This window comes from Callospermophilus lateralis, chromosome 3, assembly GCF_048772815.1.
Source record: "Callospermophilus lateralis isolate mCalLat2 chromosome 3, mCalLat2.hap1, whole genome shotgun sequence".
In the NCBI taxonomy this organism is placed as follows: Eukaryota; Metazoa; Chordata; class Mammalia; order Rodentia; family Sciuridae; genus Callospermophilus; species Callospermophilus lateralis.
The window spans coordinates 191,667,136-191,789,031 of NC_135307.1; the positions used below are offsets into that span (position 1 = coordinate 191,667,136).

The 121,896-nt window shown below is 48.2% G+C and overlaps 1 protein-coding gene and 1 non-coding gene across 3 annotated transcripts; one reads left to right on the plus strand and one right to left on the minus strand.

Annotated features, from left to right (window-relative positions):
* The first annotated feature begins 40,439 nt into the window (after positions 1–40,439).
* On the plus strand, positions 40,440–111,381 carry B4galt5 (beta-1,4-galactosyltransferase 5). Of its 2 annotated transcripts, none has more exons than XM_076851961.2 (9): positions 40,440–40,628; positions 93,821–93,955; positions 99,566–99,679; positions 100,783–100,907; positions 102,448–102,564; positions 103,949–104,136; positions 104,784–104,906; positions 107,789–107,890; positions 108,629–111,381. In XM_076851961.2, the coding sequence occupies exons 1-9, from the start codon at positions 40,514–40,516 to the stop codon at positions 108,774–108,776; spliced, it is 1,167 nt and encodes a 388-aa protein (XP_076708076.1). In that variant the 5' UTR covers positions 40,440–40,513; the 3' UTR covers positions 108,777–111,381. The 2 variants fall into 2 exon arrangements, with proteins under 2 accessions (XP_076708076.1, XP_076708077.1); XM_076851962.2 differs by lacking the exon at positions 40,440–40,628 and adding an exon at positions 87,307–87,386.
* On the minus strand, positions 47,612–47,684 carry Trnaa-ugc (transfer RNA alanine (anticodon UGC)). Its single transcript has one exon. It is a non-coding gene; the product is annotated as a tRNA-Ala (tRNA).
* Positions 111,382–121,896: the final 10,515 nt, after the last annotated feature.

A 121,896-nucleotide genomic window follows, 5' to 3' on the forward strand; every position in this document is an offset into this window, starting at 1 on the left:
GTAAGAGAATGGATTTGAATTTAGCATCATTTCCCCTCAGTCCTGCACGGATTCCGCAGGCTGAGAAGCTCGGCCTGCCTCTTGTTATGGTCTAGGTCTTAAGTGTACCCCAGAAGCTCAGGTGTGGGAGACTTGTGACCCTCTGCGGCAGGGTTCAGAGGTGGCTGTGCCTCATAAACAGATTACTGTCTGGATGGAGTCCTAGCTGAATCAGCCACTGGGAGGTGGTGCAGACGTCAGGAGGTGGGGCTCACCAGGAGGAAGGAGATCTTTGGGGACATGCTTTTGAAGGGTATATTTTGTCCCTGGTACCCCTCCCTCCCTTTCTGCTTCTTGACCACCATGAAGTGAGCTGCTTTCTGTCCCCACACACTCCCCACCCGGATGTTCTGCCCCGCCAGTGACCAAAATCAGTGGAGTCAAGAGACCACCCGCTAAAACCTCTAAAATCATGAGTCAAATCTTTCTTCCTCTTCAGTTGTTTTTCTCAGGTATTTTGTCATGGTAATAGAAAGCTGACTAAAACAGAAAGCTGGTATCAAGAAATGGGGTTATCACTCTGATTATATCTGAAGGTGTGGTTTAGAAGCCTTTGGAACTGGTTTGTAAAAAGAATTTGGGAGAGTTTGGAGAAGCAGACTAGGACGCTGAAAGTGGGCTTGAGAGGTGACTCTGGTGGTACCCCAAAAGACCAGAATGCTGACTGGACGGTGAGAGTACAGACTGTGCTGCTGAGGGTTCTGATAGAAATGAGGGTTCTGTTCAGAACCGGGCTAGAGGCCATTCATGTGGCAGTATGGGAAAGAACTTGTCCGTAGTTTGTCCGTGCCCTGAGACTTTGTGTGAGACGGAGTGTGAAGAATAATCAATCTGTCAGAGGAAAGGCAATGCAGAATTCAGTGTCTGGTGTGGATATTGATGGATTTTTTTCCCATCAGGTTTTCAATGAGGATAAGGAGCAAAAAGATTTTAAATGCTTGCAAGTTTGATTAGAAAAGTAGAAAATATGAAGTCAGGACTAAGGAGGACACGTGGGGTTGCTTAAGAGATTAGCCCCTTAAAAAAGGAGCCAAGTAGGACCTGGTCAGACCCCACCCATCCCAGGCGGGTGTAAACTAATTGGAAGCACTTTGAGAAGAGAGCCCCCAGGCATGCTTGGGCCCAAGGCTGCCTACATAATCCTTCCCCCAGGATTCCTTTCCAATGTTCAGCGTGGAGGCATTCAAAGCCCCCTCACGGCCGCTGCTGGGGCCTTCCAAATGGGTCTCATTTGTAGGCATACAGGAAAGCTGGTGAACTCCAATCTTTTTAAAGTGATAGTTATTTTGGATCTTTAATATTAGAACCAAGCTGGGTGCAGTGGTGCAGTGATTCTGGAGGCTGAGGTAGGGGATCGTAAGTTTGAAGTCAGCCTTAGCAATTATAGTGAGACTCTCAGCAACTTACAGAAATGCTGTCTCAAAAAAAAAAAAAAAAAAAAATAGGACTGGGGATGTAACTCAGAGACAAAGCACCCCTGGGTTCAATTCCTAGTACACCTCAAAAGTTAGAACCAGGCCTAAGTCTTAAGCAATATACTATCTAATATGGTAATAAGGTGAAAATCATAGTCAAGTGTTCCCTAACATATCTGAAATGGATAGCTCGTATACATCATTGTCTCAGTGTGGCCAAACACTGCCAATCTCCTCGTGCCCATTATCTGCACTGGAACCCCTCAAAGCTAGTTGACTTCACCTGAAGAATGGCTTATATTAGGACAATACCCAATACAGACACAGGGTTCACCCCAGAAGAGGCTCAGGTAAGGTAAAATCAGCTGAGGATCTACCCGATTCATGTCTCTCATCTCATAACCACCCTGAACAGGAGGGCGGTGATGGAAACACTGTTACTGTATTGTAGGTCTCTCCTGCTGCTCCTTACCCTCAGCATAAACTATTCACTTCATAGCCCAAAGTGTCTGCTTCAGCTCTTGCCATCAGGTCTACGTTCCTGCCAACAGTTGGAAGGCTCACCATCATTTCTAAGGATACATCCGAAAAGACACGCACATCACCTCCACTGGCATCCTACTGGCTGGACATAGCCACATGGTCATAGCTAGTGTCCAGGGAAGCTGGAAAGGGCAGTCTCTTTACTGTGGCCATGTGCCCAGTTAAACTTGAGGTTTCTATGACTCACAAAATAGAGGAAATGAGCTGGGGGAAAGGGGTGGCTGCAGAGCACACTACAGTCAGCTGCTCCTCATCATCCAGCTCCTGCTACCAGCTACTTGACATTTGCCCATTTAACTCCGTCACACTCATGGCAGACGGGAGTCATTTTCTGCATCCTCCAGATGAGGAGACAGAGCCTGGAAAGGCCAGGGACGAGCCTCACATTATAGGTGAGAAGTGCCCCGACAGCCACTGTGTGGCTGAAAGACTCAGAAGTCCAGGGGCAGCCAGCGGGCTCCCCAGACCAACGTCTGATTGGCCCGCCCAGCCTCAGGGCCTTCTTCTGGTGACAGCGGCCAGTTGTCCTTTGGAGATGTAGCGAGTGCTGTCGGCGCCCTGGCTGTCACCCGCCCGCTGGTCCACCTTCAAGGTCTTGTCTGAGGACTTTCTTCCAAGGGACACCCCTGGCAGCAGCTCTCCGACAATGACGAAAATTCTTCAGCAACCTCAACCCTGGCTGCCAGCGCCTCTGGGGCCACTGTTCCCATCATCTCTAGTGGTGACACACTGATACGGCATCCTGTGTCTCCGCCTTCCCCGCTGTCTCCTTTCCTCCTCCCCTAATGCGCTTTCTGGGACCCCCTCCAAGTGACCCACCCGCAGGAAGTCTTTGTCTCAGGGCCGGCTTCTGGGGATCCCAGACCAAGGGATGGGCCCCCTGCTCAGGCTCCCTGGCCAACCTCCAGATGGGCCCATGATTCCAACCTGACTAAGCCACCACCAGCCTCCTTCAGCTAAGTGACAGGTCAGGGATGGCTTGTGACCCCAAACCAGGCCAGGGACGGCTCTTCCAGGATTTCTCCCGGAGCAATTGAGGAGGAGCAACCATCACTGCTGGGCTCTGGAACTGTCGGCCTTATCAGAGGACAGCTGTCCTGAGAGGAAGAAGAGAAGCCGGGTCCCACCTTCCCGGCTGCAGTGCACCAATAAAGGTCACTGCCAAGTTTGGGAGGCTCAGCGGCTCTCCTGCTCTCCGTGGGCAGGACGGCCCCGGGGTTTTCCCTGGCTGCCTTCCCTGCCTGGCCTCTGTGGCCGTTGGAGTTTGCAATCTCTGAGGTGGGCTGGGAGGCAGTTCTTGCTTGAGTTTCCAGTTACTTTGGTAACCTTACTATGGGAAGCGTGGTGGCCAATAGCCGGATTGAGAAATCAACTGCCTTCCATTTTCTCAACTCCAGGTCATTGGGAAAGAATGAAAAGTATTTCTCTACCGTTTGCCAAGAAGGTAATGGAGCCTGTGATGGAAAGATCGGGCTTCCTTTGCCTCCCAGGCAGAATCCGCAGGCCATCCTTTCCCCAGGCCTGGGCCAGAATCTCAGAATCTACTGGGCAGGGCACCTGACACAGGGCCTCAGAGGATCTTGTTTCAAAGGTCTAAGTCTTAAGCCCCAGCCCAGATGACTTAGTCATACTCTTTGGGGACAGGACTCAAGAATTGGCCTTTCAAACAAAGCCTCTCAGCTTCTCTGAAAGTTGAAAAAGTTAGAATTCTTTTCTAAGTTAGAATTCCTGAACACTAGAAGGCCCATCTGAAATTGGCTCATACGAAAAAAAGCAATTTGTTGGCTCAAGTATCTGAAGAGTCCTGGCTTCGGGCCTGGCTGGCTTTAGGAGGTGCCTGGACACAGCATCTGCCATCTCCTGGTGTCCTGCTTCAGCCCCAGCTGCCAGTAAGATGCAACCACAGCTGCAGGCCACATCCTGGCAGGGGCGAGTCTGGTGGGGAACGGGGTCATTTCCTGGGAACTCCGCTGAATCGCCACCGTTCCCTGCGATCAGATTGACCCGGTCACGGCCCATCTCTCTCTCACTCGCGCAAGGAGTGGGACAACTCCACCTGAACGGGAGGGACTGGAAGAATAGCGGGTGCTGAGGCCGACGTGGGGGTGCCGAGCACAGTGTCCTGTGTGGAACCCCTGGTCTAGGCCGAGATCTCACCCTCCTATTTGGAGGCTCAGAGCTTCGGGGCCTCCTTGTAGGTCCAAGTTGCTCTTTGGACCAGATCACAAAAGACCCCACCAAAGCCATGATGCATGAAAGAAAAGTGACCACAACACTCGGAGCAACCAAAAGATCTTTATTGCAGCAGTGCAACAAAGAGAAAAGAAAGAAGGAAAGAGAGAAAGAGAAGAGGAGAGGAGAGAAGAGGAGAGGAGAGGAGAGATGAAGAGGGAGAGAGCAAGAGCAAGAGAGAGACAGAGAGCGCATGCAAGAAAGTGAGCAAGAGAGAGAGAGCAAGAGAGAGAGGGGCCTGGCAGGAGTGAGTTTTTATAGCCCAAATCTAATGGGGCCTCTGGGTCTGCAAGCTGCCTTGTTGGCCCAAAGGGGGTTAAGTGTTCAGCCTTGAGCAGGGTTGAATGTTCAGACTTGAGGCAAACAGGTGATAAAGGACCACATAGAGGGGGGTCTGAGTGCATGGGCTATCTTGCAGCCAACATCTGTTCAGCCTGCCCTGCACCCAACAAAGCACACCCTGGGGATCCCTTCACCCTCTCGCTCCTTGCCAACAGGACCTAATTTTGTTGAGACAAAGAGCAACATGCCAGTCCCAGGAGACGATTCTACTGGTCTGAGCCAGGCTTGCCAATCCTCTGACCCTTGGCCTGAGACTTGAGCATAGGCCCCCGTCCTGGCCATGGAGGATCAGGAAGTCTGCTGGGGCCTGCTGGGAGGGATTTCCCTCCACGTGAACCCAGAAAGGAGCTGTGGTGCCCAGAGGGAGTTGGGGAATTCATCTGCAGCCTAGGAATGTGGGGCACTTTTGGGAAAATGCTCCTGTTTTTGCAGTATCAAATTTGGCCATCACTTTGGACCTATGGCCTGTCATCGCTGGCTGCTGCCCATACTCAACCGCCACCAACACTTGAGGCAAAGGGGACCCGTGCTGTCTCCAGCTCTTCTAGTATTTAGAGTGGAGGTGTCGTTTTTAAGGGACAAAAAAATTCCTTTCACACATATTCTTGTACATGTGGGTGCCTCTGGGAGTCCCAGTGGCCAGGGTTCACCTTGGCCAAGTCATTGTGTCCATGCACACCAAGCTGAAGAATCTACAAGGGCCAGATTCAGGGTTCCAGCCCTCTGGAAGAGCCACATCTCAAAGGAGTGGGGCTTTACCAGGTTTCATGCTGGTGAATTTGAAGACACTGTGGCTGAGAAGTGGCTCCCCCCAAGGCTACAGAGCCAGACACATCTCCAGTCATGGGCTCCTGCGCAAGTGGCAGATGCTGCTGTGTGTCCCCTCTTAATCAGGCTCACAATAAATTCTACATCCTATCTGCCTCAAAAAAAAAAAAATAAAATAAAATAAAAAAATAAGACATTTGGAGAGAGACAGAGGGAGGAAAGGTGTTGACCCCAACTCCTTCTCTCTCTCACACAATCTTGCAGCCCTTGGACATGGGAACTGCAGTGGTCACTGCCTGCAGCCCAAAGCACCCTCCCAGATCCACCTGCAGGCAGGGAAGACAGACCGACAGAAGCTGCCCGGCTCTCGGCTGCCCGGCTCTCGAGGCCCTCTGGCTCCAGAGCTGGGCAGCCCCTCCCACCCCACCTTCTGAAGGTGGCCGAGAGGGCTGCGCTGGAGGAGCCTTAGTAATGCATTCAGACCCCGCCACTCCGCTGAGCTCTGCAAACTTCCTTTTAAGTCTGAGCTGTGGGCCTCCTGCACATTCATAGCCTAGAGGGAAGAGTGGGCGGGCCCAGGACATTTTCAGTTTTTATTTGTTAAGAATTTAAACTTACAGAAAAGTTGCATAAAGGAAAACAGGACAAAGACTCCTGAACTGGCCTTGACCTGGATTCACCTATTTTAAGTATTTCACTCCGGTTCTTTACCATCCCACCTCCACTAGTGTGCATATACAAATTTCCAGATTTTCTTTTCGCTGGGCTGGGGATCAAACTGAGGGTCTCATGCGTGCCAGGCCAACGCTCTGCCGCTGAGCCCCGCCCAAGCCCATGAGCTAATCATATTAAACCTTGGTGAGCGGGTTATGTGATTTATTATTCTATCCCCACTTCTTTTGAAACTGGGGATTGAACCCAGGGGTATGTAACTCCTAAGCTGTACCCACAGCCCCTTCTTGAATTTTATTTTGAGACAGGGTCTCACTAAGTGACCCAGGCTCACCTAGAACTTGCAGTCCTCCTCCTCAGGCTCCTGAGTAGATGGGATTAAAGGCGAGGACCGAGCCCAGCTATATTTTGACCAATTTGAGGGTAAGTTTTATATCTCGTAGCCACTAATACTTCAATGTCTATTTGCTAAAAACGGGGATATTGGGGAACATCACCCAGTGCAGCTACAACACTGGACCTTTAACATTGATAAAATTCCTCTCTCCACCCTTCCGTTTGTGTTTCAGTTTTGTGACTGGATCTGGTCAAGAACTAGTTTTTTTCCATCTCCAGCACAGGATCCAGGTTGGGGTCAGGGTTGCATTTAGATGTCACGTCTCATTAGTCTCCTTTAGCCTGAATCATTTCACAACCTTTCACTTCCTTTTATGACACTTGCCTTTGTTTTTTTGGTACTTGGGGCTGCACACAGGGGAGCTTGACCACAGAGCCACATCCCCAGCCCTTTTTATCTTATTTATTTTTGAGACAGGGTCTCACTAAGTTGCTTAGGGTCTTGCCAAGTTGCTGAGGCTGGCCTCCAACCTGTGATCCTCCTGCCCCAGCCTTCCGAGTCACTGGGATAGCAGGCATGTGCCACTGCACCCAAGGATGCTGTCATTTTTCAAGACTACCCTCTCTCTACTCCATCCTTTTAAAGAATATTCTTCCTTTGGGTTTGTCTGGTGTTTCCCCAGGATCAGTTTCAGAGTCTGCATTCTCTGCCTGGCCCCTAATCTTGATTCTCAGAAACCCTGACTGTACAATCCTGAGCAAATAAACCTTTTTGAGTCTCAGCTTCCTCGTCTGTAACAACAGCAACAACCAAAGGGCGGGATTAAATGATGATTAAACCCCTTCCTGGGATTTTACTGTTCGTTTTCTTTTTAATTTCTTCTTCTTCTTTTTAAAATGTCCCTTCACATCTGTTGGGGTTTTGATTTTGCTTTTCAGAGATGGGAATGGACCCCAGGGCCTCGCACATGCAAGTGCTAGGCAAGTGCTCTACCTCTGAGCTACTTCCCATCCTCTAAGTTCTTTCCTTTCAAATATCATTTTGAGACAAGTGACAAGTTTAGAATAAAAGTCAACAGCTTCTATTGATTTCAGATCCATTCATTTAGCATGTATTTCCCGTTCACCCATATTGACCTGGATTATCATTTTTTTCTCTTTTTTGCAATGCTACCACCAAGATACACCCCCAACTCTTTTTTTTTTTTTTTAAGACAGTGTCTCCCTAAATTGCCAGGCTGACCTCAAATTTGTGATCCTCCTGCCTCAGCCTCCTATGTAGCTGGATTACAGTCACCAAGTGCAGCTTGCCAGGACTCTTTTTTGATGGGCAGGGACAGAAACTCAACTCATATGACTTGAACTACCAAAAAATCAAAACCAAGCAAAACAAGAAACAAAAGAGGTCTAGGGCTGGGGCTATGTCCAGTGGTGTAGCTTTAGCCTCTGTGTCTCCCTTAGTCGGCCTTCCTCTCCCCTGGCTTCATTCTCCAGCAGGCTCTTTCCACATTGTAGCAAGATGATTGCCAACAGCTACAGGCTTCCAAATCACCAGCTGGACAACAGAAGTTGGCTCCTGCCTCCCAGTTGTTCCTGCAAAAATCCCGGGGCAGGCTCTCATTGGCCAAACGCAGGTCATGTTCCCATGCCTGAACCAATCAGTGGGTAGGAGGGCAGAGCTCTTTGGCTGGAGTCCTAGATCGTGTCTCCACCCACAAAGCCAGGATATGGTGTCTGCCTTTGAACGGTGAGTGTTTAGCAGGAAGGACTTATTATAGGGACCAGACTGCCTCAAATTGTGGGAGCAGTAGGAAAGTGAAGGTTCAGAAGAGGACTTAGAGGATCCGAGAAGCATCATCAGTCAAACTGAGAAACCAAGCGCATCCAACAGCAGAAACAAAACTGCAAAGGGGATTTGTTTTAATCAACTTTTTTGGGGGGGTGAGGGGGAGTACCGAGGATTAAACTCAGGGGCACTTGACCACTGAGCCACATCCTCAGAGACGGGGTCTCACTGAGTTGCTTGGTGCCTCGCTGTTGCTGAGGCTGGCTTTGAATTTGCCATCCTCCTGTCTCGGCCTCCTGAGCTGCTGGGATAACAGGTGTGCAGCGCTGCTCTGGGCTATTTTAGTCAACTTTTTTGTTGCTGTGACCAAAAGTCCTGATGAGAACAATGTAGAGGAGGAAAAGTTTATTTTGGCTCCTGGTTTCAGAGGTCTCAGTCCATAGATGGCTGACTCCATTGCTCTGGGCCCACGGGAAGCAGAACATCACGGTGGACGGGTGGAGCAGAGGAAAAAAGCTCAGGGCCAGGCAGAAGAGAGCAGACAGCGAGGAAGCAGAGAGCTCTGCTCACTAGGGACAAAATGTAAACCCAAAGGGGTGACCCCACCTCCTCCAGCCACACCCTACCTGCCCACAAGGGACCACCCAGTTGCTTCTCATCAGTGGGTTAATGCTCTGATCTGGTTGAGCCTTTCATGGCCCAATCCGTTCACCTCCATATTTTCTGGATTGTCTCACGCAGGAGCATTTGAGGGACACCTCATCTAAACCATCACAGCAGTTCCTGGAGAGGTCTATGGGAAGCAGTTGCCTCTGTGGGTCTAGAGCCAGGAATCTCTCTGGCCATGGGCGTAAGCCAGGTTTTGGTCAGCAGGGCCAGCAGTTAGGAAAAAAAGAGCCGGAAGCAGCAGAGAGGACAGCACACAATTAAAACCCACCAGTCATGGAAACAGAGAGGTGTTTTAACACAGGAAAGCGTGAGGCAGACAGGAGGCCGCAGGGGTCACAGACCTTTCCAGGAATCCAGGAAGGCCTCCTGGAGGGACAACACTTGAGCTGAGGCCTGAAGGGTGAGGAGGGAGCTCTGTGAAATGGGGGAAGAGGAAGAGGATTAGTGTTTGCAGAGGCCCAGAGGTGAGCCCCAAATCCCAGCAGATGTGGAGATGGGCTAAAAACAGCTGTAGAGTAATGAAGGTCAGCTCCAGGTCAGTGCAGGTCCTCTGGGAAGCCAGTGCTCAGATGGCCAGCAGGGCACCAGGTTCCTGGGAGGTGGGAGGAGAGTGGTGGGTCTTCGAAACCTAATGGGGGAGGGAGCAGAGCTGGGCAGGGGTGTCCCACTGAGAGCCCATGGGACCGAGCTGGCTAGGTCCTTGCACCCCGCCCCCCGCTGGGGGATTCTCAAGCACAGCTGGCCTAGCTGGGCGTGGTGACACAGGCCTGTAATCCCAGAGGTCAGCAAGGAGAGGCAGGAGGATCACGAGTTTCAAGGCAGCCTCAGCAAAGGTGAGGCCCTGAGAACTCAGTGAGGCCCTGTCTCTACTAAAATAGAAAAAAAGGGCTGGGGTGTGGCGCAGCGTGAAGCACCCCTGGGTTCAATCCCTGTTACCAAAAAAGGAGAAGAAGAAGAAGAGGAGCTGGCCTAGACTTGACAGTGGTGACGGGTCCCACAGGAGTATGGCACTTTCCAGGACAACAGCAGGTTCTTTCTTGAAGGGCGGCCACAAAGTGACAAATGTGACTTCCCCTGGGAAGTCCACTTGGAGGTGACAAATCCATTTCTGCCCAGATCAACATCAAGCCCAACAGAAAGAGCAGAATAATTGAGCAATTAGGCTCCATTCAGAAATGGAATCTTATACCCCTGCCCCCAGACGACTCAGTACCATGAGGAATCGCACGGGCACAAACAAGACAGCAGCCAGCCGGAGTCCCTCACCAGTTGCCTCTGTGGGTCTAGATGACACGAACGAGGGGAATGACAGCCAGGGTTTGAGGCGCTGTCCTCATGGGCTGGGTGCTGTCACCAGTCACATCATGATCTCACTTAACCCCAGCTCTGCTGCCCGGGTGCGTCCCTTGGCTCTGCTCGCTGGGCCTGGGCTCCCCTGCCTCGTGGGGCTGCACTGGGATCCTCTACGTGGGTTTGTTCTGTGGATCCAGCAAGTTCACCTGCGACGCACCCACGCGCAGTGAAGATCGGCTGTCATTTTTATTACAATCCCTCAATTCTGAAGCCCAAAAAAGTCTATGAAAACCAACAGCTTCCACCAAGTCTGATGCTACGACTCATTCGAGGACAAAGCCCGGGCTGCTCTGAGGCTACTCGGAGCCCTAGTTTGAATAATCGCGTTTCAAGAAGTGGCGATGGAAAGCGGTAGGATACGTGGCTCATAAACCTCACCCCCCTCTGAAATCTAAACATGTCTAAATTTGGAAACAATGACTTCTGCCCAAAGATTATGGACTTGTGATACCAATCCTCGTGACAACCCTGAGGCCAGCCCTACAAGATCTTTATTTTGTAGTCAAGGAAACAGAGTCCTGACATGAATCTTGTTTTTCTTTTGTCATGACGTAATTTGCCCAAAGCCACCAAACTAGGAGATGGAAGACTGAGAACTTAAACTTGGGTGGGCTGACTCCATGGATGTGTAGGTCCTTTTTCTAGGGGATCGCCTGGTACCCACATTCTGAGGACCAGGGAGGCCCCTTGAGCAGGAAAGGGCTTGGTGACCGCTATCCCGCCAATGAACTCTGTGTGACCTTGACAAAGCCCTTCCTCCTCCCAGGACCTGTGCCTCCTGACTTGTAAAACAACTGACAAGACTGCCTTTGAGGTCCCTTAGCTGCCGGTCACATTTTCTCTGCAGCCTTTGAAGAGGAGTCTGCCTGTCGCATTGAAAGTAGGCATTCAGACCCTTGGGGAGGCGCCGAGGCGCCAGGTCCCATCCTGGAAATCCTTTGAAATGTCAGGCTGGGCTGGGGGAGTCGATGGGATGGGGGGGTAGGGTCAGGCGGAAAGAATTCTGAATGTCCCTTGATGCTGAGATGCAAGTGCCACGTCACTGTCTCCGCCCTTTGGTGAGTGAACCTGCCAAGGACTCTGCTTTCTCCCTTTCCCAGGTTTCTGAGGCTATTTCAGCCAGAGCCAGTCTTGCCAGATTGAATGAATTTCTTTCACACCCAATCGTTCCACTGTCTTTTGAAGTTTTATTACCTAGTTTTGAAATGGTGAAAACTGGCCCAAGATAAACAAAATTCAAGGACAATAAAATTATGCAGGAAAAAATAAGTCGGTCCCTCTCGGGGACTGATGTCCCCCTCCTCAGAGGCACTCTGCATGCCCAGCGTGTACATCTCCTTCCCCGAACGCTTTTGGGGTCTGTGAGTGCTGTTGGGATGCTCTGGGCAGCAGGCACAGAGCCACACGTGACCTATACGTGCATGATTTCCCCCCAAGTACTTGGGCTGTCAAGGAGGCCCCCTGGATGTACTCAGGAGCATGTGAATCCAGACAACCAGATTCTGTCCTTCCTTTGCTCGGGCCATCTTAGCAGTGAGACTTGTGAATCTTGACACTGGGTGAGTGAGCACCATGTGCAGCAGGAGTGTCCTGCAAGTCACTTCTACACCAGGACACTGAGCAATACTGTCACCAGGCGAAGAGATTGTGAGCGACCTGATCCCATCCCACAGAACTGAACGAGATGGATTCCCCACTTCAGCTTACCCTTAGGTGACGCTGCCCATGGCCCCCCAGTGCCACCTGACACCTGTCCTGGGAGTGCGGGGCAGTTGGGGACAGTGGTCTGCTTACAGCTGCAGAACCTTATCTCTGTGGGGGGCTGGGGGAGCCTGTGACCCTGAGGACACTTGGCTAGAGCTTTGGCAGCTCTCACCAGTTGAAGTCCTGGCGTAAGCTTGTTAGCTTCGTTTCTTTAGGGGTTGATCTACTTCCACATTTGCAGGAAAGCTGGGCCGGCTGAGTGATCGGATGTGAAAAGTGTGCGAAAGAGAAATCCAAAGTGATCTGAATGTTTTTGTTTTTGTTTTTTTTTCTGGCTTAAGCAACCAGTTGTTTAGAATATGAAAAAAAAAATCAGTTTGAGGGAGTCAGAAAGCAAAAGTTCAAATAAAAAAATTGAGGTTCCTATTAGACAGCTCTGGACAGGCAAGCCGGGCATCTATTATCTCCTCTCTTGCTGAGAAGTCCATCACATATTTGTAGGTTGTTTTTGTACCTGTAGCCAAAAGCTTCCCAACAATTGCAGTATATGCATGTGTGTGTGTGTGTGTGTGTGTGCACACGTGCATGTTACACACACATATACATGTAGATGCCTCTCCTTTTTTTTTTTTTTTTAAACAGTACTAGGGATTGAACCCAGGGGTGCTTTACCATGGAGTTACATCCCCAACCCTTTTTGAAAATTTTATTCTAATTTGTTACGTATGATAGCAAGATGCATTACAATTCATATTACACACATATAGCACAATTTTTTGTATTTCTGGTTGTACACAATGTAGAGTCACACCATTCGTGTCTTCGTGCATGTACTTAGAGTATTGATGTCCATCTCATTCCACTGTCTTTCCACCCCCATAAGCCCTTCTTTTCCCTCCCTCCCCTTTGCCCTATCTAGAGTTCGTCTAATCTACCCATGCTCCCCATTCCAACCCCACTATGAATCAGCCTCCTTATATCAGAGAAAACATTCAGCATTTGTTTTTTTTGGGGGGGATTGGCTTACTTAATGTAGCATTATATTCAACTCCATGCACTTACTTGAAAATGCCATGATTTTCATCTCTTTTAATGCAGAGTAATATTCCATTGAGAATATATACCACATTTTCTTTATCCATTCACCTCAAAAGAGCACCTAGGTTGGTTCCACAGTGTAGCTATTGTGAATTGTGCTGCTATAAACATGGATGTGGCTGTGTCCCTGTAGCATGCTGTTTTTAAGTCCTTTGGGTATAGACCTAGGAGTAGGATAGCTGAGCCACATGATGGTTCCATTCCCAGTTTTCCAAGGATTCTCCACACTGCTTTCCATATTGGCTACACCAATTTGCAGCCACACCAGCAATATGTGAGTGTGACTTTTCCCCCACATCCTCACCAACACTTATTGTTGTTTGTGTTTTTAAGAGCTAACATTTTGACTGGAATGAGATAAAATCTTACAGTAGTTTTGATTTGCATTTCTCTAATTGCTAGAGATGTTGAACACTTTTTCATGTATTTGTTGACTGATTGTATATCACCTTCTGAGATGTATCTGTTCAATTCCTTGGCCCATTGATTGGGTTATTTGTTTTTTTGGTGGTAAGATTTTTGAGTTCTTTATATATCCTAGAGATTAGTGCTCTATCTGATGTACATGTGGAGAAAATTTGCTCTCATTCTGTAGGCTCTCTATTCACCTCACTGATTGTTTCTTTTGCAGAGAAGAAGCATTTTAGTTTGAATTCATCCCATTTATTGAGTCTTGGTTTTAGTTTTTGCGCTATGAGTCTTATTAAGGAAGTCAGGGGTTATGGTGAAGATTGGGCCTACTTTGGAGTCTCTGGTTTAATTCCTAGGTCCTTGATCCACTTTGAGTTTTGTGCATGGTGAGAGATAAGGGTTTAATCTCATTTTGTTGCATATGGGTTTCCCAGCACCGTTTATTGAAGAGGCTATCTTTTCTCCAATGCATGTTTTTGGCGCCTTTATCTAACATAAGTGTAATAATATGGGTTTGTCTCTGTGTCCTCCCCAACCCTTTTTAAAATTTTTATTTTGAAATGGGTTCTCCCTGTGTTGCTCAGGCTGGCCTCGAAGTTGCCTCAGCCTCCTGAGTAGCTGGGTTTACAAGGCATGTGCCATCGTGTCCAGCTCTACACGTCTGTCTATCTGTCTATCTAAATACGCCTGAGACTAGTCAACAGGCTGGCCTCTGGGGCAGAGAGGTGCCAGGACGATGGGGGAGGGAGGGACAGCTGGGAGACTTACTTTTTCTGGGAATTTTTATTCTGCTTGAATAAAGAAGCAGCAGAGCCATCTGACCTGAAGCTGGCCTGGCTGGAAGGAGGCCCCCGGGGTCAGTGCTGTGCTCTGCCTCTGCTGGGTGACTCCTCTGTGTCTCACTGTGGCAGCGCTCGCTCTCTCTCTCTCTCTCTCTTTAAATATTTTTTAGTTGTTGATAGACCTTTATTGTATTTATTTGTATGTGGTGCTGAAGATCGATCCCAGGGCCTCACACATGTTAGGCAAGGGCTCTACGGCTGAGCCACGACCCCATCCCCTGTGGCATCTCTTTTGACTGAGCAGCACTAAGTGCCTGAAAAGATTCCCATGGCCAGGAAGACTGCGTGCACTCTTCACTCCCTCCACTATGGAAACCCCTATGTGGTGAAAGCTGCAAGTCCTGAAGGGGGGCCGGGTGTAGTGGCGCACACCTGTAATCCCAGCCGCTCGGGAGGCTGAGGCAGGAGGATCACAAGTTCAAAGCCAACCTCAGCAACAGTGAGGTGCTAAACAACTCAGTGAGACCCTGTCTCTAAATAAAATACAAAATAGGGCTGGGGATGTGGATCAGTGGCTAAATGTCCCGAAGTTCAATCCCCAATACAAAAAAAAAAAAGAAAATAGTAATAGTCCTGGGTGGTCCCCAGATGACACATCTGCCCCACATGAGTGACTTGCTCTTGCTTTCTTTTGTAATACCAGATTCGTGGGACCCCAGCAGACCTCTAGGAGCCGAATCCGATACAGTCACACAGAGTCTTTATTGCAAGCTGGAGCCTGGACTCACAACCTTCCCGACACAGGGGTCCCAGGGAGTGAGTCCCGGTCCTTTGTCAGTGAGATTTTATAGGTTTTGGGGGTACTCTATGCATAACAACAACATACAGTAAATCATTCCACACTGCGGGAAAGTCAAACAACAACTCTTAACACTGATTAGCACATTCAATGGCGGGAACAAGTTGGGTAGGGGTGATTGGTTAGTACAAGAGGGGGATTCCTTTGAACCGATTGGTTTAGGCCATGAGGGGTGTCCATGCTAAACTACATGGTTTCCCAACATGTTATCAACCACCATAAACTACTGGGGGGTCACCTGGCATCCCAGGTATTTCCCTGTCCCATGTTGATTGGTGGTTGCTAAGAGGTTGCTATGGGTCCTCACCTAGCCTAACTGAGTCAGGGACACCTGGTGCAGCAGATCTCTCCTGTTATTTGCAGACAAACAACTCAGCAGGGTGGCTATCTGCCTAGAAAGGCTCTATGGATTTTTCCAAGGACAAGGATCACACCCCCTTCCTTAGGACAGGCCTTGGGGTACAAGCTGCTGTTATTTATTTTCAAAAAAGGAGTCACATGGGGCTGGGGATGTGGCTCAAGTGGTAGCACGCTCGCCTGGAATGCGTGCGGCCCGGGTTCGATCCTCAGCACCACATACAAACAAAGATGTTGTGCCTGCCGATAACTAAAAAATAAATATTAAAATTCTCTCTCTCTCTCTCTCTCTACCTCTCTCTCTCTTAAAAAAAAAAAAAAAAAAAAAAAAAAGGAGTCACATTAGTTTCTCATTTTCACTTAAGGACGAAAGCTGCTTAGGACTCCAGAGAGGTCTGGGTTCTACCCCAGCTCCGTCGTCACATCACTGATGGTATTGCTGTGTGTCTTTGGGGATGTTATTTACCCCTCTGTGTTTGGGTTTGCTCCTCTGCAGCAGCTGTCTTGCAGGACGGCTGGAAATGTCAGTGCTGTCGTTCAGACTGAAACGTCTCCCCAAGGCCCAGGTGTTAAAGTCCTGGTCCCTGGCGTGGTGAAGGTGTGGGTGATGGAAACTTTCTGAGCTGGAGCCTCACGGGAGGCCTCTGATCCTGGGGATGCCCTTGAAGGGGACTGCGGGCCCAGCTCTGCCCTCTTCTCCTGTTTTTCACTTCCCAGCCCTGAGGTGAGGGTTCTGCTCCAGCATCGGCCTCCATCATGATGTGCCACCTCAACAGCTGAGCCCTCTGATCATGGACTGAACCTCCAAAACTGTGACCAAAACAAACCTTTTCCCTTTTTAAGCTGGTCATCCCAGTTATTTGTTGCAGTGACAGAAAGCTGACCAACACAGTCGGAGACTTGGCAGGTATGAACTGTTGGGCTCTCTGCCTCCTGGCAATCCATTAATCAGTCTGCTCCCATCGCTCCCACCCCCACGCCCCCTCCTCCCACAGGGCCTTCGAATACACTGTTCCCTCTACGGGGAATGCTTTTCCCTCCCTCTCTTTGCCTAATTAATGACCATTTATCCATCAGGACCTCTAACACTTGACTGCCACCTTCGTGAGGACAGGCCTATTTTTGTTTCAACATATAGTGCACCTGGCGCTTAGCACCACTGGCGTTCAGTCATCGTTCCCATGTGAGGGAGCGACTGCATCAGTAAATGAAGGAAGAGATCCGTTATTGCTAATCTGCTCGGTCAATGTCCTGCAAAGGAAGATAGTGGACACCTATCTCCTATCACCATGGGGACAGAGGGCATGCATTTAAAGTGTATGGGGTGGTGCACACCTGTGATCCCAGCTACTTGGGAGGCTGAGGCAAGAGGCAAGTTTGCGGCCAGCCTCAGCAACTTAGTGAGACGTTATTACTTACTATTATTTCCGACAGGTATCCAGGTGCTTCCTGGTGGCTCCAGCTCTCAGCCCTGCTCAGTGGAAGGCCGCTGCAGGCCCTCCACACCTTCACCCTGGCAGCTGGTCCTCACACATCCCAGCAGCCTCAGTCACACTCCAGAGGAGAGGACTGTGCCAGTCCTGAGGAAGCACCTGCCAGTCTTCTGCGTGGACGTGGCTTCCGTCTCTGTGAACCAGCTCACTGGGCTACACAGCCTGCGCATACTGTGGTGTCTGCTCAGTTCCTGCGGATCCCTCTGTTTGAAGCAGGTGTGGGCAACTCCGGAAGCCATGCTTCCAAGCCCATGAGACTGTCCTCCCAACACAGGCGACTGCACAAAGGGTGTACCTGAGTGAGCGGATCAGAACGTCTCTCTTGAAAAATGGGATGATGACCTGATGCTTCTTGTGGGTCGTTGTTAAAGGAAGTTCGGTGTGTGGGCAGGTGTGAGGTGGCCATGTGTGTGGACATGGGCCTGAGGAAGGAGGGAGAGCACAGAGAAGCAGAGACAGGGGACCTGTGGGCAGGGACAAAGAGACACTTTTTAGGTGTAGATCCAGAAATGCCTGAGGCACTTCTGGCCTTCACGTTTGATGTGGTGCCAGCAGCAATCCCAAAAGCCAGCTGGGTGGTATGGGGACACCTACCGACTCTGCCTTTCTGGTCTTCCAGAAACTGCACCCGAGGCTCCCTGGAGAGTCACCCGGCTCCCAGCTCCTCCACGATGCCCTAGCGGAGCCGCTACCTGGTCGCCCGGCTCCAGGCGGCCAATCACAGCCTTTGAATCCGCGAGGCTGCGGGGATTGGTTCAGAGATGGATACGCGCTCAGTCAGAGCCAATGAGACTTGTCCGGCCTCGTTGAAGCCGGAGGGTCTGGTCCTGCAGTTGCCGAGAGGCTCCGGGGGGTCTTGTCCCCAGGAGGGGGACTGACTGCAGAGCTGGGCAGTGGCTGGAGGTGGAGGGAAGGTCCCTGAGCTGGCACTGCTCCTGGCCAGTCCTCCCGTTTCGTCTAAACGAATTTCAGTGGGTTTCTGTCTCCGCGGGAGCTTCCGACCCTCCGACAGGGCACCCTGCTTCCAGGAGGGCGCTCGGGCGGGTTCTGACCCAAAGAGCCCGGACCAGGGCAGGGAGCGCGCCCACGTGCCCTCCCGGTGATCCCGTAGGTTCCCGGTTTGGGGCTTTGGATCATTTTTCCGACTCTCTTTTGAGACTCTGGGAAAAAAAGAAGTGGGAACCCCCGCGCGTCTGGTCCAGGGTTACGGTTGTCATGGTCCCAACGAGAGGGGAAGCTGTGGGTTCACTCCGTCCTGGGATGCAGCGCAAGGGCTTTAGGGCCCAGGAGGCCGACGCCCACGGTGTCCCTGGTCAGGATACCCAGTGGCAAAGGCCGATGTGGAGGACTTGAGAGCCTGGCCTTTACCACCCCCTGCGCTGTCGGCAAAGGGCCCCGGCCCCGCCTGCCAAGGTCATCAGAAGTCCCCAAGTCTGCGCTCTTCGCTCTTTGGCCTGCAGATTCCCGCTCTAGGTGTGCATCTTGAGAAATAATCAAGCTGGGCGTGGGGGCTTGTGCTGTGACACTAATCACTCGGAAAGCTGAAGGATCACAATAAAAATTTCTATCAAAATACAGTTTTAAAAAGGGGCTGGGGTATTCCGAAGTAGAGGCCTTGCCTGGTATGTGGGAGACTTGGGTTCACTCTCTGGTATCCAAAAAAAAAAAAAAAGAGAAAACCAAGAGGGCTGGAGTTGTGGAGCTGTGGCCCAGGGTAGAGCCCTTGCCTTGCACGTGTGAGGACTGAGTTCCATCCTAGCACCACATAAACACAAATAAAGGCAATGAATCAATCTACAACTAAAATAAATAAATAGAAAGGAAGGAAAGGAGAGAAAGAAGGAATGAGACAAAGGATAGTTGTTGTTGAGGACGTGGACTTCATAGCACAGGAGTGAACTGGAACCATTCTAAATGTCCTTGAATGGAAATTTAAATGAAACATGATAAGATAGATCACGCTAGGGAAACCTGCATATAGGTTTATGATCAAGGTCATAGGCTCTGGAACCAGATTATCTGGGCTCAAACCCTTGCTCTCTGCCCTCCTCTAGCTGGCAGATGGATGATGTTGGTCAACTTATTTGACACCTATGAGCTATACTTTCCTTTTTTGTAGAATGAGGGTTCTCAGGAAGATTAAGGGTTAAAACATTCTTTATCACCCGAGTGGTTGGTAAGGGTGGGCTCCTGAACGAGGTTCTCTGGGTGGGAGTCCCAGCCCTGCTGTCCAGTTAACTTTTCTGTGCCTCATCTTCCTCATCTGTAAAACGGCATAATAGTGTTATGTTTGTATATATGTATTTTTTTGTACTAGAGATTTATTTGACACAGGGGCACTTTACCACTGAGCTAATCCCCAGCACTTTTTAGTTTTTATTTTGAGACAAAATCTCATAAATCCTGAGGCTGGTCCTAAACTTGTGATCCTCCTGCCTCAGCCTCCTGAGTGGCTGGAATTACAGGTGTGCACCAGCATGCCCAGCAATAATAGGACTATTTTGCTACACAAAACAAATAAAGTGCTTGGTACAGGGCCTGTCACATAGCAAGATTTAACAAATGTTAACAGTTATTTTTTGACCTGCAGAAGTCTTGTAGGGTCACCTATAATACTTTTTTTGGGGGGTAGGGGAGTACTGGGGATTGAACTCAGGGGCACTCAACCACTGAGCCACATCCCCAGCCCTATTTTGTATTTTATTTAGAGTCAGGGTCTCACTGAGTTGCTTAGCACCTCACTGTTGCTGAGGCTGGCTTTGAACTCATGATCCTTCTGCCTCAGCCTTCGGAGCCACTGGGATTACAGGCATGCGCCACCACAGCACCTATAATACTTTTTACAAATTCTGTGTGTCCCTTCAGTGGGTAGCTGCTGATGTTTTGGAGCACTTCGGCATACCCGGTACAGTGCTGAGTTTTGGAGCACTTCGGCATACCTGGTACTGTGCTGAGTTCTGTGTTACCCTCACTGCATGCTTTTATGTGGCCTTTGAGCTTGGAGTGCTTTTCACATTTTTAAATGTTTTTTTTAAGAATCAAAAGTGTTATTACACTTTATGCATAAAAATTCAATGAGATCCAAGTTTCAGTGTCTTAAAGTTTTATTGGCACCTGTAAGGCTCCACCCATCTGTTTTCTTTGCCCTACATCAGCAAAGCTGAGTATTTGTGGCAGAGACTGATGATTTTCAAAGCCTAAAATATTTACTGTATGGCTCTCTACCTAAAGGATTTGTCAAACCCTGTCTTATTTGAGTCTTATAACATTTTTATCCGCTTCCTGATAATCCCGTTTTATCTACTATCCCATTTTTAATCCCTTTCTGCCAATGAGAAGTCTGAATCCCAGCGATGTTATGCCAGGTTCAGGGAACACAGCAGAGAAACCTAGGAAAGGGGCTCAGGAATCCTGGCTCCTGTGTTCAGGGCTGGAACCTCCACTTTGCATCTCTGCCTGAGACGTGACTGGGAGCTCCCCACCTACAACCTGTTGCCCTGTTGTAGTGGAGGCCGGTGCAGAGCCAGGAACGGCGCAGTGTCTCCTCAAATGGCCTCCAGGGCGCCCTGCCAGCCCTTTTTACCCCTGGAGCCTGGCCTGGCTCACACAGGCTGCTCTGTGAGGCTGTGGGCAGGAGGCCTCTCTGGCCGGCGTGTTGGGTTACCCCGGTGACATTCAATTGTTCCTAAAAGAGATGGCCCATTTTTGGCAGCTCCTGGTCCTGGATTCCAGGAACTCTGCTGAACTCCGTTTCTGTTTGCTGCGGATCAGATCAGCAAGCTGGCCTGCATCACCTGGCCCTTAGTGACTCTGCCTGTTCCTCTGACTCTCCTGTCACAGGGCCCAGGGTCTCACCCCTGAGAAGAACCCCGGAGCGTCTGCCCTGTGGGTGAAGGACCCAGGCCCGCCCACGTGGCACTGGAGCTGCCCCTCTGCAGGCTAGTTGGATGGGAGCTGGGAAAACAGGAAATGGACACGCAAACCTGGCCCCCAGTGTCTGGGTTCAAATCCCGGCTCTGTCATTTACTGACTGTGTAATTCAGGGCAACTTTCTGAAACCGGAGTCTCCACACTATGGAGACAATAATAAAATCACTCATATTCGATGGAATAACTAGGCTTCTCCCCCGCATGCTCCCTAGAAACTTTTTCAAAGATGTAGTCCAGAGGTAGAGCGCTTGCTTAGCCTGAGTAGATTCCCAGTACCTCAAAAAAAAAAAAAAAAAAAGAGGTAGATCTGCATGGCCTGACATCCTGATATGATATGACTTCCAAAATACAGCATTCAGTGAAAAAAGGGAAGTAGCAGAAGACTATAGAGAGAATGAAAGTTTACATAAAACACAAAAGTGCAAAATGGCCCGTGAGTGTACATGGATTTGTAGATGCTCAGAAGAAGGTGTCAGGGTTGGGGAGGTTGTCTCTAGCCACTGGTGACTGGCTATTTACTTTTAGATACAAATTATTTAGGATTAAATTTAGAGTTCCTCAAAGCCGTCAGTGGTACTTGAAGTGCAGCAGAGGCTAATGATGACATTTCTGTTGTAGCAGAACTTTCTATTGGATGGTGCTGATCTGGAAGGAAAGAAAGGCCAACTGACAACGGCAGTTACCTTGGCATGGCGGGGCAGGGATTGCAGGAATCATTTTTTTTATGCATATTTATTGCCTTCACTGTGGCCGCTGTCCTCAGCACTGGGGCTACAGCGATGCATTAACAAACCCATGGCTGCCCGGGGAGCCGCCATGCCGGAGGGTGGTTTGTTAAGTGGAAAAGCAGGGGCCAGGGCCTGGGTAGAGAGTGTGGGCCGGTGACACAGGGTGGCCATGACACATTGTTTTCACTTACCTGCATGTTTTTCAGATGAGGAGACTCCTTACTTGTATAATTTACACTTGTAAAAGGAAACAAGGGGCTGGGGTTGTGGCTCAGGGGTAGAGCGCTTGCCTAGTGTATGTGAGACAGTGGGTTTGATTCTCAGCACTGCAAATAAATAAGTAAATAAGGTAAAAAGGTCCATTGACAACTAAAAAATATTTAAAAAGAAAGAAAAAGAAAAAGAAAAAATAAATGAAAGCCCTCAGTTCCAGAGAGAGGAAACCTGGATTCTCACCCTAATGTGCGCCTCGTGGCCTAACCCTTCTGGGACTTTTCTTTACCTCCCTTATGCATTAGGCAGGAGCTCTACCCGCCTGCCCTCCTGGGATTGGCTGCACCTGTGATCCTCTCTACCTGTCCAGGAGACCTGTGGAGCCCTTGAGAGGTGTTAACATGGCAAGCTTCTATGGGAACCTATTGCGAGAATTGCAAACACACACACACACACACACACACACACACACACACCAGAGGAGAAGGCAGCACAGGAGGCCTCTGTAGCCCCAGAGGCTTGAAAATCCTGCAAAGTGCCTCTGGGCACCTGGGTTAAAGTGATCCAAGCTCCTGAGACTCACAGCTCCAGCAGCGAAGACAGGCCCCGCAGGCCCTTCCTAATGACATTTAGCAGCCAGTACCTTCCCCTGGGCACCTTTACACAGACTAATTTATTTAATCTTGAGGACAACTCCGCCAGGTCAGCACAATATATCACCTCCAATTTACAGATGGGGAAACTGAGATCTCAACTAGCTACCAAACACCTGATTATTATTTTGGGGGGGTACCAGGGATTAAACCCAGGGGCACTTAACTACTGAACTACAGTCTCAGCCACTTTTTGTATTTTATTTAGAGACAGGGTCTCTCTGAGTTATTCAGGCTGCCTTTGGACTCCCCATCCTCCTGTCTCAGCCTCCTGAGCTGCTGGGATTACAGGTGTGTGCCACTGCACCAGCCTAACACTGGATTATTAAGTGGGGGAGGCTGGACTTTAACTCAGATGGCAGCCTCCAAGGCCCTGGGTCTTAACCACCGTGCTTCAGCACCTGCTGCACACAGCCAACTAGGACAGAAAACAGAAGAAATCGAGGCTTTGCTTGTTGAGAGCAGTGTCTGCTTGTGTTTGTGGGGCACAGACCAAGTGGGGAGGAGCTCTGATGGAGGTTGCTGGAGTCTCCCTGCTTCTGCCTTTCCAAGCATTCTCTGGATACCCAAGGGACCCAAAGCCAGTGCCAGCTTCTCTGGGCCGGGGGTGGAGCTCAGGGGTAGAGCGCTGGCCTAGGCCCTGGTTCCATCCCTTGCACCACAAAACAAAAATGAAAAATGTCTCCTGCAGCCCACACCCCGTTTGGAGTGAAAGCCCAAGACTGACTTGGATGGACAAGGCCCTCCCTGGTGGCCCTGCGGCCCTGTCCTCCAGCCTCATCCCCTGCTGCCCATTCTCCACTCCAGCCACGCTGGCCACCTCTGCCGCTATGGCCCTCCAGCCTGGGCTCCGGGCCTTGCGTGCCCTGGAGTCTCTGCCAGGACGTCTTTAAAGTCTGTGGGTGTGTCCTGGCCAAGGAGAGTGGGAAGGGGAAGGGAGAGTTGGGGTGGGGGGAAGATGTCACAGAGAGAGGGGACGTGCACCTCATTTCAGAACTAAGGGAACACGGTGTGGTTGTGTTCCTGAGAAAAGAGACCAACGAATAATATATATATAAAAGAAGAGACCAAGTGAAAAATGGCAGGTGGCAGGGATGGGTCAAGGCAGGGTCTGCAGCTGCTGCTGGCACTTTCTCTTGGAGGCAGTGGGGAGCCGTGGGCAGCTTCCGGGCAGAGGAGGAGCACATTCAGGGTGGCTTTGCCAGGCCCCTCAGTCTCTGCAGGGCTCTCTGCTGCTCATGGCCCCCATCTGGTTTGCCTGTGAGGAACCCTTGGTCTGGCCTCCATCACCAAGTGACTCAATAACTATTTAAAAGGCACCTCCTCGCGTCACTCTTTAGCGGCTAGTCATCAACCTCCTCTTTGACAAACTGTGGAAATCCCTGCAGTCTCTAATGGCAGAGGACCCCGAGGAAGACTGCAGGGGAGGTCAGAAGAGTGTGGAGGATCAGAGGCTCTATGTCATCCAGGAGTCCGCAAGGGCCTGAGGAGGTGACCTGTGGTCCGACATAAAGGGTAAAGTGGAGTTAGGCTGGTGTGATGGGGGGAAGAACATTCTAGGCAGAGAGTAGCGTGTGCAAAGGTACAAGGCGGGGAGGGAGCGTAGGGTGCTTCAGCATGGGCAAGGAGGCCAGAAGAGCTACAGGGTAGAGTAAGGGCTTGTGGGCCACGGGAGGCCTTCAGCTTTTATTCTGAATAAAGATGGGAAGGACTTGGAGAGCAGGATTGGCAGGGCAGTCCTGGTTCTTCCCAAGGGAGGCTTCTTGGGGAGACTGGGGTCCCCCTCCTGGGCCCCACCTGACTCCCCAGTGCAGAGTCCTGGGAGAATGTCTTCAAGCCCGTCCTCAGCCTGCTCTCTGGACTCCCCTGAGCACTTCACTGGGGCCTCCACCTGACTCAGCCACGCCCACCCCAGTGTGCAACTCAGCCTTCCTCTTGTAGCTCTGGCTGCTGGGTTGCAGTACCCATTTTGCCATTTACCAGCTACGGGAATTGGGTAAATCTGTGCCTCAATCTATTCCTCTTCCTCCTCCTCCTCTTCCCCTCCTCTTCCTCCTCCTCCTCCTCCTCCTCCTCTTCGTCTTCTTGTACTGGGGATTGAAACCAAGGACCCTTTATAGCTGCGGGCCTCACTAAGTTGCTGATGCTGGCCTCAAACCTACAATCCTTCTGTCTCAGCCTCCAGAATTGCCAGGATTATTGGTGTGCACACCATACCTGGCTTCAGTCCCTATTTCTGCAAATGGGGATGGAAAGATTAGTAATTAATAGAGTTATTGAGTGGATTAGCTAAGTTAATATGCGTGACATACTTGGTGTTATGTCTGGCACAGAATAAGAACTTAATAAATGCCAGCTGTTTTGATAATTGCTGCTGCTGTTTTCTTTCCTTCTTCCAGCTGGTCCTGGAGACAGGGTCTCACTAATTTGCTTAGGGCCTCACTGAGTTGCTGAACTTGTGATCCTCCTGCCTCAGCCTCCTGAGATGTTGAGATTGCAGGCGTGTGACACCATGCCTAGCTCTTTGATCCTTCTCTCTCTTTTTCTTCTGATTTTGTAGTGCTGGGAATCAAAACCAGGGCCTTGTGCATACTAAGCTCATGCTTTACCACTGAGCTATACTCCAGCCTTGTTTCTTAAATAAGTCCAGGGAGCCCAATCTTCACTAGCAAAAAAACTTTTCCACCCTTTCAAGCATACCGGAGATGTTAAAATACAAGCTTGGTGGGGCTGGGGATGTGGCTCAGGCGGCAGCGCGCTCGCCTGGCATGCGTGAGGACCGGGTCCGACCCTCAGCACCACATACAGGGAAAGATGTTGTGTCCGCCAAAAACTAAAAAAAAAAAATAAATTAAAAAAAAATTCTCTCTGTCTGTCTCTCTCTCTCCTCTCTCTTTAAAAAAAAAAAAAAAAATACAAGCTTGGGAGTTCTACAGAGATCCTGGTCCCTGGCACAAACCTAGATAATTTTCTGTTGCTTATAAGCCATCGGAGCCATCCCAAAAGACAAAGCCTGAAAGTTGGCACCCACAAGTGGGGGAGGAGCTGCTGTTGCAAATATTCATGGTGTGGAAGAAACTTTGGAACTAGAGGAGTTTTGAGGTGCACACCAAGAGAAACCTACGTTGCCATGAACAGACTATTAATATTAAGGGTGAAAAAAATATATATTAAGGGTGATTCTTGTAAAACCCCAGAAAGGAAAGAGGAAGCTGCAGAGAGAGCTTGCCCTTCTGACCATCAAAGAGAACACTTTTGAGGCCAGGAACAGAATGCTGAGGGGTTATGAAGAGTAAGTCATTCTGATGAGGAATGTTATTGGGAACTGGGGGAGAGGCAACCCTTGTTATAAAGTGGCACCGAATTTGACTGTGTTGATGTCATGGTGCTTCATGAACATGGAACTTGTGAGCAGTAAAATTGAATATTGCAGGGCATGGTGGTGCACACCTGTAACCCCAGTGATTTGGGAGGCTGAGGCAGGAGGATTGCAAGTCGGAGGCTAGTCTCAGCAACTTATTGAGAACCTGTCTTGAAATAAAAAGTATAAAGGGCTGGGGATATAGCTCAGTGGTGGAGCACCCCTGGGTCCAATCCCTGGTATCTCACACACACACACACACACACACACAAAAAAAAAAAAAAAAAAAAAAACGAAAGAAAGAAAGAAAGAAGTATGTTTTTAAGCAGTGTTGTAGGTGTAGATAGTTCTTTCCTAAGTGCTTACAGTAAATGGGAGAAGACAGAAGTGTTAATCAAAAGGTCTGAGCCCTGGCACATTGGGGAAAAATGAAATGCTGTTCAGGAGAGAACAAAGGTGTCACCAAAGGACATTCTGATAAGGTTAGTGTGGGTCTGTGGTCCTAGAGAACTGGAGGATGACTGAAGGCGTTGCTGGGGTCACTGGCCTGCCCCTCCCATCACAAGCCCAGATTGGAGGTGTGGGTGCTGTGGGGCCTGGGCTGCCAGTGTCGCCCCAAGGCTCCCCACACTCCATTCTGTCTCCTCAGCCACCCAGTTACAGGCCCAGGGAGCCCCGGTATGACCCACGCTGTGCCCCCAAATCTGGGGGGGTACGGCTACCTCCACCTGTTTCCGCTGTTGACCGGTGAAGAGTCCTTGCTTCCCCAATGTTGAAGAATAACACAGAGAAGCAGGCCCAGGCAAGGTCAGGGTGGAAAGTAGAAGTTTATTAAAGGACAGCAGAAAAGACTTCTCCCGGAGGAGAAGGGGACCCAAGAGGTGGAAACCGTGGAAGTGCGGTTGTCTCCCTTTTTATAGTTCTTTCAGTGACGGGGATGTAGGTGGGAAGGCCCAGGGGTGGGACACAGGTGGCCAAAGAAGTGATCTTCATTAACATTTCTTTAGGATGGGCCCTGGGTCTTGGGGACATTAACATTCCAAGAGTTGTTCTGCTTTTCCAGGAATTCATTCTCAACATGGCCTCCATTTTGGATCTTACTTGATATTAGACCCGATTTACCTAACTACACTGACTACCTGTCTTTAAATCTGGCTTCACACCTAGGTTTCCAAGAATGGCCACAAGCTGTGGGGCTCAGGCAGAGAGTGGCTGCAGGGACAGCAGAGAACCCCCCGAGGGAAACGTCCAGCAGGGTGTGGGGCAGGGCTGCCTTGGAGCCCCCAAAGCACAAGTCCAGCCCCAGAGAGCCCCAGGCTCGACTCTAACCACCGGAGTGTGCCGAAGCTGCAGCCAGCAAAGCCTTGGAGTCGGGGGTCCTGGGAGTCGGGCTGTGGGGGCAGGACCTCCACCCCAGGGGATCCGGAAGGCCACAGCCGACCCCAGGGAGCCTGGGGCCAGAGACTTGAGTCAGACTGTTCTCAAGCCTCGGGTGTTGGAGCTGCTCGAGGACCTGTTACCCCTTCTTCCTCCTGGTTCCTCAGGAATGTCTCCGCTGAGCAGTTGGCCTCGTGTGAGTCATCCAGTCCTGCCCAAATCTAATTTAGATAATCTTTAGATGAGACTTTGGACTTAGACTTTAAAGTTCAAGGAGTGAGTTCAGACTTTGAGGCTGTTGGGACAGAACAAATGTGTTTTGCATGAGAGACAAATAGGAATTAGAGGGCTGGGAGCGGCCTCTGGGAGGGGGTGCCCTTGCCTGAAAGCCGGATTCTCCAGAGTTCATATGTAGACACTGGAGGCTGGTGGGAGATTTCCCTTCCACCCTCTGAAATTTTACTGGAGTGAATTGACATTAGGCAGATTAAATAGGAGAAAAGATACACACATTTATTAACATGAATGTGGAAAAAATCAGAGACAGGACTCACACACAAAATATGAGACTCTCCAGCAGCCAGATGGTGGAGGCTTAAGTAACTTTCTGAGCTACCTTAATGAATAGTTTTGAATAGGGAGGTTTTGGGGGGATCTGGAGGTGCTGGTGACCAGGATGGCAGGGGAGAGGGGAGAGATACCTGGTAACAAAGTTTGTTTCATTATAGATAAAGTCTCTCGGAAGAATAGATGAGAAGTCTGTCCAGACAGGCAGGTGTCCTGGTGTGGAGATCTTTAGTCTTTTCTTTCTGGTTAATCTTGTCTGATTAATGAAATTTCATAATTGTTGCATTCCTTCTGGGAAAGGGACCTCAGAGGAAGCCCCTCCCAGCACTTTGGGAAATAGAGAAAACCAAGAGACAAGACAGTGGCGGGTCAGGGGCATGTAAGGGGCTTCCCAGAGCAACCTGCTCTCCTGGGTTCCAAGTCATGGCACTTTGGATCTGGTTTGTCATAATCACGGTACGGTGTCTACACACAGAACTTTTAAAAGTATTTCCTCAGGTTTCTTTCTTTCTTTTTTTTTTTTAAGAAAGAGAGACAGAAATTTTAATATTTATTTATTTTTTAGTTCTCGGCGGACACAACATCTTTGTCTGTATGTGGTGCTGAGGATCGAACCTGGGCCGCACGCTCCTCCTCAGGTTTCTTATTACTATAGTGATTTAAGTTACAGCCAACAACTTAGTCCAACTTTTCATGGCTGAGAAGGAGTGGGAATGACATCACTCCCAGGAATCAGGGCTGGTCAATCAGACGCAGATACAGCAGCCCTTCAGGTAATCCGAATTCTTCATAGGCAGGGTAATCCTATCAGGTATTAGGAGACAGGACCTTGCAAAGTGGTAGGTCATGAGGATGGAGCCCACCTGGATGGAATTTGTGATCAGTGTCCTGATAAGGGGCCCCAGGGAGCTGCCTCCCGGCTCTTCCACCCTTGAGAGCACTGTGAGAAGACCCCAGCTAACCAGAAGACAAGGCCTGGCTAGACACTGAATCCGCCAGTGTCTTGATCTTGAACTTCTCAGTCTCCAGAACTGTGAAAAATACACCTCTGTGGTTTATAAGCCATCCAGTTTATGGTAATTGGTTATAGCACCGCCTGGACGAAGACAGGGGGCGGGCGGGTGGAGGTCTAGGGAACAGGAAAGAGGAGCTACAGGCCAAGAAACCCAAGTACAGGGACGGAGAAGCACCAAAGTCACGTCAGGGGACATCTTCCGTTCACGTACAAAAGGCTGAGTTCTCCTAGTAGAGAGCGTCTTCTTTTCAGAAATAGAAAGAAAAGTGTGCATCCAGTGGGGAAGCCACAAAGAGAATGACCAGAGAAGTACGGATGGCTCCTGAACATGTCGAAAGACGCGAATGCTCACAGAAGACGAAATGCAAACTAAACTACGGAGTCACTGCCTCCCTCAGCGAGGCTGGTGAAATCAGGCACCGGGCACTTCGCTGCTGGGGACTTGTATGGTAGGGCCAGTGTGGCACCATCTGGCAGTGTCAGTCACCACTACAGAGATGTACCTGTTGATTCAGAAAGTCCATTTCTGGTCATTTATCCTGCAGGCTATGTTACAAAGCATAGAACAGCTATGCTTTGTAACATTGTTAAGGTAAAAAGAGGTGGGGTAGAGGCTGGGGGTGGGGTAGAGGCTGGGGGTGTAGCTCTGTTGTAGAGCACTAGGCCACCAGTTCTATCCCCAGCACCAGAACAGAGTTAGGAACAACCCAAATGTCTATCCCAAGACTAGTTAAACGAATTACGGTCTATCCGTAAAATTGAATGCTATGTGGCTATAAAAGGAATCAGGAAAGTGTAAATGCACTGGCACATTATAGGAAGGGCAAAGCAAGATGATGCTTCTTGTGTACCAGGGTAAGGGAGGAGAATCTATATTTATATTTACTTTTAAAAACAAAACATTTATTTTTTAATTGTAGTTGGACACAATACCTTTATTTTATTTATTTATTTTTATGTGGTGCTGAGGATCGAGCCCAGGGCCTCACACGTGCTAGGTGAGTGCTCTACTGCTGAGCCTCAGCCCCAGCCCTTATATTCACTTATTATTATTATTATTATTTTATATTTACTTTTATATGCATGAAAACTCTGGAAAAATCAACAAGAAATGAGCAATAGTGGGGTGGGGTTGTGGCTCAGTGGTAGAGTGCTTGCCTAGCACATGTGAGGCACTGGGTTTGAACCTTAGCACCACATAAAAAATAAATAAAGATATTGTGTCCACCGACAACTAAAAAACAAAATTAAAAAAAAAAAAAGAAATGAACAATAGTGGTTAGCTCTGTGTGTGTGTGTGTGTGTGTGTGTGTGTGTGTGTATCATGAGAGACGTGTAGAGATGGGAACCAGTTCAGTAAAAAATAAGTGTGGGATGGGGCTGGAGTTGGAGATCAGCAGTAGAGCACTTGCCTCATACGTGTGAGGCACTGGGTTCGATTCCTAGCACCACTCATACATAAGCAAATAAAATAAAGGTCCATCAACAACTAAAAAATAAGTGTGGAGTTGATTTATTTAAACTGAATTTAACATACACAATCTCTCTCTCTCTCTCTCTCTCTCTCTCTCTCTATATATATATATATATATATACACACACACACACACACACACACATATATATAAATGTTATTGAGAAACATTACCCATAGCATACAATGTATCCGTTTAAAACATACAATTAAAAAATAAGTAAAACATAGGATTCAATGCTTTTTAGTGTATTCACAAAGTTGTGCAACTACCATCAAGTTTAGAACAATCAAGTTTAGAACATTTGCATCACCCCCCCAAGAAACCCTCCACCCTTTAGCAGTCCCCCCCACCTCCCTGCATCCCCCATCCCTAGATGACTACTATCTATAGATTTGCAGATTCTGTACATTGCCTTAAATGGACTCACACAATCTGTGTCTTCTTTCACCCAGCATAAAGCTTCCAAGATCATTCCCATAGTAGCATGTGTCAGCTCCTCTTTCTTTCTTTCTTTTTCTTCTTTTTTTTTCTTTTTGGCTGAATATTATTCCTTTATACTGATATAACACATTTTATCTGCTCATCAGTCAATGGATATTTGGTTTTATGTTTTTGTTTTCGTTTTGTTTTGTTTTTTGGTACCAGGGATTGAACTCAGGGCCCCCCAACACACACACCACTGAGCCACATCCCCAGCCCCATTTCGTATTTTGTTTAGAGACAGAGTCTCCCTGACTTGCTTAGTTAGCACCTTGCTTTTTGCTGAGGCTGGCTTTGAACTTGCAATCCTCCTGCCTCAGCCTCCTGAGCTGCTGGGATCACAGGCCTGTGCTACGGTGCCCAGCAGTCAGTAGATATTTGACTTGCTTCCACTTTTTGGCTGTGATATCCAGTGCTACTCTCAACTCTCGCGTATGGATTTTCTGTGGACATGAGTTTCCATTTCTCTTGGGTCTTCACCTAGGAGCAGAATGGCAGTCAGGGTAACTGATTTTAACTGTTTGAGGAAGCGCTAGATTGTTTTCCAAAGTAGCTGCACAATGTTGTTACATTTCCCTCCAGCAGGGCAGGAAGGTTCTAATTTTTTGATACCTTTTACTTTAGTTTCTGGTGTCCTGCTGGGGTGGCGGCAGCCCTGTCCGGTGCTAAGCATGTTCTCTACCTCTGAGCTGCCTCCTAACCCAGGCCCTGCTTTCCTTAGTGCACAGCATCGCTGTGTGATCAAGGTGTGGAAGAGGTGCGGCAGGCGAGCCAAGCCAAAGCTAGGGCTGGGCCTTCTTTCATTTTTTCCTCTAATATTGACGGTTCCGTGGTTGGTGTTTGCCAGGCCAGTCAATGTCACCCCGCTGCGCCTCTCGTATCTCGTTTTGAGCCCCCTCTTTTCTCATAACATTATAAATATCAATTGCCGACACACAGGAAGTTCTAGTTCATTCATTGTAACTGCTGCGTGGTGTGCCACCAAGTGACCAATCCATATTTCATTCACCATTCCCCAGGGATGGGATTTCAGCTGCCTGCAGTTTTACTGCCGAGCCCAACCCTGTGCGGGGGGTCGGGGCGGCCCTCTATAGCTCTTCTCTGCTCACTTGGCCAGAGTTTCTTTGGAGCACATTTCTAGAAGCAGAGTTTCTGTCAATCTCTAGATGTGAGCTGGTATCTCATTATGTTTTTAAGCACATTTCTCTGAATACTTCTGAGTGGTAGCAACTTTTTATACGATGATGAGCCCTTTGGGTTTCCTAGTCTTAACAAAATGCCTTTTGAAATCCTTTATTATTTGTGATTGGACTGATGCTTTCTCTTCCTCTCTCTCTCTCTCTCTCTCTCTCTCTCTCTCTCTCTCCCTCTCTCTCTCTCTCTTTGGAAGGGGTAGGTACTGGAGATTGAATCTAGGAGTGCTTTACCACCAAACTACATCCCAGCTTTTTTTATTGTTTTTTATTTTGGGACAGGGTCTCCCTAAGTTACCCAGGCTGGCCTTGAACTTGCGATCCTCCTGCCTCAGCCTCCTGAGTAGCTGTTACAGACATGTGCCACCACACCTGGCTGGAATATTGAACTCTGATGTAGGCCAGTGTACTATTCTTACCCTCATAGTTTCTGTTCTTTGTGCCTGGTTTAAGAAATTCCTTTCTTGGAGTGGGGTATAGCTCAGGGGTATAGTACTTGCTTAGCTCCGGCACCAAAAACAAACAAATTTCTTTCTGTCCCAGTTAATATATTCTGTATTTGCCTTCCTTAAATCATCTTAGAGCTTTTGAAGACAAAATTTTTAAAAGTATCATGTGGTGGGCTTGGTGGTGTGTGTACCTATAATCCCAGCTACTTGGGAGGCCCAGGCAGGAGGATGGTAAGTTCAAGACCCTCCTGGGCAATTTAGCATAACCCTGGCTAGACAATGAAATTACATTAAATGATGCCAGAGGAATCTGTAAGATGCTCTTATATTCCATAAAAGGGCGCATGGTTTAAAAACTTGAGAAGCAACAGCTATCACCTCTTCCCATCCTCCAGCCCGAAGGGTACTCTTTGGCATATGGATATTTTGAGTTAAAGGTCACTGAGAACCAGCAGAAAAGCTTAAAAATAGGAACCACATTTTCCTTTTGTAGAGGAAATTTACATCGATAGAGGAAATTTAGTCACTTTCCTGTAAATTGCCTCCCCCACCCCCACCCCCATTAGCCCCCAAGCCCTTTGTTCTATGTTTAGCACATGTTGTCACTGAAGCCCAAGTTCCACTCACCCCTGAGGTCAACAGCACTGGGAGCTCCTGCATACCCGTGATGGATGCCCACGTTAATGAACTTGTGTTCCTGCTTCTTGTTAGTTCATCTTGACTGGTCTAGTTGAAAGCGCCCAGTGGGGGAGCCTCAGATGGGTAGAGGAAAAGCTTTCTTCTCTAAAGTCCTCGAGCTAAGGCCAGGATTGTATTCGCTGTCATGTGGGTTTGATTGATCATGGCTGGGCTCTGGGATGTTAAGACCCTGGACTTGGATTCTCTTTCCCTGCCTTTGATCAACAGCCTTCATTCCCGCTTGTGACCCTGGGGTTGGGCCATAACTCCCCCCTCTGGCCCCATTTCAATGCTCTGGCTGGCTCAGAGCCCTCCCCTGGGACTCATGGGACACTTGTGGGGAGAGGGAAAGAGAAGCTGAAACGGCTGTTACTCCTTCCTGAGACTGTGACAATATCTGATTCCTTCAGACACCTGCCACAGCATACTGTCCTTGGCCAATCGGCTTCCACCGTGGCGACAGGGATGGCTTTCCTCGAAGCTGGGTGCTATCTGGAGCCCCGTCCATCTCCCGAGAGTCAAGATACTTTCTCACCCGGTGGTCAATGAACTGGGCCTGGCTTCGGGTTGTCAGCTCTCAGGGACTGGGTTGGAGAAGGGGCCATGGGTGGCTTCAAAACGGGAACTTCCCATGGAAACTCGCCCGAAACTTCCTCCTCTAGGGCCATTTCAGGATCTTCCTGGGCCCCTTGCATTACTTTTAAGTCCCTACCACATCCTGTGAAGCCTAAGAAAATTGCCCCTTCATGTTGTCAATTAGGTGCAATTAGATACAATCATCTGAATCCAGAAGCAGTTGATTGATACTATATTTTGTAGACATTTTTTTTTTTAACATTTATTTTTTAGTTTTCGGCGGACACAACATCTTTGTATGTGGTGCTGAGGATCTAATCCGGGCCGCACGCACGCCAGGCGAGCGCACTACCACTTGAGCCACATCCCCAGCCCTTTTGTAGACATTTTAATTAAACATTGGTTAGTTTCAATTTCACAGTGTTTTTTTTTTTGTTGTTGTTTGTTTTTGAGTCCGTATTGGTCCCAGGTCTCCAGTGTCTCTATGTGTCCTTGAAATGTTCACACGGTCAGGCTCTGACTTATGGTGTCTGATGGTGAAACTGTCCAGTCACCAACTTTCATCAGACCAGACTGACCAAGACCCTGATAGCCACAGAATCGCCAAGGATTCCCCAAGCACCTTCCTGGGTTTAAAATCATGGGCCGCTTCCAAACCTCCTTTTCCCCTTTATGTAGTGTAAGTGGATATTGCAGAGATTCTTTCTCCCCTTGGCAGAATCAAGGAATCTTGCTGGAACCCCTTCATCTGTGTAAAATCTTGGAATGTGGTCTGAACCCCCTTCTGCATACGGATAAAATCACAGGATATTTGCAGACTTCCAGATTGTGAGTACAGCTGTGGCCTGTTGGCCAGCCTCCTCCTCTGGTGAGGGGCATATTTAGAGAATGGCCTCCTATCTCTCTTATCCTGAACTGCACACAGAGTCCCCCAGGTTCATACCATGGGACCCCAGATCTAAAAAAATCGGGCAAATGAACACCTTCGTCTTGGCAGAGTTGTTCGTTGTGAGGATTACTCTCCTGTTTTAGAATCGCCAGTGTGGAATCTGCTTTGACAAAAGGTCTCCACAGCCCGTCTCTGTCTGTAGAACTATGAAATACAATAAAGCCTCCTCATTATGAAAACATGAAACGTTCCTGAGGATAGAATTTGGGGGTCGTAGAACAACTTCTTCTTGTATATAGAATTATGAAGAACAGTTAATCATGGGATGTTTGCAGAGCCCCTTCTTGTGCCTTGAGTTTTGCTCTGTTTGCAGAACGCCTGCCTGTGTAGGAAATCATGGAACGTCCACGGAACCGCTTTCCTTATCATGATGGACCATCTGCAGAGTTTCCTCATCTGTGTGGACTTGGAATGTTAGCAGAAACTCCTTCTGTGTGGAATTATGGAAGGCTGATTGAGCTCTATCCCACATATGTGCTCCGGGAACCCTGACCAAGCCCCCAACCCTGTAGGAACTCCTGAAATGCTGACTGGTCTCCTTGTGGTGTAGAATCAAGGCTGTTACTTAAGGACACTCTTCAGTATAAAATCTTGGAGTCCTCAGGAGGGCTGGAGGGCAGGAAGAGAGCAGATATTGGTCTTGGCTGTGCTCTATTACATATTGGAGAGAAGTGGGGGGATACAAAGCCCATGGCCAGATCATGGAGGGTCTTAAAGACCAAATGAAGGTTAGGAATAGTTCTACAGACTATAAAGAGCCACCAAAGTTTTGAGGTTGAAGAATGATGTGATGCAAATTATATTTGAAGAAGCTTGGGGCTGGCTAGCTCAGTTGGTAGAGTGCTTGCCTTGCATGCACAAGGCCTTGGGTTCCATCCCCAGCACCAAAAACAAAACAAACAAACAAATTATATTTGAAGAAGCTCAATCTGGTAAGAGAAATAGATCAAATAAACTGAAGGGTGGTAGTTTATAAAAATAATTTTAAAGACAAAACAAAAAATTGATATTTACTAAGTACAATAACCTATTGTAAATACTTTCATGAAATAAAGGCTCATCCTCTAAAGCGAGGCTCAGCAAACAATCACCTCTGGGCAAATCTGGCCCACCACTTGTCTTTGTAAATAAAATTTTACCAGAACAGCCGTGCACATTTGTTCACTTACTGTCTATGGTGGCTTTTGTGCTACAATAGCAGATTTAAGTAGTTGTGCCAGGGATTGTATATATTGTTAAAACCAACAACATTTACTATCTGCTTTTTACAAAAGAACTTGGCTACAGAGCTATAGAAAACTAAGAACAGGGCTGGGGATGGGGCTCAAGCGATAACACGCTCGCCTGGCATGCGTGCGGCCAGGGTTCGATCCTCAGCACCACATACAAAAAAGATGTTGTGTCTGCCAAAAACTAAAAAATAAATATTAAAAAAATTCTCTCTCTCTTTAAAAAAAAAAAGAAAACTAAGAGCAAAAAATTGTAAATGACTTATATAGACCTCATCAGAAAAATGATTTTAAAAAAGTGTGATCTAGTTATATGATAAAATATTATATAGCAGTAGAAATAAATAAATTCAATTTTCATGTATCATTATGGATACATCTTACAGAAATGATATCAAGAGAAAGCAAGTTGCAGAAGAATATATTTATATTCAGTTAGGATAGGCCAGGTTATGCTTCAGTAACAAACAGCCATGATATCTAAAGCTTAAAACAGTGTTTTTCTTTCTTGTTCATGCTATGAGTTTATTACTAGTCCAAGGCGGTTGGAGGATTTCCTTTTCATTCTAGTACTCAGCTGCTCTGTAGAACATGATGGGTTATTTGGTAGAGAGAAAAGAATGGCATAGGACTCACTGACTTTTATAGCTGCTGACAGGAAGTGATAAGTGTCCCCTTCTGCTCTGAGTCTCATTTCTCCTGAGAGTGACTGATTAGCCATAGCTCAGCTGTAGGCTACCAGGTGAATCTCAGGGTCAGCCACTGCTCAGCCTTCAGGAGTTCTTGGCACTGGGAGCCCTTAATGGCTGCAGTTATATGCATGCTGTGCTCTTTATCTGTTGCTGCTCCTGGAGTTTGAACTGATAGTCTCTGCTCTGTGATGTTATCTTACTCCTGCATGTTTATGGATTATGCAATGGCTTCCTCAGGGTGTGGGCCTGGGACTTGCTGTAGGAGAGTCTGAAGGGGTGAGCAGGGCAAGGTGATACTTGTGATTTTTACCTTTAGGCTGGATCCTTCTTTTTGTGTTTGGCTTGGGCCAGCCTGCAGCTGGGCGGTTAGAAGTGCGGGGGGGGGGGGGGGGGGGGGGGGGGGGGGCTCCACTCTGCTCTCCTGAGATCTACTCGGGGGCCTCCCTTTCTTTAGGCCATTTCCCTGCTCCAGAACCTCCAAGGGCTCTGTACAGCTCACAGGAAACAGTGTAAGAACAGCAAGGCTCCCGTGGATTGAGCACAGTTACATGCCAGGTACAGTAGGGACTCTTTCCCGAATCCTCATGACAACTCTAAGGCAAGGAACTATAGGATCTCCATTTTACAGATGTGCAAATGAAGGTCCCAGAGGTAAAGTAACTGGTGTGAATGCAAGAGGAAGGCCAGGAGGAGGTAGGACCGGTTGGTCACCAGATCTGGCTGGCTCCAGGGGCCTGCTGAGCTCCAGGGTCAAGGTCTTCCAGTCTCAGTCCTCACCTTTTCCTGTTTCTTGCAGAAACCAGCTGCTCCAGCCAGCCAGGTGCCTCCCTCACTGCCCCTTGAGCAAATCTGTCTCATGTCCCTTCAAAGTCAATCTAGAATTTCTCAGGTTGCCTTCTCTAAGGCCAGCTACAATGAGTCCTGCTTTCACCTCCTTGTCCCAGCTTGCTCACGTCCCTGTCATCCCACAGCAGGACTACAGGAACCTCCACTTAGTCATCTCTGCCTCTGCCAGGCCCAGCATGTGCTCAAAGCACATCTGGTGTCTTTCCAGCATTTCTTGAACAATTATTGAGCACCCACTGGCCCTGGACACTGTGTAACATGCAAGAATATGGCAGAAAATGAAACAAAATCCCTGCCCTTGGGGAATTTAGTTTCTGATCTGGGAGACAGAAAAACGAACAAGTGAACACATGCATGGACCATACGGCGCCAGGGGATGAAAAGTGCCACAGATGGGCCAGGGTATGGACAGAGAGGCTGGGGACAGGGAAGCTCCATTGGAGGAAAGTCTTGGGAGAGGTAACACTCTGCAGGAACATTCTGCAGGAAGCAGAATTCAACAAGTCTGTTTGCCGGAGGGATTGAACAGTCCAGGGAAGGAATGAATGAAAAACGAATACCCGGGTGAGCTGGAAACTTAATTTGGAGATGAAAAAGGAGCATGGTGGGGGAATTGAGACAGGGACCCCCCCCCCCCCGATATCTTTTTTTCCCCCTTCTTCTTCCATTAAAAAAATGTAACCTGTAATCCTAGCTACTTAGGAGACTGAGGCAGGAGGATTGCAAGTTTGAGGCCAGTCAGACCCTGGCTCAAAATAAAATAAAATAAGATAAAAAGAGCTGGGGATATAGTTCAGCTCCTGGGTCAGTCCCCAGTACTGCCAAACAGGAAGAAAAAGAGGGAGAGAAACAGAGGCTGGTCATCAGTATTTAGTCTGGATGTAGCAAGACCTCCTGGTCAAGGCCTCCAGAATAGACCAGAAGTTATAAGGATATGGTATGATATAAGGATATGATATGATTGCTAATTTACTTGTTCTTGCTGCCCTCCTTCCCCCACTGGAAATTGAACCCAGGGGCAGGCACTCTACCACCAAGCTTTATCCTTTTTATTTATTTATTTTTAAATTTTGAGACAGGGTCTTGCTAAATTGCCTGCGTTGGCCTCAAATTTGTGATCCTCCTGTCTCAGCCTCCAGACTTGCTGGGATTATAGGCATGTGCCATTGCAGCCAGCAAGGATAACAATTGTCGAATTCAGGTGGAGAGTGTACAAATGTGTTGTATTGTCTTAAAAGTTAAAACATTTCTGTGCATTTAAAAATGTCTCTTAGACATGGGTGTTAAAAAGGGTTATTATATTGGCTAAAGAAAAAGTATTCAAAATCAGATTAGTTCAGAGAGTTTGGTTCAGGGCCTTTCCACACTACCTCACCTAATCCACATCACATCCCTGTGGGGTAGGTGGCACGGGGTGCATTTCACAAATGAACAGAAGCTCAGAGAGATAAGAGGTTTGCTCAAGGTCACACAGTCAGCTTAGGCCAAGCCAAGAGTTGAACCCACATCTATTCATATCAAAATTCTCTTCTTCTCTTTTTAAAGCCTCTTCTCTCCCATCCCATTTCCCAGGGCTGTTGGATAAGGCGAGACCCATGTGCATTTACCATGTGTCAGGCATTGCATGTATTAGTCAAATCCTCACAACAACCTCATATGGTCATTACTAATGACATTCCCATTGTTTTAAGGTACAGAGAGTTTAAGTAACTTGCTTAAGGTCACAAGCTAAGAATGGAAGAGCTGGGAGTTAAAGAATCTGGGCAGTCTGGCTCTATAGCCTCCCCTTAAAAGGGTCAAGTTAACAGTGGAAAAAGTACAAATTGCTTTAGGAATATAGAATAGGATTAATTTTGATTCTCATAGAATCCCTGAAAAAAGTTCCCCACTCCTGGCTTCTGACATATTCCAAGACAGGGCTCTGGTTTCAGATGTGCCCACATGGGGGACACTTGCCTCTTGGATTCATGGGGGAACTTCTTGAAGCTGGTGGGGTGCTACTGTCACTCCCCATGGGTCTCTAGCTATTGCTCACTGCCTTATGAGGTGCTCTGGATCAAGGCTGATTTTGAGGTACTGTTTTAGATATGGTCCCACGCTAAGTGATGGGGTAGGGCACCGATTTTCCTACAGAAGAGCTGCAGGGTCCAGAGAGAACACTGAGGCAGTTTACGGCTCAGTAGTCAAGAGCCTGCCCTCAGAGTCAGGCCAGTTTTGCGTGGAAGGGCATGACTTGGTTCTCCTTATAGCAATGTCAGTTTCCTCTTTGGTTCCCTGTTCCGTGGGATGTGCACCTGTCTACAGGTCTTCCTACTTTACTTGCTGGCCTTGGGTTCAACCTGGGGCCAGAATGGGCTTTCTCTACCTCAGGGCCTTTGCCCTTCTGTTCCCCCTGGTGGCACTGCTCTGTCCTCACTTTGTGGCTGGCTCTTTCTCACCCTTGGTCTCAGCTGATGTCAGCTGCTTAGGGAGACCTTCCTTGTCTACTGTAGCCTGCTGCCAACACATTCTCCTGTTTTATTTTGCTCATCTGTTATTAGTACCAGATAATTATTGATTGATTTGCGTTTATTCTCCTCCACATGAATGTAACTTCAAAGAAGACAAGAGATTTAATCTGTTTTGTTCTCAGCACCAACAACTGCATCTGGCATTCAATAAATAAATAATGAAATGATTGAATTAATAAATAAACGAATGAATGAAAGCGTATACCAGGCCGAGCCCCCCAAGCGTTACAATCCCAGTTCTTCTGCCGCAGTGGGCTACTAGACGGTCAGACTTTGCAGATGGCCCCTTGGCCCCCTTCTAGAGGAGCCCGAGCGCGAAGCCGGCTGGCTCTTGAGAGACGCTCCCCGCAAGCCTGGGCGGTGGCCCCGCGGGGAGAGGGGCTGTCGTCATTTGGTGACGCTCCCTAAAGCCGCCGCGCTGCCGCGGGGGCGACGGGGGGTCGGGCGGCGAGAGCGCGCGCGGGTCTTTTGCGACGGTGCCCGGCAGCGCTGGCCCCGCCCCTCCGCCCCCGTGCGGCCGCCCGCCCCGCCCCCGTCGCTGCGCTCGCTCCGGGCCGCGCGGCCCCCGCCCGCTTCATGTGGCCCGGCCCGCGGCGGCCGGCGGCTGGGATCGGCGAGGCGGCGGCGGCGGCGGCCCGCGAGGCCCGGGAGGCGGCGGCCGAGGCCCAGGCGGCGGCGCACAGGAGCGGCGGGAGCAGGCCCGGCCCTCGAGCGGCCGCCCGGCTGCAGCATGCGCGCCCGCCGGGGGCTGCTGCGGCTGCCGCGCCGCTCGCTGCTCGCCGCGCTCTTCTTCTTCTCGCTCTCGTCCTCGCTGCTCTACTTCGTCTATGTGGCGCCCGGCATAGGTAGGAGGGGGCCTCCCGGGACCCGACCCCGACCCGGGCCCGACGCGCCCGAGGCGGCCGCACCTTCCCGCCTGGCGCGCCCGGCCCCGGGGCCCCGCCCGCCGCCCCGCGGACCCCTTCCCGCCGCCCCGGCGCGGCTCCCGGCATTCCGCGCACGGACCGGGCGCCGGCGGCAGCGCCCCGCCGCCCGCGCATCCTCCCCCGGCGCCGGAGCCCCCTGCCCGCCGGAGCCGCGCTCCCGCGCCGGGTCTCCGGTCTCCGGTCCCCGGGTCCCGCCCGACCCCTGGCCCGCCCGCGCTGCTCACTCCCCCGCCGCGCCCTGCGCGCCCCCGGCCCCCGAGTCCGAGCCTGGGGAAGGGGAGTATCCGCGCCCTCCTTTCTTCCACTCGCCGGCTCCCAGCCTTGCCGGCTGGGAGGAGGCGGCTCCTCGTGTCAGCCGGTGCCTGCTTTGGGGACCGAGGGGAAGTTTGAATTGGCCCCAGAGGAGGGACTGTGACAAGGGCCTCCGGGAGCCGCTGCCAGGTGGAAGTGAGGGGAGCGTGGCGAAGACAGGGAAGGGGACTGGTTCTTAGAGGCTCGTCCTCTAAGGAAGACAGCCCCGAGGAGCGCACCCCGCCCGCACGCACTGTGAGAACCGAGCCGGCGGAGGACAGAGGACATCCAGGTCAAACCTGGATCCCAGCCCCTGCCCGGGATGACCTTGGGCAGGTGACCGAGCCTCAGCTTTTCTTCTCTGTACAATGGGGGTACGTTCCCCAACCCATAAAGATTTAAGGGTGGAAGTAGATAAATGCTTTTTAAAGCTATTATCACTATACCTGGTGCATGAGAGTTTTCAAAATAAGTAAAAACATTGATTATGTGTAAGTTTCAGAAAAGAAGGGAGTAGGTGGAAGATTTAAGGAATGTCTTTACCTGCCTTGGCATCACCATGGAACTCAGATAAAACCTCAGTGTTGGGCGAAAAAATGAGCAGAAGATGCTGTTGGGGGGTGAGGCAAGGACAGTAAATTCTGCTGAAAAATTCTGATTATTTGGGTGTCAGAGATGATGGTTTAGCTATAGGGAAAACGCCTTTTAGTATTGTAGTATAGTAACAGTGCCATTGTCTGTTGACTGCCAATACTGAACTGGCAGAACAGAGAAATTTCCAGATAGAGCAGGAGATTCTCTCCTGATTATTTAAAAAAGCATATTTTCCCTTGATGGTTAATATTGATGTTTGGTACTGTGAACTGGATCTGGAAAGCTGGAACAGGCAGCATCAGATTACCCTAACCATTTATTTACCCAGTGTCTTAGGGAAATGCATCCCTCTAGGGAAGGAGAATATGTGGCTTGTTGGCAATGAATGATTAGATGGTAAAAAGATAGGGATTCTGGCAGAACAAGAATAGATGACTAATTAGTGGAATTAATTGAGAAAATAATTCATTAGCATGCTGGATATTAGATTTCTTAAAAGTGGATCCGAAGTGATGTGTTGGACTCAGAGCCATTCTCCCCCTCCTTTTGTGAAAGTGACAGGTATTTCTGGTCTAGTTCCATAAGTCAGCTATATCTAAAGGGGAAACTGTGTCCCATGGAGGAGATAATCACCCTTTTGATTGGAAAGGTTTGGAGCCAAATTCTTCTACAGAGTTGAAAATTAGGATTAATCAAGATTCCCCAATGGTAGACTTTGGTCCATGGAACTATGCTTAAAGTGCCATATATTGTATGACTGAAAGATGTAAAGCACTTCAATTTTCATTAGTGTCTCCTTGGATCTAAGTGTTTGCAAAGGCTGATGTACTTAGTTTTCAGTTCTGTTAGTGGGAAAGAGGAACAGGAAAAAGGATGTGGAGGAGTCCTGGTCTTTACACAACCACTGTTAGGTTTAGCTGATTGTCTTGCCTTGATAATAATGAACTTAATTTTCCAAATGTCTAGCTTTGGACTGTGGGGAGGCAGATGCTCCCAAAAGGTTAAGGCAGCCTGAAGGAATACATGTGCCTTGGGATATGAAGACCTTATTTGAGACAGTTATTAAAATGAGCTTAGAAAATATATTAGTTTGAACCACATAAAATTCTGTTTTGTAGGTCAAAACAGTGTATTAACTGTTTCATATAGTTTGGTCTGAAACATTTGCAGATAATGACACATCTGTTTTCTGGAACAATGGAAAGTGGCAGACTCCTGTTTCCTCCTAGGTTTAATTTTTTTTCCCGTCCTTGCTCTTGATTTATTTTGTATAACTTGTGGCCATGTGCTCAAGGGCAAAGAGAAATTATCACTCCACTAGTACAACTATATTCAGAAATAGGTAGACTTGAATTTGGAATGAAAAAAATCATGTTTTTTTTTTTAAAGTTATTTGTGTTTAATACCACCTAGACAAAATTTCAGCCTAACTATTAACTTAGTAATTTTTAGATGATTGTAGTTCTTAACATTGTTGATCCATAATCAAAAGCAAATGGAAATTTTCTTGGACTTGAGAGTTTTCTGTGAAATGGGGGTAATGATACCAACTGACCTAGAAAATTGGGTACATGGGAAATTCCTGAATGTGACCATAGTGTGTTTGCAACAAATCCAAAGTACTCTAATATCCCTATCCAATCCAGTGAGTATTTGAAAAATATGGTTGCGCTGGATGTTATGTTTTTAATTCAGAGGTAGTGTTTTAGGGCTATGGTTGTAGCTCAGTGGCAGAGTGCTAGCCTAGCATTCGCGAGGCACTGGGTTTGATCCTTAGCACCACATAAAAATATATAAATGTTTTTTAAAAAAAGAAATAGTGTTTTATATCAGCACTGTAGGAGAAATTAAAAGGATGGGCAGAAAGTATGAGAAAAGTGGTGGATTTGAAAAGGGAAGAGGAAGGTGATAAGATCATGAACATGTATGGCGTCTACCCTCATTGCTAACGTCTGTTTCACCTGCAGGATTGAGGTATCCCTTTTCCTTTCAGGACTCTGAAGAAAACTTTGAACATATTAATGGCCCTTTAACTTAAAAGAAATCTAAGGGCTCAGAGTACTTCTAATGTTCTAGCTTGATCCGGTCTTTTAAAAGATAACAAAAGTGAGCTATTTACAAATATACATAAAAGTGCTGATTTTAAAACATGGTAGGGACTTTATGGTGCCATCACGGCAAGGTACAGATTCTTGACCTCTGCACATTGTTAACACAGCAACCAGTACTGTGTGGTTAAGGGTAGTAGTTTGTACATTAATGGAATTTTGTTAATTGAAGTTCTGTTCTGCCATTTAAACTACTTTTCTCTTGTTCTTTGATTGCTGAAAAAAGGAAATGAATGATTTTCTTTTTTCTTTTTTTTGGCCTGCTTAGTTTCAAGAAAAGTTTGATTTATGGCTAGCTTTTAGAAGGCAGGAATCAGGACTCTAATTTCACCTGACTTGATCAAATGACCTTGAGCAAGTCACTTGACTTTTGTGATCTGATACTTCAAAAAAAAACAAAATGAAGCTATTTGAAAAACTAGATAGAACTGCATCTTAATAGAGTTTTTAGTCAGCTTTGAAAAACATACCTCAATAGAGCTAGGGAAATGTTTTAGTATGTAGAAGGTTGATGATTCGTGTACGTGCTACACAAATATTGGACCTAAGGTTTTAGAGAAGATACGTGTTTTATATAATCAAATATCATTTTTTTCTAATAATCACTAAAATTTTTTATATTTCCTCCAGTCAAGTATATCATGAAATAGACTTTTTTTGGTTTTTTCTTTACACCAACATACCCTTTGAACACCAAGTACTTAATGCCTGGGCTTTTCTCGAATGAAATGTGTATGGGGAAATGTGGGTTATTTCATTTTAGAAAATTAAAAAACCTCATCCTGCTAAAGACACCTTCTGAATTTCCCTCAACCCACACACACTCTGGCTCACATATTTGAGTATAATGTTGTGCATTCTTTCTTAGAAGGAATCCATATTTGGAGAACAGGTTGGAGTTATAAAACTGAGCAGCACCACCGTTGACCAGGGTTTCTCAGGGGTGGTTTCTGTCCTCTATGCGGAGGTTTTTTTTTTTTTTTAATTATTTATTTTTTAGGTGTAGATGGACACAACACAAGGCCTTTATTTTTATGTGGTGCTGAGCATGGAACCCGGGTCCTGCCTGTGCTAGGCGAGCGCTCTACTGCTGAGCCACAATCCCAGTCCCTATGCAGAGGTTTTGCTATATTGGAAGCAAGGTCTTGGGTTTGGAGTTGAAAGTTTCCTTTTTTTTTTTTTTTTTTTTTTTAATACTTATTTTTTAGTTGTAGGTGGACACAGTATCCTTATTTCATTTTTATGTGGTGCTGAGGATGAACCCAGTGCCAGTGCCTGTGCCTCATGTGTGCTGGGTGAGCGCTCTCTACCTCTGAGCCACAACCCCAACCCCGAAATTTTCTTTAAAAGCGAAAGCAGGCTAGTCCTGGACAGTCTGTGGAAGCAGCTGTTCACACAGTCCCGGTCACTCTTCTGGGACATGGGTACTCTAGTCAGTGAGCAGCTTCTGCCACAGGCCTGTTTTTCCCTCCTGAGCTGGACAGGCTAGTGGGAGCAGTGTTTGATGTGCCCCAGGAAGGAGGCCTCTGTGGCCTTGCCTCTGAGAGTCTTTGGGAAGGTAAAATGCAAAGAGGTGACAGGACACAATGCTGCTGGCTGTCCTGCTGCCTTGTATTTTGTGCCTTTTCAACCCTGGAAGACGTGCTGCGCGCATCCAGGGATGTGACACAGACACAAACTTGTGGCAGGCCAGAAGCGGGGAGTGTAAAGCGGGGCCTGTAAAAGGAGCGAGAAATTGGAGGTTAACAGTGGTCAGGGTCAGAATAATCGAAGCCAGCAGATTGGGCGTGGGTTAGGGGAAGAGAGAAGGCGGGCTCGTGTGTGCTATCAGTGAAAGCACAGTTATCCTTCAGGTTTCACACTCCCCGGATGAGGGCTTGCCTGCCTTTGCACACCGGGTGTGTTTTGTAGAATATTGTGAGAAAGTTAAAGAAATTTAAGGTCACTGGGTCGTTAATCTGATCTAGCATTTGAGTGTCTTTCATGTTCCTAAATATGGGGGATCTTTGAATTCAGTTTTTTTTTTTTTTTTTTTACTTAAACAGTAAGAAATTTGATTACTTTATTTAACAAAAGTCTTCAAGTTGGCAGTTCCAGGGTGAATTCTAAGGTTTGAACTGCTGTTCTTATGTCATAGATGATCATATAAACCCAGGTTAGGTTATTATCTTCCCAAATTGGAGAATTAGTAAGATATTCCTGAGTATGGTTAAAAAGACGTCACAAGAGACAGAGAAAAATAGAAGGCAGTGTGTAATTAGGAGCTCAATTGTGCGAGACTGGCCCTTAAAAAGATGGGGTTCAGATCTGGGAGAGAGGCGTGTAGAAGGTGTTCATTTGCTTTTCAACATAGTATTTGTTTTGGGTACCAGGAATTGAACTCAGGGGCACTCAACCACTGAGCCACATCCCCAGCCCTATTTTGTATTTTATTTAGAGACGGGGTCTTACTGAGTTGTTTAGCACCTCGCTTTTGCTGGGGCTGGCTTTGAACTCGTGATCTTCCTGTCTCAGCCTCCTGAGCTGCTGGGATTACAGGTGTGCCCCACTGTGCCTGGCTCAACGTTTTTTTTTTTTTTAATTTAGTTTTATGATTTTTTTTTTTTTAATGTGGTTCTAAGGATCAAACTCAGTGCCTCATGCATTCTAGGCAGGCGCTGTACCACTGAGCCACAACCGCAGCCCTCAACATAGTTTTTTGGTACCTCCTCTTGTCAGATGTGCGTTGGGGAATTGAGTGATCTAGAAGGGGTGAGGTCGAGCTATCTTTTATCATAGTACTGTGATTCTTGCGGGAGGGTTTTGTACCTGTGCTTTTACTATGCTGGGAAGACAGCTAAGTACAAGTTACTTTGGATCGTGCTGGGAGTGACTTGGGAGAGCTTTTTGAAGAAGTGATGTTTGACCTGGGGTAGAGCCAGTCACTCAGCAGTCTCGGATGAAATGGTGGGGGCTGCCCAGCACACAGAAGGGCTCTGAGACTGGAGTGAGCTTGGGTGGAGTTGGCTGCAGTTTTGTGCGTGAGGGACCTTCTTGTTCAGGAAGGTAGGAGGCTGGGTGCGAGTGCAGGCCATGGGAAGATCACAGAAGAGGAGTGAACCTGAGCTGAGAGATCACCCGCCCAGTCAACCCTGACTGAGTGGGCAGATTGTTTTCCATTTTCTTACTCATCAAATAGAGGATACTGCTTTTCCCAGGTGGTTGTCAGAATTGAGCACTGAGACTGGTACAAAGCCCTTCATGCTTGTCATTATTTCTTACCGTAGGTGATGTCCTCCTGCTCTGTACGGATTCCAGGGTCCCTTTGACATCTGAAGTTAATGATTTGGAGCAGGTGTGTGATTGGGACCTTGAAGTAGAAAGTAGGGTAGTGATTCCTTTTATCCAGTAAAGATCCTCCCTGCCTTTTCGTGTGTGTGAGGTGCTGGGGATGAAACTCAGGGCTTTGTAAGTGCTGGACAAGTACTCCACTGCTGAGATACATCCCCAGCTCTCGGACCCCCACCTTTTTTTTCCCCTAGGGGAGCTTTACCACTGAGCTACATCCCTAATCCCCCCATTCCCCCCCCCCCTTTTTTTAGAGAGAGAGAGAGGAGAGAGAGAGAATTTTTTAATATTTATTTTTCAGTTTTCGGTGGACACAACATCTTTTATTGTATTTTATGTGGTGTTGAGGATCGAACCCAGCACCCTGCGCATGCCAGGCGAGCGCACCACCGCTTGAGCCACATCCCCAGCCCCTCCATCCCTTTTTAAAACTTAAGTTGCAGATGGACACAATACCTTTATTTTATTTATTTATATGTGGTGCTGAGGATTGAAACCAGTGCCTCATGTTTGCCAGGCAAGTACTTTACCACTGAGTCACAACTCCAGCCCTCCTAGTCCTTTTTTGTGTGTGTGTGTGTGTGGGGGTACTGAGAATCGAACCCAGGGTCTTGTGCGTGCAAGGCAAGCACTCTACCAACTGAACTATATCCCCCCACCCCAAGTCCTTTTCAAATTTTTGAGACATGGTCTTGCTAAATTCTTGGAGCCGGCCTTGAACTTGCAGTCCTGCCGCAGCCTCCTGGGTTGCTGGGATTACAGGTGTGCACCACCACCCCTGGCTAAGGAACTCCAATCTTAAAGGTCCTGTGGAGGAGGGGCTGTGTCTGCTTCAGGCAGCACAGCCTCAGTCTTTGGGGTGAAAGAATAGCCCACTGTGAGCAGCCTCTTTCTTCAGGACATTTGCCTGGGAACACAGGTCTTAGAATTTCTATACTGAGTCTGTCTTCCAAAATCATTTTGACAAAGAAAGGGGAAAAAAGAAGGTGCGTTGTTTTGGTCAAAGGGAAAAACTGAAAGAATTTTACAGGGAATATTTTTGGGAATTTTATGGGAATATCTTTGGGATGTTAAGAGCATTTTTCCCCCTTTTCCTTTTCAGTCCTCTTTTGTCCCCAGGGCAGTCCTTTTGAGTTTCAGTCTGCAGAGTCAGTTTTCCCCCTTCAGCTGCTAAGCATGGAGCAGAGCCCTGGACTCCTCCTCAGTGCTCTAGGAAGCTGGATCTTAAGTGGAAGGGCTGCATTTTGACCCACTCATTCTTTTTACAGGGTGGCTTTATGCTGAGGAGCATTCAGACTCCTGCCAGTCCTGTGGATTCTGTGTTTTCCCAAGCATGGGAATCACCTTAAATAGATTACAGTGCTACTTTTTTTTTTTTTTTCCAAAGTCCTCTCTCAGTTTGTTACTTGGAGTGAACAATTATTTGCCCCTGGGCATTGTCCTCCTTCTTTTGAGGTTAGAGTTGCCCAAGACTTTGCTGCCAGCAGAAGGGAGTGAGGTGCCTTAGTTACAGCATCAATTATGGACAGCTCTCCCAGGAGTCAGCCTGAGGGTGCCCCTGGAACTGTGGTGCTGAGGGTCAGGCGCCAGAAAGCGTAGACCCAAGCAGGCCCAGGGTTGTGTCTGAAACTTAAATTAACCTGGGGTGTACCAGAGAGCATAACTAAATAAATATTAGTACCCAGGGAGCTTTTTCCGCCCTCCAGGGGTCCTAAAAGTACAATTAATAGATATTGAAACCTTTTGCTTAATTCTCCTGTGTTGAACAGCCAAAAACTTGGAAAGATGGGGGAAAAGAAAACAGAACAGTTTTTTTCTCCTTAAAATCTGCTGGTTATTTCATCTGCTGTTAGGCACTAACCCTAAAGTGTATTTGTGATCGGATGTGTGTATTTTTCTCTTTGTTAGCCCATCGACCTGTGAAGGTGGGAAAATGTTATTTTCCCACATGGTCATGATGTGTGTGTGTGTGTGTGTGTGTGTGTGTGTGTGTGTAGTACTGGGCAATGAACCAAGGGGCGCTCTACCACTGAGCTACTTCCCTAGTCCTTTTTATTTTTAGTTTTGAGGTAGGCTCTCGCTAAACTGTGGAGGCTTTGAACATTTGATCCTCCTGTTTCAGCCTGGAGTTGCTGGGGTTACAGGTGTGCACCCACACCTGGTGCTGTGGTCATTTTATGTAATTGAAAAAAGAAAAATCCCTTTTTTTTTTTTTTTTAATATCTTTAGTTGTAGGTGGACACAATACCTTTATTTTGTTTATTCAGTTTTTTTTTTTTTTTTTTTTTAATGTGGTGCTGGGGGATCAAACCCAGTAACTCATGCATGCTAAGCAGGTGATCTACCCTTGAGCCACAACCCCCCCCCCCCCCCCCCCGCTTTATTTCTTTTCATAAAAATAACTTAGTCATCAGCTTAAGGAAGTCAAACCAGATGAACCAAAAATGATAGTAGACTGACTTGGGGATTTATGATGTATTATTTATTCCTCAAATTTTCCTATTAGGTTCCTATTATCTTCCCAGCACTTGTAATTTTCTTTCTTTTTTAAATTAATTATGTGGCTCAGTGGTCAAGTGCTTCCCTAGCATGCCCTGGATTCCAACCCCAGCACTGGAAGAAAAAAATACCCTAGGCATCCTAGTAGATGTGAAATGGTACCTCACTGCAGTTTCAGTTTGCATTTCCCCGTTGACTGACAGTGCTGAGCATCTTTTCATGTATTACCTGGCCATTTGCATATCTTGTTTAGAGAAATGTCTACTCAGGTTTGCCCATTTTTGCTTTTTTAATTTTTTTCAATTTTTTTGGTACTGGGGATTGAACCCAGAGACACGTATCAGATTTGTGATTTGCAAATATTTGGTCCCATTCTATGGCTGTCTTTTCATTCCCCAGATAGTGTCCTTTGATGCACAAAGTGTTTAAAATTAAGTTTTTTTTTTTTGTGTGTGTGTGTGTGTGTGTGTGTGTGTGTGTGTGGCGGGGGCGGGGCGGTGCTGGAAGTAAATCCAGGGTCTTGTGTGTGTTGGACAAAGCTTTTAATTTTAATGAGGTCCAATTTATTTATTTTTTCCTTTGTACTTTAAAGATACCCTATCCTGCAAGTAGTATCACTTAACTTTTGGTCTCTACAGTGTTCCCATTTCTTTTTCTGTCCATGAAGCTACTGAGTTGATTGTATTTTATGTTTTTGGTACTGAGGATTGACAGTGGAGGTGTTCAGCCACTGAGCAACACTCCCAGACTTCTTACATTTTGAGACAGGGTCTCACTGAGTTGCTGAGGCTGGCTTTGAACTCGTGATCCTCCTGCCTCAGCCTTCTTAGCTGCTGGGATTATAAGCATGCCTTGCAGAGCCTGGCCTGATCTGATTTTTGAGAAAGCTAGAGTCAGAGTTTTGTTTTATTTATTTATTTTTTTTCTCTTGTGCTAAGTGTAAGCTTAGTGTTAGTTTGTTTCTTTTCTTTTTTTTTTTAAAGAGAGAGTGAGAGAGGAGAGAGAGAAAGAGAGAATTTTTAATATTTTATTTTTTAGTTTTTAGTTGCTCCTGTGGGCCTGAGAAACAGTGTCTCCTAGCACAGCACACCCTGTCACTGTTGCAGCTCCTCTGGGGATTGTGTCCCAGCGCGGGCACAACATCTTTGTTTGTATGTGGTGTTGAGGATCGAACCCGGGTCGCACGCATGCCAGGCGAGTGCGCTACCGCTTGAGCCACATCCCCAGCCCTAGTGTTAGTTTCTTGATTTCAGGTTCTTTGTCTTTAATATTGCTCCTCTGTTTGCCAAAGCTGAGATGCTTTCCATTGTTAGATGTTTCAAGTGTTTGAAGGAAAAGTCTTCTGGTACCTCTTCTGAGGGCAGTGGGTAGCCATATCTTTTGTATTTCTTGTTTGTTGGTTATTTTGTTCAGCAGGACCTAAGTAGAACTCAAATTTTAACATTTTCTGCTTCTAACTGCAGTTCTGTAAATGCATGTAAGACAGGGCTAAATGTTGGGACACATTTAGCCCTGTCTTAATTTTTGGTGTGGGGGACTGTACCATTCACAGGTTATGCATAAATACAGAAGAGAACTTTGTAAAATATGGGTTGGTAAACAGTTAATAAGATGGGGCTCGTTTTTTTTCATATGGAAATAAAAGGGAAAATAAATTGTCCTTAGCATCTGCTGGGTTCTCACCTGTTCACGTGCTGCTTTTTAATAATAAGTGGTGATTGATTATAGTAAAGACTCTGAGGTGGGACTTCAAGCCTGCTATTGTGGGAGTTTGTGTGTGTGCCTTCAGATTCTAAATTCTCTATTCCCTAGAACATTCCATCTGTCTCCTCAGGCTTCCCTAGTCCATGACACAGGTGCAGGCTCCCAAGATGGTCCTTGATGACCATAGACAGGTGTTGTGTGACCACAGACTTTTTTCCCCCTTTTCCTTTATAATATCAGAAAATGAAGAATCAAATAATGAAGAAAAAGGACAATCTAACTTAGAGAAACCTGCCGGACCCCTGCAACTCTGATTTGGTAAAACCTGGCAATTTTAGTATATTTTTCTTGATACCAGCTGAATTGTATGTGGTGTTATCCAAGTGAGAAGGATAATAATAGTGATTATAGGCAGGTGGTACTAGGAAATGTTTAATATTTGGGGGCTTGGGTTAAAAGGTTAAATAACAAATTTGGCTTTGCATGTATTTGTCTGATTTGCTGCCCATTTGTATATCTTGTTTAGTAAATAGTTGGTAAGCAAATGAAGGCAGGTGAAGGTTGGCAGATCTGAAGTTCTAAGGTGTAAACTAACCTACTGTTCCCTGCTCATTTGTGTATGTTGAAACTTGCTGCACGATTGAGCCTTTAAGGTGAGGAACTAAGAGGATCAAATAAAAACATGGATTTGTAAAAATGTTAATTACAGTTGGAAGTATGATTCACAGCACAATTTCAGATTCAGGTTCATGATGCCCCCTCCAGTCAGATGCTTGGAGGCTGTTCGGGGGGTCAGGTTTGTGCACAATTGAGAAGTGTTTTCTGGCCCACTTAAGACTCAAGGTGAATTTTAACATTAATTTCAAGTCGCAGTACTTTTTATTTTATATAGCATGTATATTGATACTGTAAATCACAAATCCATGTATTAATGGTTTGTCTTATGCCTAAACCTGAAATCTATATAAAAAAATTGACAAACATAAGGAAACAATTAGTATTGACAAGGATTGAATTTAGGCCTTTTCACAAGCACTCTAACTGAGCTACAGTTCAGCCCTTCTAAAATTTTTATTTTGAGCTGGGCACAGTGGTGTACATTTGTAATCCCAGTGATTCAGGAGACTAAGGCAGAAGGATCTCAAGTTCAAGTCCAGCCTCAGCAATTTATCGAGGAGGCCCTAAGCAATTTAGTGAGACCCTGTCTCAAAATAAAAAACAGCAACAGCTGGGTGGAAGGTGCACGCCCGGGATCCCAGCAGCTCCAGAGGCAGAGGCAGGCAGATCAAATTCAAAGACAGCCTCAGCAACGCAGTAAGGCCCTCAGCAACGCAGGGGCCTTACTCTAAATAAAATACAGAAAAGGGGCTGGGGATGTGGCTTTGTGGTTAAGTGCCCCCCTGGGTTCAATCCCTGGTGCCACCAAAACAACAAAAAAAGGGGCTGGGGATAGTAAATGCTCCTGAATTAAATTCACAGTACCTTTTTTTTTTTTTTAATTTTGAGACAAGGTCTTACAAAATTGCCCAGGCTGACCTTGAACTTGTGATCCTGTCTGCCATGTCCTAAGTAGATGGGATTATAGGGGTGCATCACTGCACCCATTGGTATAGTGATTCTTACATATTGCTGTGAACATTGCTTCCAATTTTAATTAGAAAACACTTAAGTTTTCAAGTTTATGGTATGATATATATTTATGGGTTAAATATGCTTGCCAATCTTTGCTTTGGATATGAAAGATTGTTTTATTCTTTATTTCTTTGAAAGAGGGACAAAGAAGAAACACTTTCTGAAAATGAAGTCCGAGTGGGTGATGTGGAAAGTCAGCCATCATTCATAAACAGCTGTTTTTTGTGTTCCATATTATTGAGTAGAAAGTGGAAATAATTTTCCTTCTGTTGCTGTGATTGTCTAAGCTAGGCCCGAACCTGGTGGTTGCTTTGTTCTGAAAGTGGCCACTGGAATCCTTCGCTGTGTGTGCTGGGCCTGTGTTGTGTGTGGGAGGAAGTTCAATGTTTGGGTTTTGGTGTTGGATTGATTTTCTGTCTCATTGTTGACTTGGCACGCCTAGCTTTTTTATTCTGGTTTAAAGTATTAGGAATCTTAAGATTTGTAGGAATTAGAAGATTTGAATTTCATTTGGCACTAAGGGGAAGTTAACTCCAGGTTAAGGGCTGCTTTTTGGGTTGGCTTTATGATCAAGATAATTTTTTTCCTTAATAATTATAGAAAATTTCAAACATATAAGTGTAAAGTGCATAGTAGAATGGGCAAAAGTAATTTTTTGGTATGACCAGGGATTTATCATGCAACACATAAAGGTGAAAGAGCCCCCGCCCCTAAGTAGAACATAATCACAGACTCATCCTTAATCTGTTTTTTTTTTTAACATTAAAAATAATTTTTTTTACGCTGTAGATGGACACACAATATCTTTATTTTTATGTGGTGCTGAGGATCGAACCCAGTTTGATATGTGAGGCAAACACTTCACCACTGAGCTCCAGCTCCAGCCCATTAATCTGGGTTTTTTAAGCTTCTTGATAACTGAGTGCATTTTGGTTCAGGTGTCTGGCTTGACCCAGATACCTCTGAAAAGGAATGACAGACAATGTGTAAGCTCATAGGAACACTGTGAGGATTCAAGGGAGGCTGTCAGGTGTTTGCAGGGCTTGCTGCATCAGGTAAGTGTCCTGACCACAGTGGTGGATGAGGAGAGAGCTGGCCATCTACAGAAGGAGCCTCCTTGTGCCAGCAGCGCCAGCAGTCTCTGCGTGCAGAGGAGACTGGCGTTTCCGGAGTTCTTTTCTTTTTGATTACTCAGTGTTTTCATTTGAACTCAAAATTTAGAGCCGCGAGTGCCTCCCATGTGGTGGCCTTACCCTGAAGGTGCTGCTGAGCCCCAGGAGCAGGTGCCAGGGCCACTGTAGCTGCTGAAGTCTCTGAGGTACTTAGGGAACACTCTAGTGTACGTGGCACCTGTGTCCTTTTGACTCCCTTGGCCTTTTTTTCCTGAGAATCTCTTGTTAATTTCTGTAGCTATTTATAGCACTTTGACCAAAGCCACTTGGGGCTTACAAAGGAAAGGGTGGCAGTAATGCCCAAGTAGGACTTGTTTGGACACAGATACTGTGGTCTGTGTTTAGTGACATTCCCCAGCAGCCACAAGTCAGACATCACCACTGGTCTTATTTTAGTATTTAGTTTTATTAATTTATTAGCTTTATAATTAAAACAGTCTGCATAGATGGAAGCCGTGGTCTCAGGTGGTGGGGTGTGGGTGAGAATCAGGCAGTCCTCATTGTGAAGTTTGAGACTTACTGGGAGATTATTTATGTAAGTAAGTTGTATCATCAGAGACATTCCAGAATGAATCATGTTTAATTAGGAACTAACAAATGTTACCACCCTTGTTCTGTTGAACTATGTTTTTAAGCTATTAAGTCAACCTTAAGAGTGATAAAAGGAAATTCACTAATTTATTCATAATCATCTCTTCATTACAAGTGTTTGTTTGCCTCTCTTCTTTACACACATGTGGATATTTGTAAGTTTTGAGACTTAGGAATTGCTAGGCCAAGAGAAAAAGCATGGTAACAATTCAGTAAGTGCAGGGTCTGTGATGCAGTCTTTTTGCTGTGAGACCCTTTCCAGGATAGTTCTGCTTCTGGTACTTTACCACACTCAGTAATGTCTGCGTGTGAGATTATTTCTGGCCAGGGGTTCTTGATTAGAAAGATGTAAAGAAAACATACTTGCTGGTTTTACCCATGGGGGAACCTTGATGGGAATTTCTCGCCTCTTTGGTGTCAAGTCTGTTTAATCTCATTCCGAAATACTGTTGAAAGAATTAAATAGAAGATTTTCAAATATCATTGAATGTTACCCCACTTCTTCCTTTGCTTGGATCCCACTACGTGGAGATAATAGCCTTTTTTTTTTTTTTTTTTTTTTAAAGAGAGTGAGAGAGGAGAGAGAGAGAGAGAGAGAGAGAGAGAGAGAGAGAGAGAGAATTTTTTGATATTTATTTTTTAGTTATCGGCGGACACAACATCTTTGTTTGTATGTGGTGCTGAGAATCGAACCCGGGCCGCACGCATGCCAGGCAAGCGCGCTACCACTTGAGCCACATCCCTAGCCCGATAATAGCCTTTTTTAGGGAGCTGTTGGATTCAATGATTGCTTTTCTCTGCCTGTTAGGAATGAGTAAACTTGGGTCAGGCACCCAAGTTTACTTTGAGTTTACTTTTTTAATTTATTTACTCCTGTAATCCTAGCTGCTGGGGAGGTGAGGCTGGAGGATTTCAAGTTCCAGGTCAGCCGGGCAACTTAGTGAGATTCTGTGTCAAATTAAAATTTTAAAAATGGGCCGTGGATGCACTTTCCCAGCACAACCGAGGCCTCAGAATTGATACCCAATAGTACAAAAGGGAAAAAAGAGTGACCCTGGAAGATTAAGACGCTGTTGAGAGGTGGTCCCAGCGCCCCTGGTCTCGGTTTCTTTGGAGTCCTGAGGCTTGGCTGCGCTGGCCACAGCACCCAGGCCTCTGCTGTCCTTCGGTCCCCAGATGCAGCCGCATGGTGCAGCGGCGCTCTGAATCCATCCTCAGAGTTCACCTGCAGCTTCTCTGGCCCTTCGGGAGATATGTCTGGAAATGCTAGGTATAATGCACATTCAGAATATTTCCTTGCTTCTGAGCTGTTGGAAATGATTAGGTTGAAATTAAGTGTGGTATGTTCTTTTTCCACTTCCCTTTTTAATATCTATACATGCTGTATGAGAATACTATTGATGTCATATAATTTTTTTTTCTGCAGTGGTAATTATATATAGTTAGTTTTGCTATGGTGTGACTTAAGTATTTCCAAAAAATTCACTGTATTATACAGAATTGTTCAGTAAAAGCCAGAGGGCTTGGAGGAAAAATAATGTTATGTATCTACCATTCACACATTCCATTAGTGACACATTAAATTAAAAAAAAAAAAAAAAAAAATGGACCGGGCAAGGTGGTGCTTGCCTGTAATCCCAGAGACTTGGGAGGCTGAGGCAGAAAGGCAGAAGGATTGCAGGTTTAAGAGCAGCCTTGGTAACTTAAGGAGAGATCCTTGGTAACTTAATCTCAAAATAAAAAAATAAAAAGGGCTGGGCTGGGCTGGGGGTTATGGCTCAGCGGAAGATGCAAGGCCCTGGGTTTGGTCCTCAGCACCACATAAAAATAAATAAATAAAAATAAAGGTTTGTGTCCAACCACAACTAAAAACCAAACAAACAAATAAATAAAAAGGGCTGGGCTGGCCTGGGGATGTGGCTCAAGCGGTAGCACGCTCGCCTGGCATGCGTGTGGCCTGGGTTCGATCCTCAGCACCACATACAAAGATGTTGTGTCCGCCGAAAACTAATAAATAAATATTAAAAAATTCTCTCTCTCTCTCTCTTTAAAAAAAAAAAAACGGGCTGGGCTGTAGCTTGGTGGTAGAGCCCTTGCCTGGCATGTGTAAGACCCTGCGTTTGATCCCTAGCACTACCAAAAAAAAAAAAAGGTCCTAGTGAAAAAACAACATTAGCACAGTTTTGCACATTAAATGTTTAAGATATACCAGGAGGGACTGGGATTGTGGCTCAGCGGTAGAGCGCTCACCTAGCACAGGCAGGGCCTGGGTTTGATCCCCAGCGCCACATAAAAATAAAGGCATTGTGTTGTGTCCATCTACACCTAATATTTATATTACTATTTCAAAGTTAAAATGTGGCATTTTTACTTTGAAATAGTCCTGAAGTTTGCTTGTGGAACTGGGTCTCTGCAGCTTGTGGGCCAGTCACTGGGAAGTGGTGGCAGGAAGGTAGCCCTGGTGTGGCCCACTTGTGTGCTGGGTAGCTGCTGGGTGTTGGAGCTGTGCGGTGCACACTGGCTGTTCAGGTGGGGGTAGTTTTCTGGGTGTTCATCAGGGAGGAAGTCACACATGCAAAAACAGAATTTGAGTCATGCTCATTGTTCTAGGTATTCAAGCATTATAGCAGAACTGACGGAAGGAGACAAAATGTGACATGTAATTTGAATAAATGATAGGAATTTTAAAAAAGCTTTGAAATGTCGATATACAGAAAAGTTGCAAGTTTAGTCCTGCAGTTTTTTCTAGTCCTGCATTTTTTTCTGTTTGGTAACATGATGTTCTGTCTTCCCCAAATCATCCTACAGTGTGTTTTACCAACAAGCACTGTCCAAAAGAGAAACTCAGCCATTAAAATTAAGACAATAATATTAATACTTCATTACTATCCGGTTACCCCAATGATGCCCCTTTTATATCAAAAGGATCCAATTTAGAGTCATAGTATTTGTTGTCCTATTTCTTTGGTCTCCTGGAAAATCTTGAATTTTCTTAGTCCTTGACTTTCATGACTTTGACACTTTGAAGGGTGACAGGCCATCTATTCTGCAGTGTGTCCCTCACTTGGAATCCATTTCTTTGTGGTGCCATATTCATTTTTTTCCCTGCTAGGAGTTGAACCTCGTCCTTGTGTGTGCCACTGAACTGCATCCTCAGCCCTTTCTGTTTTTGTTTTGAGGCAGGGTCTCCCCGAGTTGCTCAGGCCTGCCTCAAACTTGTGATCCTCCTGCCTCAGCTTCCCTTGTATCTGCCTTACAGTGTGCACCCACAGGCGATGGGGACTGTGACCTGTTGCATTGCTGTTGAAGGCCACATTGTCACTTGTTCCAGAGGGTATCTGCCTGGTTTTTCCAGCCCATTTTTTTTTTTTAACTTTTAAGTTTTCAGACAGGGTATCACCATGTTGCTAAGGGCCTTGATCTTGCTTTTTTGGGGTGGGGGAGTGGGTCCTGGGGATTGAACTCAGGGCACACAAACACTGAGCCCAAGTACCAAAGCAGCAGGGCTGTGTGGCGTGTCTCTGCAGAACCAGGCGCCTGCTGTTCATCGTCGGCCCTGTTGGTGGGCCGTCTTTCTGTCAGTGTGGACTTACATATTTGTTTTTACAGTGCTAGGGGTTGATGGTTTTCTTTTCTTTTTTTTAAGTGGCACCAACCTGCAGTTTTTCTGTTAATTTCCATGTGTGCTTGTGTTGACTGGCCATGGGGAGCCCTCCGCTCCCCTCCGCTCTGCTGTTTGTCTCGCCGTGTCCCGTCTCTCCTGAGCATTCGCGTTCTGGTAGAACAGGGTATTTGAGGCAGGTTGTGCTTTACCCATCCAGACTTCCAGGCTTTCTTCAGAAACCTCGATTGTTCTGGGGAGACCGGGGGTTTGGAAACCAGCATCTGGGTGCTCGCTGCGCTCACTGCTCCTGGGCCCTAGTCTGGGTGTGGCGCAGCCTTCTCAGTGGGAAGGTGTGTGTGAAAGAGAACCCCCTCCACCCCCCAACAAGGTGGGATTCCCACAGTGACGCCAGCGGCGCCACACCCCGGGGCTCATTCTAGCTTGCTCCCTTTCCATATTTTTAGCTCCCGTTGTCCTTAGCGCACTTCTGGGTCAGTCCCCGTGGGACCGAGTTGCTCTGCCCTGCCCCTGTTGGCCGTCCCCCCTGCGCACAGGCTCCAGTTCTCTGCCCTGGGGCCTGCCTCTGCTCCAGCTTGTGCTCCAGCCCCCTCAAGCTGGCCGCCAGCAGGGGCGTCCTCCTCCCCCTTCCTAGCTTTGACGCTCCCAGGCTCAAGGGATGGCTCCCCAGTGTGCACCTCACTCACCCCAAAGAAAGGGGAAGAAAGCCCCCAAACAAAAATTCCAGGGGTGCTCTACCAATGAGCCGCCCCCCGCCCCCCTTTTTAAATTTTTAAGTTTTGAGACAGGGTATCACCAAGTTGCTAAGGCTGGCCTTGATTTTTTTTGGGGGGGAGGCAGGGAATGAGGATTGAACTCAGGGGTGCTCGACCACTGAGCCACCTCCCCATCCCTATTATGTATTTTATTTAGAGTCAGGGTCTCACTGAGTTGCTTAGCACCTCACTTTTGCTGAGGCTGACTTTGAACTCATGATCCTCCTGCCTCAGCCTCCCAAGCTGCTGGGATTACAGGTGTGTGTCACCGTGCCTGGCTTATATAAGACTTTTTGATAAATTCATATTTTAGAGAAAAATATTTGCCTTGGCTATGTCATCTAGTTTCACATCCTGAAAATAAAGTCCCATATCTGTTGGAAAAAATTTTTTTGCTTGGTTTTATTTGGGACACAGGGTATCCCTCTGTTGTCTAGGCTGGCCTCTAACTCTTGTCCTCAGTTGATCCTCCTGCCTCAGCCTTCCAAGTAGCTTAGTCCATAGATACCACATGCCATGTTGAAATTCTTTAAGACTATTTTCTGTGTCTCTCGATGGTCTAGATATTCTTGATGTCTTCACACAGACCGCATGTATTTAGCTAACCATAGGGTGACAATGTTGTGAAATAGTCATCCCTTATAATTATGATAAACTTTTCGCCCTCCCCTCTTCAGCCTTCCCTTGTAGATAGGGATTGGGTGTTTGATAAACTGTTTTCCCAAACACGCGAAATGAGCCTGTGGTTTGTCTTGCTGGCGCTCCTGTTCCTTGGCCATCCATACCCCCCTCCCGCCCTGACGGGAGCAGCTGGCAGGTGCTGCTCTGTCTTTGCAGAAGCGCTTTGCATGAGCCAACCTGTTAGCACACTAGCTCTTTGAGACATAGGTGTGGTACATACGAGGAAACCAAGGCTTGGAGAAAATTGAAGAATCGGTTCAGAGCCAGGCTGGTGGTGCACACCTGCCATCCCAGCATCTTGGAAGGCTGAGGCAGGAGGAGCCAGCCTCAGCAACTTAGCAAGGCCCTAAGCCTTAGGGAGACCCTGTCTCAAAAATAAAAAAAGGCTGGGATATGGCACAGTGGTTATGCACCCCAGGTTCAATCCCTGATTTACAGTCACCCAACTTGTACAGGGTAGATCCATGATTGGAGCCCAGATGTCTCACCGCTACTCAGCCTGTGCTCTTGAATAACTCTTTTTTTTTTTTTAATTAATTTTTATTGTAGGTTGAATAACTCTTTTTGTTTTTTGCTGAAGCTGGCCTCAAACTTGCAATCCTCCTGCCTCAGCCTCCTCAGTAGCTGAGATTATAGGCTTGTGCCACCATGCCCATCTCTTGAAAGTTGTAGTTGGAAAATGAAAAGTAGATGCCATTAACGATCTGGAAACTCTGCTGCTTAAGTGGCTGTATTGCTTAAATAGGTGCAAAACAGTGGTGGGCACGAAGCCTAGCCAACCCCTGACTCTCGTGTCGTCACAGGTATTCTCTTTACATAGACAGTGCACTTTGAAATATGAAGAAGAGAGCTTTTCTAATTTCCCTCTGGAAACTGGTGTGAACATTAGAGTTTTAAAAAGTGGATATTTAAGCTGACTGGTGCTTTTAAAAGAAGGCCTCCTCCCTCCAGCCTGCCTGGGAGTGGGGTCATGTGGCTCATGTTCAGGGGAGTGCAGTGTCTGTCCTGTGCTTCCAGTGTTGGCAGGTACAGAGGTTAACTTTTTTGTGCCTTTGTTCCTTTTCATGGCACTCTCCCTTGCCCCTGGCATTAGGCGTTTGTGAGGTGGCTGTCTGGGTGGGGGAACCCTGAACCCTCCCAGCCTCTGGGTGCAGAGTGGTTCTTCCTGCAGAACTGCAGGCCTGCCCTGGGGTCACGCTGGCACCTTGCCCTTACTTGCCCTTCTAACTCCAGGCCAGTCCTGCCTGAGCAGAAGCACCCACCGCCAGCCACGGTTTGGTTTTCCTGTTCTTGGTGCAAGGGATCAACCCAGGGCTTCACCAATGCTAGGCAAGTGCTCTCCCACTGAGCTGCATCCCAGCAGGCTTTTTGAAGTCTCTAAAAGTGGCAAAATTAAAGGAAGCTGGTTTCTTGATGATGCGTAGTCATTAGAGGGGTAAGGCTATTATTCATGCTCAGAATTCCTGAGCCCCTGAAATCAGAGGTGTAGAGAGCCTGGCTCACAGGCCCTTGGAAACTGTGAGCCAGTTCTGTGCTCGCGTGTGCTCTGTGTGGGACAACGGAATTGCCTGTACCTGGGCGATCACACACTGCCACGAGCTCAGGCCAGCCGTACCTCCTGTGCTCCTGTCCCAGCCCTGCGGTTTGCTGATTTTGTGTCTTTGGGCCAATTGCTGAATGTCCTGTTTCTATACCAGTTTCCGTAGAGGAGTGATAATGGCAAAGTGCTTGTTAGCCAGGCCCTGCCAAGGAGAGCATGTCCAGTAATATCAGCTGAGGCCTGGACTGTAGCAGTTCTGCCTGCTGGGACAGCATGATTTTGGATGTGGTCTCCGTGGGAATTCACATATAGAGAGGATCTGAAGAATTGCAACATTTTGAAGTAAAGCAGATATTCAAGATTCCTGGGCCTACCTCTGTATTTTACAGATGTGGAATCTTGGAGCTGTTACTGGCTCTGCACAGCCAGGCTAGATCAGAGGCCCAGCGTGGCTCTGGGACGGAGTTTCTGCAGCTACAGCAGGAGCTCTCCTTGGGCCGTGGTGATGCTGCGGGGTGGGGGTTTAGCTGGGGTGGGCAGAGAGACTGTGTAAATGGAAGCAGCTGTTCAGCAGACCGTTGTTTTTATAATGCAGACGACAGTGAATAGGTCAAGACAAGTTGGCAGGTGAGAACACCCTGAAGACAGTGAGGAAGCTGTTTCTAGGGGCAGAGTTTAGAACAGGTGAGCGGCCATCTGCTGCTTTACAGATGTGGGGTGAGTGGGACGCCCAGGTGTTTCGTTGCTGGGAGAGCCAGGTTATGTGGGTCTTTGAAGTGGCAGCAGGACAAATCGGGTACAAAGGGCATTGTAACTCCACCATCACCAGAGTGTGATAAGATCTGTCACATAGGGGTCATTACAGGTCAGTTACATTTCAGGTCAGGTTTTGTTTTCTCCCCAGTAACTTTTAAGAAAAAGTTGGCTTATAAAATAATAGATTCAATGTATAAAATTTGAGAAATACAGCAAAGCATATAGTAAATCAAGGCAGCCTAAAGTCTCATAACCTGATGATCACAGGCTGTTGACATTTTGGTGCTGACTCCTCTGACTTCTTAGTTTAGTTTTGTATGTGTGTAATTTAAAAACATAATTGAGCTTGTGTTGCATGTACACTGAAAGTGTTAAAAAATATTCTAGAGGCAAAGCTAGTGTCAGGTTTTCAGTCTACTAAAAAATGCTGACTCTACAAATCCCACAGAAGACTTGCGTCAGGGTGTGCTTTATTAAGGGGCGGGGTCTGAAGCTGGTGACTGTCCTGTATCTGTGGGGTTTTTATTAATATATATTTTTAGTTGGCACACAGTAATAGTACATATTTATGAGGTATGGTGTGGCTTTCAATGCATGTATTAATGTGTACTGATTCCATCAAGGTATTGACATATTACCTCAGTCACATGTCATTTCTCTGTGCTGGGAACAGTCAGACTCCTAATTCAGAATAGTCATTTATCTGATTGTTGTCTGCCACAGGTGTCCCGCTGTGCTGTAGAACATCAGGCTGTTCTTCTCACCCTGAGCCTGTCAGCCCTTCTCTCCCTCCCGCAGCCTCTTCAGGCTAGGTCATCCTTCCACTCTGTACCCCTTTGAGATCCACCCGCTCCTGTGCATACGTGAGAACATGCGGTGTTTGCCTTTCTGTGTGTACCTCTGTTTTGTCAGAATGACTCATATTTTCCATCTATAGGTTGTTTTAAATTAAAGTCATAATACATTCCTTAATCCTCAAGGAAGTTTTGCCTGACTCAACAAACCATTTTGATCATTTACAGCTCTTATCTGCTATTTGTTAAATAATACCCAGAGCACAGCCATAGTCCGCTAATTTATGTTAAATTAACTGATTGCAGGGTAACTGCAGGTCACAGCGGGAAAGGCATTCCATCCTCTCCAAGCTAGGGTTCTATTTGGTCAAATGCAGAAGAGAAAGCCAAGTACTCAAGGAATATCAATTATAGATACATTGACATCGAAGGTAGTGATTCTTCCCTAGAATATTTTGTGCCTCTGTGAATTTATAAAAACAGCATTTCAGGAACCAAGAATAGTTGTTATACCTATGTTGGGCAATTAACCAGGGTGCTGCTGCCTTTGGAACTAAATACAGAATTATTTCATTAAAGGTACTGGCAGTACATTAATCATTACTTTTCTAAGATCAACACCAGAGACTTGATTGTTCAAAATGCAGCGGTTGAAAACAACGCTTTTTCTGGGAGGGGAAAAGGAGGGTAGGACTTGGAGAAGGGGCTTGAGGAAATTTTGGGGGTGATAGTGATGCTCATACTCCTGATAGAGATTTGGGCCACACAGGCGTACGTTTACCCACACCCAGCATGTGTACATTAAGCATGGTGTGAGACTGAACCCTACCAGGAAGGGAGAGAAATAAGCTATATTGATCTCTAATTAATGATATGTATGCTGACATTTTTAGCAGGAAGCGTATTGATCTGTGTGTTTACCTGGAAAGCATCACAGAGTAAGATGGGTTGACGGGTGGAAAGATGGAGAGGGTGGTGGTGGTTAGAGTCAGGATGCTGAGCATGTGGGAGTGTTCACTAAAATTCTTTGAACTTTTGCTGAACATTTGAAACTTTTCATAATAAGATATTGATTTAAACATGTTATAGATTAGCATTTTAAAGTTCTCATTACCTGAGGGCAGTAATGGAGACATTCAAATCCTTTAACTGGGAGGGTTGAAGGTTCTTCATCTTTACTGCCTTAAGGGTCTCCCATTGTCTTTCTTATTGTCTAAAGATTCCTTTTCTGATTATTGCACTGTTCTGGGAGTAATTAGGTAAAATAAACTGTATAATTGTCAAAGAGCGCTCTATTACTGAGCTGTATCTCCAGCCCCTCTACTTTATTGGATAGAGTTATTTTTAAAATCCATAGTGGTATCTGGATCTTTTCCTATTTTGCTCTTTATTTTTGTTCTGTCTCTTGGTAATTCTGATTGAAAACTGGGCACTGTATATAAAAAATTGTAGTAGCCCTGGATAGCTTTTATCTGTGTCAAAGGTGACTCATTCCATTTGCTAGGCAAATAGGCTGGGGACTGATTCCATATATCCTCTTGGCAACCACCAGTGTTTGGGTCTTGACATCTCCCACAGGCCCATGTGTGTCAAGTTTTGGTCCCAGTATGATGCTCTTGAGAGGTGGTAGAACCTTTGGGATGTGGGCCTAGTGGGAGGAGGTCTTTAAGTCACTGAGCACATGACCTTGAAGGAGATTGTGGGGCCAAGGTTTCTTCCTCACTTCTTTTTGCTTCCGGATGAGTGGTTTTGCTCATTCCCACCATGGTGTGCTGCCTTGCCGTGGGCCACCTGATTATGGACTGGAACCTCTAAAATTGTAAGCCGGAATAAACCTTTTTCTAAGTTGGTTATCCCAGGTATTTTGTTACAGGAACAGAAAGCTGACTAACACAGCACCTGAGCTGAGCACAGCTGTAATGTGGTTTGGAGTAAGGCTCCTTCTGCCTGTGGTTTGTCTGTGCCCAGCAGTGGTTCCAACTGAGGACCTGGGCTTGCACCTTGGCCTTTGCCCCATGCTGTCTTCATTCAGTTTTTATCTCCCCAGCACATGGAATCACTGAAGACTCTGCTGTAGTCCTCAGAGGCTTTCTTTGAGATTCTGCAAATGCCTTCAGGAGGAAATTGACTCAGTCCTTTTCACCAGAATCCTGGCCTTTTGCCTCTAGTTTAGATTCTGCAGATCTGAGCTACCATCACAAGCTCTGCTGAGTTCTCTGCCTGTTGGAGTGACTCCAGTTCTGTGCTCAGGCTGTGTGCCTGTTGCCTCGGCCTTCCTTTTGGCACCCAGAATTGTCGTCCAAGTTCTCAGGGGCGGGTCCACCCTAAGGGCTTAAACTTCTCTCAGATCTTGTCGGGGCTGCCTTGGCAGCTCTGAAGACTTCAAACTTTTTTTCTTTTGTATTCTGGCTTTTCTAGTTCTCCTAGGGATCTCTGGTCTGCCATTACTACTTGGTCATAACCAAAACCTGGAGCTACTTTATGCAAATCCAGACTCCATGAGAAAGCCACCAGGAGATCCTTAACAGCAAAGATAACGAACCTGGCAGTCCTTAGTAGCAGAAGCTACTTCATGCAAACCTTTATACAAATCTTGCAAGTGTTGTTCCTCATGTTGTAGAAGAGATGATGTTTGTTAGCCTGTGTTGTACTTACTAAGGAAGAGACAGTTTATAGGGAGTTGAAAAGAAATGTGTTTATTTGTTAATCTGTAAGTGACCCTGCAGCATTGACTCGACGCTCCCTCATCACCAGCACTCTGTATCCAACAGTGTCAGGGTGGATGTGAGGCAGTGCTGGTTCCTTGGTCTCCGCATTGTTGATATTTTGGGCTGGATAGTTGGCGCTGTGGTATTAGCAGGTCTGTGGCTTGTACCTACTTAGGTACCAATAGCTATGTCATCAAATATTGCCCGATGTGCTCTGGGGAGCAAAATCAACCCTAGTCCCTAGTGGTGAACTGCTGGTCTAAAGGCAGGCATTAGCATTCCTAATTTTCTAATATTGCCAGAGGAGTGGAGTTGAATTTTGAATCACTCTGGTCATTTTTTTGACCATTGAACTGTCTGCGGGTCTGGCCTGACTGGTCTGGTGCTCGGGCTGCCCCATGGTGTTAGGAGTAAATGGATGCTTTTCATCATTAGCTTGCCTTCTGGGGATTGAGAGCTCCGGTGGCTCTTTCTCTGACTTGGGGTAGAGAAGATGGTCTCTCGGGGTTTCTAGGTGACAGTGCACAGCCTGGCTGTGGGGTTCCCTTCTGCAGAGCTGTTAGCCCCGTTGTGGCCCGTCTTCTTTGCTGTCTAATGCATGTCCAGTCGTTTCTTAAGCTAACAGCAAATCAGCACAGGAGTAACCATAAGAAATTCAAGGTGGGAAGTTCATCGGAAAAAACAACTCAGAATTAGGGCAAAAGCTGAGAGTTAAAAGAGAACAAAGGTTCGGGATCAGCGTGGGCAAAAAGACCCTCAATGGAAACAACAGAAGGGGCGGGGGAGGATAACTTAGAAGACACGAGTTGGAGTGGACACTTCTGAAAGGCGTGAGGGCCAAAAATGATTGCAGCTGTTAGTTACTATTTCTCCTACTCTGCGGACAGTTTCTGGTTTTCCAAGTCATTCCGCTTTGATGCCAGAGGTCTGATTAATAATGCATGCCTTTTTAAATAGTCCTTCCCTCCAGCCGTGCCTTCTAGGTGCTGAGTCAGAGGAGACTGTTAGGGCCAGTGAGGAGGAGGTCCTCTGCAGCGTCCGGGTGGGCCATTGTTGGTGCATGTTTGTCTTGTGGCAAGCTTTTCTCCTTAAATGCTTCAAAATTTCTGTTTGGAAGATGCTATTTTATTATTCCTGAAGAATAAGACTTTAAAAGCTATCCAGGAATGTCTGGTGACCTAAGTGCTCTGAGCCAGGGCTCTGAATGTTCGTGAGCGTTGCGTTGGTTTCCGGGATGGCGCTGGTATTTTCCTGTCTGGGTGTGTTTCTTCTGAGTTCTGATTTCTGTTTTGTACAACTAGAAATAGTTTCCCAAAACCACTGTTATGCCTGAAAGTAGAAGAGACAGGTATGAAGGAACGGGTCGGAATTAATTGCTCCACGAATGCCGGGAACCGCCCTTTCCTCCCTACCTTGCTCTCTGGACGCCCTCGGCAGAGTCTGGCCTTTGAGAGCCCGGCCGCCGCTCTCCCCGCTGCTTCCAAGTGCGGTCCTGTCTGGGCCGCAGTTTTTCATTGTCTCTTGGTTAGGAAATCACTGTTTTGAGAGTCCCTGGGATAAAAAGATGTGTTAGAGCTACCCGCGGGAGCTCTGGGATGGTAACGTGGAGAAGGGTTGCTGTCTGGGGTGAGCATGGCTCTGACTCTTCCTGCCTTTAAGCTCTGACCAGCTGAGCAGACCTGTCCAGTCCGCTCCTGTGGACGGGGTGTTTAAGTGCTGGAGCCGGGTTTCCCGGGGACAGGATTCACTGTCGCCATGGATTTTAAAGGTGTCTTAAAAGTTATTTACTTGTTTCCACATTCAGAATAGCTTGTGGACACAAAAGCAGTCGTACTGTAGTCACAACCTTTCTACAGACCTAAACTTAGAATAAAAGGCTCATAAAAGTGACCACTGTCTGACTGAGCGAAGCCCGACGAATTCTGATCATTGCATTCTGGGTCTCCCTGTGCTGTTTCTCACTCTGGAAGGACCAGGAGCTGAAGGACATGAGCTTAGGACCACACACTGGCAGAGTTGGGGGCTCAGACTTCTGTCCTAGTTGAATGAAAGCCTGACCTCACCCCATGTCATCTCTGTTCACTGGGGAGTTGGGAGAGAATTATTTTAATCAGTAGGGGCTCAGTGCATCATGGTCCGCTGGAATACGCCTTGATTTCTTTCTGATGTAGCCTCAGTAATTTTGCATGGTACATATTTATTTGCACAATTGTGTCCTTGGAATGTGGTCTCTTTTGAATGTTGGAACAGCTTTTTTTTTCAGTAATTAAAATGTCAATTCTGACCTTACAAATTTAGGTGCTAACGGTACCAGCCCTGTTCTGCAGAGCCCGCCTGTGTCGCTTCTCTGCCAGCCAGTGAGGTGGCTGTGTGGCTTTCCTCTTGCATGAGGACGCTCTACAGTGCCTTTAGGTGATTTGGCAGGGTTGCACAGTTAATGTGTGACAGAGCCAGCGCTCACGCCTGGTTAGTCTTTGAAGATGGGCTCTTAGCCACCAAGCTGTATGTCTGTCTCATTGTCTGTGAGCTCCTTAGATGTTGATGGAAAAATAAATTAATGAATATAAAAGCAAGGTAGGTAACAATGCAGTTCTGGTTTTTATCTTTTTCACTTCTCTCAGAGGGCATAACTCATGTTGTGTCTGTAAGGGCTGGTCAGGCACTGGTGAGGGCTTGGGTCAGCTTGGGTCAGCTGAAGATGATGTTCTGTTGGGGAGGCAGCTCCTAAGCCTCTCACACTCACAGTTAAGCCTCATGATAGAGATCCTTTGACTGTCGTTCCTAGATCATTCAGTATTTCAAGAGAAGCTGGAAATCTGAGTTTTTGTGTGAGTTATTAGCAACATTTAAATAAATGTAGTATGTACTGTGTTCCAGTCTTTATTCTTTAGTATTTTACAAATATTCAAACTATGGATATTGTTATCCCCATTTTATGGATGAGAAAACTGAAGCACAAACTAATTAAATAATTTGCCCAGAGTCACTTGACTGATGAGGATTTAAACTCACACAGTCCTCCTCCAGGGTTGATAGGTAGGAAGAAAACCAGAAAACATCTGGAGAACACGTTTATGTGCAGATGTTTTGCAACTTCTGAGCTGACCATTAACTATTCATGAGATCAGAATAACTTATGTTGGGATCTAGCTTGACATGATTACAGCCATCTTGGTGGTACCCACCATTTGCCCAACTAGTGACCCCTGGCATGCATCCCATACCCTATGGGATAAGCATAATCATTAAGCTAGCCAACCAAGTGGTTTGTATTGGCCACCCAGTCTGCTTCTTAGCTGCATTTAACATATTAATAACTTTGAGAAAGCCCAGGTGTGTTCTGATGTCAGTCAGCTTGTCTAGCTTAGCATATTAACTCCTTCCTCTCGCTTCTGCGTGCAGAGGTCCACCTGTCCTGTTGCCACTCAAGACACATCCGTCTTTAAATCCCTAACAAATTGCTCTCTGTGCAATCCTGGAGTTGCCGGCCTTTCTTTATTATTTTTTGGTTCCAGGGATTTAACTCAGGGTGCTTTACCACTGAGCCACATCCCTGGCCCTTTTCTATATTTTATTTTGAGACAGGGTCTCGCTGAGTTGCTCAGGGCCTCACTAAGGTGCTGAGGCTGACTTTGAACTTATGATTTCCTGCTTCAGTCTTCCGAGCTGCTGGGATTACAGGTGTGTGCCTTGCCTGCCTCTTTCTTCCATCTCTCTGTACCTTTCCTGTTTGGCAGCTGATTCTCCATACACTGGGTTTTAGTTTTCACTTAGAAAACGAGATAAAGTTTCATAAAATTTAAGCATCATGGAGCTGGGTGCAGTGGCGCATGCCTGTAATCCCAGCATCCCAGGAGGCCGAGGCAGGAGGATCAGGAGTTCACAGCCAGCCTCAGCAACTTGCCAAGGCCCTAAGCAACTCATCGAGACCCTGTCTCCAAATAAAATATAAAAGAGGGCTGGACATGTGACTCAGTGGTTAAGCACCACTGGGTTCAATGCCCAGTACCCCCCCCCCAAAAAAAAATAAAGAAAAAACAAAGAAATAATATAATTTAGAAATTAAAAGTTCTTCAGTAATTCCATCAATTCCTCTAAATAACTGTCATTAGCATTCTTCTAAGCTTTTTCCTGAATATAAACCTATATATATATAAAATTTCTGAGTTTATTTCGGGTATATCAGTCTTTTGGGGGGTGGGGGTGGAATGGAACCCAGTAGCACTTTACCACTGAGCTACATTTTGAATTCTGGTTTTTGAGACAGGGTCTCACTATGTCACTGAGGCTGGTCTTGAATCCATGACCTTTCTGCCTCAGCCTCCTGGGTCGCTGAGATCACAGGTGAGTGCTACGGCACCCAGCACCTTAGGCAGAGAAGCCGCATTTGTCAAGGCCTTTGCCTGACAGCTGGTAAATCCAAAACCTAGAGTATTTACAGAGTGGCCTTTTTTGGGTTCCTTGATTTTTTTGGGTTCCCTTGCTCTTTCCTTCTGTTAAATACTCCTTTAAAAAGTAAAGTCACCAATTTTTTAAGCACAGGTTTGGTGGTTTTTCACTAACTTATCTTATTTTATTAACCTGCTCCATCAAAAGAGGAGTTTCCCCTCTGGTTCTGGTTATTTCAGCTGAGGAGGAGGGATGGAAAGCACCACTGTGGGCGACCAGAAGAGGGTAACAGGTTATGTGTCAGTTAAAATGGTGACATCTGTGGTGGTGGTGATGCTAGGATTGAGTCGGGCCTTCCATGTGCTGGACACGTGCTTTCACACAGGCCTACTTTCCAGTCCTTTTTTTTAAATTGAGAAATTTACCTTGAATTTTGGAGCATTGTTCTGTATTTGAAATGTGTTATAAATTGTATTTTCATATTCCAGTTTCAGTTGGGTCATATTCTTGACTATCTCTGTTAACTATTTTATCCTCCCTCCCCCCAGTTAGAACAGAAATCACGAACTTTCCCCTTAGGCTCACTGAGTATATTACATAGATTCTCTCAACTGCATTTGACGATATTTATGGCTGTGCTACCAAATACTGTGCACTGCTCTGGGCCCGGGATGCAGGAACAGAACATACAGAAATCTCTGCACGTGCAGAGTTATATTCTGCTGTGCAGGGGTGAAATCAGACCAAAAAAAAAAAGGCAAATCAGGTGTCATAGTAGGTGATTAGTGCTAAGCAGAGAAGGGGGAAGGTGTGGGGAGAGTCTGTAATATTAAGTAGTGTGTTCAGGCAAGGTCTCACTGCAGGGACGGCTGCGTAAGACTCCCTTACGCCTGGGAGGGGAGAGAGCAGTATGGGCAGTGGCCCCAAGGTGGGAGCTGGCGTGGGGGTCTGCAGAAGAGCCAGGAGGCCACCGTGGCTGGTGTGGAGGGAGGGAGGCTAACAGTTGAGCTCAGAGGGGAATGCAGATCAGGGAGCTGGTGTGGGCAGACTTGCTCCATTAAGGGCAGGTGTGAATGCACAGGTTTGGCTTTCCTGTGCTGAAGCATCCAGAAGTACTTGCCTGGTTTGTGCAGGGGCGTGGATTCAAGTCCCCGCACACACACAAAAAAGTCACTTCCATTGTGTACCATGTTTCAAAATGCATTCTACTGTCATTTATAATTAGAACAAAAAAATAATTTTTTAAAAAAAGTCAGAAAAATAATTCTACACTGAGCATTTTTTTCCACACTGCAGCCTTTCTTCTTATTGTCATTATTCCAGTAACAATAAAGCATAACAACTATTTATGCAGCATTACGTTGTATTAGGCATTATGATAGCTATTACAGTGCCTGTAGAACTTTTGACTCTTAGTGGATTTTAAGTTCAGAACTTAATGTTCTTGGGTTAAGTTTATTGTTTGCTACTTGTCATCTGAAATTATAATTCTAGTTTTCACATACAGCTTTAAAAATTGTTAAACTGATGCTGGGCATGGTAGCATACACCTGTAATCCCATCAACCTGGGAGGCTGACGCAGGAGAATCACAAGTTCAAGGCCAGCCTCAGCAATTTGGTGAGGCCTAAGCAACTTAGTGAGGCCCTGTCTCTAAAAATAAAAAGGGCTGGAGATGTAGCTTAGTGGTTGACCACCCCTGGGTTCAATCTCCACTATCCCCACCCCCTTGTTCAAATAAAGTATAGGGAGGGTATGCATCGGCTATACCGAATGCTAGGTCATTTTTTTTACAAGGAACTTGAGCATCCTTTTTGCTGATACTTTATTTATAACTGTACTTATAAGAACAGGCAGTAGGCAGGATTCAACCCCAAAGTCTTTGACTTCTGATTTAGAGCCTTGGAAGCCTTTGTTCAGAGTTTGATACTTTCTCTGAGTAAGATGAGGATTCACTGCAGGGCTTTTTTTTTTTTTTTTAATTTTATTTATTTTTTTATTAATTAAAAAAATTTTAAAAATTATTTGTCCTGATTTGTTACACATGACAGCAGAATGCATTTAAATTGATAAGTATACATATGGAGCACAATTTTTCATTTCTCTGGTTGTACACAAAGTAGAGTCACCCCATTCGTGTCTTCATACATGTTCCTAGGTAATGCTGTCCATCTCATTCCACCGTCTTTCCTACCCCATGCCTTCTTCCTTCCCCTCCCTCCCCTTTGTCCTATCCAAAGTTCCTCCATTCCTCCCCCTCACCCCCATTATGGATTAATATCCACTCATCAGAAAAAGCATTCAGCCTTTGGTTTTTTGGGATTGACTTACTTCACTTAGCATGGTATTCTTCAACTCCATCCATTTCCCTGCAAATGCCATGATTTTATTCTTTTTTAATACTGAGTAATATTCCATTGTGTATATATACCACAGTTTCTTTATCCATTCATCTATTGAAGGGCATCTAGGTTGCTTCTACTGTTTAGCATTGTGAATTGTGCTGCTGTAAACATTGATGTGGCTGCATCACTGCAGTATGCTGATTTTAAGTTCTTTGGGTAAAAACAGAGGAGTGAGATAGCTGGGTCAAAAGGTGATTCCATTCCAAGTTTTCTAAGGAATCTCCATACTGCTTCAGTGCAGGTTTTTGACTATAGTGGGATAATTTGCTATTTGAAAGGATCAGATTGCCATTAACAAGGACAGGAAGAGCATTCTCAGACTAACGTGATTCGATGAACTTTGTGATATATGTGGCTTTTTAAATCAAGGGGTAAGTTTGTCTCATTTGAAATGGAAAACATGAAAAAATTTCAGCTTAAAGGTAATAATCGAGTCAATAGATTTCTTTTTTTTTTTTTTTAAAGAGAGAGAGAGAGAGAGAGAATTTTTTTTTTTAATATTTATTATTTTAGTTCTCGGCGGACACAACATCTTTGTTTGTATGTGGTGCTGAGGATCGAACCCGGGCCACACGCATGCCAGCGCGCTACTGCTTGAGCCACATCCCCACCCCGAGTCAATAGATTTCTTTTTTTGAAAATGGGATAAATTGTTTTTAGTGAGAGGTATTTGGAGAGTATAATTTTGTAGCTTGCTCATTTGAGAAATTGCTGAGCTTCGGCGCAAGTCCTGCAATGCCTCCCTATTGCTTTAAGGCATATACAGTGGAACAGTGAGTTATTTGCTCTCCTAAATAAGATATTCAGACTTTGCCCATTAGCTGCATTTATGGCAGTGATATGCCTCAAACTGACTCTCCTTTGGGGTTCAGGAGTCAAGTCCACTGAACGCAAATAAGGTGTTGTTTGTTCAGCTAGCAGCCAGCATTGTGGGCAGGGTCCAGTGGTGTCTGTTGGGAAAACATATAACGGCGCAGCACCCCAGAGGAAAACCCCAACATGGCGCCTAACGACCCTCTTTCTCCTCTTTGTTTCTTTCACTGGCTTGAAACGTTCCCGCCGGCGCCAATGTTCAAACCCTGCTGGTGGGAAGCCTTAGCCCCAATAAGAATTAACTTCCTGGGCTCCGGAACTGACATATGGAAGAGCTTGCCAATAAACGGGCGACCTGTTATCTACCTCAGCCCCGCGACCTCTCTTAGACCTATGTAAACACACAGCCTTTTGTAGTAAAGCGGAACCTCTCCCGTGATTTGTGTCGTGTGGTGTCTCCCATTCGTACTGCGGTGCGGCGTCTTACAGTGTCTTGACTGAGGTGGCAGAGAATTACCAAGGATAGAATGAAAATTAATTTTCAGTTTCTCATCAGGACTGGCAGTTGCAGGAAAAATCCTTGAGTCAGAGGAGAAGAAAATTAAGAGGCAAGAGGTTATTTTTAAGAGGAGCCTGTTTAGTCTAGTGTCCAAGTAAACCTTCCAGGTCATTTCCCATAAGCCAGAGTCATCTCAGCAGTTCTGAAAACAGCTGTAATGAAAATTGAAAAGGAAAATCAAGTATCAATTGTTCTCTCCTTTGCACTGTGCTTAGTTTGGGGATTGGCCTTATCGTCCCTGTCCCTGTGTAATCATCTGCTAAGCAAAATTTTTTACTAATATGTGTATGAAATTGGAGGGACTTTGCTTTGGGCTCCAGGAGCCCTGAGGTCACATGTATTTCTGTCCTTTAGCAGTAACAATACCAGCAGTGTCATTTGAAGTGACTGTGGAGGCCAAGGATCTCTAAGGCCTTCATATATTTTTTTAAACCTTTATTTAATTTATTTATTTTTATGTGGTGCTGAGGATAGAACCCAGGTTCTTGCACCTGCTAGGTGACGCTCTACGACTGAACCACAACCCCAGCCCCTCCAAGACCTTCATATTAATAGCTCGCTTAGCAGTGGACTCTTAAGCCAGATCAGAGCAACGCTGGATTCTCAACTCATTTTTCTATAAATGGGAATAATGCCTCCTTCCTCAAAATTAAATGAAACTTCTGAGCTTTAATTTTCTTTTTCATGAAGGCATGAACAGGAAGGAAGTCTGAGAAGAACATGTGTCATAGTCACCCTTCCGTCTGGGTGAGTCCTCTGAGCCTGTCTGCCCCTGGATGTCTTCCAGGGCTTGGTGGTGGATTTCCTGAGCATTCCTTATGGGCTTTCCCCTAGATCTCCCGCCCTTCCCGGGGAGCACCTGCACCAAGTGGTGGTATCCCCTCCAGGACTTGTGACTCTTGGCTGCAAGAGGACAGTGTCCACATTCTTGGAACTGTAGGTGAGTACACCCAGGCAAGGGCCGCCCTCTTGTCCAGCCACATGCTCTTTCACTTGTCCTGGACTGTATGTAGGTAATGCTGGGACACGTTTCGCTTCCTGTTTGAGTTCCAGGGCTGGTTTCTGTCCTGATTCCTTTGAGCTGTCCCGGGGAAGCTAGTTGACCTTGTCTTTCATTTAGCTGGGTAGCCTGTGGGGGCTGGGGATGTGGCTCAAGCGGTAGTGCCCTCGCCTGGCATGCGTGCGGCCCAGGTTCGATCCTCAGCACCACATACAAACAAAGATGTTGTGTCCGCCGAAAACTAGAAAATAAATACTAAAAATTCTCTCTCTCTCTCTCTCTCCAACTCTTTCTTAAAAAAAATAAAAAATAAATAAAATAAAATTTGCTTATTCTCTTGCCTAGGGTGGAATGTCTTTTAGAGCACATGCCAACTTATAATTTAAGAGATATTTACCCATTCCATCAACCAAACCAGAGATGTGATTCTGGAGGGTGTGACCTGGGTTTTATATGGCCTTCCGATTACATACAATGTTGTTTTATCCATTCAAGTGCATAAGGGAAGAAAGCAGTGTCCACTCTTTCCAGGTGCAGACACTTCCACCTCAGAAATCAGGAATTCATTGAATGAACATTCTCATGTATTCATCTTACTACTTGTTCTCGAGGAGCCTACTTTAACGTAATTGCCAGCAGACGTCTATCCCTAGCATGTGGGCTCAGAGGTTGGTATGCTCACAGTTTAAGTGGTATGTGAGGAGAACTAGTCCACTGTGACCGATGCTCAGTGGTTGGGGGTTGAGGTGCAGCGCTGTCCTGGGTGGAGGGGAAGGGGCGGTGGTACATGGAGAAGGAGGTTGGTAAGGCTCCATAGTGTCCATGCTGGTGCTTTTAAGGCTAGACCTTTGGGAAGGAGTTTACAAGACTTAAAGAGGATGAAACCACTGTAGCTTGCTCTTGGGTCTCCTTTGTACGCAGGTTGTCTTTACTGACATCTCCGACACCCTGCACTCCCCGCTCACCCCTGCTCAGCGGTGCCATTAAAAAGTTGTAGCGTTCTCTGGTACTCCAAAGGTCCTTCTGAAAAACTTGCAGAAGTACCCCAGGAAACAAAAAACATGCAAAAATAGAATGACTGCTTAAAGATAAGAACAGGTACCCGTCCTAGGGCAGTATCAGAGTGCCCCAGTCACAGTTATGGGATGATCATGTAGGTGGAGGAATACCGAAGACATCGCTGCGTCTCGGGATGATCCCCATATTAATCACCAGAAAAACAGCAGATGGCGGTCGCCTCAAACACAGAACTAATGCTGTCTAAGTTGTTCTTTTAAATAGGGGAGACCTTTCACCTTCAGGTCTCATCTCCCCTCCCTTAGAGGGCCAGACAGAGGTGCACACGCTCCTGCCCAGGTACGGCCCTTTGATCAGCTGACCTCCAAGCATCTTGTGTGCCCCTGCTCCAGCACTAGGACTGTGGGTCTTCACGGCTACCCAAGCTCAGCCCCAGAGCTTTCAAGAGGGAAGAGATTGGCAGGCCATCCAGAGCTGGGTCTTGAAGAAGGTGCTCATTCTTTTTTTTTTTTTTTTTTTTTTTAAGTATTAGTGTGATATTTAGTCAATAGCTTAACTTCATCTCTGCTTTTATTACTGCTTCCAGCATCAATTATTTTTCATAAATGCAGATGTAATCTCATAAAATTACTTGGTATTAGTGTCTTGCTGTGAGCATCATTTTGAGTGTTTTGTGCTCTAATTGCAAATGAGCAAAACACGAAGAGAGTCTGTCTGTGGATTCATCTACAGAGGTAGTTTGGATGTAAGGTTGCTGTCAGTGTTACTTGGTCAATATTTTTTCCTGTGAGGGAATTTTTCACTTATTCTTAATATATTTAATAGCTTTCCTGTAACCATTTATAAATTTTTAATTTACCTTTTTACCCGATCATATTTTAATCCCTCTAGGGTGGACAGAGTCGTTGTATAGATGAGGATCCAGAAAACGTGGAGCTGTGTGGGGCTGGGGTTGGGGTGAGACAAGGGTCCTTAGTGAGCACGGGGACCTGAGGAGTGTGGGCCGGAGGGTACGCTGTCATTTGAGGTCAGCGGTGAGGTGTGTGTTAGGGCAGCCTTAGAGTTCAGCTGCTTCTTGAAGGTAAAATCACTTACCCCTTAAAGATTTGCTAGATTGAAAAAAAAAAAAAAAGCCTAGAGCTGAAAAAGTGCTCCTTTCTAGCAGCGATCTAACTGAGAAGCACAGGTGGCTTCTGACAGATTCTGAATGTCAGGCATTTGCTGAGTTTAAAAATAACTCTGAGAAGGAATAACCAAGGGAAGAGGGGCCAGCTTTGTTGGGATTGGGATCTTCGGGCAACAAGAGAAACAAAACCCAGCAATACTCGATTGGCTCTGGCAGTTCTGTTATTGCTGGCGCTGCCTCCCTGGCAGGAGGAACAGGGTGTTGATGCATTGATTGGCATAGGCTCTGGGGCAGAGGCCATCCGGGAAATCCACAGGGCCACCGGTGTACCGGGCTGTGGTGGGAAATGGTAATTGGCCTCTCGAGTGAATGAGGAGACCCCGAGGGTAGGGTTCTCTTCCCTTGGTAAACTTACTCCCTCTGGCAGTCTTGTTAGTATTTAAAAAGAGTGCCAAATCTATTACAGAGCGTTGTAATTTAATTTTTGTTGCATTTCAGAGCTATATGGCTGCCAGCACAGGATTCATACCCAAAGGTCTTTGGCCCAACTAAATTTTAACTGTTTACCTCTTAGTTTTTGTTTGTTTTAATTTTGATGTGTGCTGGCCTGGGACTTGGTTTTTTTTTTTTTTTTTTTGGTGTGGGGGGCGGTAATGGGGAATTGAACTTGGGGGCATTCAACCACTGAGCCCCATCCCCAGCCCTATTTTGTATTTTATTTAGAGACAGCATCTCACTGAGTTGCTTTAAGCACCTTGTGGTTGCTGAGGCTGGCTTTGAACTCACAATTCTCTTGTCTCAGCCTCCCTAGATGCTGGGATTGCAGGTGTGTGCCACCACGCCTGTCCTGGGGCTTGGTTTTATCTGAGAGTAACCCCAGCAGCCCCAGCCTGGGGACCTCTCTGACTTGCCCTGTGGGGTTGAAGAGAGCCTGGGGCGGAGCGGCAGGGATGCTGGCTGTGGTCTTCATTGGAGTCTTTCCCTCACTCCCTTTCCTCTCGTCCCTTTCCCTCTTTTCTTCCTAAGCTCATAATTTAGTTCGGTTGTGTCATGATTCCTTTTGAAATCTGTGTATTGTGTCTTTAAGTTCAGGCAGCAGGGTCAGCGTTGTCCGGGATCTTGGCTGGTTCCTGAGAGCTGCTCTTAGTCCATTATGGCCAGAGTTGGGAGTGGCAAGGACTGAAATGGCAGAGGCAGGGTCAGGTTTTATGGGCTCTTCTAAGTCATGCTAAGCATGAGGAATTTGGATTTGACCTTGAATGCAGTGGAAAGCCATTCAAAGACTGTGAGAGAGCAGCAGGAAGGTATATTTGTAATTTCTTTTAGGTCTTCTGTGAAATTATAGAAAAAGAATAAATGGGTTTTTTTTTTTTTTTTTTTGGTACCAGGGATTGAACTCAGGGGCACTTAACCACTGAGACACACCCCCAGCCCTTTTTTTTTTTTTTTTTGTATTTTATTAGAGACAGGGTCTCACTGAGTTGTCTAGCACCTCGCTAAATTGCTGAGGCTGGCTCTGAACTCGTGATCCTCCTGCCTCAGCCTCCCAAGCTGCTGGGATTATAGGTATGCGCTACTGTGCCAGGCCCATAAATGGAATTCTTGATTCCAGAAAACAAATAATGAATTTTGGGGAGTGGAGTATTGCCACCAAATGCTTTAACTCCACGTGTGAACATTACTAGGATCTTTATTCCCTGAATTACAATTCTTTTTAAAAAATGTCTTCATTAGCATATTGTATAATGTATAGTATTGGGGCTTGCTGGGGCCTGTTCAGGCATGCATGTAACATTTGGCTCCATTGAATTCCCCTGTACTTTACCTTGCCTCCCCAACTCCCTTTCTTTACTAATCTCCCTTCTGTTCATCTAATTGGTAAGTTGTGATCATATATAAAGAGGGGTGTGTTGTGTCTTACAGGCACATAGCACCATTAGGTTGACTTCATTCCCCCAAATTTCCTTTTTCTTCCTCCTCCCTCCCCTTTGAGTCCCTTTCTCTACTGAATTACAGTTCTTGACCCACTTTTGGGATTTTTAGTATACTTGGATTTAGGTTTAACTGACAATTTAGATACATCCATCTTTTATCCATCTTTTTTAATCATGAAAAATTGAAAAACTTTTTATTCATCTTTTTATCATGAAAAAATGAAGAACTTTCATTCAGGAAAGTTAACGCAGGGGACATATCACTTTCCACCCAGAGTCATCAGTCATCATCATCTTGCTTTTTTGTTGTTGTTCTGGGGATGGATCTGAGAGGTACTCTGTCTCTGCCTACCACTGACCTACACCCCCAGCCTGTTTTGTTTTCTATTTGGAGACAAGGTCTCCCTAAATTTCTATGGCTGGCCTCCAATTTACGATCCTTCTGCCTGTGCCTCCTGAGTAGCTGGGATGACAAGGTGTGTGCCACCGTTCCTGTCCTGTTGTAACTCTGTTTCTGTTTTTTTCTTCTGAGCCATGGGAAATTAAATTGTTGATAGTTACCAAGACAGTTAACTTCTAAATATTTAAGTTCCAGTCTCTTTTAATAAACAGTATTCCTCTGTATAACTGTTGCAACTAAGAAAATTAACAGTTCTTTCATAATATCTTCTAATATCCACTGCACATCTGGATTTCCCTGGGCTGTTCAAAGTGTTTTTATAGCCGCCCCCCATGCCATGTTCCCTCTGTCCCTTTGGTCTATCCACCTGCCTCTCTCCTCTAGGCCAGTGGTTGTGGAGTACCCTACATTCTGGAACTTCCTGATGTCAGTTTGATGTGTTCCTTAATGATCTATAGTTTTGTAAATGAGAAGATAGTTCCAAAATCTTGATTAGATTTAGGTTAAAAGTGCTTGGCAAGCATATTCTGAAGATAATATTAGCTGGTTCTGGTGTTAGTGGTACCCAGTTTAGTCCCTTCATTAAGCAGTACCTGAGTAGCTGAGTACCTCACTGTTAATACACATTTTCCCCCTTGAAATTAAGTAATCTGTGGGAAGAATTTGTTTTTTATGTTCCAGAATACAGACTTGAGTTTTGAGTAATCATCCTGCTGTTCCCGTGTTGCCTGTCGAATAGGCTGGCCCTTCTGTTTCTGTGGACTTGGGTCTGAATTGTTTTAGTGGGTGAACATTATATAACCCAAGAAAGAAAAACCAGGGCTGCGGGTGTGGCTCAGTGGGAGAGTGCTTGCTTGGCATGTGTGAAACTCTCAGTTTGACCCCCAGCACTGCTGGGGGAGGAAAAAAGAGGAAAAATCAATGTCTGGTTCTGGATGAAGTGATGGAGCGCTTTCTCTGGCGTCTCTTGCCTTTCTGTGGAAGGCATGGCTCTGATCTCAAATTTGCGGTGTTATCAGCTACAATGATGCCTTCCTGAACAAATCCTCACTGGGGATGGAATGCAGCGGTGGAGTGTTTGCCTAGAATGTGCCAGTCCCTGGGCTCCACCCCCAGCACCCCCCCCCCAAAAAAAAAGTAGATAACCCCATTAGTCTGTTACAATCTTTAGGCTAACAGTAATGTGATTATAATATATTATCCCCACAGGACATGAAGAATAATCTCCTTTTCAAAAGAGGATCAGGACCGAGACCAAAGAACAGGCCGTGGAAGAGTGCATTTGGATTGTAGGGCAGATAGAGGAGCCTGGCTTGGCAGAGTTAAAGCTAGGAGTGCCCAGTCGGAAGGGGAATTAGGAGTCATTAGGGAGGAGGCCAAGGTGGAGCAACAGCTTAGGCAGGGGAGGACTTGAGCCTAGAGCAGTGCAGATGGGGAACCCTTAGTAAGACAGCCTGGTTGTGTTTCCGTGTCCCCTTCATACAGAAAGGTCTGACCACCTGTGGACAGCCATGCCAGATGCTCTCACCTTCAAGTCCTGATGACCACGGGGATCTGAAAGATCTCTGTAGTCTGGCCTGGTACTGCCATGATTCCTGGCGCCATCTTTTCCCTCTCTCAGATAATAAGGCATGACCCTGGGAGTGGGCGGCACTCAAAGGGTTGAGCTGCACTCACCTGTTCCCTTGTAATCCTATCCTTTGCCTCATTTGAATGGCTTCTCCCCAGTAAAAGGGTTCAGCATGTGCTCTCTCCCTCTTTCCACGGACCCTAAGGTTGGAGGAGCCATCACAGGACCCAAAGAAAAAGTTATTTCTCTGTCTCTGTGTGATTATTTCGTGCTGCCCAATTCACCTGGAGTGACCTTGAGTGTTTTGTGTAGGAACCTTTTAAAAAAAAGAAAAACGACCCCCTGCTAAGGCAGCTCCTAAAATCACACTCCTAAGGTGTGACCCTAGACAGTGAGCAGGTGCTGTGTGATAAGGCCTCCTCGGTGACTCTGGAAACTGAGCTTGTGGGTTGGTCAGTTCAGACCTGGTCACTGAGAAAGACATCCTTGAATGCACTTCTTTTTCTGGAGGAGTTCCTCAGCTCTGCCCTACTTCACTTTCGAAAGTGACTGATCTGTATATCCAAGAACCAAATTAGGTACTGTTGATGACAGTCAAGTCCTTCAGCTGCATGACTGATTCAACACATAAGTAAGAAACCAGCCCTTCCGATACCATGGGAAACATCTTCCCTCATCTCTCCTTTTTTTTTTTTTTTTCTATTCTTATTACCAAATCTTTAAAAGTTCATTTTTTTCTTTGCCATAAAAATTCGTATTCCATAGACATTCTCAAACTGAGAATGGACTTCTTACGTATGTATGTGTTTCTTCAGGGCGAACACCTGAAGGTAGGAGCTCTTGGGTGGCTGTGAGCATCTTTGGACTCTGTGGCCAAGTAGCCCTCTACGGGCAGTTACCAGTTGATGCCGGTTTATGCTGCCATGAACGAGATAGGAGATACTTATTTCACCAGAGCCTCACCAGAGTTCTTCATTATTAGCTATTTGGTTTAAAAAAGAGGTGTCCCCAAGGAGCTCATGTGTGAGACAGTGCCAGAATGTTGGGAGGCAAAATGATCAGCTCATGAGAGCTCTACTCTAATCCACGGATTATTCCACTTGATGGATTAACTGGGTGGTAGGGAGGGTGTGGCTGGAGGAAGTAGGTCACTGGGGGTGTGCCTTTGGGGTTTATATTTTGTCCCTGGCAAGCGGAGCTCTCTTTGCTTCCTGGTTATCATGCCCTGAGCTGTGTCCCTCTGTCACTCCCTTCCACCATGATGCTCTGCCCCATTGCAGGTTCGGAGCTGTGGAGTCGCTGACCATGGACTGACCCCTGAAACCATGAGTCAAAGTAAACTTTCCCTCTAGTAAGTTCTCGGGTCTTTGGGTCTTTTCAGTGATGCAAAAGCCAACTAAAACATTAGCTTTTGAGTCATTTAGACAAGCAGCTTCTAGCTTTGTCTTAGAATTTCATTGCATGTTTGCAAAGGGCTGGAAAAAATTTAGTTGTAGACAGGTAACATTTCAGAGTTGAAGAAATTAAGCTCTTTGCTCTAGAATTGCATTCTTTTAAATCATGACTCATTGAGAGGAACTTCCCAGGAGACCAAAGGAGACAAACATTAAAATTCATTTTCTCTCTACCATGGTAAGAGAGGACGCAGAATTAGATGCCTTCTGTGGTTCATGCTGGCCCTAGGTGGGCAGGCCCCGCCCTCCCTGACCCACTGACTCAGGCTCTGCTCCTGCGCCCCTCCTCTGGGAGGACAGGCAGGCAGCAGGGGGCATGGAGCCTGAGCGCCTTGTGGAAAGCAGGGAGAGGGAGGGGGAAGATTGGAAACCTAGGTATGTGAAAGCCAGTTTCTCCATTTGGGAAGAAGGGAGAAACAATGAGTTTATTTAATTGTTAGACTGTTTAAAAAAAATTGTAGTTGAAGATAGATGGAAAGCTTTTCTGTTTTTTTTTTTTTTTTTTATTGTGGTGCTAAGGATTGAAGCCAGGACCTCACACATGCTAGGCAGGCGCTGTGCCACTGAGCTCTTCAGCCCCAGCCCCTATAATTGTGAGATTAAAAACCAATTTTTTTTCCCTCTTCATTTGTAGATGGACACGGTACCAGTAATTAATTTACTTATTTTTATGTGGTGCTGAGGATCGAACCTAGGGCCTCGCACGTGCTAGGCGAGTGCTCTACCACTGAGCCACAGTCCCAGATTTTCAAAGACACTTTGCAACTAGCGATTTTCAAGTCCAAGAGGAAGAGTGATGAGTCGAAATTTCCAGGGTTTGTGTAATTTTATAGAATCCCATTTAAAGTTCTGTGGTTTGTATTTGGGAAACAGTCAATTTGGATATAAACTGGTAACACGTTTTATTCAGGAAACTGTTCTGTAACGGAACAAAGTAAGTTCTCAGATGATTTCCTGGGCTATCAGGGGTAGAGTCAGGACCTTGCTCCAGTTTACTAATGCCATTGTCAGGTGAGGAGCTGAGGTCCAGAGAGCCCGCCAGGGGCAGGGTCGTGAGCAGCGTTGGTCTCCTCAGGCCAGCAGTGCCTTCTCTGCCACCTCCATCTTTCTCCCTCAGAGGGAGGATCTTGTGGTGGGCTCTTTTCTCTTCCCATCATGGCTGTTGTTTAGGTGGTGGGTTATCCACTGTCCCAAGATGGAGCACTAGAGTCTTAGATATGCCTCAATTCTTGGTTTCTGTGGACAGTTCTGGTTCTGAGAAGCTCTTCAGGGACAACTTAAGACTATGGTACCGTATTGGCACCTTTCCTGAACGGAACGTGGAAGTGGTTCAGGTATGGCAGCCCCAACGGCCTGGGCCAAGCTGTAATTCGTTAACACATAGCCAAATGCTGCTACTCATCCGACACCGCAGAGGAGACAGTTAGACCGTCTGTACTCCTGAGGAACTTAGAGTCTACTGAGGAGAGAGACGTGGAGAAGTCCTGGGTCAGCTGGAAAAGAGCTCAAAGGGGGGAGTGGACAGGTCTGGTCTCGGGGAGGATGACAACTGGAGAAGCTAGGAAGAGTTCCAACTTAACCCAGCTACCAGGAGACAGGAGGACGAGTTCAAGGACAGCTGGGCAACTAGTGAGACCCTGTCTCAAAATAGAGAAGGTCTGGGTGCAGCTCAGTGATGGAGAGCACTTGGCTGGTAGGGGTGAGACCCTTGGTTCAGTCCTCAGTCCTCAAAAGACAAAGAAGAGGGAAAAAAAGACGAAAGCTGGGTCTGAGCATTAGGAGCCTGGAACTGTAGACAGGCTGGGGCGAGGTTCAGCTCAAAAAACAAAAACAAAAACAAAAACCCGGAGAGGGGACCCACCCTGTTCTGGCATCTGTGCCCTGAGCTTCCAGCAGCACGCTGTCCCTCCTCACTGTGACTTCCCCAGCTAGGACACCAGGCTTCTGTTCAGTGCTGGCAGCACCCAAGGGTGTTGGTGGCTCTCTGGGCCCTGGGTTCCATTTGGGTGTGCGGCAGGGGGTTAGGGCATCTTCACTTGCTGGCCTCCCCGCAGGAGCACGTGCCTGTAGACGGGGTCAGTGTGGTGCCCTTCAGAATTTACAATTTTTATTTGTAATTAGAATTTATTTTATCTTTTAAAGAAAGAAAGAAATAAGAACTTTTTTAACCTTCAGAAAACATTCTTTTGGATATGAATCTTTTATTATTGCATTTTTCTTATATAGAGTAATGGGTTTCGTTATGGCATATTTATACATAAAATAACATGCTTTGATGGTATGCAGTCCCCTGCCTGTCCCCTGCCTTCTTCTGTAGTCTCCTTGTTATTTTCATGTCATCTCTTTAATCCAAGGTTCCACACATGAGGGAAAACGTATGATTGTCTTTCTAGAATGTACATTCTCAGTTAAGTGGTTGCCGTAGGTTACTCAGTCGGTTCATTTTTGTTTAGACAACATTTCCACGTCTTGTCTCATACACAGCTTAACAACACACAGGTAATAGACCCCCAGGTCAGTGGAAATGTGTACAGAGTACTTCACAGCTGTTCACTTTACAGTTTGGTTTTTGGTTTAGCATGGAGAATAGAGATTGCCTTTGTGGATTTCTGTCTGAAATGGGAAGGACTGGGAAAGTAAAAGATCAAATTGAGTTTCTCCCCCCAAATAATTCTTTTGGGGAGGTATTAGGTATTGAATCCAGGGGTGCTTAAGCACTAAGCCACATCTCCATCCCTTTTTATTTTTTATTTTGAGACAGGGTCTCACTGAATTGCTTAGGGTCTCAATAAGTTGCTGAGGCTGGCTTGGAACTTGCGATCCTCCTTCCTCACCCCCTGAATTGCTGGGATTACAGGTGTGCCACCATGCCTGGGCCCCAAAATAAGTTTTGAGATCATTTTCTCTCTTAATATGTGTACTACCCCACCCCCAGTTTTCTTTAACCACTTTTTATGTGAAAATAGACACAGTTGCTCCAAAACATTTGAATAGATGTGACAGTGTTGTCAAAAAATTCCTTTCATCTTAAAATAAGAAAGCTGTATTTGTTTCTTAAATGTGTGTCACCATGTGCTCACAACCTTGGACCTCAGCATCTCCTGGTGCCTGCTATGAGCGTCCAGTATTTTAAATAGATTTGAGATGCCCACATTCATGATCCCCATTAGAGCTTCAAATTTAGAATATTTCATAAACCTTATAAAATGTATGGGATACATCGTGCCATCATGAGTATTGGCACCCACTGCTGAAGTGGAGTATTGGAAACCAGTTACACCTGAGATGCACACAGTAAGGATCCAGATGAAGGGGGCGGTCCGTGGGGAACCTAGCTGAGGGCTAGTGTCGAGCCCCTGGGACACTTCCAGTGAGGTTGCTGAAGACATGGGCTCTGGACAAGACTGCTGAGAAATCTCTGCTCCAGACGTCAGTGACTTCCTCAGACCTCAGTTCCTCATCTGTAAAATGGGGTAACCACCTGCCTATCCGTTACCGTGCAGATAAGTGAGATGACACACAGGGGTCTGGGAACAGCACATAAAGACTCAAATAAGTACATTAATATTTTCATAGGAATCCATTTCTTCATAAGCAGAATGAGTGGATTCATTTTTTACAAAACACCTGATGGGTGGAGCAGGTAATCTCAGATTGAGGGTAGAGTTCAATTATTTTTTAGGTTCTGATACTATAGTGACATAGCCACACAGTGTACATAGCAGCTGAATTCACAGTAGCTAAACTGTGGAACCAACCTAGATGCCCATCAATACATGAAGGATAAGAAACTGTGGCATATATACACAATGGAATATTACTCAGCATTAAAAGAGAATAAAATTGTGGCATTTGTAGGTAAATGGATGGAGTTGGAGAAGATTATGCTAAGCGATGTAAGCCAGTCCCCCCAGACCAAAGGCTGAAGGTTTTCTCTGATTAGTGGATGCTGATCTATGATGGGGGGGTCGTGTCATGGGAAGAATGGAGGAACTTTGGATTGGACAAAGGGAGGGTGAAAAGGGCTTCACTCCTCCTGCCCACCTCTTCAGGATTCTGAAGACGTGCTTTCTTCCTGCTGCTTCATGTAGACAGAAAGGACAGACTGGCACTGTTTGGGCGCCCAGCTTAGAGTAACCAACCGTGATTTTATATACAAAGCCTCACTCATTCATCCAGGAGGCTTGGGTCTGGACAGTTCAGTCCATAATCATTTGGAGCTCCAGATTTTGACTAGGGGTGAATTTACTTGTTTGATTGATTTCTTCTAGTCGGTCCCCTTGAGTTGAAGTGCAGTCCTGGCCTACTTCTTCCAAGCCAGGGCTTTGAGAATGAATTTCATACCCAAGTGCAGCATATGAAGCCTTTTGTAGTCTGGCTGCTCCTGCTCTAGCCGCACCATAGGTGCCCTTCATGGTGACTGTGCCGGGCTGACTTTAGTTGCTGAGGTGTGTTTTCTGCCTGTGCCCGAAAGTCTTCATTTCTGCTCTTCCTTTCCTGTGTTAGGACTCTTCCTTCAGGACCCCACCCCCACCTCCACCTCCACTCCAGGAGGATTTTCCTGGCCCTCGTCCCTGTTCCCAGACAGATGTGACTGGAAGCCAGGCCTCCTTGTTAGCCTTTTCCAAGATGATCCTGGACTGTTTCGGTCGTTTTCCCCGGAGTGAAGGGCAGTCCTGGCACGTAACACCTATGTGATGACTCTTGGTGATGGTGTGCTTGAGACAGTTAGAAGGGCTCGTCACCAGTCTCTGTGACTGGGGTTCTGTGTCTGTTTTGAGGTTGTGGGAAATCATGAGGGGTCTTTGCTAAGCAAGTTCGGGGAACCTTGGCTCTCTGCATTCTCCACTTAAGCAACCTGAGCTCTAGGTCAGCTCTGAGTCTGGCAGACAAGTAAGTAACCTACTTAACCTGGCAGTTGCAACAAATTTAATTAATAACAATTGTTTCTTTCAGAAAGAAAGAAATGGCAGCCTCACAAGGAGGAGAGACTAGTGGTGATCATGCAAGCACCCCTCACCTGCATCTGCCACTTGCTAGAATTTTGCCACATTCCATGTGGCTCCACAGACACCTGAACCCCCTGCGTGCAAGTGCACATTTTTCTGAACCATTTGGAAGTAAAGTTGTAGATATCTGATGCTAGTCCCCTACACACTTAAATATGCTCCTCCTGAGAAGAGGGCACTCGGCATGACCACGGCGCTGTGATCACTGAAGGACCCGAGGTGGGCTCGGTGCGTTCCATGTTCAGGTTTTTCCCCCTTGTCTCAGTGTGCCTTTCGCCCTTCCTGTTTCCTGTTCATGGTTTAATCAGAGTTCATGGGCTGCATTGGGTATGTCTCTCAATCTAGAATGGTTCCAGTACTTTTATGTGTTGCCCCACATTTTGAAATTCTCTTCTGATCTCCTCTGAAATAGGCTAGCAGGACCATTGGGTAGGAGGAGCCGGCTCCTCTTACTTGCCTGTGTTAGGAGGTGCAACCTGAGGATGCTGGGGTGCCTGGGTCGGGATCCTTGGGCGTGGGGGAGGGGTGAAGATGGCTACTACTCGTCCTGCCTTTTGATCTAGGTTCTGGTTACCTAGGCATATCCATGCCTAGGTATGAGCTGGGACCTTGGTAAGGGGTCAGCGAGCGCCCGCCTTTGCAGCGTTACACTTCCTTGTGTGATTAGCGTGTGATACGCGGGGTGAGGCATGGGGCTGTGTTGTGGTTGCCTCCCTCCAGTTGGCTTTCCCTTTCCCCTGGGGGCTTAGCAGCCCTGAGCCCTTGAGATCCGTGCCAGGGGGTGACTCAAGTGAGGCTTCAGACACCAGACCTGCCAGTCCTGGATCCTTAGGGATGGTTTTTTTTTTTTTTTTTTTTTTTTTTTTTTGAACAGGGGATTGAACCCAGAGGCCTTAACTGCTAAGCTACAGGGCCTCGCTGAGTTGCTGAGGCTGGCTTTGAACTTGTGATCCTCCTGCCTCAGCCTCCTGAGTGGCTGGGATTACAGACAGGGCCACTGCCCAGCCCTTGGTGGTTCTTTTTGTCCTTCAAGTGTAGCCCATTAAGGATGTCGTGTCTGAGTGCTGTGTTCACAAGTTACTTGAGTTGTTTTCTGTGGGCCCTGTTTTTCTTCCTGGTAATTAGTTCATGGATTTCCTCATTTTTTGGTAACTATTATTGACGTATAATGTACATATTAAAACCTGTGTGAGTAAGTAAGTGAGCAGCTTGATGGATCTTTACAGCATGGATATGCCTAGGTAACCGGACCCCAGGCAGGACGAGTAGCAGCCACCTTCACCCCCCCCCCGCACGCCCAAGGCGGGGCCCTCCGTGGGCACATGGGTTGGGGTGCTGCTCTAGACGATGCGCACACCCCTCCCACCACACATGGCTTTGGTGTCTGGCTTTGCTCCACGTGACGTGTGGAAGCCCTCCCCTGGTCCCAGCTCTCTCCTGTTGCTGTGCAGTAGTCCCCCGATGGGGACAGGTCACTGTGGTGAGCCTCTGGGCCATTTGATGTTCAGGACCCTCCCAACAACCCCTGGTCTCCTTTATGCCCTCGCCCACTCTGCTGGGTTGCACAAATTCTGGATAAACTTGTGCTTTATAGTAAGGGACATTTTTAAAGAGCTTTTCTGAGCAGGGGGAGCAGCAGGGAGCACTTTGGGGAGAAAGCTCATCTCTGGCTCTGCGAGGTGGTGAGGGCGCCAGGCCTTTCCTGGAGCAGGTTCACGCGGTGCTGGGTTCCCGAGAACGGAGTCTGGCTGTGGGGAATAAAGGCTTCCAGTCCCATCCGGTCCCTCTGGAGCAGGGTGGCGCTAAGGAGAGTCCACGGCCCTGTCCCAGTCCTCGCCCTTTATCAGCACATTCACTTGTGAGTACATCTCACTGTGTGTCCTCGTGTCCCTGGCGCCCTGTTCTGTGTAGCCACCGGGTGCCCTCCTTGTCCCCCTGGAGCTTGTGTCCTAGTGGGAGGCCAGGTAGGCTCGCAGGTGTGTGGCCCTCCAGGGGACGCAGGAGCAGGAGCAGGGGCGGGTGTGGGGAGGCAGCTGCGGGAGCGCCCTGGAGGGGCTCTGGAGGGCGGCTTTCTCCTCAGCCCACCCTGCTGGCCTCCAGGGGGGCTGGCGAGCGAGCGGGGAGTGTGTGCTGCTTCTTTCTTCCCCTGTCGGGTTCATGATGTCAAATCAGGTGGCTCCTGATCGGGAGAGTCAATTTCATTGTTTTGTGAGGAATTTTTCCAAGTCATGGTCATTTTTAGTGTGTTCAAGGCGACATGTGTCGCCTGATAACGAGATGGAGGCTGGCTGGGATTCTGACGGAGGGGGAGAGTAGGTCTTCCTGTTAGTTAAAGTCCTGGGCAAGAGGAGGACAGGCTGCTCTCTTGGCCAAGAGGTGACCTTGGTCCCCTGCCGCAGATGAGGCCCTGGCCCAAGGCTGCTGCACTGGCCTCTGGGTGGAAGTTTCGGATTGTAACCTCAGTGGGGTTGATTTTTCTCAGCTGAACTGTGGTTTTGAGAGCTTCCTCACCTAGACTCAGGAAGAGGTGAAAATTGGTATCTGATGACATGCACAACGCAGGGTCCTTGTCCTGTACTGCGCTCAGTTCTGGCCGAAGCCATCCGTTGCCTGTCCCCTGCCTGCCGCCTGCCCCCTGCCTGCTGCCTGCCCCCTGCCTGCCAGGGGAACTCATCCTGGCGCCCTGGGGCTAGAGCTGCGCACAGTGAGGCAGGTGCCCAGCAGGATTAACAAGCAGCCAGCTGCTGCCCACTTACTATTGTGCTTTAACTGCTGTTCAGCCTCTGGCTCAGGGGCATGCTTCTGCAGTTTCCAGGGGGAAGGGCATGAGTTAGGTCATGAAACCCTAACTTTACCTCTTGGGTTTTAACTTGCAGTCATATAGCCTTAGGCGAATTACCTCTGGAGGGCTTGATGTCCTAAGTAGAAGGTTGAGATGGTATCTGTCACAGAGGTGTGAACCGTAAAGGGAAAGCTGGTGTGGGAGGGCACAGAGTTCCTCCTTTAGGCCAGAGCCCTGGGCTGAGTAGTAAGACTTCTGACAGAGACACTGGGAGGCCCTATTCATTCTCTACGACCAAGTGGCACAAAACAGCAGGGAGCTTAGCATCTGCTGCTAAGACAGGGGATTCCGCTTCCACTGATCTCAGTGTGGGTCTGAGGAGCGACTGCTTCCACAACAGGCATCAGGTGTCAGCCGAATAACTACCTGACCAAGGGGAGGACCCTCTAAAGTCCACTCACAGAAGTACCCCAAACAGAATTTCCCAAAGTGAGCTCTGCAGAGAGCCACTCCATGTCACTGGTTATTATGCAGAGAAAGGTGCTGGGTTGGGAAATGGCAGGTTAGGTAGCTGAACATTCTGGGAATTTCTGGGTCTTGAGTCAGAAATCTCCAGAAGGGGCCGAGTGGACAGTTCTTTCGCAACAGATGGAGCAGGGCTCCTAGTGGCTTTCCTTGTTCCTGAGCTCCTCCGAGTGCACCTGGACCACTCTGTCACTGTGGGCGCTGCTTTGTCGAAGGCAGACAGCTGGGCCAGTGTTCAGAAAGAGCAAGGTGGGGGCATGCGTGGCGCACACAGGAGGATGGAGAGGGAGGCAGGTGAGAGGCAAGGGATGAAGGGGACTGGGAAACACTGTGGCCTGAACCAGGGTAGACTTTTCTTTGCAGATGGTGTGCGGACTGTGTCTGTGTGCATGGAATCGTCATTTCTGGGTAGTGTGGAAGCATAAGAGGATGTTGAGGAGTGTCCTTAAAATCCCAGCTGGTCCCAAGCCTGTGAATTTGTGATTGTTTCCTTTTGTTTGATAATATTTACTTCCTCAGTCTTTTTTATTTTTAAGCATTGTACTAGTTCCTGTGGATAATTAGAAAAAGTATCAGCAAGTGTGAATTTATTAGCTGAATGGCGAGACTAGCACAGGAGACACTGGCAGCAAACTCAAGACAAAGTAAACAAAAGCCAATTTTCGAGATCTGTTTGAGAAATGGAAGAGAACTGGCCTGGTACCAAAGCTTCCTCCAGAACCACGTCAGCTGGGCTTGAGGGGTTAATAGGATGTGCCTGGCAGAGAGGGCAGAGCCCCTGCAGGTCAGCGGCAGCTCAGGGATGAAGATGGAGCCCGGGCAGGCGGCTGCTTGGCCAGGACTGTGAGGAGGAAAGATCCCTGCAGCCGGGAGGGAGCTGAAGACTTGAGAGCCACGTGGATCTTAACCTTGGAGGGAGGTGGTGACAGTGTAGCTGGGCCAGGCAGTGAAGCAGGGTTAAGAGGGTGGCACACTGGGTCACTCTAGCGCCTTCTGTGGCCCTGATGGCGATACCTGGAGAACCCGAGGCCGAAGGTAACTGGCGTTAGTTAGGTCATAGTTGCTGGCCTCTTAGGTTAATTTCAAGGATTGAGAAAAAGAATCACACAGTTCAGAACACAATAAATATGAACGATTTTTATTTATTGGGTAACTGAAGTTCCCCGTAGCAGTGGGACAGCAATACGGTATCGGTCACCCGAGAGCTGGTTACAGGTGCAAGCTCATGGGCCCTGCATACCCAAGGACTTGAGCCTTGCAGGAAACAGGCTTTCGGAAGCTCTGGAGGAGCAGGACAGGCCTGGAGAGGCATGAGCAGGCCATCTCACAGGAGTCCACAGCTGGAAGCACAGCCGAGGGGGGAGGGCTGAAGGGGCTGGGCCCCTGTGGTCTGCACACAGGTGGGAGGAGTGGACTCTGCAGGCCCAGCACAGGCTCTGCCGTGCTGCTCCGTGAACACTGTCACTGGTTTAGCAGTCAATGGGGATGAGGGGAGATTGCAGGGCCACAGCAACATATTATATAGCCCAGATGACAACATAGAACAAAGTTAGAAACTTGGTGCGAGGTTGGAATCTTAGGGTCATTGGCTATTCATGGACGGCCGGCCCGCTGCGAGCCAGCACTGTGCTGTATTCTGGAGTTAGGAAATGAGACGTCACTCCTGTTATTTAGGTTTCGCAGAATTACATGTTGCTCGGGTTTGGAAGCTCTCTTTTTCCTTAGCTTTTTCTACCCATGATATCTGATCTGTTTTCTGATGGAGTCGGAAAGTAGCGGTGCCTTGGTCAGCGCAGAGCGCTCTGAGCCACGCCCCACTCCTGACGCGTTGCACACTGACTTTCTGCTCATAGAGGGGACTTGGAATCTTTGGACGAGCTCGTGTCCATTTCATGTTGGCCTCTGGGGTTTAACACTGGGGAGTTGTGCCCGTCATTGTCCCCAGCCTCACTCCCATCACCACTACCAGCATAGATACCAAACACAGCTGCTTGGAATAAAGTAAATTGACTTTTGAGCATCATTCATTCACCCGCTCAGTCACCGTTTACTCCCATTATGTCCCAGACACTTTGGTAATAATGATCAGTGTCAGCAGGATGCTTCTGTTGAAGAGCAGAATTGGTGGCCCAGGCTGCACACGCTGCCTGGAGGGTCACTCTGTTGAGTCCCGTGCTGCCTGCGGCTAGGCTAGAGTCTGGCCAAATGTTGGGGTGGTTCTACCTTCAGACACAGAGCTTGGATTGTAACTGGCCACCCATGAAAGACACCCCTTCTCCCTGATGAGGGAGAGTGAGTAAATAGAATGCCTGATTGGGAGTGTTTTAAAGCCACACAGTTTCTTGAAAATAGGCGCCCTCGTGTTTGAGATGGCAAACGGGGTGCGCGAGTTCCGTTCGACGTGTCTGTGATCTCCTGGTTTTGCATTCTAGAGAGACTTAAGGGACATCAGGCGATCACCCTGCAGAGATGACAGTGACAGATTAGGCTGGCTAATCTGAATGCTCATCTGTTCAGTGTATGCCCAGGTGACAAGACCATGCTGCCTGTGCTTTCCCTGTTGCCTCGCACCATTGTGCTGGTTTGGTGGGGACGCAGGGCGGCTGGCATTCTGTTGTTACAAACCCACAGGAGTGTGGAGCCTTAGTCTGCCATTTCCGGATGGTTCACAGGACCAGACCTGATTCCAGTGTGTGCAGAGGCAGAGGAGTCAGCAGTTTCAGTTCTCTGTGTGGGGCCATCTAGTGTGGAAAAGGTGACCTTAAAGAGAGCAGAGACCTCTTAAAAATGATTTAATTGACTCATAAGAGTCTTCCTAGGGCTGGGGTTGTAGCTCAGCGGTAGAGCGCTTGCCTTGCATGTGTGAAGCCCTGGGTTTGATCCTCAGCACCATGTAAAAATAAATAAATAAAAATAAAGATATTGTGTCCATCTACAACTGAAAAAAATATTAAAAAAAAAAAAGTCTTCCTAGCATCACGGTGCTAGGACAGAGATTGGGGCTGGAGACCAGCTTTTCTACAACTGCTGAATATTGACAGAAATTCCCCTGAGCCCTTCCAGGAAATGTTAGTGTCCTGAAAACCCTGAATCCAGTATGGAAAGTAGAGATGTGGCCTTGTCAGGTTTTAGAGCTGAAAGAAGTTTTAAAGGTGCAAAAAGAAAAGAAATCCATGGCTCAGCGGTAGAGCACTCGCTCACATGTGAGGCCCCGGGTTCGATTCTCAGCACCACATAAAAATAAATAAATAAAGACATTGTGTTCAATACAACTAAAAAATAAACGTTAAAAAAAAGAGAGAAACCCAAAGTTGCATGCTGCTGAGTTCCTGTGCTCTGCGCTCTTGTTCTGCAGTGAACACCTACCTCTTCATGATGCAGGCTCAAGGCATCCTTCTCCGGGACAACGTGCGGACGATAGGTGCCCAGGTGTATGAGCAGGTGGTGCGCAGCGCTTACGCCAAGAGGAACAGCAGCCTGAATGACTCAGGTATGTCTTAGTAAAAGGGAGTCCTGGGGTGTCTCCTCCCAAGGGGTAAATTGGCTTCAAAATGGGAAAGGGTGCGTTTGAAGGCAAGGTGGGCGGCCTGGCCTCGCTGGCCTCGCTGGCCTCGCTGCGGAGGGGGCGCTCCTGCCCTGCGCCTAGCTCACTCCTGCTCACAGGCCGTGAGGGCGAATGGGTGGCTTGTTACCTCTCCTGATGCTTTTCAGGCAGGTAAAGGGCCTTTCAGAATACTCTCAAAGACCCCCTTCCCTGTAGTGGCCACCAGTGTCCTGCAGTAAGCAGGTTAAGTTTCTGCTTGGGACCACGGCAGAGAGCAGGAGTCCAGAAGCTACTTGAGGAAATGATTTTGACTTATTTTCAGGAAACGTGTTTGTCCAGCTGGTGGGAAGGGGAGCTTGATCAGGCTCCTCGGACTCGCTGCGTGGCTTAACACTGGGTTGTTGATCTGTTTTTGAGGTACACGTGGTGGGGAGGGGTCCTGTCTGTGTGGTGCTCTGCGGTGTCATAATCTGGCGCTGGTTGCTGAATCAGGAGAGGTGGCCCAGCTCTTTGTCCTCCTGGACCCACTTGAATTTTTTCAGCCTGAGACGTCTCCAGCCCCTGTTCACGGGTGCTGTTGTCGAATCTGAACGGATTTCCATTTCATGATGATCATGTGATTTGGGGACAGTTTTCACAAATCACAGTGGCAGAAAGGCAGCTCCTGGAGCAGGTGCAGTGGGTGTGCTGGCTTTCCCTCTGGTCAGGTGTGGGGCTCATCTGTGGTCTGGTCTCTGCTGCGTGGTTGGGTCTGGTGTGTGAGCTTCCGTTGCTTAACACACACCTGAAATAACCAGCCCAGGAGACGCTCACTGTGGCTCACCGTCTGGGAGGTCCCAGGCCACGGTCAGCTGGCACCATTGCTTTGGGCCTGTGAGAGGCCATGGGTTTGAATCTCAGCACCACAGCCAAATAAATAAATAAAAAAAGAAATTTCATTAACAACTAATAAAAATATTTTTAAAAAAGACTGTGCCCATCAAGTTCTTCACCTTTAAGATGAAGCTTTTCCTTTCTTTTTAACTTTCCAGAAACTGAATACAACAAACCTGTCCAGCCAGGTATGGTTTAAAAAAAAAAAAAACAACTAGAAGGGTCTGAGATTTTTGCATAAGCACTCAAAATTTGTCTCCTATTTAACCAAGGATAATATGCTTTTCTGTGGCTTCTTAGATTCCATCTAAGCCCAGTTGTTTGTGTATATTTAAAAAATTTTTTTTAATAGAGAATTTTTAATATTTATTTTTTAAATTTCGGTGAACACAACATCTTTGTTTTTTTTTTTGTATGTGGTGCTGAGGATCCAACCCAGGCCGCACGCATGCCAGGCGAGCGCGCTACCACTTGAGCCACATCCCCAGCCCGTTTGTGTATATTTTTAAGTAGATTCTTTCCTCTGAATTAGTCTTCTCTCCTGTCATAAGTTCTGAGATGATCTGAAGTTCACTGTAGAAAGTGAAATTGCTTTGCTGTGAGAATCATCCTGTGGTGCTTGGGAAATCAAGAGAAAGTATTGCTTCTTGAAGGGAAGTTATATCCTTAAAAGATTGACCATCAGCCTGCCGCTGGCCAGTTTAGCAGCAATGTAGATCCTGAGTCTGCAGAGTGATAAGCCCCTCGCCCCTTCTTCCCGATGGGCTTTGGATCCAGCGCTGTACCACTGAGCTACACCCCTGGCCCCTTTTGCTTTTTATCTGGAGGCAGGGTCTTGCTAAGCTGCTGAGGGTTTGGGATCCTCCTGCCTCAGCCTCCTGAGTGGCTGCGGTGCCACCACACCTAGCTGTTTGTTTTGACCCTGTCTGCTTTGTCTTCTGAGTTCTGGAAATGACATCTGACCACATCATTTCTCTGTTTCCTCTCTAGCCGCCCCCTCCTGTCTCTCTTTGCTGTTGATCCAAGCCAGGGCCTCAAGCCTGCTAAGATGGGGTACCACTGAGCCACACTCCAGCCCCTCCATTTTTTCACAGGGAGAAAATAATCTTGGGGTTGGGTAGTAGCTTACCGACCCCTGCCTTGGAAATTCAGCAAGCCTGTCTTTGAGCAGTTGCCTCACTCAGTAGCACAGAAGACACTGATGTTGGGTAGAGGCCCCCTGAGCGGGGTGTGCAGTGACCCGCTACTTCTTGGCACTCCCTGTGCCATCTTCCCAGGGCCAGAGCTGCTCATTTCCTCTGCCTCTTCCACAACTTTTTTGTTTGTTATTTGTACCAGAGATTGAACCCAGGGATGATTAGCACTGAGCCACATCCCCAGTCATTTTTATGTTTTTTTTTTTTTTTGAGACAGGGTCTCACTAAGTTGCTGAGTCCATCTTTGAATTCACTATCCTTCTGCCTCAGCTTCTGGAATTGGTGGAATTACAGGCGTGCACCACTGCGCCCAGCTGTCTTCCATTTCTTTAAAAGGTTTCTGTGGTTACTAAGGAAGTAGATTTAATTTATTTTTTATTTTTTGCAGAGCTGGGGATGGGACCTAGGGCCTCATGCATGCTAGATAAGCACATTGCCACCGAGCCTCTTCCCTGGCCCTTTTTGACATTTTTGCTTAAAGGATTTAAAATAAGAAATGAGGAAATTAGGTTTTGTTTTGTTTTACCTCTAAGGTGTAGTGTATTTGAGAGTTGGTTTTTTTTCCCTTAAATGGCACATTATTAATGTAGTAGTCAGAAGAAAAGTATTGTTTTGTTTCATGCTACTTGTTACCGTGTTTATTTTTTCAATGTTTGAAGGAAGTAAAAGGCAGTTTATCTTCTGACACACCCCAAATAGCAGGATCCTTCCAGATGAAAATGTCTGGTCTCTTTTTGATTTTTTTTTTCCCCCTCTGAAATTTCCTGTTTCCTGTTGAGGTTGTGCCTTTAAGGCTTGAAACTGCCCTTGCCTAGACTATTCCTCTTCTGTTTTTGTTGTGGCCTGTGGCCTTCAAGGTGTGTCTAATGGTGGTGCTGCTGTTCCCACCAGTTCCTCTCTCCTCACCAGGGCCCCTCGCCAGCTCATAGACCCATCAGGGACGTGTTGGTCAGCAATGGAACATCTTTTTTTTCTTTTTCTTAAGAAAAACACATCTCAGAATCATCAGGGTCATAGTTAGTACTTGGGTTCTTCACATAGATTTTGAAGTCGTTATTACCTTCAGAAGGAGGGTTGGCTTGGGATTGATTTGCATGTGTGAACTGAGAACTTGGAGCTACTTTCTGTGAAATAGTTTTGCCTCTAAGGCTCGGGCTTCCTTGGTTTATGTCTTCACATTCTGGTTTCCACAAGTGCAGGTTCAGTGTCTCAGGACAGCTGTAGCTAGAAGGGCAGAGTCTTCCTTTGTTAAGACCCAGTTAAAATCCCCTTCAGGCCGCCTCTCATTGGGTTTTGCCACAGGTGCTTACAGAGTTGGTGCCAAGTCCATGTATTTTGAAAGAATTTAGTGATTCATTCGATTCTTGGAGGCCCTTTCTCAGTGCTTTTTTAAAAATAATCTGAGTTGAAGATTCTGCGGTTCTAGGTTGCAGAATGAATATGAACACCAAATCTTCATTTTCATGGAATCATCCCGGACTGGGAAAGAGACTTCAGTAAACTCTGCGAGAACCACGCAACGTGGTGCAGAGGCCCAGCCCGGGCAGCCCGCCACGCTCCAGCCCCCTCCTGCAGGAGGTGTGCGCTCCCCTCTATCAGTCTGGAAAGGCAGGCGAGGGCAAGAAGGTCCTCTTCACGGGCCCCAGTTATAGTCCTAGGAAAAGGGCGTCTGCTGCCAACCTCTGCAAAGCCCACTGAAGTGAGGGGAAGGTGCATTCATTTTTTAATGTCAGGAATCCTTAAGAATTAGGAGGGGAAGGATCCCCCAGCCAAAAGCCTTGGAGGTTGGAAATTAGAGGATAAGAGCAACCCGTGGTAACGGACGTCTGAGTCCCAAGAAAACTGCTCATGCAGCAGTAGGGACAGCCACAGCCAGCCCAGACACCAGAGTCCCCCACAAGCTAGGAATCACCCGTGTCTGCTGTTTTTGGAAATAAGAATTATGGTGCAGCGAAGATGAAGCTGGGCTGGACGCTGTTGAAAAGCAGCCAAGGCCAGTTCTTCTCCCCAGGCATCCTAGCATGGGAGGACACGGGAGGACGCAGGAGGACACAGGAGGACGGGGACCTCAGACCTCAGAGTCCCACTGTTTCAGTCAGCTGTTCTGTCACTGTGACCAAGTGCCTGACAAGAACAACTTAAAGGAGGAAAAGTTTACTTGGGGCTCACACTTTCAGAGGTCTCCGTCCACTGATGGCCGACTCCATTGCTCTAGGACCTAGTGAGGCAGCGCGTTGTGGCAGAAGGGCCACTGCAGAGGAGGACTGCTCAGCTCATGGCAGGGTCTGGAAGCAGAGAGGGAAAAAGAGGAGGGGAGAAGGGGCCACAGGGAAGGTGCATCTCCCAGGACATCCCAGTGACCCTCCTCCAGCCATGCCCACCTTGCCTGCAGTCACCAGTCAGTCAAACTAGGATGGGGGGATTTGAGTCAGAGCCCTTGCCACCCGGCCTTCTCCCTCTGAATCCTGCTGCCTTACAGGAGCTTCGGGACGCCTCCATCCAAACCATCTCCTCTCCCCTGCTTGGCACAATGGCATGATGGCACAGGCAGCTTAGCAGGACCTTCTGTCAAAGAGGGCTGGGGCTGGAACTCGGTGGGAGAGCGGTCACCTAGCACACCTTTTGCTCCTCTTTCTCTTCTTGCTCCTCTTCCTCTTCGCACTGCATGGACAAAAGACTGACCAGGTGGCCAGCACAGTGAGGGACAGTAGAACCTCAGTGAGGCACACTGATAGGAAATCTCTTCGAAATGTGAGAAGTTCTTCATATATCCAGAAAGAAATTACTGGCTACCTGTAAAGATTAAGAACTGGGGGGGCTGGGATGTGGCTTAAGTGGTAGCGTGCTCGCCTAGCATGCATGCGTCACTGGAAGGTTTCAGGACTTCGCTTCCTCTCGCTCCCCTTAGGAAGCTGGGGGTTGTGAGGCTCAGTACTGGAGGCCTTGACACAGCTGGAAAGCCACTGGTCACACCTCCCGCAGGGAGTGGAGTTGACAGCCCTCGGGCCACAGTAAGCTGAGCCAGAGGAAAGGCAGGAGGTGGCTCCAGGAAAGCTAGGGCCAGACTTCCTGATGCTTAGGCCTGATGTTTATTACACCACCATCATGTCCACACTGCCGAGGGCCGAACCCCAGCTAGGATGTGTGACTGTAGGGACCCTGGGGGCAGGAACTGGAGAAGGGAGGGGGTGACCTCCTCACCTCCTGTAGTAGGAAGTAGCCGACCATTGGAGGCCACCTTAGGGCTGATAGAGGCAAATACTCAGTGTAATTGTCCCGAGGAGAAGAAGCCTGGGGCAGGAAGGGAGCCTGGTTAAAGCCATCCCCTCCAGTTCCCTTTCTATCAGTGGGTTCCCGTTTTTTAAGCGGTGGCTTAAAGCCACCCTTGCCTGCTCCCAGCCGCACCCAGGAAGGCCTCCCCAGAGGCAGCAGGGATGGCGTTGCTCTCATGGACCGCTCTGAGTTGCTTTTCCCCTTGTCCCCCCAGATTACCCTCTTGACTTGAACCACAGTGAGACCTTCCTCCAGACCACGACCTTTCTTCCTGAAGACTTCACCTACTTCGCCAACCACCCCTGCCCCGAGAGGCTCCCTTCCATGAGTGAGTAGAGCGCAGCTCCCCAGCCTCTGCTTTGAAGCAGATTAGTGTTTGTGTTTGTGGAACTCGCAGTGCGTCTGTCTACTGTCTCCGTCTCAGAAGCCCATAAACACTCCTGGCCTCTGGAGCGGCCGGCTGCAGGCATTGGTGCTGGCTCCGAGTCACGCCTCCCGGGCTCGCCTGGGCTCGGCTGCTGCTGCTGCTCCTGCCCCTGGTTTATAAGCTGTGGTCTATTAGGTTGTCCTGGAAAAGGCAGAGACAGCCAGCCGTGTCCCCTTGGTACCGATCACACTGTTGATAGCCAGTTGGGTAGGCATAAGTTATTTTCTTCACAAGCTGCTGCGTGTTTGAGAAAGTCTTGGGCCTGGTGCAGTGGCACACGCCGTCATCCCAGTGACTTGAGACACTAAGTTTGTGGCCAGCCTCACCAACTTAGCAAGACCCTCTCTCTAAATAAAAAATAAAAGGGGCTGAGGGTAGCTCAGTGCTAAGGCACCCTGCATCAGTACCCAGCATCACTCAGCCAGCCAGCCAATAACATCAGTTTGGGATATTTTTTCTGTTTGGAACTTCACGTGTAATCTGACACATTGACAGCTCATACTTTTTCTGTACTTTGGGGCTTCTTAGCTGTGCTTTTTATTTTTTATTTTTTTAAGATAGAAGCTAGTGTTACCAGGTCATCCTTTTGCTAGCATTTATTGATTGTCGAGTGTATCCTCAGCCTAAGTCAAAGACTAGTGTTCTGAGCCTGGACACGATCCCCTGGGTGCGGGTGAGTCCAGAGACTGCAGTGTGACTGGACCTGCGTCAGGAGCGGGCTAACACAGCCTGAGCTCAGCCACTCTGTCGTTCTCTGAGAAACTCAGCTGCCATTCTGCACCCTTGGACGAACTCTGAAGTCCAAACTCCTTGAGCAGCTTCTTTAAGGATGGCAGTGCTCCGCTGAAGTGCAGAGACGGAAAGCTACACAGAGGACCCCACTGTCCCCCGGCACACAGTCAGATGCGAAGGCTCAGAACTTCTCCAGAGAATGAAACCCTGGATAGAGGGGGAAAACAATCATTTTTTGTTCTTTTAATTTGACTTTTTCCCTCTCTCTTCAGAGGGCCCAATAGACATAAACATGAGTGAAATTGGAATGGCTGACATTCATGCACTCTTCTCCAGAGACCCGACCATCAAGCTCGGAGGCCACTGGAAGCCTTCAGATTGCCTGCCTCGGTGGAAGGTAGGCCGTGAAGTTGGACCTCAAGTGCTGGAGGGTTCATTTGGGGTTTGCCATCCTTTCTAACCACTCAGGAATGTCTAATTGTGGCCTTTTCTAATCTGCCCTCCTCTAACACCACACCCCCAACACATTTGCATTTAGTACTGCAAAATACTGAGTATTTTGAAGACATGAGTTTTCCCAAGGACTCTTGTGTAGTCACAGGAATTTGCATCATCCTGATGATGAAGCAAGACCCTTTTGCCTTCCTCACAGGAGTATTAGCAAAGCAGGGGGTGGAAGGTCTCGGGTGACATGTTTGCAGGAGTCCTCTCCAGTCCTCTCATGTTTCAGGCCTGATCGCTATAAGATCAGTGGGAGAGAAAGCAGAGTCAGGTCGACACTGAGGTTTGTCCAGTGGTGTGCTGCGTGACCAGGTCAAGAGAGGAGACTTGACATGGTGCAGGTCGAGCTCATGACATCAGCTTAAGTCTGTTCTTTCAGTGAGTGTTTCTTAAGGAGCGGGTTCTGTGCTGGTCCCTTCAGGCGCTCGTGGTGCGCAGAGTTCAGGCAGGTCTGGAGCGCACAGTGTGCCACCCATCACTGGGATGTAAAATCAGTCTAACAACAAGTTCTTAGAAATAAGTACATAGAGCCAGGTACAGCAGTCACACCTGTAATCCCAGTGACTCAGGAGGCTGAGGCAGAAGGATCACAAGTTTGAGGTCAGCCCTGGCAACTTAGCAAGACCCTGTTTCAAAATCAAAAGGGCGGGGCTGGGGTTATGGCTCAGCGGTAGAGTGCGTGCCTTGCACATGCAAGGCCCTGGGAGGGATCCTCAGCACCACGTATAAATAAATAAATAAAGTTAAAAAAAAAAAAAATCAGGGCTGGGGATGTGGCTCAAGCGGTAGCGTGCTTGCCTGGCATGCGTGCGGCCTGGGTTCAATCCTCAGCACCACATACAAACAGAAATGTTGTGACCGCCCAGAACTAAAAAATAAATATTAAAAAGAATTCTCCCCCCTCCCCTCTCCCTCCCTCCCTCCCTCTCTCTCTCTCTCTCTCAAAAAAAAATTTCTATTAAAAAAAAAAAAAAAAATCAAAAGGGCTGGTGCCGAGCTCATGGTAGAGCACTCTTGGATTCAGTCCTAGCTGCGCTCCCACAAAACGTACAGACACACATGCACTTTTGGCTATGTATGTGATAATGTACGGGATAGTCTGTAAGTGTGCAGTGTGCATACAGCTGAAAGCTTGTTCTGATTTATCCATATGTTTACCTGTCTGTGGGTATGTTTGCGTGTCAGTGTAGAATGCGTGCCTTCTGGGTGTGTTCTAGCATGGATTGGTGGAGCAGGCCCTCCCTGTACACACTGTGGTGATGTAAGAATGAGATTCGATTAGTTCTGGGGTGGACTTGCTAGCTCAGGTCTGTATTAGAGAATGTCAAGGACTCCTCAGGGATGGCCCAGCCATGCTGCACGGATGTCCACTGTGAAGCAGACTTAGTCAGGGACTAAGAAGTTCAGGTGACCTGTTTTGCTGTAATCACCTCCAGGTGGCGATCCTCATCCCCTTCCGGAACCGCCATGAGCACCTCCCGGTCCTGCTCAGGCACCTGATCCCCATGCTCCAGCGCCAGCGCCTGCAGTTTGCATTTTATGTGGTCGAGCAGGTATGTGGTCCTGCCTCTCCCTCTCCTTTCTCTTTTGGGACCACAGTGTAGAAGACCGGCCCGTCTTCAGTATGAAGAGCCAGGGAGTTGCAGGCTGAGCACCCTGAGGTGGGAAGGGCAGAGACACTTCTGCGCTTGGTGTGAGACGTTGCCCGGCCCCGGCAGATTCAAGTCCGGGATGGAAACGCTGCCTGCCTGCCAACAAAGGCCTCTTGTTATGGGGTTTTGCTGGCAGCTGCTTTGGGTGACATCTTTAGGCTCCCAACCCTTAAGATAGGAGCTGCCTGTTGGTCCAGCTCAGAGAATATGGCCTTGGAGTCAGGAGACTGCACCTGTTGTTAACCAACCGCATGGCCCAGGACTTTCACAGACTTCTAAGCCTTGGGGTTGGTTTTGCTTCAGTCTAGGAGTATTGGATTAGATTCCTTCTAAGTCTTTTTTTTCCCCCAGTCCCATGTGGTGTTTTGCCTGGCTCAGTTACAGTCACATTACTGACCAGGCTTCTTAGGCACATTTTAAACATGTGATCCTTTAACTAGAAGCTCTAGGGACAAATGAACAGTTGACAGATTCCAATTCTGCGCACTGTTAGGAAACCTGACCCCCCTCCAGGCAGGCCTCTGAGCCTTGTCTGCCTCCCCAGGGGGTCTCACAGGGAGTGAAGCCCAAGGAATGAGCACCACTGTTCTAACAGGGGAGGGAGTTCTGTGTGCAAGGGGAAGAGCCCAGGGTGCTCTGGAGAGGAGCTTTCATTTCTGCATTGCTGTGGCTGGTTGACATTGCTGTCAAACATGTCTGCTCATCAGGTGTTTTGGTTAAACCTCAGGCACCTATCCTGAGTTGGGAGTTTTGTTATTGGCAAGGGTGAGCGAATGCTGGCATTTAGATAAGTTAGGCGCTGCCTGTTGTGCACTAGCGTCTTCATAAGTCACCAGCCTCTTTATTCAGGGGCAGGAGTCTCTGGTGTGTTCAGGGACAGTTGTCTTAGTTGAACCTTCAAAATAAAACCAGTCAAACAAAAACCTCTATTATTATTTTTGGTTATGAAATAGAAACGGCAGATTGGTCAGCGTGCTGGTGGCAGGTGCTAGGGATGTGGTAAGAAGCAGAAGTGGCCGTGTCCCTCACCTGGTCTCCCTGTGCGTGCTGTTACGGGCTGGAACTTCTGCCTTTGGAGTCTGGGGGGAGAAGCTTGGCTTTCTCACCTCTTACTGCCAAAGAAGTCGAGACCTCTGGGTCACACCAGGTGTCATTGTTGAGAGGTGCTGGTCCCACTCACAGGAGCCCAGGGGTCTCTTTCGTTGGTTCTAGTAAGTTCTTTCTGCCTGGCAAAGGTTGTGGGGGTTTTGTTCCCAGGCTCCTTTTCAGACAGTTCTTCCTTTAGGTCGGGACCCAGCCCTTCAACCGAGCCATGCTTTTCAACGTCGGCTTCCGAGAGGCGATGAAGGACCTGGACTGGGACTGTCTGATTTTCCATGATGTGGACCACATTCCAGAGAGTGACCGCAACTACTATGGGTGTGGACAGATGCCCAGGCACTTTGCCACGAAGCTGGACAAGTACATGTATCTGTGAGTGTCATTTCCCTGAACGAAGAGGTCTCATCTGAAAGGGTGAGAGATGCAGAGACCCTGAAATGCAGTTAGCTGCGGCCCCGTGTCCAGTAGCTGGTGAAGGGACAGCAGGCTGTGGCACATCCGTGCAGTGGAGTGCTGCCTGACAGACCCAGGAATGAAGTGCTGACTCCCACCACGGCACAGGGCAGCCGTGAGCCCAGCCAAATGAAAGAAGCCAGGCACAGAGGTCCTGGGTAGAGTAGCACATCCTGTGTGTGAAATGTCCACTTAGGGCAAATCTGTAAGATAGAAAGGAGATCACGGGCACCTAGGACTGGGGACTTGGGGTGGTGACTGCTGATGGGTGCAAAGCTTCTCAGAGGGTGATGAAGTACACTGATAATGATTGTAGCACGGTCATACACAGTCAGCTGTTGAATCACTCCCTTTGAATTGGGGGTCAGGAACATCTCTGTAAAGCTGTGGTTAAAAACCAAATAGGACAAATTCAGTCCTCTCCTTTGGTGTGTGTCGGCACCGGGAGACAAATTCGGCTGGCTCAGGCCAGCAGCTTGGAGAGGCCGTGGGCGCTCCGCTGAGCTGGCCCGCTGTACAAGAGGCCATCCTTCAACACACAGGAGACATGCTCGCTCTCCCTGCAGGCTTCCCTACACTGAGTTCTTCGGTGGAGTAAGTGGCTTAACAGTGGAGCAGTTTCGGAAGATCAACGGCTTTCCCAATGCTTTCTGGGGCTGGGGCGGAGAAGACGATGACCTCTGGAACAGGTACTGCCCTTAGCTCGGGTGCTCAGGCTGCGTGCAGGCTGCCCGCCAGGCAGAGCAGCAGCCAGGACGACACAAATGTCCCAGGAGCCACCTTTCTTTCTTTTTTCCCCAAGGATGCAGGCTTGAACCCTGGGGTGCTGTACCAGTGAGTCCTTTCTATTATTTGAGACAAAGTGTTGCTGACGCTGTCTTTGAACTTGCCATCCTCCTGCCTCAGCCTCCAGGTCACTGGGATCGCAGCGTGTGCCGTCTAGTAGCCATATTTTAAAAGATTCAAGTAAAAGAGGTGAAATTCATTTTGGTAGAGTATTAACAAAATATTTAACACCCTATATTCAAAATAGTATTTCAGTGTGCAGTTGACGTAAAATGCCCGTCGTGAGTTGGCCCGCTTTCAGTCTTTGAAGGCTGCTGGACACTCTGTGCTCACAGCCCCCGCCCTTCTGAGCAGCCAGCTGGGCTCTTAGCCACAACACTGGTCACAGCAGCTTCACACAGTTCTTTCTCTGGCTGGAATTTAGCAGCTAACTAGTTTTCTTTAATGACAAAGACCAGAGTATTTGCAGTCAGAAAAATGATTTTTATGTATTTTTAAAAATGATAGTTATAACATTAAAAACACACCAAAAAAAGCCTCTTACCACCCTATAAAGAAACTACCTCCCACCAAAGCAGCTGTTTTCTTTTTGTTCTATTTTGACTGTAAAAATAAACCTAAATGATTTTTCTTATAATAAGGAATATACTTGGGCTGGGGATGTGACTCAAGTGGTAACAGGCTCGCCTGGCATGCGTGGGGCGCTGGGTTCGATCCTCAGCACCACCGAAAACTGAAAAATAGATATTTAAAAAAATCATTCTCTCTCTCTCTCTCTCTCTCTCTCTCTCAGAAAAAAGGAATATACTCATTATTAAATACAGGTGATTACAAAAATTCATCACCCACAATCTGAACACCCAGAGATAACATTCATTACCATCTCAGTGAGTTGGTCTTTAAAAAGTGGAAGGTGGTGTGGGTACTGTGGTGCACACCTGTAATCCCAGCTGAGGCAGGAGAATCTCAAGTTTGAGGCTAGTCTTGGCAATTTAGTGAGACTGTATCTTGGGCGGGAGGCTAGAGATATAGCTCAGTGGTTGAGAAACCTGGGTTCAATCCCCAGTACTACCAGGAAAAAAAAAAAAAAAAAAAAAGAATTAAAAGTGATAAGTGGAAAGTTGGGGACATGGCTTAGTGGTAGAGCACCAGACTAGCATGTGTGAGGCCTGGGGTTCAATCCTCAGTAACTACCCTCTGCCCCCAAAAATGTATAAAATCTCTGTGCTCCCCCCACACCAAAAACAAAGATATAAAATCTCTGAGCAGGGCTGGGGCTATGGCTCAGCCATAGAGCACTCGCCTAGCACATGCAAGGCCCTGGGTTCGATCCTCAGCACCACATAAAAATAAAGGTATTGTGTCCAACTACAAATAAAAAGTAGTATTAAAAAAATAAAAAATAGTAAAATAAAATCTCTGAGCATCAGTTTTTTAGATCTGTAAAATCACAGTAGCATGAGTCAGGGACGTGAGGATCAGGTGAGGACGTGTGTGGTGCCCCTTCCCAGTGTCTGACCGGCTGTGTGACGTCATTAGATGTATTGCGGGTAGGATGCCAACATTAAGTAAGTCACGTTCAGTGAGTGGCTCGTGTAATCCTTTCTGCAGTTGTGCCCTGCTTGCTCTAACTGTCCCTGTTGTGTGCTGCCCGCCCTTTCCCTACTGTAGAGTATAACATAAAAAAGCACTTGCTTTTTCGCACCTGGGAAGAAGCCCTAGAAATGATGTAGCCAGAATAGGACTGTCTTAAGGCCCTTAAGCTACATTATGACAAGTTGATACCTTAAATTTGCACGTGGCCAACATTCTGTGTGCTAAGTGCCCACATCACCAAAGCCTCCCTAGTAAAGTGGCATTTTGGTCGCGTGCGGTTTGTCCCTGCTGTCCCAGGAGGCTCGCACTGTACACGCTCATGTGAACTCTCTGTGTGAGTGGTGGGTGTTTATACATTGATGAGTAAAGAGTAATAATAAGGAACAGGTGCGAAAGGATTCCCACCGTCTGTTTACTTTCTGGCTTAGCTTTTGAAAATAAAGTAAATGTTGGTCATTAATTGCAAGTTAATTTTCTGTAAGTATTCAGACGACACGCAGATATACAAACCCAGAAGGGTCTGCGTGTCCTCCCAGTGCCGTCCTGCCCCTCTCCCTGGTAGTGCCCATGGAACAAGCTCTACTCCTTTCCTGTTGATGACTGTCAGAAGTTATAACTTGAACCTCCTTGTTCATATGTGCAGGCATTTATTTAGACTAAATAGTTGTGCAGCTAACAGTCAAGAAATCCATGCATTTCTGCTGGGCTTGGTGGCGCACATGTATTTCTGCTGGGCTTGGCGGCGCACACCTGTGATCCCAGCAACTCATCAAGACCCTGTCTCAAAATAAAATTTAAAAAGACCCAGTGGGCATCTCAGTGGTGAAGCACCCTGGGTTCTCCAGTATGGGGTGGGGGTGCAGAACTTAAGCACTTTTAAATTTAGATGATTTTGCCAAACTCTCCTTAAAAAAAAAAAAAAAAACCACTTTGCCGCTCATTCTTTCAAAGCAGTCAACTCTTTTCATGGAAAGAACGGTTTGTGTTGTTGTTAATTTGTGTATGATTCAATTAAATTGCAAAACTTTGATATTAGGCACAGTTAGCATAAAGTCTGGGTGGGAACCGCTGGCCTCTGCTGAGCAGCTGTCTGGCGGGTGGTGCAGGCTGGCGCCGGGCACGTTGGCTCTGGGTGGGAGCTGGTAACTCTAAGTCCAGGTGGCGTGACTGGTGGGTCTTGCTCCTGCAGAGTGCAGAACGCAGGCTACTCTGTGAGCCGGCCGGAAGGTGACACTGGGAAGTACAAGTCCATCCCTCACCACCACCGAGGAGAAGTGCAGTTTCTTGGAAGGTTGGTGCCGTGTCCCTGCTAGACCTCTCGTTCCAGCCCCCTCCCTGCCCCAGGCCCAGCCAAGGCGGCTGCGGCGCTGCAGTGCTCTGATGTAACTGTGAGGCCGGTACCAGGGGGACAGGGCATTGGAGGAAATGTGGGCAGCCACGTCTCTCAGGGGGTCTCCTCTCAGCCCACAGGGAGGTAGGAGAAGCCCCCTGGGTAGGTGGCCTCGTCAGCTGGGGCTGGGGCTGACAGGTGCTCCTGAGCTTCACGCGAGGCCTTGGCAGCTGGGTCCCTCTTGTCTTTTAAAAGTGCACATGGGCAGTGACATTCTCCATGCTCCAAGGGCCTTGCAGACTGTGAGGTGGACTTTCTGTGGAAAGCAATTCTGATCGCTTAGCTCTGTCCCTGGGGGAGGGATGGGCACGGACACACTGTCACTGTCAGTGGATCTGTCTATAATGTCTCACCTCCCTTCCCCACTCCAGCAAGTCACCTCCAGCAAGTCAGTTAACAGGGCTGAGCCGTGGCTCCTCGCTGGCTCGGGGCTGGGCAGTTAGTGAGGTAACCAGTAAGCGCAGCCCGGCGGCAGCTGGGGGTGTCTAGGAAACTACCGCCAGAAGCTGCGGCAGGATGGCCGGCCACCGCCTGTGGCCCAGAAGTGCTGGCCTGGCTCCGTCCCTCTGGGCTGCCCTGCTCCGCGCCTCTGTGCAGCGCTGGAGTCCCCGCTGAGAGCCACTCTGGTGGGTTCCACAGGTACGCGCTGCTGAGGAAGTCCAAAGAGCGGCAGGGGCTGGACGGCCTCAACAACCTCCACTACGTCGCCAACGTCACGTACGACGCCCTGTACAAGAACATAACTGTCAACCTGACGCCTGAGCTGGCGCAGGTGAGTGAGTACTGAAACGCCAGAGAGGACGCGTTTGCTTTCCCACCGCCACACGGACACGGTCCTGCCGGCTGTCTTGGGTCTGCACCGGGGGAGAGCAGAAGCGGTCCAGCAGAGGACCTCAGTGTTCGAGGAGACGTGACCGAGCACACGCACAACGCCTTCATTTGAGGACCTGCTGGGATGGAGGGCCAGCCCCTGGCTGTCTGTGCCCACGAGGTGGACGTCTGTCCTGCTGCTCTCTCCTGTCCCCCCCGCCCAGCGTCCTGACGTAGCCAGTCTCCAGAACCCTGGCGGGCCGTGAGCGGCAGGGCCACTGCTGTCACCTGGCCAGCCTTGGGTCCGGGCAGCGCGGCCGGCAGCGGCTGGATCTCCACCATTCCCTGCATCTCTGGTGTTCTCTTGGTTTCATTTTTTTTTTTTTAAAAGTTATCTGCTTTGGGCAGGGATTGAGGGTGGGGGAGGGCTTTGGGTACAACTAGACATAAACATATAACAGTCACTTCTTGAAGAAGTATAATTGTAAATAAGCCATGTAAAATGCCTTTTTAAATTTTAATTTTATAACTGGCTCCAATTCAAAGCAAGGATTTATACTTTAGATCACTTTTTTGGTTGGCAAAAGCAGGAACTCAGTTAAATTGCAGCTGAAGAATATCCTCTCCCAAATTGTGGTCACTTGGAAGGGAGACAGGACACATCACCCAAGAGCGAAACAGTCTGACCACCTCACCAGTAGCTGGCCTTTCTGTTCCCTCCCTGTCCCTCCTACAGAGTCCGGCTTGGCTCCTGCTATGCAGACCCTCCCTATGGCCCTGAGGCCCACTGGGGCCCTGTGGGACTGGAGAGGCGCTACTCTGTCTGTGCCAAGCAGACCCTTGGCTCCCCAGGCACCGGCTCTCTGGACTTCAGTTCTGGGCCTTCAACATCATAAGACGGTGGGCGTTTCCCTCTGTTTTTCTTCTCTTTCCTGTGGACATTGGCCAGTTTCTAGGAGCTGTGCCCTACATGACCAGCTGGCTTCAGGGATTCCTCTGCTTCCTGTCTCCTCTGTTTCTGGGAAGATTCTTTATCCTCACGGTTCTGTTCTGGGCCACACAGAATGACGAGCAGTTGCACTGGGGGAGTGAAGCCAGAGAGCAGGTGACACCTGTGTCCTGGGTCAGCTGGGGTCCAGGGGAGACACCAGCCCAGCTTTGAGGTTAGCAGAGCGCCCGTGCTTTCTGAGGTCAGATTCTGTCTTGCGTTTGAATTTGTGCCTCTTTCTTTCCCCTGAGCCAAAGCCCTCAGTTCATAGCTCTGTCCACTTGTGCAGGATCCTGGAGAATCCCAGCTCCTCTCCTTTTCCATGCAGCATATTTACACATGTGATTGGGAGTGCTTTCTGAAGAGTACTTCATATTTTTTTTAATTGCCTTGTTTGCCTTCAACCTCCTGAATTTTCATGGTTTACATGGGTGTGTGTAGGGCGTGTGTGAGCGTGTGTGTGTGTGTGTGTGTGTGTGTGTGTTGGGTTCCATGGACGTATGATCCCCACGAGCTGTGGGAGTGATTGGCCAGGCCTTATTTTTTGTTTTTTGGTTATTTTGGTTTGAGTTTTTGTTCTTTTGAAGAACAGAGTGGTATTTAGGAATAAATTGTATTGCAAACTCTTACCAGCTCATATGAGAGAGCAGGTACCTGCCCTTGAAAATGCTGGTGAGTTACATCATGTATTAAAAGAAATGTATGAATTTCATGCGTTGATCCCCTGAGGGAACGGCAGGCACAGGCCCGTCAGATGTCCCTTGCCCGATGCTGCCGACAGTGATCCCCCTCCACCCGCGCGCCCACTGGCCCTTCTCATCCCCCTCATCACTGAAGGCTGTGGTCTGCTTTCCCGTGACGGACTGGGTGTCATTTGGAACTCTCTGCCAGAACAGATGCGTTCTGGTCCAGGGTGAGGTGTGTGAGGCAGGCGGGAGCAGGACATGGGAGGCCACCACACCCTCCTGAGGACAGAGGAAAGCTCTCCTCTGCTGCAGGGCCATTCAGATTCCCTTCAGTGGTGTCTGAGTTTTCTATCAAGTGGAGTTTCTTCATGTGCACTGTTGATCATTTATGCCCCATTTGATGCCATGTGTAACCGTTGTGATCACACAGCCAGGCACGTTGCTGTCACAGCATGGAATTCTCTGTTAAAAACACCCCTAGAACTAAATGTGACCTTGAACATATTTCGGCAGCTGAAATTCTTCAAGGCTACTGAGGGGGTCCCCATAAGCCAATCTCATCTTGGATTGTTGTGTGTGAGAAAGGTTTCCCTTGACACTGGTGTTTGGGGGGTGATATTTGCAGAAATGTTAATTTGACCTGCCAGGGACCCTGTCAGAGCTCCTTGGACATCAGGAGCCGAGCCACAGCCACTGTCTTGATGGCTTCCGCTCATGCTGATGATGGCATTGAACGAACATAGCTAGCTTCTTTCCATCACTACATTGTTTTGAGCTTGCTCTTATGTTTTAAGAGGTGCCAGGGGTACATTTTTGCACTGAAACCTAAAGATGTTTTAAAAAACACTTTTCACAAAAATAGTCCTTTGTCATTACATTATTTACTCATGTGTTTGTACATTTTTGTATGTTAATTTATGAATGATTTTTTCAGTAAAAAATACATACTCAAGAACCAAACCTTGGTGGCCTCTCTTTTGTCTAGCACACTGTGGCTCCTTGGGGACCTTTCCCTTCTCAGCAGCCAGCTGACCTGTCCCTGGTATATACTGTGGCAGAGGTGCCTGTCTGCCCACGGTGGGCATCCCGGTGCCTGGTTTACTCTTAGGGATTACCACATCATACCTGTGAAGTTGAGGGGCAGCGGGGGCGTGGAGTTTGGTTCTAGAGGGTTCTCTGGGGCCTGACCCTGCTCAGAGGTTGTACCCACAGCTTCTGCTGCGTGCTCACCGCTCAGGGCCCAGAGTGAGATGAGGGCTGTGCCTGGGGCCAGCGGAGCACAAAACCGCAGAGGCAGGCGCAGCTTGCTATGGACTAAGTCCAGCCTCGGGGGCATCCGAAGGAGAGCCGTGGGGGCACAGAGGGCAGTTAAGGGACAGAAAGAAAGTGGTGTGGCTTGAGCAGAGCAGGTGAAGGTACGCTGGGCAGCTGGGCGATGAGCCAGGCCGTGCCGGACAGGACCTTGTGGGGCCCCAGCCAGGAGGCTTCTGGGCCTCGGGCCGCATGGTGGGTTTGCAGGGCGTCCTTAGGGGATACCAGGGTCGGACGGAGGAGGAGGCGGGGCCGATGCTGGGGTGCAGGGTGCAGATGGGGGGCCGTCATGCTGCCCCGGAAGATCACAAGGTTCGTCCTGACCGCTGCCTTCGGGGATCTGGACACAGCCCAGAAGAAACAGCCCATGGCCTGCTTTGCACTCAGGCCAGGCGGAGCCGAGCGTCCGAGCGTCCCCGTGCAGCAGGTAGTGAAGGTCTGCGATCGGCCGGCAGGCAGGAGGAGCAGCGGGAGGACACGGGAGTGGCAGGTGGCGGGGTTGCAAAGTGATGGAGACAAAAGCAGAAAATCATGGGAAGGGGTGGGGGGGCAAAGGTGCTGGAGGAGAAGGGGGCGCCCAGAAAGTTTGGGCTCTGGTTTTCCAGCATAGGGACATCACCAGGAAAGGTGGCACAAGGTACCAGGACAAGGGGTGTTCCTGCAGGAACTGCCGGCCTTGGTGGTGGGGAAAGAGATCACAAAGGAGAGCTGGGGGCTGGGGTCGTGGCTGGGGGCAGAGCGCTTACCTAACATGCGTGAGCCACTGGGTTCGATCCTCAGCACCACAGAAAAATAGAATAAAGGTATGTGTCCACCCACAACTAAAAAATAAATACTTTAAAAAAGGAGGCTTGGAATTCTTGTCCCTGTGAAGCTGCCGCTGTGGGTGAGGAGGGCTTCCTGCCAGTCCCAGAGTGAACCCAGCCAATCAGGGTCCGCGTTCCACCCCTTCCTTCTCACTCCCACGGATGCCTTAACCTGGGGGACACCCCGTGGTAAAGACAGCGGTTCGTCTGATGAGGACCTGTCTGGCCAGTTCTGTGCAGAGCACATTGGATACAACCCAGACCCTCACCCTCACTCTAACCCTGCAGGGTGGACATCACCCATGCCCTGGAGCAGGGCCCCTCCACTGCCCACTTGACATTCTAGGTCAGGTTATCCTCTGCCTGGGGGTGCGGGGTGGAGCGTGGCAGGACGGGTGGTTAAATATAGGGTGCAGTGCTCCTAGTAGGGTGTTTACCAGCACCCCTGACCTCTGTCCTCTGCGTGGCTTTCAAGTGTCACCAGGGCCAGGTATGGTGGCACATGCTTATAATCCAAGCCACTTGAGAGGTGAGGCAGGAGGGTCACTAAGTTTGAGGCCAACCTTAGCAAGACCCTGTGTCAAAAATAAACAAGGGTTGGGGATGTAGCTTAGTGGAGATCAACCCTGGTTCAGTCGTTAGTATAGAGTGGGCAAAGGGAAATAGGGGCTGTCACCAGACTATCAGGTGACTCCAGAGAAGCAGTGGGAACAGCTGCTCTAGATGACTGGCAGCCCCCAGCTTGCCTGAAGTCACAAAGTGAGCAGCTGAGCCAACCAGGGAGGTGCTGGCCCTTGACCCTTAGGCCACTTTTGACCCAACTTCTGTTTTACATACGTGCTCTTAGTAGCTTTCTCTTAATAGCTTTTGTTCCCAGAGGTTTAATAGTATTTTTTTAATTATAAAAGCAATAAGGGAGTTCAGGCCTGCTAGAAGGCAAGACGGGACTCTGTGCCTAACTGGCAGGGTGGTGCCTGTACTGGAACCTGTTCCCTTGCGGGGGTGAATAGGGAGACAGACAGTCCTAGTTCTTAAATGTCCTGCATTACCATGGCTCGTTCTTCTAGCATCCTTGGAGACCTCTTTCCCACGGGTAACGGTAGAGGCACCTTGTTGGGGAGACTTTGCGTAAGGGCTCGGCCAGGGCCACACCCTCCTTCCCTCTCCTTAGGCCGCTGTTTTGCTTCCCGGGATTTCTCACTCCGCATCATGTTGTGCTTGTGTCATTCTTTGTTCATTGTCAGCCTCAAACGTAATCCCACCAAGGTAGACTCTTGTTCTGCGCTCCATCCCCGGTGCCAAGAACTCGTCCTGACACATAGTAAATGCTCGATAAATATTTGTCAAATGAATGACTGTGGGCCTATCTTATTCCTTTGATGACTGCATGTAATAACTGGTGGTATGTATGTATATAATCTGTTCAGCCATTCCCCATGATGATTCTGGATGTTTCCCATGATTGCATTATATGTACCACAGTGAACACAGCCATGCATGAATCCAGGAAAGCTATATGAGCAGGCCACCTTGAGAGACTGCAGGAAACACTGATGGAACAAAGGATCCTCACATTATGAATGATGGGATTCACCAAGCTATTCTGCAAAAACACAGTGTGAGCCAGGCATGGTGGTGCATGCCGGTAGCTGCAGGTTTGAGGCCAGACTCAGCAACTTAGTGAGGCCTTAAGCAGTTCAGTGAGACCCTGTCTCAAAAAATAAAAAAGAGCTTGGGATATGGCTCAGTGGTTAAATGCTTCTGGGTTCAACCCCATTACTCCTCCCCCCAAAAAATAATTAATTAAAACTACAGAGTGAATTAGCCCTTCCGCCTTCCCCCATGCATGACTACCATCTATAAATGACCTCTTGCCATTTATATCTCTAATCCCCTGGAACTGATTTTGTGTATATGAGATAGGGGATCTATTTTTTTTTTCTGAATGGATTCCTCATTGTCCCAAAGAATATTGAATAATTCATAATTTCCCCCATTTCTTTAACAAACCCCATCTGGTACGTGTAAATTCTTGATAAAGGCCCTTCCTTTCACCCGGCCCTGGGTCTCACTGTGAGCAGTTCTCTGTAGTAGGTTTTCCTAAAAGACAAGTGTCTCATCCCCATGTTAGTCTGTCTTCAGCAGCTGTGTCAACACCTGACACTGGGACGTTTATAAGCAACAGAAGTTTATTTGGCTCATGGTTCTGGAAGGATTCCAAGAGCGTCATGCTGGCCTCTGGTGAGGGCCATCGAGGGCCATGTGTCATGCATGGGGGAAGGCGGAAGGGCAAGAAGGCTGAGCTTGCTTTTCTAACAACCCATTTGTCACCAGGCCCGGGGCTCAGCTGTAGCTCCAGCTGCTCAGGAGACTGAGGCAGGAGGATCACTTGAGCCCAGGAATTTGAGACAGCGTAGCCTGTCCTCGGGTCTAAAGAGGGGCAGGGGGACAGTAACTGCGATAATGACGTTAGTTCATTTAGGAGGCAGAGCTGCCACCAGGCCCTGCCTTCACACTCTTGCATCAGGATTAAGTTTCTAACACATGAGCTTCTGGGGACACATGCACGTCATGACATTGTCCTCCGTGCTTTTTAAGCTTTTATAAAAGGGTGGCAAACATACAATCCATGAATCATGAGCCAACAGCTCTTTGAATGGTCAGTGTGAATGTGGTCACGTCACTCCATGATTGTTTATTAAAATTTTCTCAGTAATTATATTTCAAGAGGGATTGAACCAAGGGTGCTGAACCACTGAGCCACAGCCCCAGCCCTTTATTTATATTTTATTTTGAAACAGGATCTCACTAAGTTGTTCAGGGCCTCTCTACGTTGCTGAGGCTGGCTTTGAACTCACTTTCCTCCTGCATGCACCACTGTGCCCAGCTTTCTTTGCAAATTTTATGCAGTTTCTCCATCCAGTGAAATCGAAATTTACTTTGTCAAGTTCTATCAAAAGCCTACTGAGGCGCCTGGCGATGTGGTCCAGTGGTAAACACTTGGCCTCTCATGCACCAGGCCTGGGTTCAACTCCCAGCACCACCAAAAAAAGGGATCGTATGTAGGGACTGGGGTGCTGTGTGTGTCAGGCCCTGGATTTTATCCTCAGCACCTTGTGGGGGGAAGGCCTCTCAAGCATGAGATGGTCATTGTGCCCACTGCACTTGGCTGTTGACCTGGGGAGGCTCCGCTTCTTTAGCGTGTTTGCGACAGTCGGTCTTCATTCTGGAATCAGAGAACCTTGGCTGAACTGCGTTCTTACTGGCGGGTCCACAGCCAAAAGTAGTGTGAGAGGAAGAACCAGTGTGCCCAGACCTTTCTTTTCTGTGGTGTCGTCTGGCACAAAGTTCCTTGAAGACCTTCCCTCAAGGGGGACGCTGGTGGTTTGGCACCGACCTACCGCCTTGCCCAGGTGCTGTGGCCTGGTCTCAGGGACGGGCTTTCCTGAGCTCCCTCTTGCAGGCGGAAGCTGCCACAGGCCGCGGCCGGTGCACCTCAGCCAGCACCTCAGTGCTTACTGTCTGGGGACCTGGGTTGGAAAGGCGTCACCTTCCTCTCCAAATGAGAGAACTGCAGCTTCTCCCTGGCGCTGGGCTCCCAGGTGGGACGCGGTGGCTCTCGGCTCGCCTCCTGCTGTGGCCTTGCCTCGCTGGGGACCTGTCAGCCCTGAAGGCTCCTCTTTCCCGTCATTCAGCAAGTCTGCGCCCCCACTGTGCCCACCCCGCGTGCCCAGGTCCTGGAGCTGGTGCTGGGGACTGAGCCCTGTCCTGATGGGGAGGAAGGGCCACAAAGACCAAGCCAACGCAGCGTCTCCAGCACACACTGGGGGCGGGGCAGGCCCTGTCCTCGGGTCTGTGGCCATGCCAGGGACCAGCCCAGGCCCCGCGCTGGCCCCACCCAGCCCTCGCTTCCCGCTTTCTGGTTTGACCAGGTGTTCAGGCAGGTGACAGACACGATGTAGGGAACCGCGTTGCCCTCAGTGTCCAGTTCCCTCTCCGGCCAGTCCCAGAACCCAAGAGGGTGCTTTCCCACTGCCCCCAGCACGCCCTTCCTGCCGTGTGCCCGCATGATGGGTCGCGGCCGGCCACTTCCTTTTCCTCTTTGCTGAAGGAGCCTCTCTGCTGGCCTGTCTCCTCGTTGCTGCTCTGAGTCCTCCTGTTCTTGCTGTCCTGTCACCTGCCACGGACCGGCCAGGACACGTTCTCATTTGTCCTTCCTGGATGCCTTGCTCTGTGGCTCCTCTTCCTTTTCTTCTTGTGCTGGGAGTGGACCTGGGTGCTCCACAGGCCGGGCAAGTGCTCTGCCCCAGCCACACTCCAGCCCCTTTATGTTCAGACAGGGCCTCGGTAAGTTGCTGACGCTGGCCTCCAACGTGTGATCCTCCTGCCTCGGCCTCCTGAGTTGCTGGGATTCCAGGGATGTGCCACTGCGCCTGGGTTCACTATTCATAGTCTGTTAATTTTTGACTTCACTCAGAAGTTGGCAAGTTGTGGCCGGTCCGCTGCTTGGGTGTAAATAAAGTTTTATTGGCACACAGCCTCGCCCATTTGTCTGTACTTAGTCTATGGCTGTTTCCAGCTCTAATGGCAGAGTCCAGTAGTGGAGTAGTGGTCAGACTACTCACGGCCCCGGAGTCAAAAGTACTCGCCATCAGGCCCCAGACAGAAGGCTTGCTGGCCCTGGCTTTTGTTGAAAGAACAAGAAGGTTAGATTTGGACTTGGAGCCTGGCCCTTCTCAGGCAGGGCAGCGAGCCGGAGTGTCTAAAGCTGCCCTGTTGACGACGCCTCTCATCCTGAACCATGGGGCCGCCCTGTTCGGTGCGATTCTTTTTCAGACCATCTGTGCCTGGGTGTGCTGGGTGCACGCGACTAAAACGCGCAGGGGTCACCCCAGGGAAACTGGGCTGCGCGGAATAACCACCCAAGAAACAGAAAGACCTTTTTCTTTTTTTTTTTTTTTTTTTAATATTTATTTATTTTTTATTTATCGGCGGACACAACATCTTTGTTTGTATGTGGTGCTGAGGATCGAACCCGGGCCGCACGCATGCCAGACGGGCGCGCTACCGCTTGAGCCACATCCCCAGCCCCAGAAAGACCTTTTTCTTTGGGGTCGCTGTGACGGCGCCTCTGACCTTAAGGGTCCATAAAAAGAGAGAGAGACAGAGAGAGAGAGAGAGAGAGAGAGAGAGACAGAGAGAACAAGAGCGAGAGCAGGAGAAGCTATTCAAATGAGGCAAGGGGTCAGGTTTCAGGGGACTGAGTCTATCTTCATGATGTCCACTGTCAGCAGGTTGACTGACACCTGGGTAGGCCACACCCAAGGGCACAGTAAGAGAAGGGGACACACACAAGGCACTTCCATGGAAGATTCTGCCCCAAACAGGGCAGGGGGTAATGTCACAAAGGAACAGGTGAGCGTAGCTCCCCCCGCGGGGCTGCAGGAAGGCACGCCCACGCCCGGGCGCGAAGACACCGCCGCTCACACCCTAGAAGAGCTGGGCAGCGTGACCCAGGGTGACCCTGCCACGCTGGATGCCACCCGCTCAGCCGGGGAGGCTGACGGGTCTCGTGCTAGTCAGCCTCCCACACGGGTGACCCCGCTCCTCCGTGCTGGCCTACCTGCTTGTTCACGGGTCTCCCCTCAAAGCTGACCTCCCTGAGGACAAGGGCCTGGTGCCCCACCATCCAAGCAGCTCGGACAACAGACGGTGCCCAGAGGTTTGTCCAGGGAACGAGTGGAATGTTCCCACAGGTTTCTTTACAGTCTGACCCTGGACTCTGTGGCCACCCTGGTTCACCTGATTTCTGTCCCCTGACTGCTGGGAACAGGTCTCCAGGGAAGGAGGCGCTTCCCGGTGGAGCACAGCTGGGGAGCACCTCGCCGGTCCTGCTCTCTCCAGAGCTGGGAGTGGGCGATGTCTCCCGTCCCCCTGTTCCTTCCCCAGGCCCCACCGCTGAGTGGGGCGCCAAGGCTGTGGGAGAGGGTGGCAGGGAGGTTTGTGGTGGGGCAGGCGGAGGACACGCCTTTTTGGTGACTCTCAGCCTCCAGGGATGGCATCCGGCAGCACCCAGCAGAGCTCATTCCCCAGGTGGCCTCCACTGCTCCTGACAGTCTGTCCTTGCTGCTGGCCACGGCAGGGGTACAGGCGACTCACTACTGCCCACCCTGTGCTGCGGCTCTGAGGCTGCGGGTCCGGGGGAGCCAGCATCGGGGCCTGCCCTGAACCAGGAGCTTTGTGTCAGGCCTGGGCCTTTCCGTGGCCGGTGTGGGAGGTGCCCCGTCCCCACCATTTAACACCCCAAAGCCACCCCAGTAAACACAAAATGAGGAAGACCAGCTTCTAGGCAAAGGCACCTCCGACAAACCCCGCCCTGCTCTTGACCAGGCGCCCAAAGCCCTGCTCCCCAGAGACGTCCCCAGCTGCTCATTGTGCCCTTCTCACGGACCAGGAAACAGCCCCCAGAGGCCGCGACTTGGTCTAGGTTCACGCTCTCATTTCAGAATCCAATGCAATTGGGAATAAGTCACCAAAAGACCCCAAATTCTTAGCCTCTTAAAGAACAGGAGCCACTCTTCTAAATAGACCCAGAATCAGAGGGAGATCCAGATGGAGATGGCAGGTCCTGTTGACTAGAGTAGGGACCACGGCAGCCGCTGCCCACAAATGAAACGTCAGGCCCTTAAAATGTTCATTATTTAAAAAAAAATTAAAACAAATGGATAAACTAATTTAAGAAAATAGCAAGCTGGGCTGGGGGTGGCGCACACCTGTAATCCCAGCAGTTCAGGAGGCTGAGGCAGGAGGCTCATGAGTTCAAAGCCAGCCTCAGCAACAGGGAGGTGCTAAGCAACTCAGTGAGACCCTGACTCTAAATAAAATACGAAATAGGGCTGTGGATGTGGCTCAGTGGGCGAGTGCCCCTGAATTCAATCCTCCGTACCCCCACAAAATGAAAATATTATGATTTAAGATCAAAAGGGTAGAAGTATGAAATTAAAGGTAGACTCTGCAATTAATGAGGACAAATCATTAGAAGTGATGACTAAAATGAAAAAAATTCTCTAAAAAGAAAATCACACCTGAGTCAGGTGTAATCCCAGCAACTCAGGAGGCTGAGGCAGGAGGATCGAAAGTTGGAGACCAGCCTCAGCAACTTAGTGAGACTCTGTCCCAAAATAAAAAATAAAAAAAAAACAGCGAGGACATGGCTCAGTGGTGAAATGCCCCCGGGTCTGTGGAGGATGTGACAGCCCCACCTCGCGTCCTCCACACAGTAGAGGCTCCCGGAGGGCAGGGCTGTCACCAGGGTTGCCTTTTGCCTGAGAAGGGCCCTCTACAGGGGTGGCCAGGCCTATGGTCTCGTCCACATAGTGTCTCAAGGTCCCCTTTGCGACCCCCAGTGGGGACAACTCAGAAGGTCCTCTGGCCTGCGACTCTGCAGGGCCACCAGCCCCTGGTCCTGGCCACGCCTCCTGGTCCCAGGGCAGTCGCACCTCCCAGAGGCTCCCCAGCGGCCACCTGTGCGTCCAGTGAAGGCGCAGGTTGGAAGAGGCCCTGCTGCAGGCTGAGCTGAGGCGTCCTCCTGTCCTCCTGTCCTCCTGTCCTCCTCAGGCTGCCCGAGGAAGGGCCGGAGGGCTGGAGAGACCAGGAGGATGCAGCAGGACGGGAATCTCCGGGGCTGTGTGCTGAGAGCCATTGCCAAGTGGGAATGACGCATGGCGATTTCCTTGTCAGCCTACCCCATGTTGCTTAGAGGGAGGACTCTCCATTGTGGAAATGGGTTGCCTTGGACCCAGGTCACCTGCAGTGACATGGCATGTATGTTTGAGAAAGGTGACCCTGCTCAAGGACCAGGGTGGATCCGGGTTTAGGGAGGATCCTGCTGGATTAGGGTGGGTCCAGGTTTAGGGTGGACCCTGCTGGGAATAGGGCGTATCCTGCTGCCTCAGGCGCCCGCCCACTCCTTGAGTTCCCCTTGAGTTCTCGCGGGATTCAGAGAGTATTTTGGGATGCAGAGCCGAGTGGAGGTGGATTTTCCCCAGAACATGCATGTAGAGGGCCGGTGACAGTTCGGGAATAAAGAATTGCTGTTTGAATCTACAAGGCTGTGAGTGGCTCCTGATTTTGTGCCCAGCCAGACCGCGGCAGCTGTGGCTTTGCTGGAGTCCCTCTGTGTGGGGGTGGCCCCCTCTGGTGCTGCAGGGAGAGTGGGGGTCGCCCTCCTTCAAACCTGCCCCTCCTGGGAGACTGCCATCCGGTTTCTGTGGCTTCCCACCTCCCCTGTCCCTGCAGAGCCCCAGCTTTGCACACTGTCAAAGCTGGGGACAAGGGCAGTGACCTGAAACCGTGAAATCGCTCCTGCGTCTGCATCTGGCCAGCTCCGCACCTGGGCCTGAAGCTCTGGGCTCCGAGCCCTCCTGCAGCCCCTCGGGCACAGCGCAAGGGCTTCCCACCACACGCTCTCCAAGGGTCACCAGCCCTGAGGTTGGCGAGGCCCTCAGTGCCCAGGCACAGAGATGCAGGTGGCCCTGCCCTCGGTGCCCCCGCCCTGGCTGAAGAGGCAGACGCAAACTGCTCCACTTCCTAAGGCTCCAGAAAGAACGGCCTGTTGTCTCCTGGGGGTGCAGCGAGCACCCGTTGGGACCAGTTCTGAGAGCTCTGAATGTCCCACAGAAGGGTCTCTGGAGAGAGGCAGGGTCCAGCTGTGGCCACACAGCCAGTGCCCATCTGTTAAGTGTTATTGAGCTCTACTATGTGCCAGACACTGTGCCAGGTACCTGGCTTCCAACATGGAATCCATGTTCTGGGGAGAAGGGTAGATAGAAACAGGCCAAGAAGCTGGCTCCAGGTGGGAGTGATGGGGTTGGCGGTGGCCAGGCGGGAAGGGATCCCTTAAATGATCAGAGAAGTGACTCTGATGTGATGGTTGAGATGAGGCAGCTATGGGGAGAACAGGAGGCTGAGCGAGTGACAGTTGTAGGAAATGCCATTTCAGAGGCCCTTTTTGCGGGAGCCTTGGCCCATTGTGGGGAGTGGCAGGAAGCCCTGCAGCTGGAGAGGGGCTGCGGGTAGACAGGGCTCGTAGGCCAAGGTGAGAGCTGAGGAGCCTGGGAGGGTAGCCGGGCCCCTGGAAGCCTTGTGGAGGCTGGGTTTGATTTTGTCGTTTCTGGAGGTTCCCCTGGCTGAGAAACAGGGAAGCAGGCTTCAGGCAGCGTGGCCGGGCTGGACAGGGCATGGTGAAGTCGGAGGAGTAGGCGAGCAGGAAGGCTTCTGAGTGCTGGCGAGGGCGACTGGAATCGA

Excerpts from the sequence above, each read along its gene's own strand:
- B4galt5 (XM_076851961.2), top strand. The coding sequence starts at position 40,514 with ATGCGCGCCCGCCGGGGGCTGCTGCGGCTGCCGCGCCGCTCGCTGCTC. Across the intron at positions 99,680-100,782 it reads CGAGAGGCTCCCTTCCATGA|AGGGCCCAATAGACATAAAC; the intron begins GTGAGTAGAGCG and ends CTCTCTCTTCAG. Across the intron at positions 100,908-102,447 it reads ATTGCCTGCCTCGGTGGAAG|GTGGCGATCCTCATCCCCTT; the intron begins GTAGGCCGTGAA and ends AATCACCTCCAG.